This window comes from Ochotona princeps, chromosome 2 (assembly GCF_030435755.1).
Source record: "Ochotona princeps isolate mOchPri1 chromosome 2, mOchPri1.hap1, whole genome shotgun sequence".
NCBI lineage: Eukaryota > Metazoa > Chordata > Mammalia > Lagomorpha > Ochotonidae > Ochotona > Ochotona princeps.
In genome coordinates this window covers 158,102,501-158,228,907 of record NC_080833.1, presented here as the reverse complement: position 1 = coordinate 158,228,907, position 126,407 = coordinate 158,102,501, and the positions used below count along the sequence as shown (strand labels likewise).

The 126,407-nt window shown below is 49.1% G+C and overlaps 1 protein-coding gene across 7 annotated transcripts; it reads left to right on the top strand.

Annotated features, from left to right (window-relative positions):
* Positions 1 to 4,852: 4,852 nt before the first annotated feature.
* Positions 4,853 to 70,198, top strand: DNAJB6 (DnaJ heat shock protein family (Hsp40) member B6). Of its 7 annotated transcripts, XR_009244951.1 has the most exons (11): positions 5,392 to 5,563; positions 20,328 to 20,418; positions 23,948 to 24,057; positions 28,917 to 28,976; positions 29,900 to 30,010; positions 32,120 to 32,224; positions 33,191 to 33,306; positions 42,377 to 42,508; positions 44,241 to 44,382; positions 44,897 to 44,967; positions 65,767 to 65,833. XR_009244951.1 is itself a non-coding variant. In XM_058660655.1 (10 exons), the coding sequence occupies exons 2-10, from the start codon at positions 20,354 to 20,356 to the stop codon at positions 69,913 to 69,915; spliced, it is 969 nt and encodes a 322-aa protein (XP_058516638.1). In that variant the 5' UTR covers positions 4,853 to 4,874; positions 20,328 to 20,353; the 3' UTR covers positions 69,916 to 70,198. The 7 variants fall into 7 exon arrangements, 6 of the variants coding, with proteins under 6 accessions (XP_058516638.1, XP_058516641.1, XP_058516640.1 ...); XM_058660655.1 differs by lacking the exons at positions 5,392 to 5,563; positions 32,120 to 32,224; positions 33,191 to 33,306 and adding exons at positions 4,853 to 4,874; positions 69,833 to 70,198 and having other exon boundaries at positions 65,767 to 65,961; XM_058660657.1 differs by lacking the exon at positions 65,767 to 65,833 and having other exon boundaries at positions 44,897 to 45,684.
* Positions 70,199 to 126,407: the final 56,209 nt, after the last annotated feature.

The window sequence follows — 126,407 nt, the reverse complement described above, 5'->3', positions numbered from 1 at the left end:
ACACGTAGGCTGACAGGTGCTGCTGCCTTGTTCAGCCTGGCCTATCCCCAGCCCTGGGCCTTGTCGTGCTCACTAGCAGGAGCTGCAGCCTAGCAGAGTGCTCACAGTTTCCCTACTAGCTAGGCCCACCCCCAATCCTGGATCTTATGCCTGCCAGGGGGCACTGTGGTCCAGCCTAATATGCTTTTGCCTCCCATCCTGGCACTTGCCAGTGTATAAAAGAGAGATCTTTCATCTATTGGTTCAAATGGCTGCAATGGTTAGGACTGCTTCAGCCAGTCAGAGGAGGGAACTTGGAACTCAATCCAGACTTTCCATGTGGGTGGCCAGGCCCCACGTAAGCTGGCCCCGAAGCACAGCAGCTATGATTTGAAACGGCAGTCTGATATGGAATATAGGTTTTGCAAGCAACGGCTTAATCCACTGGAAACTTGCAATTAATAACCTTGTGTGTTTCTTCTCCCCCATTCATTTCTGCGTTTATTGTCTTGGGGCAAATTTCTTTCTTTTTTTTTTTTTTAAAGATTTATTTTATTTTTATTACAAAGTCAGATATACTGAGAGGAGGAGAGATAGAGAGGAAGTGGAGCTGCCGGGATTAGAACCAGAGGCCATATGGGATCAAGGCGAGGACCTTAGCCACTAGGCCACGCTGCCGAGCTGTCTTGGGGCAAATTTCTACAAATGTTGTTATTGGACAAAAATAAATTGTATGTTTTCCTAAAACTGCCGAGTGTCACTGAGGGCCTGCCTGGGATACCCCAGGCATCCTGGATGTACATGGTAGAATGTACATGTTTGGATTTGCTCGTATCTTTTCCATCTTCTTCCAGGCAGAGGCCTCGGCCTTTTCTCAGGTTTTCCAAGAGCCCCATGACACAGAAGAGCTAATAGATAATGGGTATCACTGCGTGCCCAGTACTGGGTTAAGCAGGCACAACTGAGTGTCGTTCACATCAAGCCCATTATCCTCACTTTATAGATGAGGTAAGGAAGCCAATTTCTGGTATCCTCACTCTTCCATCCTTTTTGCAAACCACAGGAGAGTCACTGTTTGGCTTCCCTGAATCAGAAAACTTCAATGGCTTCCCATTGCCTAAAAGACAAATTATTCACGGGCATGTACCACCTCTCATCTCTGTCACTGTTCAAAAGCCTTTCTCTTCTCAAACTGACAGGCACCCTTGCCTTGGGCTTATTTTGTGCTTTGCACCTCGTCTCTGTGCTCCCCTGCAAATGCTTTTGACTCCATTATAAACCCTTTCTGGTCCGCTCCGAGATGATTATTCCCTCGAGTTTCCAGTAGCAGCACATGTAGTTAACACTATGAAAACCCTTAATCGTCACTGAAGGATTGTTCCTGTTTCACCGTGAGTTAATTTTTGCCAGGTAATTTCATTTTGAAGGAATTTATGACTGTCCTACCCAACTAGTATGGGAATTTCTTTTTGTACTAGTTGGTTTATCTCATGATATAGCTCATTCTCTTGACAGATGTTTATATATACGTTTTTGAAAAGGGAAAGAAAAAGCTATTTGTGGCTAGCCTGCCACTTACTATTTAAAATTCATGTGTCTGCATTTCAAGATTAGCTCACAATTGCTCCAGGGACTTATTTGAATGTGAAATGTCACATGATAGTACTGTCAACACTTGAATGGAAATAAAACTCCATCAACATGCTGGCAGATATGGTTACATGTGACAGTGCCGAACTGCATATATACAAATGAAATCCCAGTCTTTGTTGAGATTATCTTAGAGTTTCTCATGCTATGTCCACATTAAAACTAAGTATTGTGTTGTTTCTTACTTTTGACCACCTATATAAATTACTATATTAAGAACACATATTAATAGTTTTTTTTCTTTGGCTGCCTGGCCACCTACTAAAAATTATATGTTATAAAGAAATATTACTAGGGCTTATTAACACAAAAAACGGACAACATAATATTTTGCTTTGAAATAGAAAAACCAGAACCATTAATCAAGCATTCCAGTTGCCTTCAATAAGAAAGCTATAGGGCCCGGCACGGTAGCCTAGAGGCTAAAGTCCTCGCCTTGAATTTGCCGGCATCCCACATGGATGCCTGCTCTAATCCCGGCTGCTCCACTTCCCACCCAGCTCCCTGCCTGTGGCCTGGGAAAGCAGTCAAGGACGGGCTAAAGCTTTGGGACCCTGCACCCATGTGGGAGATCTGGAGGAAGTTCTGGTTCCTGGCTTCGGATTGGCACAGCACCGGGCATTGCAGTCACTTGGGGAGTGAATCATCGCACGCAAGATCTTCCTCTCTGTCTCTCCTCTTCTTTATATCTGACTTTGCAATAAAAATTAATAAATCTTTAAAAATAAAAACACTATAGGGGAAAAGAAACCCATCACTATCCCTTAGGGTGTTTAGCATTCAATCTGTCATAAAAGTACAACAGTTTAGTTTAGTATCCCTTTTTTAAAAAATTTTACTTGGAATGGCAGTTTCTCACTCACTCCTTCCTTCCTAACCTCCTTCCTTCCTTTTTAAGATTTATTTGTTGGAAAGGCAGAATTACAGAGAGAAGGAGAGACAAAGATCTTCCACCTGCTGTTTCACTCCCCAAGTCGCCACAATGGCCAGAGCTGAACTGATCTTAAGTCAGGAGCCCCGAGGAGCCTCTTCTGCGTCTCCTACATTGGTGCAGGGTCCCAATGCTTTGGGTCATTCTCGACTGCTTTCCCAGGCCACAACCAGGGCATGGGATGGGAAGTGGAGCCACCGGGATGTGAACTGGCACCCATTTGGGATCTCTACGCATACACGGCAAGGACTTTGGCTGTTAGGCTATCACGCAGGGCCCAGCTGTTGTTTCTTCATGGTGATTTTTGGTGGTCACATAGCTTGATTTCCATTTGACTTTTGGTATCAGTGACTCTATTTTGATATATCACTTTGGCGTGTGGGTGTCAAGTCACAAAGCCTCACGTTTCATTCACAAGAGCATTACATTCCAAAGCTACTTACATAAGTGTTGAGAGTGCCTTCTGGGTAGATTGTGGCAGAACAGGTCAAGTCTCTACCTGGGATGCCTGCATCTCACACTGTTGGGTCTGAGATCCAGTCCCACTATCCCAGCTTCCTGTCAGTGCACCTGGGTGGCAGCAGAGGATGGCCCAAGAAGTTGGATTTCTGCTATCCATGTGGGAAAGCTAGACAGAGTTCCTTCTTAGCTTTGGGTTGGCCAACCCCAGCTATTCAGAGTGTTTGGTGAATGATCCAGTGATGAACAGATCTCCACTTCAAACAAATCTTAAACACAAAGAAGATGTCTTGTAGGAGTAGCCATGTGGCGGAGTGGTTGAGATGTTTCTCGGGGTATCTACAGTCTTTGGAGTAGCTGGGTTTGAGTCTTGCCTGAGCTTCTAACTTTCTTCTAAAGCCTATCTCTACAAGCAGCAAGTGGTGCCTTAAGTTCTTGACTTCTTCTTCCCACATGGCAAACTGGGGACTGAGCTTTACAATCCCAGCTATGGCCCAGCTTAATCTGCAGCTGGCACCTAGAGTGAACCAGTGGATGGAGGCTCTTCGTTTCTGAGGCAGATAAACAACCATTTATTCGAAAGGCAGAGTGAGAGAGGGAACGATCCACTTCTCAAATGGATCCACTGTACTTAGGATGGAGCAAGTGAAACTTGGAACCTGGAAATGCATTTGGTTCTGGGCCTCAACCCAGCATTGTTTTCTCTCAGCATCTTACATTTAAAAAGGCATGATGAAGAGCTTTTTTTTTTTCTTCTTGCAACATTAGGGTAGGTTAGATCAAAAGCCCTTAAGCAGAAGACAAACGCCTGTGGCAGCAGGTCATTCAGGCCGATTCATGGATGTATCATTTGTTTGCACCACTGAACATTGGATCTGCTAAGCTGTTTTCTTTCCTTCCCGATTTCCACAAGCAGGGACTCCAGTTTTCAATCTGATCACCATCTTTGCTTTGCCTATCTGAGACTCCAGGATCATGCAAGACAGTCTCAGACACACGAGAGGGGCTTAATCTTGAGCTACCAAAAATCGGTTAACTTTTCAGGAAACTTGTTAGATAACTCAACCTAAACGCGCTCATCTCCTGTGTTTCAGCCGTATCTTGCCTTCATTTCCTGCCACCGATTTAGCCATCTGAGCAACCTCACAGGTGCTCATCGTCTGTCAAGAAATGGTTTGAAGGGAGTTTGGGGGCAAGTGGATAGGACTCGCTGGCACCCTTCTGGTCTCGAATCTTTTCATCCTTAGACTCCTAGGGCACGACTGCGCACTCCAGAGGAGGGTAACAAAGAAAGGAAGCACGTTAACAGGTCGGAACGTTCTTTAGGCAGCAGGTCCAATTTTACACAGTTCTCAGGCCTCTGCGAAGAATAGAGTTCTATGGATCAGCACGGGCAGAGCTCCACGGTCAAGCGTATCCGGCGGGGAACTCGGGTGCGCGGCGCCGACACGGCCCCAAGCCTGGCCGGCCTCCTGCAATGCTTAGCTCCTGAAATGCCCGAACTCAAGAGCCACCGAATCCTCCTCTCAGACAGACCAGGAGTCCGGCAGGGGACGCAGAACCTTCGCGAAAAGTGAGCGCGAGGCCGGCGGGGGGGGGGGGGGGGGGCCGGGTTGCTCGGGCAGCAGCTGCCGCGCAGGCGCGGGGCCGTCAGGGTCGGGCGGAAGCCGACGTCGCCGCGTCGCCGCGTGACGCATTTCCTGTTTGTTGTTGGAGAAAGGAGAGAAAGGAAAGCGCGAGGACTTGCCGCCGTCACCACCGCTGCCGTGCCGGAGCCGAGAGAGGAGCCCGGGCCGCTGCCTCCCACCCTCGCCTCCGCCCCCCTTCCCGCCGCCGCCGGCCGCCCGCGTCCTCGGTGAGGGACCGCCCCTGGCCGACGAGGTCAGATCGAGGGCGCCGCGTAGACGGGGTCCTGCGGCGACGGCGCTGAGCCGGCCCCTGGGCATGGCGTGTGTGTGTGCGGGGCGGCGGGTTGGCGGGGCGGCGGGACGGGCCCTGGGCCGAAGGGGAGCGGGGCCCGAGGGAGGCGGAGGGCCGCCCGGGGTCGGGGTCCCCCCGCCGCGCCCTGGCCGGAGCCTGGCGGCCGTTGCGGGTGGAGCCCGCGCGGGAGCGACCGGCGGCGCCGCGCTCGGCCGGGGGGCTCGGGGGAGCGTCGGGCCCCAGGCACGTCCCTTTTTTTCTTTCTTTCCGTGTGTTTTAAATCCCTCGCCGCGTCGTCTGCGTCGGCGGGATAAGGGGGTCGTGGGTCGGAGGCCGGGCGGCGGAACGCGAGGGCCCCGTTTCTAGAACTCGCCAAGGGATTTTTCGGGAAGTTTATGAAACTTGCCCTTCGGCTTTCTTAAACAGCCACCTTGAAATCTCTCTCTCTTCTCCCCTCCCGCAAGATGTGGGATCTAGTTTATGTAACTCAAGTTGGTAGCCGCGTAGCCAGCTACGGGAAGGAGTCGTTTTGATGCGGGTAGTGTGAAAGGCAAAAGCCTCGCGTGTCGAAAGAAGCTCTTTGGGGGTTGCCACTTGCTCTTTCAAGATTAGTTTGCCACCCAGGTGTGTAAACTTGAGTTTTCACACCCAGTGGCGAGCAGAAGGCCGGGCCGCCAGCCGCAGGGGGTAGCCTCTGAACTTTGACTTTTAAGAGTGTTTGTAAGGAAGCTAATTTTAGTGATACAGTTTAAAATGACCCAAAGAGGGGACGGTAAAGAAACGAAACTTTCAAATTCTGTGGCTGCCTTTTGGGAAGATTTAGTCACTTCCCCCCGCCACCACCCCGCCAATGATTTTTTTTAACATGTCAAAGTGGTTCCGTGAAAGCCTTTAACTGACCCCTTCCGGCCAGCCCACCCTGCTCGCTTGTTCCCTGGGAAGTTTAATCGGGACTATTTGCTTCTCCGGAGTTGGGCCTTTGTTCTCTGGGGGGCGGGGGGTGTTGAGTACTTGCTGTTCCTTGTGGGGATTAATGCGGAGCACGAAATCTGACTTGGGAGTGGCGTTTCTGTGCAGAGGTTTGTGCGGGTTGCTGAAAGGTTTGAGAAATGCAGTTTTGGAAGTTGGTTCTGTGATGCTGTGAAAGATGCGGAGAGCTTTTGAGCATTGCGGAGGAGTTGTGCATCCGCTTGGAGCATTAGCGTTTTTGAAGTTTATTCTCTTGTTGTTGGAATGGTTTGGGAGGTAATTTCCGGCTGCAAGGTTTCTTTGGAGGTTGTGGCTGTGTAAGGGATTTCAAATCACAGATACCGATAGATTCCTGCGAGCAAATGGCACTTAGCTTCTTTAGGGCAAATTGGTTTGAAGTGGTAGCAAAAAGGGTAAAGCCACTTGCTCTTGCACATTGAGTTTATTTGGGGGCACATGAAGGTAAATACAGAGTTGTAGCCATCACCACTTTGGAGTTTTCATACCAGCAGATTCCCAAACGAGACTCTGGTTGGGATAGTCTGTGCCTCTTACAGTTGGTTTTCCGGAGCCTGTGCTCCCCGAGGGTCCTGTGGGCTGGAGGGCACCTGCAGGCCTGTGGCTGGGTTGTCTTAAAGGCGAGCCTCTGGGATGCTCGGTGCTGGCTGATGTCTGTTGAATATAATCAACCTTTATATCTGCGAGTGGGTATTTTAACTGGTTTTACAACTTTTTCACTTCTTACAAACGAGGAGTGTTAATTTAAAAAATGAAGTTCAAATTCAGTCGGGACACCACCTAATGGTGAAAAGCTAGCAACTGCAGGCTTGTGAATAAACATGAGGTTAGAATGGCACACTCGCAGCATGCTTGATTCTTAGGGATAGAATGTGAGACACAATATTGAATGAAGCGAATGAGAAGAAAAGTGAAGTTGGAGAAAAATACAAAAATGATAGCGTAGTGATGGAATAATAATGGTGCAGCCTAACTGCGAAGGGATGACTTAGTGAAGAATTCAGTTTCTGAAACATAGAAGCTTTGTATGCTTGCAAAGAACATGGAGAATCACAGTGTTTAGTTTTTTAAGGTTTATTTTTATTGGGAAGTCATATTAGCAAAGAGGAGAGACAGAGAAGATCTTCCCTCCATTGATTTTCCCCCCTCCAACCCCCCAAGGGGCCGCAACAGCTGGAGCTCAGCTGATCCCAAGCCAGGAGATTATTTCGGGTCTCCCACGCGATCTCAAGGCTTGAGCCGGTGGGAGACTGCTTTCCCAGGCCACAAGCAGGGAGCTGGACGGGAAGTGGGGCTGCAGGGATTAGAACTGGCGCCCACATGGGATTCCAGAGTGTGCGGTGTGAGGACTTTAGCCACTTGGCTATGGCGCCAGGCCCAGTGTTTTTTTGTTTTTTTTTTTAAGATTTATTTATTTTTATTGGAAAGGCAGATATACAAAGAGGAGATACAAAGAGAAAGCTCTTTCATTTGCTGGTTCACTCCCCAAGCGGCTGCAATGACCTAAGCTGAGTTGATCTGAACCCAGGAAGCCTGTTCCAGGTCTCCCACGTGGGTGCAGGGTCCCAAGGCCTTGGGGCATCCTTAACTGCTTTCCCAGGCCACCAGTGGAGCAGCCGGGATGCCAGCTGGTGCACCCATAAGAGATCCCTGTGCATTCCAGACGAGGATTTAGCCGCTGGGCCATCGTGCTGTGCCCAGGTTGCTGCAACTTGGTGTATAATATAGTAGATTCATGAACGGCAATTTGGGAAGAAGCGAGTTCTTCAGTTACGTAACCTTGGGGCCAGGGTTATGGCTTAGTGGGTTCCAGGCCCCTCCACTCATGTGGGAAAAGTGCAAGAAGCTCCTGGCTTTTCCCTGGCACAACTCCCAGGCATCGTGGCCAATTGTGTAGTAAAGCAGGGATGGAAGACTTCTGTGTCTCTGCATCTCTTGCCTTTCAAATCAAGAAAATAGAATTTGTACAACGTGATGTTGCATGCTGTGGTGTGGAGGAAGAGGCATTGGGGAGGCCATGGTTCAGGTCTGCCTTCCATGATGCCGGTCGCTGTGGGCTCTGCTCGTCTGCCTTGCTTCATGGGACCTGCTGTCCACACTGGCTGAGTTTAACAGTTAATTTAGGGGCTTGGCAGCGTGGCCTAGTGGCTAAGATCCTCGCCTTGATCCCATATGGCCGCTGGTTCTAATCCTGGCAGCTCCACTTCCTCTCTTTCTCTCCTCCTCTCAGTATATCTGACTTTGTAATAAAAATAAAATAAATCTTTAAAAAAAAAAAACAGTTAATTTAGTACATCTGTAATGGTGCGGCTGGAGATTTTATTATGTTTAAATTAGAATTTCCATTTTGTAGTGTGATAACTTTGAAGCTAGAATGTAAGTGATCACACTGATTTGCATGCAGTTGACGTTCAGTGTGTATCTGCATCCAGGATTGTACTTGTAGGGATATGGTAAGCAGTCCATGTTGTCAGAGAAACAACGTGAAGTGGTTCGTTTGGTCAGAGGATCTAAAATGAATGAAATGGGCTTTTGAATAAGGCCAGCTGGTTTGAAAGTCTGTTAGTACTTTCTCAGTGATGCAGGAATAGAAGTGAAGGCAGTTTTTTTAAAATGAAGATTTATCTTTTTATTTGAAAGTTAGAGTGACCCGGAGACACTGATAATTCCTTCATGCTAGTAACAGCCAGGAGCCAGGACCCTGATGTCGTCCTGTCCCGTCCCCCCCCCCCCCCCCCCGACCAAGGCAGGCACTGGGTCATTGCTGCCCTGGCAGGAGGCAGGTCTGCAAAGGGGCCGTGTATCAGGGAATGTCGTGGGGTTCTGCTGTGGCAGGTGGCGGCCCACGGGCCTCAGTGCTCGCCCTGCGAAGGCAGTCTGGTTGGAAGGTCTATGGAGGTTTTCTTCTGTAGCAAAAGAATGTCAGACTTGGTGGGCATTACTCTGGCCGACTTCATTTTTTTTGTTGTTGTTGTTAATTTGGAAGCAAAGGAGAGAAAGATCTTGCACTCGCACATTCATTGCTTAAATGCCCCTTATTAACTGGGGACTGGATTAAGCTGGGAGCCATTCAGTTCTGGTCTCACTCAGGTGGCAGGGACTCTGCTTCCCCGGGGTGTGTGTGAGCAGGAAACTGGGTTGGAAATGGAGGCGCTGGAACTTGAATCCAGGTGCTGTCTTAGAGGGTGACAGCGTTCCAAACAGTGTCTTAACCGCTGTACCAACTGCCTTCCTCCTACCTGAGGTTCTGAAGTTCTAGTCATTAAATTAGTAAATGCAGTTTATAAGGGTGTAGCTTACCTGTAGAGTAATTGTGGCAGATGTGCTAGGTAATCCAGCCCTGGAAATCAGAACTATTTTCAGGTGTTTGAGGAAATAAAATGAATAAAAGCACAAGAAACAGTAGAGAAATAGACATTTAAACCACCAACCTTTACACCTTGGAGGCTTTTACAAAAAATAAGATTTATTCGAATCATAGAACAGGGGGAAAGACAGACGTTCATCGGCTGAGTCTCTCCCCGTGGCTGCAGTGCCCGAGGCGGGTCCGCAGGGGCAGGAGCAGCTGCAGCTGGGGGCCTGGAACTCTGGTTTCTCAGCACTGAGGCCACCGGCTGCTGCTTTCCCAGTGCTTTGGCAGTGGAGTGGCTGGCACCCAGACTGACACTCATACAAGGTGGTGGCATGGTTGGTGGCAGTTGAAGCCATCGCGACACGTTGCTGGTCCCACAAGCATGTTTTGTCAGGTGTGTCTGCTTGTTCCAGAGCGGATTTGTGTTTTGGTATTTGGAAGATCTACCTAGAGGAAAGAAAATGTGTGAACAAGATTGGAGTCAGGGATTCAAGTGAGTAGGAAATGGAGAAATGTCTAGCTTTGGCGATTTGTATTGGGACAACAGAAGCTTCTGTCATCAGGAGCCATTTCTCCTTGAATGAATCACAGCTTTGCAGCACACAGTCTTCAAGGTTGGCAGGATTGTGTCCTTGTACCCTTCCTGTAGGGATTGGGTGCAACCATGGGGTTGTAGAGATGGCGTCCTGCATTGGGTACAGGTTGGAAATTTTTTTTTTAAGTTTCATTTATTTTTATTGTAAAGTGAGATTTATAGGGAGGAGGAGAGACAGAGAGGAAGATCTTCCATCTGATGGTTCACTCCCCAAGTTACCGCAACGGCCAGAGCTGAGCCGATCCAAAGCCAGGATCCAGGAACTTCCTCTGGGTCTCCCACGTGGATGCAGGGTCCCAAGGCTTTGGGCCATGCTTGACTGCTTTCTCAGGCCTCAAGCAGGGAGCTAGATGGGAAGCTGGGATTAGAACAGGCGACCATATGGAATCTCTGCGCCTGCGAGGTGGGGACTTTAACCAGTACGCTATCGCACCGGGCCCCTGGTTGGAACACTGGTTTCTCGATTACAGGTGACTATCCCAGTGTTGATTGTGATGCATTGACATTTTACTATTTTAATAGTTTGTGTTTGGCTAGTCTATGCATTTATTCTGGCACGTAGATAAGCTCATCAGAGGACTAGTATGGAATGTAGACTCATAGGCTAACACCTTGTTTTAGTAGCATCTTTTGGTCAGACATGTAACAGTTTACTTTTAGAGAACTCATTTTTTAAAAGATTCACTTTATTTGTATTGGAAAGGCAGTTTTACGAGGAGAGACAGAAGTTCTTCCCTTCCCATCCGGTGGTTCGCTCCCCAGATGGTGGCAGTGGCTGGAGCTGAGCTGAATCCAGGAGATGGGAGCTTTTCCCCAGTCTCCCACATGGGTGCAGAGTTCCAAGGCTTTCCCAGGCCCGACAGGGAGCTGGGTGGGGAGTGGGCAGCCGGCGCCCAAGGGCTCTTGCTGCTCGCACTGGAGGATTAGCTGATTAAGCCGTTGCACGGGGCCCACAGATTCGGCTTTTGTGGCTGCTTGCAGATGTTCTCCTTAGGACTTGGGCTGCGACTGCTCCATGCAGTTCTCTGTTGCCTACTTTGCACGGACTCAGCTCAGAGTTCCGGCTGTGCTCGGTGACATCTCGGTAGAAGCGCTGACAGTTTGCCAATTGTTTCCAGCCTTAGCAGTGTATGGAACCCGATAGGCATTCCTATGATGAAACGGTGAATGTTGCAAGCGTGTTGCGGTGCAGCGTGTCCTACTGCTTGGGACACCCAAATCCCACTTCAGGGTGCCCCAGATTGAGTCCTGCCTCTGCTTCCTGCTAATGTGTACCTTGGGAAGCAGCAGGTGGTAGCTCAAATACTGGGGTTCTGTCCTTGCCTCTTTCAAATAATAATAAATAAAACCACTTTAAAAACTGAACATTGGGGGCCCAGTGTGGTAGCCTAGTGGGAACTCATATGGGTGCTGTTTCTAATCCTGGCAGCCCCACTTCCCATCCAGCTCCCTGCTTGTGGCCTGGACACGGTGTCATGGAGGGCCTAAAGCCTTGGGATCCTGCAGCCGCATGGGAGACCTGGAAGAGGCTCCTGGCTCCGGATTGGCTTCAGAGTGGAGCAGCTCCAGCCATTGCAACCACTTGGGGAGTGAATCACTGGATGGAAGATCTTCCTCTCTGTCTCTCTTCTTCTCTGTATATCCAACTTTCCAATAAAAATAAATATTTGAAAAAAAAATCAGTTTAGTACTGGAAGTAAGAAGGAAGCCAAGCAGTGTTGGAGAGCGCGGCTCCCGAGTGCCCGCGTCCTGGCTGCTGATGGCAGGAGCCGCTGGGCATGTGCACCTCAGGCCTTAGGCAGTCGTGAGGAGGAAAGGATGAAGGCTCGTGCTTGTACATGGAAAGCTTAACTGTTGGCTGTTGTAACAGCTGTCGAGAAGGGCCTAACCACTGAGCCATCAGTTGCTGTCCAGAATACACGAGTAGAAAGCTGGCTGGGACGTGGAGTAGCAGGACTTGAGCCAGCACACTGATGTGGGATGCTAGGCTGACCAAGCTATGGCCCAACTTGCTGAACCGAAACACCTGTCCTTGTTCTTTTCAAGGGACATTTTGAGCTCATTTTTCTTTTAAAATTATTTTTTATTTGAAAGGCAGATTTTATGTAGAGAGGAGGATGTCTTCCATCTGTTGATTTACAGTTTTTCTAAAGATTTATTTTATTGGAAAGGCAGATGTGCAGAGAGGAGGAGAGACAGGGAGGAAGATCCTGCATCCGATGATTCACTCCCCAAGTGGCCGCAGTGGCCAGTGCTGGTGCTGATCTGAGGCCAGGAGCCAGGAACTTCTTTCCGGGGCTCCCACGTGGATGCAGGGCTTTCCCAGGCCACAAGCAGGGAGCTGGGTTAGAACCGGCGCTCATATGGGATCCCAGCGCGTTCAAGGCGAGGACTTTAACCATTACGCTGTTGTGCCGGGCCCCATCTATTGATCTGTTGCCCAGAAAGCCATAATAATGGTCAGAGCTGAGCTGGTCTCAGGCTGGGAGCCTGAAGCCTGTGCCTTCCTGTGGGTGCAGGGCTCAGAGGATTGGCCGCTCTGTGCTGCTTTCACAGGCCACAAGCAGAGGTGGATCAGAAGTGGAGCAGCTGGAACTTGAACCGGTGCTCACATGAACGGTGACACCACAGGGCAGAGGGTTAGCTTACTCTGCCACTGTGCCAGCCCCAAAATTAATTTTTTACGTTAAATTTTATTTTTCTTGAAAGAATTTAGAGAGGTGGAAGAGAGAGATGTCTTTACCTGCTGGTCCTCTTCCCAAATGGCCACTGTGGCAAGAACTGGGCTGGCCTGAAGGTGGGTGCCAGGAGCTTCTAGATTTCTCCTAAGAGTGCAGATCCCAAGGGCTTGGCCATCCTCCACTGTTTTCCCAGGTCACTGATAGGGAGCTGGATCAGAAGTGAGGTTGTCAGGACGGGGATTGGTACTGCAGATGGAATGCAGGCAGTGGATTAGCCTGTTGTGCCGCAACGTCTGGCCTCTTGAACTGAATTACGGGTTTTTTTTAATTGGAAAGTCAGATTTACAGAGAGGAAAGATCTGTCCACTGACTCACTCCCCAAAGGCCACAACGGCCAGAGCTGTGCCAATCTGAAGCCAGGAGCCTCTTCTGGGTCTCCCACACAGGTGCAGGGTCCCAAGGCTCTGGGCCGTCCTCGACTGCTTTCCCAGGCCACAAGCAGGGAGCTGGATGGGAAGCAGGGCTGATAGGATTAGAACCGACACCCATATGGGATCCCAGCACTTTCTAGTGAGGACTTTAGACAGTAGACTACCGCACCAGGCCTTGAGTATGCATTCAAAACTCACTGCAGTTTTGTCTTTTTTTTCTGAGATGTATTGAGAGGTAAAAATACAAAGGTAGGAAGACACAGAGAGGTCTTCCATCTGCTAGTTCACTACCAAAGCGGCACCATGGCCAGAGTTGCACTGACCTGAAACCAGGAGCCAGAAGCTTCTTCCACATTTCCCATGTGGGTGCAGGGGTCCAAGGTACTTTGGAGGCATGCTAGGGAGGACTTTGATTAATTTTGTGGAGGTATTTGAAAGAGGGAGAGACACACGGGTATGGTAAGTGTTGTGAAGTATGGAAGTTGTGTTAATTGAAGAACTCGAGGTAGAATTCACTAGAAAAAGGCCAGGGGTATGAAGTGGGGAGAACCAAGAGTTAAACTTGGGATGACCTGAGTTTTATTTGGGATGTGTGTTTGGCATCCAAGTGGCTATATCAGGTAGTCATCTGTCTATTTGTGTCTGAAGCACCAAGGAGAGACCTGGAATTAAAGCTTGTATTTGGGACTCTTTGCTTTGTAAGTGGTATTCACATACTGGGAAAGAATGGAAAGTGATGTAAAAACGAGGCCTTAAGCTGTCAGCTTTCCCATGGCTGTTGGAGAGGAGCGTGCTGGCAGTGGGAGACAGATGAAGGGATGTGAAGTGGCGAGGGCAGGGTATGGGCATTCGGACTTGGGGCTGTCTGGTCCTGCGGGGAAGCTCTCATGACCTTCAGTGAGAGGAAGCTGGCAGGGTCTGATTTGCAGGTTGAAGCAGGACCTGTCTGGTTGCTGACTGCCTGTGCCAGCCTCAGCCTTTGTGGCCGTTGGGGATCCACTGGAAGAACACTCTGTGTTTTTTTCCTCATCTGTAACAAAGTTTAAAGGTGTGTGCTAAAAAAAACTTTGATGAGATGATTGCAGCAGAAGTTAGTTGAAATGATATATTTACAATATGATTGATTTATTTATTTGAAAGAGTGAAGGGTGGGGGAGAGAGGATCTTCCATCGGTTGGTTCACTTTCCAGAGGGTGTCAGTGTCTGGGGCTGGGCTGGGCTGCAGCCAGGAGCTTCATGTCGTCCCTGTGCATGTGTCCCTGGGCCCAAGCACTTGGGTTTCCCAGGCGTATTATTAGCAGGGAGTTGGATGGAAGACAAAACTCTGGAACTTGAACCCAGGCCAGGATGGGATGTCAGCATTGTAGGGAATGGTTCCACAAAGTATGCCACAGTACTGGCCTGTGCATTTTCTTAATAGTTGTTTTAGTAATTGCCTTAAGCATCTTTTTTTTTTTAAGACTTATTTATTTTTATTACAAAATCGGATATACAGAGAGGAAGAAAGACAGACAGGAGATCTTCCATCTGCTGGTTCACTCCCCAAGTGAGCACAACTGCCAGTGCTGCGCCGATCCGAAGCCAGGAGTCAGGAGCTTCCTCCAGATCTCCCACATGTGGGTGCAGGATCCCAAGGCTTTGGGCCATCCTCTACTGCTTTCCCAGGCCACAGCAGGGAGCTGGATGGGAAGTGGAGCTGCTGGGATTAGAACCGGTGCCCATAAGTGATCCTGGCATGTTCAAGGCAAGGACTAGGCCATGGCGCGGGGCCCAGTGATTGCCTTAGACATCTTTCCTGTCCTTTGAATTTTTCTATCTTTGAGATAGTTTTTTTTTTAAAAATACTTTGAAAAGCAGAGCAAGCTACAGAAAGCAAGGGGCGAGATGCTGAGCCTCGCTGGTTCACTGTTCAGCTTCAGACGGCCCAAGCCGGAGGCCAGAACTCCATCTGAGTCTCCTTGACAGGGCCTCGCAACTGCTGCCTCCCTGGGCACTAACGGGAGGCTGGCTCGGAAGCTGGCAGCTGGGACTGCACATGCCACTCATGGAGATGATGACTTGTGTCCTGCTGCTCACTGTGCCATTTGGTTCCCCCACCCCAGCCTTTTTTCCCCCTCAGACAACAAATTCATTGACCAAAGTTTCAGATGCTGGAAAGTTCAGGAGCTTTGATTTCTGGGGAGGGAGCTCTCCCTGACTTTTGCAGACAGCTGCTATCTCATATGAAGAAGTGAGAATGAGAAACATCCTCCTGCCCCACTTTTTTTTTCAAGATGTATTTATCATAACTGGAAAGGCAAATTCATAGAGAGGAGAGACAGATCTTGCATCCTCTGATTCACCCCCCCCCAAGTGGCTGCAGTGGCAGCCGGCTGAGCCGATCTGATCCGAAGCCAGGAGCCAGGAGCTTCTTCAGGTCTCCTGCGCAGGGGCAGGGTCCCAAGGCTTTGGGCTGTTCTCCACTGCTTTCTCAGGCTATAAGCAGGGAGCTGGAAGGGAAGTGGGGCAGTTGGGACAAGAATCAGTGCTCAGATGGGATCCTGGTGCATGCAAGACAAGGACTCTAGTCACTAGGCTGTCACGCTGGGCCCAGCATCCTCTTATTGTACCATCGCAAAGCCTTGAGGGAGTAAGGAGCTACCCTTTACCCCATTTAACCTCAAAAAGTACTTTATGAGGATACTGTATCCAAATACAGTCACATTGGGAGTTAAGCTTTTAGTTCATGGAATTGTGAGAAGATACCAATCATCAACTAGAGATAATTGGAACTACAAACATTAAAAACATTTAGTAGTATAAACCTACTATATAAAATTATAACCAGAAAATGTAAGATCTAATGTCTGTTTTGGGCTTTGCTCAGAAGAGACAGATCTGTGTGTGGGCTGAGTCCCTGCATGGCTACACCATCTGAATTTGTGTCAGGATTAAGCCAGGAACACTGGGTGTCTGCTGTGCCACAAGGAGTGCAGGAGCCTAACCACTTGGCCCCCCCTGCTGCCCCTCAGGATGCATTGGCAGGAAGCTAGCTGCCAGTGGGCTCACCTGGACGGGAGCCAAGCACTGCAGTTTGCGCTGGAGGCCTCCTCAGTGCAGGCTTACCCTGCTGCTTAACGATGCCATTATTTGGGGGCTCATGTTTAACCTCCTTTCAGTTGTGGAAGTGGAAAGATCTCACTCATTTTTTTTAACATTTGAGCCATACATTTTAAAGATTTATGTATGTTTTTGGAAAGGAGGATATACAGAGAGGAGATATGAGCAGAAATCTTTCATCCACTGATTTACTCCCCAAGTGACCACAAAGGCCAGAGCTAAGTGGACCCGAACCTGGAAGCTTCTTCCAGGTCTCCTACACGGGTGCAGAGTCCTAAGACTATGGGCTATGCTCGACTCTTTCCCACGCCACAAACAGGAGGCTGTATGGGAAGCAGGACTGCTGGGATTAGAACCAACGTCCATATGGGATCCTAGCACAAACAAAGCAAGGACTTTAGCCGCTAAGCTATTGTGTCGGACTCTAAAATATTTTTTTTTTAAAGATCTGATTTTTTCTTATTGGAAAGGCAGAAATACAGAAAGGAGGAGAGACAGAGGAACATCTTCCATCTGCTGATTCACTCCCTAAGTGGCAGCAGCAGCCAGAGCTGCACTGATCTGAGGCCAGGAGCCAGGAGTCTCTTCTGGGTCTCCCATACTGGTGCAGGGTCTCAAGGCTTTGGGCCTCCTGGACTGCTTTCCCAGACCACAAGCAGAGAGGTGGACAGGAAGCTGGGCTGCTGGGATTAGAACTGGCGCCACAGCCCATTTGGGATCCAGTGCATTGAAGGTGAGGACTTCAGCTGCTAGGCTACTGCACCCAGCCCTTCTAAAATGATTTTTGAAGTACTTATTTACTGTGTAACGTAATGTTTTTAATTCTCACATTTTAGAATGTCTTATGTATCAATTAGAGATTGGTGTCATTTCATAGATAAAGAGATTTTCGTCACTCCACAGTGGCTGGGACTGGGTCAGGCTGAAGCAGCGGCCTTAGCTGGTATTCCTTGTTTGCAGGGCCTGAGTGGGCCCTCTTCTCCTTCCCCAGGCACACTAGGAGGGATCTGGGGTTCAGTCCGTGCCCATGCGGGATGGTAGTGTTGCTGGCGTGGCTTAATGTTTATAAAAACACTTATAATTTAAATATTGCATGTGTACATCAGATTTGAAGAAGATTTGGAAAATAATGCAGAGGTAGGCCTCTGCCCCTTTACTGGCTGCCTCCCTCGTTTTTGTTGTGGGCAAAGCCAAAGCGGGTCTCGAGTGTGGATTGCAGGAATCCAGTTACTGGAGCCGTCGGTGCTTTTCTTGGGGGTCTGTGTTAGTGGGAGGCTGAAATTGGTGAAAACTTACGTCCTCCAATAAGGGAGGTACTCCATGTGTAACATGTAACAGTACCAGCGATGGGAGATGAGGAGGTCTTTAGCCTTCTGGTACCGGTACCCTCCAGGCCAAATGCCTTTGTATAATGTCTTGGGTTTTTCTCAGCCCACCTCTTCCTGTATGTTGATATCTTCCCTTTTCTGGTTTACCTTATTGTTTTGCTAGTATTTGTCTTTTACCTGTGGGCTTTACCTGGCTGCCTTCAAAATTACCACCCTTTAACCCTGCCTGATAACAAGGACCTGAGGAGTAGACACTGCTCCAAGCCTCTTCACTTTTTCATGTTAAGCAGTGACAGCATCACCTGAAATTTGTCTTGGCTATTGGCCTTTTGTTCACATTTGTGCTGAACTCAGTATTTCCGCATCTGCATTTATCTGGGTGCTTTCCTCAGGCTGTGTGAGTAGTGTTACTGTTTTGGTCATTAACAAGCAGGTTCTCCCCCTCCCCTTTCCATTTCTTTTATCTGTCTAGATTCTTTCTAAAAGGCCATCTGCTTTTAAGACAAGTCCCATCTGCTAGTTCACTTCCCAAGTTCCTGGAATAGTTGGGGAGCCGAACTGAGACAGGAGCTAGAGCTTCAGTCAGGCTCTCCCGGTGCCTCCAGGGAGCTCCTAGCAGGACTCTGGACAGGAGAGAGCTAGCACAGTAGGCCAGTGGCCCTGCCGTGTCACAGGGAGTCCTCGTGGCATGCCAGCTGCTAGGCCAAGGGCTCACCCCATCTTGATTTTTTTGTGAGAACTTTATTACACATATTCTTTCAGGTTTCTGTTAGGCTCTTTTTTTTTTTTTTTAAGATTTATTTATTTTTATTAGAAAGGCAGATAATACAGCGAGGGAGGAGGAGAGACAGAAAGATCTTCCGTCCAACTTTAGCCTCTACACTATCATGCCGGGCCCTCCATTAGGTTCTTGGAAGTTGGATGTTGTGTCCTCTTGGATGCTTTTCTTTTTTTTTTTTTTTAAGATTTTATTATTATTGGAAAGCCAGATATACAGAGAGGAGGAGAGACAGAGAGGAAGATCCTCCGTCCGATGATTCACTCCCCAAGTGAGCCGCAGCGGCCGGTGCTGTGCCGATCCGAAGCCAGGAACCAGGAACCCCCTCCAGGTCTCCCACGTGGGTGCAGGGTCCCAAAGCCTTGGGCCGTCCTCTACTGCTTTCCCAGGCCACAAGCAGGGAGCTGGATGGGAAGTGGAGCTGCCGGGATTAGAACCAGCGCCCATATGGGATCCCGGGGCTTTCAAGGCGAGGACTTTAGCCACTAGGCCACCACGCCATGCTCTAAATTTTATTTTTAATGATGTTTACACAGTTGATTCGTGTGGGAACGGTCAAGGACTAGGGGAAAGCAGGTGAGACCTCTATTTCCACACCTTCCTTATTTCTTTCTTTATTTATCTGGGCGGAGGGAGGAGTCGGGGGAGGATCCACAGTGCAGCAGGCAATGTTAATAGGATTTTCATTCTCTGTCCTGCGATAGCTGGGCTGTGCCAGGCTGAAGCCAGGAGTCTGAAACTTCTGGGTCTCTCATGTACAGGGGTCCAAGTACATGGGCCATCTGCTGCTTTCCCAGGCACGTTAGGAAGGCACTGGATTGGGAGTAGAACAGCTGGGACCCCAGTTGGTGCCTGTGTGGGATGCCAGCATTGTAGGTGGATATTTAATCCAGCTTTGCCACCATGCTGGGACCAAAAAGACTTCCATCTGTTGGTTCATGCCCCAAATGACCATAATAGCCACGAAGTAGGAACTCCATCTTGGTGTCTCATGTGGGTGACGGGAGCTCAAGTTAGGTGAAGAAGCACATATTGTTTCCCAGGCGCATTAGCAGGAGCTACATCAAAAGTGAAGGAGCTAGAAGTGGAACTTGCATTCCCATGCGGCATGCTGGCTCTCCCGGCAGTGCCTAATAGGCTGCTTCGAGACCCCCACAACTAGCTGATCACATTGGAAGGAATTTAATGAGGAAATATCTTTGAAGCAGCAGCTTGCAGGGCCCAGCATTGCATGCCGTGAGAGTGTTGGTTTGAATCCCAACAAGAATTGTTTCTGATCTAGCTTCCTGTTTATGTGTCTGGGAAAGCAGTGGAAGATGGGCCCAAGCACTTTGGAGATTCTGCCACTTAAACAGGAGATTCACATGGACTTTTGGGCCTCTTGGTTTTGTTTTGGCTATCAGCAGATAGAAGTTTTTTGTCCCTCTCAGTAACTCGAAATTTTTTCCTTTTTAAAAAATGTGTAGTTTTGTTTTGTAGGGCCAGAAGTTCCTGTTGCAGTTTTAGAACGGGCAAAGCAGGTTTTCATTGTTGTACATGGTTAAGTAACACATGCCTATGGAGCTCACAGTGAGATCTGCGGAAGGGATGCTCTGATTCTTGGATGTAGGGCAGTGTGGTGCGTGTGTGGGAGGGGTGAAGCGTTAACCTGCTGAGACCCACGGTATGGAGGAATGGGTTTCTTTGTTGGGTTCCCATGCATGCGTGTTCTTCATGCTAGGGACAGCGGGTTCACATTGGGATCCTCGGTCTCGCCTCATGCCTGGAACAGAAGTGAATTAAAAGCAGAAACAAACTCCTTTGAGCACAGGCCAGGACTAGGAGAACAAGACCCAGTGAGCCTGTCAGTTGGAGGTCAAGCGACCACCCGTGTCTGCTGCAGAGCTGAGTCGGCGCTATTATTAGGTTATTTCGGAGTCTTTTTTTCGAAATCTAGAGAAGGATCTTGAAGGATGAGTCTTGGATCAGTTCCTAGACAAAGCCGTGGCAGCAGGGCAGGCTGCGGTTAGCTGACCGGTTCTCCCTGTGGGCCTCCAGAGGCTGAGCCGATGCCTCGTTTTCCTCCATTCCCTTCTCCTTCCCCCAGCTTTCTGCAGCGTTGATTGACTTGTTACTGACCAGAGATTTTCAATTGCAGGACTAGTTCCAGCAACGTGTTAAAACATGGTGGATTATTATGAAGTTCTAGGCGTGCAAAGACATGCCTCACCCGAGGATATTAAAAAGGCGTAAGTTATTTTATTTTTGAGATACGTTATCTGCATAATTGTATGTTGATGAATGGTGTTACAACTTTTACTTTGTTTACTAAAATGGCTGTTAGTGTGGGATGCTGCCTTTGAGTGTCACACAGTGCTCTGTGTTTTCTTGTATTTAGGCCTAGTATTTATTTACTTGCTGGTTCAACCCTTAGCTTACTCAGGTACTGTGCTTTGGGATAGTGAATCCCGTATCTGCTCAAAGCAGATTAAAAAAAAGTACTTGGTATATGAAATATCCCCAAAGAGCTACTTGTAGTACAGTTGATTGAGCATTCTTTTTTGTTTTGTTTTAAGATGTATTATTTTTATTGGAAGGTCAGATATAACAGAAGACAGAGGAAGATCCTTCTTCCGTTGAGACTAGGTGACTATTAATAGTGCAAGTTGTTTCCATTAGTCTTTTTGATGTGATAGTCGTTTTTGAGCACCTTCAACAGGATCTGTTTTATCACGTTTAGGTCCACAGTACTATAAAAGTAAACTGTTAGAATCCATGTTTAATTAGGTTATAATAATTAAGCCACAGCTTTTGTTCAATGTCTTAAGTTGGATACCATGTCCTTGCCTTGGTATGTTGCCAACTGCTGAAAAGATGTTATGATTCTTGGCCTAGCCTTAAGTCACTGCCTCCTCTGCCAGTTTATTTTCTGCTTGAAAGGGTGGTGGAAGGAGAGATGGATATCAAGAGATTTAAACAAAAATATTTTTGAAAGACTTTTTTATTGCATAGTCAGGTACATATATATAGAGAGAGAGCGGGAGCAGGAGAGACAGAGGAAGCTCTTCTGTCTGATGATTCACTCCCCAGGTGACCGCAATGGCTGGTGCTGCGCCGATCCGAAGCCAGGAGCCAGGAACTTCTTTCCAGGTCTGCCACGCGGGAGCAGGGTACCAAGGCTTTAGGCCATCCTCGACTGCTTTCCCAGGCCACAGGCAGGGAACTGGATGGGAAGTGGAACTGCCAGGATTAGAACCGGTGCCCATATGGAATCCTGGCGCATTCAAGGCAAGGCCTTTAACTACTAGGCCACTGTGCCAGGTCCAAGAGATTTTTAAAATTTTTTTAAAATTTTATTTGTTTTTATTGGAAAATTATAGGTGTAGGAGGAGAAAGACCCTTATTCTGCTGGTTCATGCACCAGATGGCCTCAGCAGATGCTGAAACTGAGGTGATCTGAGGCCAGGAGCTTCTTCCAGGTCTCCCATGTGGTTGTTGTGTCCCAAGCATCTGGGCCATCCACTCTCATCCATCAGCAGAAAACTGGATGGGAAGTGGAGCGGCCAGGAAATGAATGGGTGCCCATTTGGGCACCTGGCCTGAGAAGTCTTCTGTTCTCTGGCTCGTGCATCAGATGCCTGTAGCAGCTGGGCCTGGGTCAGGTTTCCCACATGGATGCAGCGTCCCTAGCATGTGCAGCCATATTGCTAAGAAAAGCTGGATTGGAACCAGGGTGGCCTGCATTCTGAGGAGTGCTGTGAGTGTCCCCGGAGGCTACATTTGCCATGGCACAGTGCCCGTCCCTCACATAAGATTCATTATTAAATTGAAAGGCAGTTTACCGAGAGACAGATCTTCCATCTGCTGGTTCACTCCCCAGATGTCCAAAATAAGTAGAGCTGGGCCAGGCCGAAGGCAGGTGCCAGGATCTTTGGATTTCCCCCAGGTGGGTACAAGGGTCCAGGTACATTGGCCCTCCTCTGCTGCTTCCTTTGTATTCACAGGGAGCTGCTTTAGAAGTGGAGAAGCTGGGAGTTGAACTGATGCTTAATGGGATGCAGGAAACATGTTGCAGAAAGTGGCTTAATTTGCTACACCAGAACAGTGGCATTTTCTTTCACCCTTTTTATTGCCACCTTTAGCATTTACCCTATTTGTATTGTGTTGATTTTGTTTTTGGTATTTGAAAAACCTTGTGGAAGGGACCTGCGTGGTTGCATGCTAATCCTCTGCCTGTGGCACTGGCCTTCCGCGTGAACACTGGTTCTAGTCCTGGCTGCTGACTTCTGAGCCCAATTCCTGCTAATGGTCAGAGACAGCAGCACAGGTTGGCTCAAGGCCTTGGGGCCCTGCACTCATGAGCGACCCAGAAGAAGCCCCTGGTTTCCAACTTTAGACTGGCCCAGCTTGGCTGTTTTGGACATTTACGGAACGAACCAGCAGATGGAAGATTTCTCCCTCTCTATAATACTTCCGAATAAAAAATAGATTTTTTTAAAACATTTTTATTGCATTTCATTTTTTAAAATTAATTACATGGCATTATGTGATACGTTTTTTATGCACTGGGATTCCCCCCGCCCCTCCCCACACCCTTCCCCCCACGGCGGATTGCTCCACCTTGTTGCATTTCCATAGTTCAAATTCAGTTGACATTCTTTCATTGGAGGTATTTACCAAGCATAAAGTCCAGCATCTTACTGTCCTGGTAAGTTTAATGGTTTCTTGGTGAGACCATCTCTGGTCTGAAGGTAGAGCCGGCAGAGTATTATCCCAATCAATTAAAAGCCCCAACATAATATTTCCAACCATTTACAACATTGTGGCATTAATTGACATGGTATTGATTAACCAATATGTTAATAGGAAAATGCAGGTTCTCAACCACAACCTGTGACTTCTTCATAGACATTTCAATTTTGGTTTATATTCAGCTGTGTTCTATACACCTTAAAATGGCTTAGATAGATTTTTAATTAGTTTTTCAAAAAGCGCATAGTTACTGGACCTTGGAAGATGGCCTAGTGACTAAATATTTTACTTGCACATACTTGGATCCCATATGGACACCATGTTGTACCTCCTAGCTGTTGTACCTCCCATCTAACTCCCTCCCTGCTTGTCCGAAAAAGCAGTAGAAGGTGGCCCAAAGCCTTTCAGGACCCTGCCACCCACATGGGAGACGTGGAAGAAGCTCATGGCTCCTGGCTTCAGATTGGCCCAGCTATGTTTGTTGTGGTCACTTGGAGAGTGAACCAGTGGATGGAAGATTTATATCTGCCTTTAAAAAGAAAAAGAAACAGATGGTTATTAGGCTAATTAAAACCTTGAAACAGACTGTGACTTTATTTGTAGAATCTTTGCAGAGGTTGTGTTTGAACCTTGAATCTGAAATGGAGCAGGTGTTGCTCTTCTGTAGTTGTTGGTTTGCCTTATCTGGCTGATGTGCTGTGGAGTGGCTTGGCTGAGGGAATCTGGAAATTTACTGCAACCAACATCCCTTTTCTCCATCAATTTATATACTTAATCACTATAAATACATGGACATTTTGATCATCAGATATTTTCACATTTTCCTTTTTCTGGAGATGTTGTTATTTCTCTGTGGATTTAGAAGTTGTATAATTTATTCTGGTAGCAAGGGAGACGTTACAATTGAAATTGGAATTTATCTCACTAGTTAGCAGCTTTGGAGCTATTTGCTTGATCATGGTTCGAAAATCCAGTTGATTTCTGAATTTCTGGTATGATTGATCATTTTGATTTTTTTTTTCCAAGATACCGGAAACTGGCACTGAAGTGGCACCCAGATAAAAATCCTGAGAATAAAGAAGAAGCAGAGAGAAAATTCAAACAAGTGGCCGAGGCCTATGAGGTGTTATCTGACGGTGAGTAATGCTGGCCTTCTGTGGCACTTTGGGGTTGTAGGTTAGAGTGGCCGCAGAGGGCGAGCAATTGGGGTGTTCTCAAGACTGATGTAATAGGATCACTCCCAGGTGAGTCTGGGAGCCACTGAGTTTTCGTTTTTCTTAAAATGATTTCAGCTCGTACAGTTAAGTATGAGTGCTGAAAGAGCATCTGAACTCCCAGCATTTTCTGCTAAGATGGCGCTCTGAAAATGGTTTGTGTACATACCTTTAGTCTGTAGAGATAGTGTTATAGTGTTACAGGTCTCAGATCACTGTTCATGATTGTTACTTTGGCCATCTGACGATCACCACTGCCCTACTTGAAAATAGTGCCTTGTTAATGGGGTAAGCTTACTGTTTGAAAGGACTTCTTCACTGGAGGAAGTAATTGAGCACACAGTTTGTATTTAGGCTTTAAGGCTTCTGTTTTTTTTTTTTTTTTTAAACTACTGTAGGTATCAAATGTTATTTGTTTTTAGATCTGTTGGCTTGGTTTCAGAAATAGGTGAAAAGTCAGAGATCAGCTAGATGCAGATTATTAAGGTGCATGGAACAGTGTCAGAGACTTCAGCTACCACCAAGGCCTCGGTGTGCTGTAGAGTGGAAACCCAGGGTGAGTAAAGGTGGAGACATTTAAAAAAATTAGGAAAGTGAATCAGTGACCATATAGGATCTAAGCGTGCCTACATCAGGTCAAGTAGCAAGTCACTTTACAAAGAGTTTCTTTTTTACAGATTTATTTTATTTTTATTGGAGAGGCAGATATACAAAGAGTGAGCAGGAGAGACAGAGAGGAAGATCTTCCGTCCGATGATTCACTCCCCAAGTGACCGCAAGGGCCGGTGCTGCGCCAATCCGAAGCCAGGAGCCAGGAACTTCCTCCAGATCTCCCACACGAGTGCCGGGTCCCAAAGCTTTGGACCGTGCTCGACTACTTTTCCAGGCCACAGGCAGGGAGCTGGGTGGGAAGTGGAGCAGCCGGGATTAGAACCAGTGCCCATATGGGATCCCGACGTGTTCAAGGCGAGGGCTTTAACTGTTAGGCAACTGCGCCGGGCCCTCAAAGAGTTTTGTGAAAGAACCCTCAATAACCATCCCTCAGCTTCAACAGTTAGCAGCATATGACCAGTTTTGCTTTATGTGGTAATAAGCAAAATTTTCTGTCTCTTTTTTTAAAGGACATTTTAAGACTTAATTTTGTGGAAAGGCATATTTACAGCAAAAAGGAAAGAGAGAAAGATTGTTTATCCATTGATTCATTCCTGAAATGGCTGCAACAGGTGGCTAGAGCCAAGTCCGCCAGAGGCCAGGAGCCAGGGCCACCAAGGCTCTCCAGCATGGGTGCAGGAACCCACACTGCTGAGCTGTCCTCCATTGCTTTCCCAGGTCATTCTCAGAGAGCGCACTGAATTGGAAATGGAATAGCTGGGACACAAACCAGTGTGGCACTTACAAGTGGAAAACTAGCCTATCTAGCTACCACATTGTCCCTGTTTACGTTTTATTTGAAAGGCAGACAGAGACAGAGAGTGAGCTTGCTGGTTCACTCGCCACATGTCTGCCTCAGTTGAGGCAAGGCCAGGCTGACGTGAGGAACCTCCCACTTGATGCAGGTGTCCCTGTGTGCGAGTCAGGAACCCAGGTACTTAAGCTGTAACCTGCCGCTCAGCATGGAACTCTGGTACAGGGCTTGGGGTGTCTCAGTGACGTCTTAGTGGTGCACCAAGCCGTTAAATCCTCCCATTTGTTTTTGAGAAACCCCAGATAACTTGTTTTTTGAATAACCTGTTACTATCACTTAAAAATGTTTTGAAATACACCTTGCAACGTCTTTAGCTGTTGGTCCTGATCTCGGCCCCGCTGTTGGCCTCCTTGTTTGGTCCTTGATGGTTCTTTGTTCACTCGTGTTGGAGTTACAAATGAGAGGCTAAAATGAAACTGTGTTTACAGGAAGACCTTTAAATTGCCAATTTTGTTCTGTTTAAGTTTGTTCTGCTTTTTTGTGGAGAGTGTAATTTTGATGAGCTCTTAAACATCCTCTGGCCAGTCAAGAGTTCTCCTTTTTAGGTTTAAGTTTTACCTTTTGAATGTTATTTATTTGTAAGGTAAGATTAGAAGATCTGCTGGTTAACTCTCCTTGTCCACGCAGCAAGGGCTGGGCTGATTTGAAGCCAGTAGCCTGGGGAACTCTTGATCTTTGATCTGCTGCTTTCCCAGGCTCATTATCAAGGAGCAGGATTAGAAGTGGAACAGTTAGGACTCAGACAACCGCAAAATGGAATGTTGGCTTTACACATCACTGCCATTCCGCTATGCCACCGTGATGGGTCTCTGCTGTTATCTTTAGAGTCCCCATTATATAAAGCTGGTTAGAGGTGGATTGCTTTTAGAAGCTTGTTTTCTGGGCCCCAGCGCAATGGCGTAGTGGTGAAAGTCTTTGCCTTAAACGTGCTGGGATCCCATATGGGCACCGGTTCTAATCCTGGCAGCTCCACTTCCCATCCAGCTCCCTGCCTTTGGCCTGGGAAAGCAGTTGAGGATGGCCCAAAGCCTTGGGACCCTGCACCCATGTGGGAGACCCGGAAAGAAGTTCCTGACTCCTGGCTTCGGATTGGCGCAGCACCGGCCATTGCAGTCACCTGGGGAGTGAACCATTGGACAGAAGATCTTCTCTGTCTCTCCTCCTCTCTGTACATCTGTCTTCCCAATAAAAATAAATAAATCTGTAAAAAAAAGCCTGTTTTCGCATTTTTTGAGTGCCATATACAGGTGAGATTCAGGTGGATTTAGTTTTATTATTTTTTTTCTTCTTTTTTTCCTGAGTTGCTAGTATGGTAAGACTTGACATTCTTTTGTTCCTCTGGAAGGGCTACTGAGGCTAAGGATTAGAATCGCCTCTGTCTGCAGTTTCTACCAAAGTTAGGCCTTGCCCTGCTCATAATGATTTTTAATTTTATTATATTTTAAAGATATATTTTTACTGGAAAGGCAGATATGCATAGAGAAGGAGATACAAAAAGATCTTCCATGTGCTGGTTCACTCCCCACGTGGCCACTACATTCAGAACTAAGCTAATCCGGAGCTAGGAACTTCTTCCAGGTCTCCCATGTGCGTGCAGGTTCCCTAGGTTTTGAGTCATCCTCTACTGCTTTCCCAGACCATAAGCAGAGAGCTGGAGGGAAGTGAAGCAGCTGGGCTGAGAACCTGTACCCATATGGGATCCTGGCAGTTGCAAGGCAAGGACTTTGGCTCTAGGCCGTTGTGCCACGCCCATAACATTTAAAAATTTTTTTTAACAATTACATGTTTTGAGAGGCTGACAGTATGCCACATTGGGCTAATCCTCTGCCCTGTGGCTCTGGCATCCAGTTGCTCTACTTCTGATCCAGATGTCTGCCTGTGGCATGGGAAAGCATTGGAGGATGGCCCAAAAGTGTGAGATTCTATAACAAGGTGGGGGACCCAGAAGAAGCTCCTGGCTCCTGGCTCCGGATTGGTTCTGCTGTGGCCATTGTAATCATTTGGAGAATGAACCAACAGATGAAGGACCCTCTCTTTCATCTCTCCTCTCTATATAATCTGCCTTTCAAATACAGCAAATGAATCTTACTTGGAAAGGCAGAGTGATGAAGATAGAAAGAATTGAGAAACAGATCTAGCACTGTTGCATTCCCCAAGAGGCTGCAACAGCCAGCCCGAGACCGGCCGAAAGAAGAGATGGAGGACTCCAGCCTGTTCTCACTCGTGGGTGATAGGCCGTGTCCTCCCATCGGTCCCTCCCTCCTTGGGCTTGTTGGTGGGGGGCTGAATTGGAAGCTGAGTAGCCGTGACAGCCACCACCACCTCTGTGATATAGGCACTGGCACTGCAAGCAGTGGTTTAATTCCCTTCCTTGTAAAATTAGCTATAGTTTTGGTCTATGGCACAAAAAGAAACTGTTCTGTGATGGTTCTTGAAATAAAAAGGAACAGGATTAGGTTGGGAATAATTTTTCACTTGGTAATGTGTTTCTGGTAGCAAAGAAAATGAACAGAATAAATATTTTAATTTGTGTGTAATAGTCCTAAAATTCATAACATCTGACTTTTTTAGTAGAGATTTCAGATTTCTCCCTTTTGCCTCCTTTTTAAAAAAAATATTGGTGGCTTAAGTTCTTAGAATTTTTTAAGATGTATTTTTATTACCATTTGAGGAAGAACCTTGGAGCAGGCCCTACATCTGGGACCTGGGGAGGGTGGGAAATTGAGTGGGCCTTCTCCCTGAATACCCCCTTTTAAACGTGAAGGAAACAATATGGAAATAGTAGTCTTACCCACTTTCCTATAGCTCTTGAACCTTTTTACCCTAATGAACTGTGTAAATATTGTCAAAAATATAATAAATTTAAAGAAGATTTATTTTTATTGCAAAGTCAGATTTACAGAAAGAAGGAAAGAGAGAAAGAGAGAGAGAGCGCTTCTGTCTATTGGTTCATTCCCCAAATAGCTTCAACGGCTGGTGCTGAGCTGATCTGAGGTAGCAGCCAGGAGCTTCTGGGTCTCCCACGTGGATGCAGGGTCCCAAGGCTTTGGGCCGTCCTCAACTTCTTTCCCAGGCCACAGAGAGCTGGATGGGAAGTGGAGCAGCCAGGATACAAACTGGTTCTGGTACCCATATGGGATACTGACTGATCCAAGGCGAGAGCTTTAGCCACTAGGCTACCATGCAGGCCCAAACCCTTACAATTCTTATAATGGAATATTAAAAGCTGACTTATAACTTGAAAAATTCCTTACCTATTGAAATTCAAGGGTCTGAAAAAATACTTGACTTTAATGTCTCTCTTTACAATTTATAGCTAAAAAACGGGACATCTATGACAAATACGGCAAAGAAGGATTAAATGGTGGCGGAGGAGGTATGTGTATGATAGATTCCCTTGGCTCTTTACAAAGAGTTGAATTTGTTTTGTTTTGCAATTGTGAATTACTTAGTGCCTTGGTTAGAGTCTGTGTGATAGTAGCTACACATACATCCTCAGAAGTGGGCTGAAGTGGAGAGCAAAAGATATTTTATCCTATAAAGTGCATGTGTATATGGCATGGATGTAATTTGTAATGTGTTTACACTATCAAGTCAGCACAAGAACAACTTGTGCTGCAAAAAAACTAAACTAGGTTTACTTCAAGGTGTCGCCTGGAGTTTGGTTTTGTTATGTAGGGAGCAGCTTGATTCGTCGCTTACAAATAAAGCCCTGAAGCTATTCTTAATTGTCATTAATGGTGATAAGTACAATGTGTACTATATGTTGTTGTAGCTTTAGAGAGTGAGAAATACTTGGTTTAAACAAAAAAATTTATTCATTTATTTGAAATTCAGAACTAGAGGGAGAGACAGATCTTCCATCTGCCGGTTCACTGCCCTAAGTGGCAGCAACAGCCATGTCTGGGCCAGGCTCTCGAGGAGCCAGGAAATACTTCTGGGTCTCCATGAGGGTGACAGGAACCCAAACACTTGGACCGTATTCCACTGCTTTTCTGGCTGCAGCAGAGAGCTGGATCAGAAGTGGAACAGAGGAACTGGTGCACCTGTGGTTTGTTGGAGGCACAGCTATGGGTAATGCTAGCCCGTGAAGGGATCATTTCTGTGACTTTGCAGGATTGGTTTCCACGTGCTCGGTTGTCAGTTCTAGGTAGGGTACGTGTATTTTTAAAACTTGTGCTTTAGGTTTGACAACCCCAGATTTAGGACAAGTTTCCATGATTTACATGATGCTCTGCAAATAATGCCTGCCTAAAATGCCAAAATTTGTGAAGTAAGAGAGCTGCTGTGTTTCTGCAGGTGGAAGTCATTTTGACAGTCCCTTTGAATTTGGCTTTACATTCCGTAACCCAGAGGATGTCTTCAGGGAGTTTTTTGGCGGAAGGGACCCATTTTCGTTCGACTTTTTTGGTAAGTTAAATCACTTGAATCATAACTGATGAGACCTGGTGTGTCTGTGTCCCAAATAATGATTGACAACTGCTGTTTCTGTTTAGTTAACATTGTTATTATGTTCTTTTGTTAATAAACTTTGTATTGAAGCAACGTATGCACTTGTAAAACCTCCTTTTTGAAAGCTTTGGAACTTACAAAGGAACAATAATGAAGTTTTAGTACATTTTCTTTCTCTTTGCAAGGCCCTATGCTTCTTGCTTTTGCCCAGCTGAGGGGTGCTGTCTTGGAAATGCTGTTTCATTCTTGCACATGAATGATTTTTGTATTAATTTGCCATAGAATGTTCCCATCCATCATAGCTCTGCTTTTGAGAATGCATTTGTTCTGTAAACCTGTGTTTTTGCATTTCTTTTCCTTCTGATGGTGTGTGGTGGCTGTATTTACAGTTAGTGAAGGAAGACCCCCTTAAGGCAAAGGCAGTAGAGGGTCAGGGGAGGAGCTTGTGTTGATGGAGGCAGAGCAGATTTCGTGCTGTTTAGCTGTTGAGAAAGTGGATTTTTCACTACCTGCATCTCTTCCTCCTGATGCCTGCCCCTCGGCTTTCCTGGGATCTCAGTGTCAGGTCCCTTGTTAGCTGCTCACCTGTGAGAGCAGGACTGTGTGTTTGCTTTGGCCAGTTTAGTCTGATTCATTCCGGGAGGAAAGATCCTGCATGTCTCTCCTTCATTGCCTGGTGCGTGGTGAAGGGACCACATGCCAGCAGCCACTGTGCAGAAGGAAGAACGAAGAAAAGTGTGCCTACAGTTAATACAGGGACACAAGTGGATCCTCTGCCTCGCACAGGCGTGAAGAGGAGTAATTTGCTGCGCTTACCTGGTACGTAATCCTCCAGTTTATCCCAAAGAGGAATTCCTCGAAATTTTCCCTATTTCATGGTGTGGCTTGACTTGAAGAGAGTACTACACTTTCATGCAATGAAAACATGTGGTGTTGAACTGCAGCCAAGCAGGGGAATGTTCATGTTAAGAAGGGTGTAGGACTGTCATCGTCTCATAGTTAAGAACAAGTTTCCTTTCGTTACTGCTGCCATAAATACAAGATAACTATTGGCAAGGTTTCATGTAAATACTGCAGGATGGTAATGTACAAGAAGTTCTGGATTCTGGACTATTTCAGATTTTCCCATATGCAATAGTACATTTAGTTTTCATAACTAACTTTTGTAGTTGAGATTACTGTTCTAAGAAAAAGTTGAACGAGTATTAGATGATCTTTTGTGCCTTATAAGTTGCCTTTTCATCTCATAATAACCTTTGGCAAGGCTTGAGTTGTTTTTGGGCTCTTTGCAGTGTTGGGGGTTGAAATGTGTTTGGATGCTCTTGAATGTCTCAGTTAGTGGACAAGTGAAAAACATCTGCCCGACTTGTGTGGGCTAAGGTGAACCGGAGGTGACAGAGAGGCTAGTTTAAAGCACCTTTTGTATAGGCGGTTGTATGTCTTTTTTTCTTCTTTTTTAAACTGCTCAAATCTGCTAGTTCACTCCCTAAATGCATGAAGCTATAAGGTTGGGCCTGGTTCAAGCCAGGAATGGAGGACTCGGTTTATTGCTCTTACTTAATTTGAATTTTCCATGTGGGGAAACTGGGGTACAAGTACAGGAGCCAGTTTTATCTGGTTCCCGGGATGTGCATGGACAGGAAGCTGTAATCAGAAGTGCCGCTGGAACAGGAATTTGGGCTCTTTGATGTGGGGTGTAGGTGTTTCCCATGTGGCTTAACCATGTGGAATGTCAATTTTTTTCTTAACATGTTTAAAAAATGTAAAGGGCTATGATCCCATAGTGAATGAATTGTAACTTTATATTTTTCTTGGGGTGCAGGGAGTGGGGGATGACGACAATTTGATATTACAGTGATTTTCCTTGAGTGATTCTTATAAGAGTAAAGCAGCTCTAGAGATTACAGTTAAATGTGAAGGAGCAAGTTTTTATTCTATAGCGCAAGGATGAATTAGTCTTACTGAAGTTAAATACTCCATTTTAGGCATAATTGCTCAGGTTTTACCAGTAGCATAGCCCATGTTTCTCATCATTAGTGTGGCAGTGATGCTTCTTCATTCTTGTAGGTGTTCTAGGTGACTTCCATTTTCAGGCTGTCAGGATTTGCACTCAGGAAAAGAAGTTGCTCCATGGCTACTACGTGTATGAAGTAACTGTGCAGCCGGCTGGTGGTATGTTCAGTGGTAGATGACAGTGAGTGCAGGGCCTGGGAGGAGGGTCTGCTCTATAGATTTCAGTGGATGCTTAGCAGCATCCAGTCATCTGTCCTCCGTAATCACAATGTCCTTTTATCAGCAAATTAGTTTTCTTAGTTTTTTGTTCTAATCCTGAGGTTGCCTTGCACAAACAGTTCATAATCAGCTCTGAAGTACTTCTGAGCTGCACTATGCAGTTGTCAGTGCAGAGCCTTACGTCTTGTAAACTTCACGCTCCCCACATGATGGGGAGGCGCAGGGTGCACAGGCTATGGGCAGAACGAACACTTCTGGGCCTGAGCACCAGGCTCTGCAGAATTAGTGCGTTGTGGCCCAAGGGTTGCTCACTGAGTCTGCTCTGGTGGACCAGCTCAGCCTCCTCTACCACAGCAGCTCTCAGAAAGGCAGTAATGTAGATTTAAGCCTGCACAGAATAATGACTGAAGAATGTTGGAATATATGCAGAACAGTGAGGCGAGCTGGCCGTATTTAACTTCTTTTCAAATGTGGAACAATGAAAATAAGCCTCCTGTCACAATGCTGTTTGGAAAAACTATGTGCCCAATCCGAACTGGGAAGTTTTATAACTTTTAATCTTTACTGAACACCATTACTGAGTAAAATGGTGTTGTAAGAGATGAAAATATGAATCACAGTGCCTTTTGAACCTGTTAGAGACAAATATTCATTTTTATTGTTACTGGGGAAGGGCAAAAGTAAGCTTTACAGTTACTGCCAGAGAGCCCTTAATTTTAGCACCTTAATACTTTTTTCCTTCATGAAAGCCCATTTAATGTAGTGGTGGAAAATCGTTTGGGTACATGGAACTATGTAAAGCAGACTCGGAGGGAAGTATAATTGTATTGAGGGTAAAAATAGCCCCGGGTTTTCTGAGCACTGATGTAATTTTAATGTAGTGAGTCAGTCATTTTACTCTCCCAGGGTTCGAGGAGATGGCCAGTGATGATCTGGAGCCTAGTGAAGAACTAGACCAGCCTGTTTATGAGGAGACAGTGGAAGACATCCCAAGTGAAGAGAACAGTGAGGTTTTGGATGTGGTAACCAGCGAGGAACTGGATGTCTTTAGTGAAGATGAGCCAAGCGAAGGCTATAGCCGGGACCAGGGAGAGCTGCTCAGTGAGGACTTGGAACTCATATCCAGTGAGGATGAAGCCAGTCCCGGGGATGTGGAAGAACTCAGCGAGGAGTGTGAGGAGCTGCTGAGTGAGGAGGAGCACAGCGGGCCGGAGCCGGAGGCACTGCTGGTTCAACAATAAATTGTGCATGGAACTACCTGAGTCTCTTTTATGACAGCTTATATAAAGTTTGTCTAGAATAAAAGTTTATACTAGTGCCTTGAGAGTGTACCTGCTCAGAAACCTTAGCTGCCTTGGTGGTAGAACCCAAGGAATTAAAAACCATGGGGAGCCTTGAAGCATCGGACTTCTTTGCATTGTTTGCAGACCTATAGGTAATGGCCTACGAATACCTGCTGTTTGGATTCTTCCAGCTTCCTAAAGATGCACCATAAGGGTTTTTGTTCTGTTTTTGAAAGATTTATTTCATTTGATTGAAAAGGTGTATCCACAGAGAAAAGGAAAGATCTTCTGCCTGCTGATTCTCCGCAAGTGGTCTGATAGCCAGTGCTGGAACTGTCAGGAGCCAGGATCTTCAGGTCTCCCGTGCAGGTGCATGGTCCCAAGGCTTTGAGCTGTCCTGCACTGCATTTGTGGGCCATAAGCGGGGAGCTGGGCGGAAAGTGGAGCATCTGGGACATGAACTGGCTCCTGTGGGAAATCGGTGCTTGCCAAGGGAGTGATTTAGCCAGCTAAGCCATCACACCAGCATAGCACAAGTTTTGTAACATGGCACTTTTTTTCCCCAAAGATTTATTTATTTTTTAATGGAAAGTCAGATATACAGAGAGAAAGGTCTTCTGTCCGCTGATTCACTTCCCAAGTAGCTGCAACTGCCAGAGTTGCACCAGTCCAAAGCCAGGAGCCAGGAGCTTCCTCCGGGTCTCCCACGTGGGCACAGGGTCCCAAGTCCTTGGGCCGTCCTTGACTGCCTTCCCAGATCACCAGCAGGGAGCTGGATGGGAAGCAGTGCTGCTGGGATTAGAACCAGTGTCCATATGGGATCCTAGCACTTGCATGGCGGGCACTTTAGCCAGTAGTCTACTGCTCCAGGCCCGTAACATTGTAGTTAGTAATGTGTTCAGTATCGCAAACTGAGTGACGCCAGAAATGTCTCACTGTAAACAGTTGGTAAGTCCAAGATAAAGGTGTCATTTTGAAGGGAGAAGAAGTCCTAAGCCTGTTCGTTGCTGATCTCGGATGGTTTTTGGCATATAAGTGGCATTCTTCTTGTGTTCCAGATTGTATATCCTCTGCACTTAGTAAGAGTCTAAATATCTCCTTCTAATTAGGATATTGGTGATTATTACTGGTTTAGGGCCCACTGTAATGAGTCCATTTTAAGCATAATCGATTCCAAAAAAATTTCCAAATTGATACGCATGGTCACTGGGAATTAAGACTCCAGTGTTGGAGCATGGCACAATTCATCATGTAACATTTCTTGGCTAACAGTTTGCCTTAGTTTTTGTTGTAGTTTGTGCAGTGTAGAAGCAGGTGGCAAATTTTGAGAGAAAAAGGAAGAGAAGGCTTTCAGAAGTCACGCTTGAAGAGGATTAGAAGTTAGAAAACTGAAACGCAAATGGGGCACGCGAATCCGCGTGGGTGAATCCCTCGTGGGAGCCTGTGTTCTGTGTCTGCGCTGTCATGGTGCCACGGTGATCTGTGTGTAGTTAGTGCTCTTTGATTACTCAGCCAGCTTTCCTGGGACATATAACTGTAAGCATGTCACTGCGGAAGGGAAGGGGTCTGGTCTGCGAAGTATCCATGACAGGAATGTACTAGACCGACTTCCATTTGCCTTGCGTAAGAGGACACTTTGGCATGTGCACTCTAATACTTAAGCTTGGTGTGCAAGTATTGTTTCTTCTGAGCTTCTGTAGTCTGTCATATGCAGGCTGAGCTTACCCAGCTGACATTTTCTTGGAGTACATTCCAAATCAGGCCATGGCATTCTGCAGTTTTGAAAGCTCTGGATGAGGTGTTTTGGTGTGGCATGAAAGTCTTTCATCTTCATTTACAATTCTGACAAGTGAGAATGAATGCCGGGTTAGTGTGTCTCAGGTGTGTGTGTGTGTGGGTTTTTTTTTTTTGGTATTGTAATTGGTTTTTTTCAAAGATTTATTTATTTTTATTGGAAAGGCAGACTTACAGCATGAAGGAGAGATAGAGAGGAAGGATCTTCCATTCACTGGTTCACTCCCCAGTTGGCCACAATGGCCAGAGCTGATGAGAAGCCAGAAGCCAGGAGCTTCTTCCAGGTCTCCCACGCGAGTGCAGGGTCCCAAGGCCTTGGGCTGTCTTCGACTGTTTTCCCAGGCCAAAAACAGGGAGCTGGATGGGAAGTTGAGCAGCCAGGAGAAGAACCGGCTCTCATATGGGATACCAGGTGGGTATGGCAAGGACTTAAGCCACTAGGCTACCGTGCTTGGCTCTGGAATTGATTTTAAGACATTTGTTTCCTCTTTCTGTTGTCCACTCTATCCCTCAAGGGAGAGGAAATGGTCCTTCTTTTTTTTTTTTTTATTTATTTTATTTTTATTACAAAGTCAGATATACTGAGAGGAGGAGAGATAGAGAGGAAGTGGAGCTGCCGGGATAAGAACCAGCAGCCATATGGGATCAAGGCGAGGACCTTAGCCACTAGGCCACGCCGCCGAGCCCGGTCCTTCTTTTTTAAATTGAAAACTGAGAATTTGTTTTTTTAAAAAGGATTTATTTGCTCTCAACTGAACTTGAGCTGTGGTTATGCAACAAAGTGGAGGAATCCACCATGGTGGGAGGGTTTGGGGAGGGGTGGGGAGAATCCAAGTATCTATGAAACTGTGTCACATAATACAATGTAATTAATGAAGTTAAATAATAAATAATTAAAAAAAAAAAGGATTTATTTGCAAGGTAGAGTGAGTTAAGGACAGGGATAAAAACAGACTACCAGAATGTCCACACAGTTGGGTCAGGTTGGGCCAGGCGGAAGCCAGGAGTCAGGAATTCCATGTGGTCTTCACATGATGGAGGTAGCGGAGGTCCAACCCCTTGACCCCTCCTCTGCTCTCCTGGTAACTGTAGCATGGCACTGAATGGGCAGTGGGGCAGCCGGGGTTGAGGCCGTGGTATCCCTCCCTGGAACTCTGAGGAGACTTTATCTTCCATCCCGAGGTTGCTTGAGCTGTGTCATCAGATATGCAAGCTTTGCTATTTCCTGTTTGCTGAGTCTCCTGAGGTCAGAACTGTGTGCCCTGTTTGCATGACTGAGACCTCTGTAGGGTTTTTCTGTCATCTCACAGCTCACTGCTGTGTTCACTGTGCTCACTGTACTCACTGTGCTCACTGCTGTGCTCACTGTGCTCACTGTACTCACTGTGCTCACTGCTGTGCTCACTGCTGTGCTCACTGCTCACTGTGCTCACTGTGCTCGCTACTGTGCTCACTGCTGTGCTCACTGCTCACTGTGCTCACTGCTGTGCTCACTGCTCACTGTGCTCGCTACTGTGCTCACTGCTGTGCTCACTGCTCACTGTGCTCACTGCTGTGCTCACTGTGCTCACTGCTGTGCTCACTGTGCTCACTGCTGTGCTCACTGCTCACTGTGCTCACTGCTGTGCTCACTGTGCTCACTGCTCACTGTGCTCACTGCTCACTGTGCTCACTGCTCACTGTGCTCACTGCTCACTGTGCTCACTGTGCTCTGTGCTCACTGCTGTGCTCACTGCTGTGCTCACTGCTCACTGCTCACTGTGCTCACTGCTCACTGTGCTCACTGCTCACTGTGCTTACTGTGCTCACTGCTGTGCTCACTGCTGTGCTCACTGCTTGCTGTGCTCACTGCTGTGCTCACTGCTCACTGTGCTCACTATTGTGCTTGCTGTGCTCACTGCTGTGCTCACTGCTGTGCTCACTGTGCTCACTGCTCACTGTGCTCACTGCTGTGCTCACTGCTGTGCTCACTGCTCACTGTGCTCACTGCTGTGCTCACTATTGTGCTTGCTGTGCTCACTGCTGTGCTCACTACTGTGAACAAGGAGCCTGGCAACTATCGTTCAGTCCTCAAGCTCCTTGAAGTAACAGGGATGATGAATTTTGTAGTCTAAAGCTGAAGTTAAGCATTGTGTAACCATTTCTGTGATTGCAAGGAGGGGTTTACAGAGGAGATAGTCTAGTTGTGTTTTGAGGCTATTAGAATTCTCTTACTGGGGTGGTTTGGATGAGCCTCTTGTTTTTTCTGAATTTGGATTTGTAGCAGTGTGCTTCATTAGTTCATATATTATTGACATATTGGTCTTATCCAGGAATACCTAGAATATTTGACCAAATAATTGGATACCCTCACAGCCCAATCAAATAGACACATGTCTATTCCTTGTTAATGCAGCACTCGTAAGAGAACAAGGTCATAATTAACAGCTAACATGAAAACCCACTGTGCTTTGGCTAGGGGAGATAAGATGCTTGAGCCACCTATAGTTCCTGATAATGCTGTAACTAAATAGCCAATATGTCCACCTGCAATAAAAATGGAAGCAAAGATACTTGCTGAATATACACTATCTGTACGAAGGTGTTCCTTTTTTTTTAAAAAAAAAAAGGGATTTATTTATTTTTATTACAAAGTCAGATATACAGAGAGAAGAGACAGAAAGGAAGATCTTCTGCCCGATGATTCACTCCCCAGGTGACCACAACGGCCGGTGCTGCGCCGATCCAAAGCCAGGAACCTGGAACCTCTTCCGGGTCTCCCATGCGGATGCAGGATCCCAAATCTTTGGGCCATCCTCTACTGTTTTCCCAGGCCACAAGCTGGGAGCTGGATGGGAAGTGGAGCTGCCGAGATTAGAACCGGCGCCCATATGGGATCCCGGGGCTTTCAGGGTGAGGACTTTAGCTGCTAGGCCACGCCACCAGGCCCTACAAAGGTGTTCCTAACCATGGCAGTTGCGTCCTGATTTCTGCAGCTTTTTGTGGGCCCAGGGAACCCTTTCCCCACCACTCATCCTGTGTGCTTTGGTCGGTCAGCACATGCCTCCATTGGCTCTTCACATGTTGCAGCAAATAGAAAATAAATTGATAGCACATTTGACTGAGATATTTTTGTCTTCTATAATTCATATTGTTAAAAATCATAATATCTAATACATACTGAAAGATACTGGAAATGAGCAAGGTTTTGCCCTGGTTCTGTTCCCGGTCAGGCCACTATGGTTGGCTTTTGGTGTGTGATACCTGTGGCCTTTTTAAATAACTTTGTAATATTTAACATTTGTACTTTAACCTGTGCTTAGAAACATGCCTGCTCCTTTGTCGGGCAGTTATTTTCACTGTCAGTAATGCTTTGAAGTTTGAGTACAGCATATATGATATAGGTTATCATGTTTTCACTAAGTATTTTTTAAGAAAAATGTTTATAGTTTTTGATGACTTTCACATAATTGATTAGGTTGTGAAGGGCCAAGGGCTAGAGGAAAGTGAGACCATTGTTTCCACATTGTTTTTTTTTTCCTGTATCTGGATGAAAAGGGGCTAGATAAGGGGAGAAGCCACATCTGGCTTCCCAACTATCCCAGGGTCCCCCTTGTGGGGCACACTCCGAGGGTCTGCTCAGTTGATTTTGATAGTTCAGCAATTCTGAATTGCTGTCAGTCTCAACACTCCAATCACTATGAGATCTCTCCAGAGTCGACTCCCTGGCGTATTTCACCTGAGAGTCTCCATTTGCCCAGATACTCACTGCCAGTGCTTGGCTAGGGTAGCTGATCAATTGCTCTGTCTAGTACTAGGTGTCCTTTGCAGGCTCTAGTATACTGCCGTATCCTCCATGTGCATCTGAATATGCTGTCCACGGCTCCGTCTAAGCCATTAATGAGGCCCAGCTCTGACACTTGTACTGCACGATCAGACCATGGAATCTGCAGTTCTCTCCATGGTTGGGGTTCTAAGTCCAGCAGTTCAGTTGGTAGAGAATCGCCAAAGAATCCTCATCTGAGGGCATCCCAGACCTGATTCTTGGGTGCGCTTGCCAATACAGGGTTTGACACAGTCCATTTTCCAAATCAGCCTACGCACACACTGGTGGTTGCAGTTGCTGGGTCAGTTCTGTCTCCAGCCTGTGTTATAGTCTGGCTCAATCCTGCCCACCAGATACTCGGCCTTCATGCAATTCAGTGGGGGTGCAGCCTGGTCGGAACGACCCCAAATAACCCCTGCTAGGCCCATCCCCTGCCCTGGTTCCTGTGCTTGCCGGTATGTACAGCAGACTGGTCTAGTCTGTCCCATATCCCATTCAGCTCTGTGTGTGGATGGGCATTGAAGCCTAGTTCATCCCGACCAGCCCCTCTATCCAGTCCACACTGGTGTCTGCGGGTACCACCATCTGTCTACCTATGCCTGCCCCCAGTCCTGGTTCTCATTCTCACTGGTGGGAGTGGCAACCCAAGAGGGGGTTCCCACTGTTTCCTTGATGGGCCCACTCCTGCTCCTGGATCTTGAGCTCTCCAGGTGGTTCTGCTGTTTAGTCTGACAGAATTAGCTCCCACTGCCAGCATCTACCAGCTGATGTTGGCAAAGCCCAACCACCCCTCACCCACTCTGGCTTATGCATGCACCAGAAGGTTTAGATTGGCTCAGCTTAGCTCTGCACTGATCCACCAACGTGTAGGCCACCTGGTATTGTGTCCCTGCCCGGTCTGGTCTGCCCCTATCCCAACTCAAGCTGTCCAGTGGGGGTAGTGGCCCAGCAGGGAGGGTCCCCCTTCCCCTCCCTGCACAGCCCCTATTGGTTTGCCTTCCCACTCCCTGGGTCTCACGTGTGCTGGTTTGCTGCTTTGACCCAGTCTGGCATGACCCGCCTCACCTTAGTATTTGCCAGTGGGTGCTGTAGCCTGGCCAGACCCGGCCCCACCCCCAGTTGCAGTGCACACTGGTTGGGGGGTATAGCCTAGCCCAACCCTGGCAGCCCCCAATACCAGCCCTAATGTGGACTGCCTGGTATTGTGGCCCTGGCATGGCCTACACCCTATTCTTTTATTTGCTAGCAAGTGATAATGAACTGGTCCAGCCTGTTTTTCCCCAGACCTGAGCCAAATATATGCCAGTGGGTAGCGTAAGCTGGCCTGGACTGTGTTGCTCCCTGACTGGGTCTTGCGCTCACCTTGTCCTGTCAGAGGAGTTGCCAAGCTCCTTCAGCAGAACCTCTCCAAATGCTAGATCTCACACACACTGGTGGGTACATGTGCCAGCCCTACTTAATCTACCTCCTATCCTAGCATGAACATTGACCTTTCCTGACCAGCCCTTACCCAAACCCTTACCCATTCCAGTTCTTCTTGTTGGGTGCTAATGCACAGCTCACACTTGGCTCCACGGGGCAGAACCTAGCCCAGTCTGTTTTATACCCACCCTGGTTCTCATGAGCACCAGTGGTGCTGCAGTCTAGCCCAGCCTGGCGCATCCCGGACCAAGCCCACATGCCTGCTGGTTAGTGTCTTGGCCGAGCCTAATGTGACCTTTCCCTGTTCCGTCACTCACTGTCAGGTGCTGGAGTCTGGCCCTGCCAAACAGGCTCCCACCCCTAGCTTTTGTGTGGACTAGCGTGTGTTGGTCAGCAGTGACCCATGGTAACAAGCTCAAGCCCAGCTCAGGTCTCCCAGGTGAGATGTTGCATCGGTCTGACCTGTAAAGGTCTTCTAGGGTCTCTTATGCAATACACCAGGTCTCTGTTCCCTTGCTTACCTGCAAGTACAGTGGCCTTGTCATTGGGAGTCCCTTAGGAGTCATTCTTTACCTGAAAGATACTCCCACAGCAGTCCTCCCTACCCAATAATCCCCTTGCTGCTTTCCCTAATCAATCCACAATCCCTATGCTCAGGAGTGTATGGGTTCTTAAGCCCAGCCTTCCGAAGTCCAGTGGATATGTGCTGGTCCAGAGGTCTGCCTGCCCAGCAGTCTCAGCCTCCTGGCACATGTGCTGGCTTGGTGCCTTACCCCTCCACAGACCCAAGATCCAGGCTCATTGACGTTTTCCAGGATTGACCCACCAGCACACCAGGGCAGTGTGCTGACCTGGGGCTCTTCCCCTCCCCTCTTCTTACCCTGGAACAAGCACTTGAGGAAATCCCCAGGTCCACTCCAATTACCTGGAGGTGAGCTCCTATGTCCCTACCTGCCCACCGGTGCAATGCCCCTAGCCCTCTCCCCCAACCCACATCCATAGGCTTCCCAGTGAGTCACCACCCCTGGGCCCTGACTTCACTAAGTATTTCTTAAGGGATAACCTAACCATAACAAAGACTAAACTGATGGGGCTAATCTTACTTTAATTTTCAAAGAGTGTTAAGTATTTCTAGTTGTAATACAATGCCTATCTGTTAGTATTTTCAATTATAATATCTTAAAATACAGTGTAGTATTTGCTAGTTAATGTTTGTTTAGATTTGATTTTAGTTCTTGAAAGATTTTTTTGTGAGACAATAAACCGTAGAAAAATGACAGAAATTCCTAATTATTCTTGGTTAAGTTCTGTAACTTTTTAGTTTGGCCGCTTGCTGTACTGTTCTTTCTTTTTATGCTTATTATTAATCACACTAAAACAATCGTGTTTATTTCTCATTTGCTTTGGAGAAGGCTCTAATGTCTTGGAATATAACTTCCTGATTGTGAAAACATCTTTGAAGCGGTGATAGCAAAAACTGTCTTAGCAAGAAGTTAATAAAAGGGCACTTGTCGTAGTGATAACAAGCTTTCTGTGTGTTTCTATGCTTAATGCCTTTTTTATTGTTACCTAGGCTTGACTCAAACGCCTGCGTAAAACTGTTGCATGAGCCAGTCTTTCAGTTAGTCCATATATGAGCTACTTAATTATAACATCGTGTAGATAACACTTTGTTTCCTAGTGGCGTCGTATGTTATAAAGCATTAACTCGTCTTTTCCTCTTATCACAGCTCTTCTGTGGAAAACAAACTTGAATAGAGGTTTTATAATGTATGTTTTTGTTTCCAGAAGACCCATTTGAGGACTTTTTTGGGAGCCGAAGGGGTCCCCGGGGAAACAGAAGCCGAGGCCCGGGTTCGTTTTTCTCTGCCTTCAGTGGATTTCCAGCCTTTGGAGGTGGATTTCCTGCTTTTGATACAGGTATTGAATTCCTAGATTTAATTTCTGTCATCTAAACAGAAGTCAGGGCTTACAGTGGTTGGTTAGATCAGTTAAAAGTGTATGTTTCATTTGTTAGAATAGTTGATGGACTTGTCAATCGGTTTGGCTTGTGCGTATCTGTTTAATAACTTAGTTTTCCTCCTGATTGGCCCAGGAATATTGGGAAGCCTTTTACTGTTGTTAATATTAATGGTCAACATTTATTGAAATTCTTAGTTAAAAGGGGTTTAAAGTGTCCTGGCTTAGTTACACAATAGCTCATTTCAGTAAACATTTTGTTTTTGAACTCTTGCAGATAAAGCAAATATACAGACAGGTAGCACCCTTTAGGAGGGTCCACCTGATGCATTCAGCCTGAGTTGGTGACCCTGTTCATGCTAGTGCAGTTGTGATATGCTTAGCCATATGCCTCTAGTGTTAATGGCTAACTTATGGGAAGGCAATTTATACACTAAAATAATGTGCAGAAATCATGAAACAGCTATGTGTTCTACCTGGAGAATTAGAAAAGTGCCAGCTCTTTGAAACTTGATCTAGACAAGCTGTTTTGTTTCTGCTTTTATTTATTTATTTTTTTTTTAAATTATTTATTGTTTAACTTCAGTAATTACATTGTATTATGTGACACAATTACATAGATACTTGGGTTCTCCCCCCCCTCCCCAAACCCTCCCACCATGGTGGATTCCTCCACCTTGTTGCATAACCACAGCTCAAGTTCATGTTTCTGCTTTTAAATCTGATTCTGTAATGGCAGCTGTTACTTAGGTTGCATGCTTCAGCTCTGAACAGTGTGCTGATACACCACAGGATTGAACTTCAAAAGTCATTCTCCTTTGATACCTTGCAATGTAATAGCTGTAGGTTAACAAATACAAAAGAATGCTGGTTAAAGAATGTGAAGAAATTTTTACTTCAAAAAAATGAATGGCTAGGGTGTCTCTGTCTATGGAGAAAGCTGTCCTTACTACCAAGGAGGCCAGTGGCTCCAGGTTTAATCTAACCCTGTAAACATTGAGATATGGTCAATCCAACTGGAAATGGGTTACAAGTGTAAAATGTACACCAGATGTAGAGATTATGTTCCAAATCTAGTGTTTCTGATATACTGAGTGATAACCTGAATGTTGATAAAATATTGCGAGGCATTGCAGTAGAACCTGTTTTGAGTCATATTCAGGTATATACATTATTTTCAGCATTTTAGAAATAGGCCAACTGTTAAACTTTTTGTGAAAGATAAGTTTGCTTTGGTATTCCTGGTTAAAATGGTTTTTAGAATGAAAAGATAGAATGAAAGTCATGTGGTTGAATATGTTCATGGGATGTAGAACTCTAGTTTCTTAGGTTATTAAGTACAGTATTGTTTCCATAATGAATTTAGATTTTTAATGCTTTGATTTTTATCCCCATGATCTCATTGTAAAGATAAGGGAAGCAAGTTCACTTGCCTTGCTGAGAGTTAGAAGATGTATTTCACCACATGCTGCCTCTGTGAAGCCTGGTGCCAAATAGGTCACCCATGGATAAGGAGGCGTCGTTGGCAAGTGGTGGAGCCTGAGATTGAAGATAAGGAGGACCGGACTCTGTCCTCCTTTGCCTTCTTGCTCAGTCATTGAGGAAGGCCACCTTCCCTTCCTGTGGGATTTACCTTTGCATTAATAGCTTTGATTGTATTAGTTTTCTATCATTCATTTCTGTTTTCCTGTAGGATTTACTTCGTTTGGTTCACTGGGTCACGGAGGCATCACTTCATTCTCTTCTTCATCATTTGGTGGTAGTGGAATGGGCAACTTTAAATCTATATCAACTTCTACTAAAATAGTTAATGGCAGAAAAATCACTACAAAGAGGTAAACTGATATATATTTGTTGTGTTTAATAAGTAGATGTAGTGTTTGATTGCAGCAGCTCACTTTGCACGTCCGTAGTGTGATTTGTAGATGTACAGTGCCAATGTGGCAATGAAAGAATCTTTATCTTAATGTGTACATTAGTTTACTGGAGCTTTTCCTTTTTTACATTTACTCAGTGTGTTAATTCATGGAAGTAATCTGTAATTGGGAAGTGCATTTAACATGTAGTATGTAATGTTTTCTCTGTTACTAAAACGATAAATGACAAACTATCTTCATGTCAAACCTGTACTAGTTTTGTTTGTGTAACTCGGCAGGTACTTAGCATTCAGTTTGAGACAAATTCTTTGGTTTTTTTTTTTAAAGCAAAGATTGTCAGTAGCTTGGCTTAACTTGCTGCTTTTAGACCAAAAAAATTACTTTTCACACGGCAGGTGAAGAAATTTTTAAAATACATGTTTACTGATAATACAAGCTTTAAAAATGCTTTAAAATGAATTCTATTCTACAGAATTGTCGAGAATGGACAAGAAAGAGTAGAAATCGAGGAAGATGGCCAGTTAAAGTCCTTGACGATAAATGGTAAGGAGCAGCCGCTACGCTTGGATAACAAGTAATTCAACGCACGCATTTAACAGAAATGTTAAACTATAACAAGCACCATTTGAGGATTAACAGGAACATTTTTTTGAAGATTTCAAACGAACTCAACTTTCAGTATAATTGTACCTAATCTAAAGTATTTATAAACAGCTCATCGGAGCATCTATTTGTCATAGACTTTTGAGTTTATTGTTGGGACCACATAATAGGACCATTTTTTTTGTCTTTAAAATTGTTGTAAATCTCTGTATGCACTTTGCTTTTTTATGAAACGTGATCCAAGGTGAGCCGTGACTCTTCAGTAGTGCTAGGACAAGATTGTACACTAACACCAGCATGGACCTGCTTCTCCATTGTGTTTGAAATGGGAGCCACGTAGTGTCAGCCTGCTGTGAAGTAACATTGCCAGGATGAATCTTCTACAAAAATAATTTCAGTTTTTTCAGTATTTAGTAATGAAAGAGATTAATGCATTAATGGTAATACATTTCTGGTTTAATATAAATTAAGGATGTTTTCTAGTTGTGCATGAAAAGCTGGTAATTTAGTAAGTTTTGACAATTGTTTAAATATGTAATGTTAAGCTTAGGTTTTAAAAAAAAAGTAAAGCTGGTAAAATGGGTCTTTTGTCATTTGCTTTTAAAAAAGAAAATAAATGCAAATGTGTTTGGTGCATTTTTTTGTGAGTGGGATCTGTAGCCTTCTTGTGTCTGTGTATGATTTTGTGCCTGGGCTTCCAGTGTCACTTTATTAGCGTTTCATCGTATTCGTGAAGGTGGATGCTGAATTTCAGTTACATTTTCCTCTGTGTATTTTGAGATTATATGAAGACTTACCTATTTATAAGTGATGATATAGCAATTGGACTTTTTTTTTTGTAACATTTGTGTGTGGGGGGGATGAGATACAGTTATGCAATTTGTTCGTTCTTAAAAGTATGTTCTAGTTTTCTAGGGTTTATTTAATGTAAGATTCCTGAAGAACAATATGCATGGTAAAGTCATGAAATGATTTAGGTGTGAGCCAAAATAAAGGTTTTTTTGTTTTTTGTTTTGTTTTGTTTCTCAGTCTCTAAGATTGTTATTGGCACTCTTGGTTTAATCTACCCCCTTCTGTTTTGCTGTTTTATGATTGCTGTAGGGCCATTTGCCAGCAAACAAATTTTAGTCAGTGTTAGCTCAGTAAAAAATTATATTGCACCATGGAGTTTTTAAGGAACCTCATATATTGTGACTGAAAATATGTCAACGGTATATTCAGAAATATTAATGGGAGTTTTAAAAAAGGACTAAGGCAGTAATCAAAGTATTTGAAGGCAGTTAAAGGAAAAATGACAGGCGTGAATGTGTTCTTAAAGATTTATTTCTTTGGAGATGGAGAACTGTCCTGTGTCCCTGTTCATACGTCTACCAGCTGCGGTGGATGTGGCGAAAGCAGAGATGCCAGAGTTCAGTGGCTGACAGGACCCGTGTCCTTGGGTTACTCTCTGCTGCCTCCCCGGGTACTTTAACTGAAAGATTGCCTTTATTCTGCTCCTTTAAATAGGAGTGGTGATTGTATTAAGTTGTTAATAAAATGGGAAACATTTTGTTACTGTCAGCTCTTGTTCTTTGGATTTCTGAGCTCAAGCCAAGTTTATTCCTGGAGAATTAAGTCCAGAGAATATGAAAACAACTTTGGAAAGTTAAGGAAATAGCTTTGTGCATTGATGTATCAAATTGGTAATGATTTGGAAAGGTGGTAATCGGTTTCAATCCATGGTTTTGATAAATTTGATATTCTCTCCCCTCCCTTGTTTTTTTTTTTAAACTTATTACTTAGTTGAAAGGCAAAGCTCTAGAGAAAAAGGAGCGACAGAGATCTATTCCGTGCTGATTTACTCCCCAAAAGGCTGCAGTGCTCAGAGAGCTGATTCCAGGGGCCAGGAGCTGCATGCTAGCGTTCCCCCTGAGAAGAGGGATTGGAGCACCTGCACTGCCTGCTGCTCTCCCAAGCACGTTAACAGGGAGGGAGCTGGGTCAGAAGTGGCCACACTGATGGGCCGGGACCCAAGTACTTCACGGTGCATCAGCAGGAAGCTGTCAGAAGCAGAGCAGTCAGGAGTCAGGTAGGTGCTGGATGTCATTGGTAGCAACTTAATCTGTTGTGTCGCTAGATTGGTCCCCGTTTACTTTGTTTTAAAGACCTATAGAATATATGCATTCAGTACTTGACAGTTGGACCCGAGGATTCCTCTGCGCCCGCCACTGTTCTGTCGTCTTGGCTTGGGTTTTGTTCTCCATCCTCAATTGGGGGATTTTCTGTCCTGATAGAACACCCATCTGCACTTACATATGCCCTGTTTCTAACTTGTGTGTTCCAGTCCCATCCTATGTGTCCTGGTTCTTTTCCCCACCTCACCCAGTTTATTTCAGTCAAGGATTATTCCTTCAAAATGTAAGCCATTTCGAAGGGTCAGTCTCTGATTTTTGGATGATTCATCTTTTTTTTGACTTTAAGTGGATATATATGAAAGGCAATTAGAGACCTTCCATTCAATGGTTCTCTTCCCAAATGGCCAAGAAGCCAGGAGCCTGGAAACTCCATTTCTGTCTTCCACGTGAGTGATGGAGGCTCAAGCACTTGGGGCTTACACTGCTTTCCCAGGTGGGTTGGCAGGGAGTGCAGCAGGTGGAACCTGAACTGGCACAGGATTCCAGCGTCACAGGTAGCAGCCTAGCCTGCTGTGCTACACCAACCCACTATACACAACAGGTTCTTCAAAGGACGAAATAGGCGTGTCATTCGCTCAAGTTCCTTTCATAACCTGTGTGAGTGTAGGGCACTCGTTTAGGGGGTGGTAGAGTTTGTGGGTCGATAATCTTCCCAGCTGGTTAAAATTTTTTTAGTGATCTAAAGTTTAAAAGTTCACGCTTAATTTTCTTAATTACCTTTTTGCTCCATTACCTCTTTAGGGCATATTATTTTTTTGTTTTCTTACACACAATTTTTTTTTTTTAGATTTATTTTTATTTGAAAGGCAGAGTTATACAAAAGGAGAGTTACGGGAAGGGATCTTCTGTCTGTTGGTTTTTCCCCAAATGGCCCCAATGGCTGGAGCTCAGCCAATCTGAAGCCAGAAGCAAGCAGCTTCTCCCAGGAATTTGTAGGTTATCATAGTTCTGCACTGGGTTGCTTAGTCGGGTGGCAGTCTTCTAAGGCTGCTTCCCTCAGCTTGGTTAAATCACTACATTCTCCATGACTACATTCATTCATAGAATGTAGTTTTGCCATTTCTGCTTTAGATACTTTTTCTTAGACATTTATGAGAACTTCTCCATGTTGGGGAGCATATCTAAAATTATGAATAGGTTAGGTGTGGTGATACAGATGGCTTTAAAAAAAAAGCTTATTATTTATTTTTTTTGTAAAGGCAGATATACAGAGAGAAGGGGAGATGGGAAGATCTTCCATCCACTGATTCAGTTCAGAAATGGCAGCCATTGCCAAATCTGAGCCCATCTGAAACCAGGAGCATCTTCTAGGTCTCCCAGATTGGTGCAGGGTCTCAAGGCTTTGGGCCATCCTCTGCTGCTTTCCTAGGCCATTAGCAGAGCAGGATGGGAAGTGCAGCAATTGGGGCAGGAAATGGTGCCGGAACTGGTGCCCATGCTGGATGCTGGCTGGCACTTACTGGCAGAGGATTAGCCAGTTGAGCCTTCCCACTGACCTCAGTACAGATGACTTCAGAGCTTTTGAGTGTGTGTTCCTATGCTTTCTAGGGATGTGCAGTAATTACATGTACATTCTGATACTCACATTTGACTCGGCAATTAAAAATGTTATGAATTGTGCATTTTGGGTCTTCTGAATGGGTGTTGAATCCCAAGCAGCCGGACCATCCTCTGCTGCTTTCCCAGCTCATTAGCAGGGAGCTGAGTTGGAAGTGGATCTTTCAGGACTCGAAGCACTGTGTTACAGAAGCTTCACTTGATGTTCATGACACCTGCTCCCAGGTGGAGTTCTGCCATTCATTATTTCCCTTTTCAATTATAATTATCAGGCCAAGGTAGGGCAGCGCTGAACCTCAGGGCCTGGAGACCCATCTTGGACTCCCATGAGGCTGGCAGGGTCCCATGTTTTTAGCCCATCCACTAGCTGCTGCTTCACAGGCATGCTAGCGGGAAGCTGGATTTAGAGACAGTCAGGGCTGGCACTGACGCAGTGGCTGTCATGTTGATCCTCTATTTGTAAGCACCGTGCATCCTGTATGGGCTTCAGTTCCCATCCAGCTCCCTGCTTGTGGCCTGGAAATGCAGTGGAGCGTGGCACAAAGCCTTGGTTCTGCTCCCATGTGCAAGACCTAGAAGAGGCTCCGTGCTCCTGGATTTGGAATGGCTTCCTATGACCATTGTGACCATGTAAGGAGTAAACCAGTGGATGGTTTACTTCTCTATCTGCTCCTCCAGTAAAAATAAGTCTTTTTTTTTTTTTAAGATTTATTTAGTTTTTATTACAAAGTCAGATATAAAGAGAGGAGGAGAGACAGAGAGGAAGATCTTCCATCCAGTGATTCACTCCCCAGGTGAGCGCAATGGGTGGCGCTGTGCTGATCTGAAGCCGGGAACCTGGAACCTCTTCCTGGTCTCCCACGCGGGTGCAGGGTCCCAAATCCTTGGGCCATCCTCGACTGCTTTCCCAGGCCACAAGCAGGGAGCTGGATGGGAAGTGGAGCTGCCGGAATTAGAACTGGCGCCCATATTGGATCCCGGAACATTCAAGGCGAGGATTTTAGCCGTTCGGCCACGCCGCTGGGCCCAAAAATAAGTCTTAAAGGGGGAAAAGGGGCAGGGCTTCCCTGGCACTGTGACACTGGATGAGTGCGTCTCATTTTGCTGCTGAAACCCTCTGTTGCACAACCTGCCCCCAAAGGTTTGAATCCCGTGCAGTGTGACAGTTGGTTTTCTCCAATCTCTGTTTATTCTGAGTTTCATGACCTACATGGGAGTTTTATGGTGGGAACCTTAACCCCATCTAGGGGTTCTGTGTTAATGTTAGACTGTAGAAAAACTGTTAGAATGTGCATGTTAAGGATTATGCATGCTTTGTTGCCACATAATTCTAGCATGTAAACTTGTTTGCTGTGTTGAGTAAATACAAAGTGGTAATTTCCTTTGCATGCCACTGAATCCTGAAATGCATCAGGTGCCAGCTTATTAACTTGCATTGTAGAGCAGTAAGCATGTGCCGTTCCCAGTGTGCCGTTCAAGTGTGGTTTGGTAGGGTTTTGGAATATGCCAGAAGGAGCTGTATCTTAGCATAGAATATTTCATTTCTCTTTGGAATGCTCAAGGATAAATGTGCCAGTTTTCTTACTAGGATTGAGTTATGCCTTAAAAAGCTGTCAGCTTCTATCATTCCATTCTCCCAAACATTTCCTTATGGGAAATCATGTATAGAACAAGATTGAAGAGGAGTGTTTTCTGGAAATGGCCCTGGTTCTGACGCATTGCTGCAGAGGTGGGATGGATTCCTTTTCCTGCCTCAGTGTGAATATTTGCGTTCCGAGAGCTCTACCTTCCAAGAGCTCTGCTTGTGGCTGTTTGAACATTTGCCGACAGGGCTGAGGACACGTGTCGGAGGGTTGCCTTGTGTGGGCTGGGGCATCTTGGTGAAATTACAGCCTGAGTAAAGATTGGTTTATGTATTTGAAAGCCAGTTACACACAGAGATCTCCTTTCTGCTCGTTCACAGCCCAGATTACTGCAATGGCTGGAGCTGGGCACACCAGGAAGCGGGAGCTGCTTCTGGGTTTTCCACGTGGGTGCACTTAGGCCGTTCTGCACTGCTTTGCCAGGCACATTGGCCAGGAGCTGCGTTGCAAGTGGACCAGTCAGAACTCTAACTACACCAGCACGGTACACAGGTACCATACTGTACCACAGCGCTGGCCCGAGACTTACATATAAAGTATATTATTTTTGTAGTTGAAAGAGTTACAGAGGAAAGGAGGGACAGGTCTTCTGTCCACTTGTTCATTCTCCAAATGGCTGCAGTGGCTGGCCATGAGCCTGTCTGAAGCCAGGAAGCAGCTTTTTCCAAGTCACCCGCTTGGGTACAGGGTCCCAGCATTTCTTGAGCTGTCTCTGCTGTCTCTGCTGCTCTCCCAGCATAACAAGCTGGATCAGGGCCTGGCGTGGTGGCCTAGCAGCTAGTCCTCGCCTTGAACGTGCTGGGATCCCAGGTGGGTGGCGGTTCTAGTCCCGGTAGCTCCACTTCCCATCCAGCTCCCTGCTTGTGGCCTGGGAAAGCAGTCGAGGACGGCCCAAAGCTTTGGGACCCTGCACCCGCGTGGGAGACCTGGAGGAGGTTCCAGGTTCCTGGCTTCAGATCGGCGCGCATCGGCCGTTGCACTCACTTGGGGAGTGAATCATCAGATGAAAGATCTTCCTCTCTGTCTCTCCTCCTCTCTTTATATCTGACTTTCCAATAAAAATAGATAAATCTTAAAACAAACGAACAAGCTAGATCAGTCAGAAGTGGGGTAGCCAGGACTGGTACCGGTACCTCAGATGGAGGCTCAGCTTAGTTTGTGACAGTGCATGCCTCTCTCCAAATCCTTTTAATGGTTTCTTTTACTGTTGTCAACAGTCAGTGCACAGGTGAGCTCTGATTTCCATGTTCAGGGTTAGTGGATGGTAATAAGTATTTGGTAGGACAGAGTCCAGTGCTGTAGAAAGGCGTCTACCTGGGGCAGAGGTCTGGGTCCTTGCTGCAGTTGCCCTTCAAGCACCAAGGCATGAGTTCCCTCTTTAGTTGTCTGTGCCCAGCGCGTGACAGCTAGACCTTGTAGGTAGGAGCTGGCCTAAGACTCTTGTGGAGCATGGCAGTATGTGGATGTCCTTTTTTTCCCTATAAAACTTTAGGCACTTGATAGTCTGAAGTCTTGGTGCCTGGAACATGGTTGGAGGAATGTATGCATTTAGGATTAGTTACTTCTCACCAAGGGCACACTACCTTCAGCCTTTGTGTGGCAGTGTCCTTGGACTTAATACCTTATAAACTGCTCAAAATGATTTCAAACACTGAAGTGAAGAGACTGGCAGGCTTCTCTCCCTCATCCCCATCCCCTACTCAGTAAGTGCCCAGATACCACAGAGAGCCAGGACTTGGGAGCTGGGAGCCAGAACAAAATTCCCATCTCCTTTGTTGGTGGTAGGAATCTCTAACTTTAGTCTCCAGGGATTGCCGGACTGACTTACCTCACCCAGGCTATTCTGTTGCTGGCACTGTTACCTTAACTGCAGTACCAAGTGACCGCTCCCAGCATACTCTTCAACATACAGAAATTTTCTGTATCAAGATTTTCTACTATTACATTTTTTTTTTAAAGATTTATTCATTTTATTACAGCCAGATATACACAGAGGAGAGACAGAGAGGAAAATCTTCCGTCCGATGATTCACTCCCCAAGTGAGCCACAATGGGCCGATGTGCGCCGATCCGATGACGGGAACCAGGAACCTCTTCCAGGTCTCCCACACTGGTGCAGAGTCCCAATGCGTTGGGCCGTCCTCAACTGCTTTCCCAGGCCACAAGCAGGGAGCTGGATGGGAAGTGGAGCTGCCGGGATTAGAACCGGCGCCCATATGGGATCCTGGGGCTTTCAAGGCGAGGACTTTAGCCGCTAGGCCACACCGCCGGGCCCTACTATTATACTTTTAGCATGAGTAATAATAGCAAGCATTTCCCAGTAGGATGATTTTGAAATTTTACAGTGATTGTGCTTTGTTTCTGAGGGAGATTAATGTGTTCAGAACTGTAAGTCTTTTGTTTATACTTTTTTTTTGAACTGGAGATCACTGCTGAAATTTATCCTTTGATTTCCTGCGACATTTTGCAATAATAGCTCAGTTGTTCATGTGTGCCTTCGTAGTTCGGGGGAGGGGGGCTATAAGTGGAATGCTGTTTTGTGTTGAACTAAGTTTAGATCCTCTAAGGATAGTCAAACTCGGGAACAACTTCGGTTTCCAGAGTGAATCAGGTTTGAATAGACATGTAATTTGAAGCTCTCTGATTTGTAGGCAGCTTGTCGGGGAAGGAGTCATCACCTGTTTTCCATGGCTTTTTTCTTTTTAAAAAAGATTTTATTTATTTGACACACAAAGTTAGGAAGGATGAAACTTAGATCTTCCACCTGTTGATCGACTCTTCACATGGAGACAATGGCCTAGGCCCTGCTGAGGCCAGAAGCTTCTTCTGGGTCTCTCATGTAGGTGGAGGGGCCCAGGGACTTAGACCATATTTTGGTGCTTTTCTAGATGGATTAGTAGGGTGCTGGATTGGAAGCCAAGCAGCTGATGCTCAAACTGGCACTCGTATGAGTTATTTATCACACAGTGCCAGCCCTCCTCCCCCCACCCCAAAGATAATCTCAGGGATTGGCTCAGAGGTCTTTGGTTCTGTGTTGAGCAATATATGAACTTCTTTGAGCTGCTGCGTCCAAGCCTTCTCCTGACTTAGTGGGCCATTAGCTCATCTCCATAAGCAAGGTCCTCACAGGAAGACTGAAGAACTTGACAGAGAGACTAGAATTACTTGTCATAAGTTGTGTCTTCAGATAAGTTAGGGTTTATGAATGCGTGTACCTACAACTACTCTCTTTTCATTTTACTTTTCTGTGCATCCCCCCCCCCCCCAACCCTCCACCAAGGCAGAATTACAGAGAGAGGATAGACAGAGATCTGTTGATTCCTTCCCCAGATGGCTAGCATTGGCCAGGAGCTTAAAATGGACCTCACTTGTGTATGCAGGGGCCCAAAGCACTGGTCACTCTTCTGCTTTCCCAGGCATGTTAGCAGGGAGCTGGATTGGAGTGATCCCAGATCCAGGCAGCCAGAATTTGAACTGTTACCAGTATGGAGTACCAGCACTGCGGGTGAAAGCCTAGCCTTACTGGGTTACAGTGCTGGCCCCTGTGTACCTCTTTCGTCTTTATTTGTTGTAGTATTAATTCTTTCAGTTCTGCTCATCTTGAGAAATGTGCTTTGGAGATGTCCTTAAGTTAGCCCAGCACCGAAGCCTAACCAGGAGAGCGGCCCTCAGCACAGCGTGTTTCCTAGGGACTTTGTAGAAACCATACATCTAGGTTAGTAGGCAGCTTCCAACTCTAATGAGGGAGCTAAGAACATTTCTTCTTTGTGTGCAAGAAAGCCCAGGCTAGTTCACCATCCTCTGCCATGGGGCTCCATATGCTGGCTGGTGGCTTGTGGCCATGAGCTATTGGCAAGGTAGCGAGAGGAGCCTGTGGCTTGAAGCAGCTCGTGCACCATCGAGATCTGTGTGGTTCAGAATAGGCAGCCAATTCCGTTGTGCCATGCTGGCATTTTCTCAGTGTCGTTCCACCCTCTGAGATCCTGGGGTCTGCAGCCATTTCTGCAGGTGGACTGCTGTGTTGGTGTAAGAGCAGGATTTAAGGCATCACATTCTGCTGTGCTTTGATACTTAATGTAGCAGTGCCTGTAAAACAAAGTAGGTCACAGGGGTTAAAGTTTGGGAGGGGAGGCCCAGGAACATCCTCCACAGCTGAATAACTTGGAGAAATCAAGTCTGAAGGGGCTTGTCAGACAAATAAGCGATTATGTCTTTCGTGCCATCTTCCCTTGCAATGTGGTGATAGTATTTTTTTGGTTCGGGTGTAGTCCAGGCACTGTTGAATTATTACCACAAGAGATGGGTATTTAGTCTTGCAGTTAAGATGTTAGGGATGCCTACATGCCATTATCAAAGTCCTGGCTCCTTTCAGCTCCAGTTCATGTCATTGTGCATGCTAATAGGCACCGGATGATGGATGGATCCTGCCCGCCACGTGGGAACCCAGAACCAGTTACCAGGTTCTGTCGTAGACCAGCCCTGGCTGTTGGGTGTTTAACGAGTGAACCAGTGGGTGGAAGATCTGTCTTTGTCCCGCTGCCTTGCAAAGAAATAGAACAGATCGTCTTAGTAAAGTAACCGCCAAGACCTAGCTGGAGAGGCTGGTATCCTGCAGCAGGCTAAACCCCCAGACCAGGTACCCACTTGCTCTCACAGTGCAGATGAGCGTCAGCTGCTTTGCTACTATTCCAGCTTCTGACAGTGCCCTGGCTCAGGAGATCAGGCAGGCTATGGAATGTATTTTTTAAAAGATGTATTTATTTTTATTGTAAGGTCAGATATACAGAGAGGAGGAGAGACGGGAAGATCCAGGGAGCTGGATGGCAAGTGGAGCTGCCAGGATTAGAGCTGGTGCCCATATGGGATTCTGGTACGTGCAAGGCGAGAACTTCAGCTGCTAGGCTGTGGTGCCGGGCCCTATGGAATATATTTTTTTCTCTCTGATTTTCTATTTTTAGCATTTGGGTTTGGTTTTGTTTTAAATTTATGGAGGGCTGAGTTATAGCGAGGAGAGATATCTATCTAGCTGCTGGTTCACTCCCTCAGCTGGCTCACTGGCCAAAGCTGGACCAGGCTGAAGCCAAGGGCCCAGACCTTCTGGGTCTTCCACTCGGGTGCAGAAGCCTATGAAATTGGACTGTCTCCTGCTGCTTTCCCAGGCACGTTATCAGGTTGGAAGTAGAGCAGCTGAGACCTGAGCTACTGCCCATATAGGAATGACACTGCAGGCTTAGTCTGCTACACTGCAACACATGCCCCACCCCGGATTTCAGATTTAGGTATTTATTTATTTATCAGGAAACTGGGTAAGACTATTATTTCCAAATTGTTTTTTTTTTTTGCTGTATCTGGGTTAAAGGGAGAGATAAAGGGAGAAGCCCCACCCAATCTCCCACCCATCCCAGGTCCCTGATGTGGGGCGTGCTCAGAGGGTCTTGCTCAAGTGGTTTTGATAGTTCGACAGTTATGAATTGCTGCCGGTCTTGCCATTCCAGGCACGATGAAATCGCTGCAGAATTCACTGATTGACATTGTCCACCTTAGAGTCTCCGTTTGCCCAGTTTTTCACTGCCAACATAAGGCTGGGATAGTTGATTGATTTGTTCTGTCCTCTGTTGTGGTGCCAGGTATTTAAAAAGGAATTCATTGTAATGTCTGACTTTTGTCCCGCTTTCTGTATTGAGCTTCATTTTCACGTGTCCATTTGTGGTAGATTTGGAGTCAGTAATCTTTACGATTACTGACTTGGTCCGTCCGTGCTCATCCTGTCTGCTGCCTCCAAGTCAGACACTTGAATTTCCTCAATAGACTGTTCTGTGCCTTCTTTACCCACAGTTTTCAGCGTTCTGGCAAGCTATATCCTTGTCCTTCCCCACCCCATATCTGGTCTCTCTCTTTTCTTAAGATTTGTTTATTTCAAAGATTAATTTATTTTTGTTTCAAAGTGAGGTATATATAAAGAGGAGGAAAGACAGAGAGGAAGATCTTCTGTCTGATGATTCACTCCCCAAGTGACTGCAACGGCCAGAGCTGCGCGGATCTGAAATCAGGAGCCAGGAACTCTTCCGGGTCTCCCACACATGGTTGCAGGGTCCCAAGGCTTTGGGCCGTCCTCGACTGCTTTCCCAGGCCACAAGCAGGGAGCTAGAAGGGGAAGTGGAGCTGCTGGGATTAGAACCAGCGCCCATATGGGATCCTGGCACTTTCAAGGCGAGGACTTTAGCTGCTAGGTCACCGCGCTGGGCCTCTGGTCTCATTGTGAATCGTTTCATCCTCTTACCTCTGTCCTGTGTTCACATAGTTGCTGATAAGAGACTTCCCTCACAGCAATGATTTCCGCCTCACCCACTGCGCCATGTCAGATTGTGTGACTGATACTCGTGGTACTAGCGTATGGGACTAGCACTCTGAGCAGGCATAGCAAAGTCTTCTAGAATTGTGTGCATTTGGGAAAAGTGATTCATTTGCATGTTATCAGCCACACTCTTCACAATATTTAGTTGATCTCCATTTGGGGGAAAAAAGAACCAAAAGCATTTGACATGAGGTCATTGACATGTAACAGCTGCTGGAACATTCTTTTAATAACTTCTAGATGATTTCAGTGTGTTTTGGCTCATGGGAATATACTGGCAAATCTTGTGTTTCTCAACTTGATTTAACTTGATGTTAAGGATATTTTCTGGTATATTTAGTTCCCAAAGTAAAAAACAGACTTGCATTGTAACCGGCTTATGTTTTAATAGTTTCTATTTAATAGCTGACACACAAGAGGCTGGCAGAAATTATACCAGATTATCTCTGGGTTGTAGAATGAGGACTTATTTTTCTCCAACTAATACATGTATATTACCTTTGTAGTAGAAATCGATAGACTCAAATTACTTAAATCATTAGTAGTGAGTTTTCAGAGAAGAGGATGTCATAGCAGTGGTATCGTGCAAAGTTTGGAAAAGGTTATTTACAGACATGAGAGATGGTTTACCTTCAGAAAGAGTAAGCCCAGATCTAGGGAGGAACTAACATTTGACTTTAAATGTGGGCGATTTTATATTCTTTTGATAACTTGTGACTTTATGGAATGTTCTTGATTTCTTAAGTATGTCTGGTTGAGTTCCACCTTTGAGTTTGAGCATCTTCACATTAGAGCTTGCATAGGTCAAGGTCCTGCCACACCTGTCTAGAGTGGATTCTGCTCCCCACCCCTCCTGTGTGGTGGCAGGCATGATACCGAGAGGAGTCTTTGTAATCAACAGGTGACAAATGATGCTGCCTCTGAAACAGGTCTCACTCAGGAGCACATGGGCATTTGTTGAATTTATAATGCAATTTCCAAGATATTTTCCGGTCACTGACAGTGTTAAGTATTTTTTATCTTCTGGGACAGCTCACATAATGGTGAATATTAAAAAAAAAATTTTTTTTTAATATTACTTACAAGACAGGAAGATCTTCCATCACTCTTACACTCCTCCAGTGTCACAACAGCTGGGACTGGGCCAGGATGCAGCTAGGAGCTCGGGTCTCAATCGGGGTTTCACAAGTGGGTGGTGGGAAGCGATTGACACATCACCTGTTTCCTTCTGAATGCTCTTCAGCAGGCAACTGGCTCAGAAGCAGAGAGAGGAGCAAGCTGAGCCAGGCACTGTGATCATCAGTCCGTGATGTCCTGGGTGCCCTTTCAGCTGCCACATGTCCATCCTAGTATATTGATTCTGAGTTGTGTCTTTTTTTTTTTATTATTATTATTAATTATTTTGCATTATGTGACAGTTTCATAGGCTCTGGGAATCCCCCCACCCCTCCCCACACGCCTCCACCCTGGTGGATTCCTCCACCTTGATGCAGTATTACAGTGCAAATTCAATCAAGACTGAGTTGTGTCTTTTCAGTTTTTACGAAAGCTTGACCATGGCTCCAGTGGTTTGCACTTTATGGATGCCTTCCCTAGATGTTCCTTGTTCACAGCTTGCTGTGGTGTGCACTCTGAACTTGACTTTCAACTTCAACTGTCTTGGATGATATTGATTCAGTCCTGGTGTTGTCACTGTACATATGTCCTTGTGAAGGCCTTGTGTCCTTGTCAAGGCCTGGCCTGTCTGTAGATCACTTTCTACTGGGATGTCAAGAGCGAAAGAAGTGCTGTGACCCCATGGGTTGGGGATGCCAAGTGTTTAAATTCCTCCTGGAACCAGTTGAAATGGAATCGACCTGGTACTTTTTTTTTTTTTTTCTGAAAGACAGGCCTGTCTCCAGCTGATATGGGCATCTGTGGCCTCACCAGGCTGTTTGCCTCAACAGGTGTAGAGTCTGTCTTGTGTGTGACAGTTGCGGTGTCTGCCAGCAAGCCTGGGTAGACATCAGGGGTGTTCATGAGGTAGAAGCAGTAATGGGATCTCCTGCCCAACTAAGTAATGCACAACTGGCTGTGAACACAGGTCAGATGGGGCATCATTGGGGCACGCGGGGGTCTTCAGCAGACGTGAGAGATTAACTCTGAACCAGTAGGGCTACCTGGGCACTGACTTCAGGCCACACAGGTATGGGTTTCTACCTTGCGACCAGATCTGTCACATGCATTGTGGTCCCAGGACTCTGGCTCTAACAGGCTGAAAGGTTTGGCAATTTCCTGCCTTTAAAAAAAAACGTATTTATCTTTATTGGAAAGGCACATTTACCTAGAGGAGAGACAGAACTTGGATATGCTAGTTCATTCCTCAGAAGTCTGCAGCAGTTGGGGCTGAGCTGCTGCCAAGTCTCATGTGTGGGTTTAAGATCCCAAGGCTGGGGCCCGGCGGCGTGGCCTAGCGGCAGGAGTCCTCGTCTTGGGCGCGCCCGGATCCCATATGGGCGCCGGTTCTAATCCCGGTAGCTCCACTTCCCATCTAACTCCCTGCTTGTGGTCTGGGAAGGCAGTCGAGGACAGCCCAGTGCATTGGGACACTGCACCCGTGTGGGAGACCTGGAGGAGGTTCCTGGTTCCCGGCATCGGATCGGTGCAGCACCGGCCCGTTGCGGCTCACTTGGGGAGTGAATCGTCGGACGGAGGATCTTCCTCTCTGTCTCTCCTCCTCTCTGTGTATCTGACTTTGTAATAAAAATAAATCTTAAAAAAAAAAAAGATCCCAAGGCTTTGGGCAGTTCTCCTGCTTTCCCTGGCTGGATGGGAGGTGAAGCAGCCAGGACAAGAACTGGGGCCCCTTGGAATGCTGGCTCTTGGCAGGCTGAGAATCAGCTCATGGAGCCATTGTGCCAGCCCCGGCATCCTGCTTGTGTTAACTTGAGGTGAATTAAAAGCATTTTAGCTTGTGTAAAGCTGAGCTCCTAATGGCGTCCCCTTGAGTTCCTTCCAATGGTTTAAATCCTCTTACAGTTTTTTGTTTTTTTTTAAGATTTATGTATTTTTATTGGAAAGTCAGATTTAGAGAGAAGGAGAGACAGATCTCCCATCTGCTGGTTCCCGCCTGAAGTTGCCGCAGTGGTTGGTGCTGAGCCGATCTGAAGCCAGGGGTTTCTTCCAGGCCTCCCATATGAGTGCAAGTCCCCAAGGCTTTGGGCCTTGACTGCTTTCTCAGGCCCCAAACGGGGAGCTGGATGCGAAGTGGAGCACATAAAGGATATGAAGCAGTGCCCATATGGGATTCCAGCGGTTGCAAGGTGAGGAATTTAGCCACTAGACTACGGTGCTGGGCCCCTAAATCATTCTACAGTGTAACAGGTGCATAGAAGGAGTTGGCTTTATTGATAATGACTCATGTCCTTCCTCTCCCCTCCGCAGCGTAGATTTTACTTATTTGAATTCCTTCTTAGTGTGCAAGTAGATCATGTCATTTTGTTGTCATGTATTTTCAATTGTGTAACTTGTGTTTTCGTGCAGTTTATATTCATTAAGGAACCAAAGCAACTCATCTTTTCAGACAACTCCATTAGCAGTTTAAAATTTTTATTTATATTTATGAAAGACAGATTGTTCATCTGCTGGTTTATCCCCCAAATGCCTGCAGCAGCTCTGCTGATTGAGAAAGAAGCCAAGAGCCTGTAATTCCACCTGCAGCCATTGTGCGGACTGCAATTGGAAGCACAGCAGGAACCCGAACCTGGGCAGCCGAGTCTGGGTGGGTGTTTCCAATGGCATCTTCACGGCTGCACCAAAGGCTGCCCCCTCTAGCAGTTGTGAAAGTGAATACATCATGTGCCGATGCGTCTGTTCTTATAGGCCTGCACGTGCTCTAATCAGATACCATTTTTCAGTTACCCAGCAGCACACTCACCTGGGACAGATGGATATTGTATTGTGCAGCAGGAGCAGATTCTGTGGGTTCTTGGCAAACACGCATGCTCAACCGTGCACAACATGTCCTCCCCGGAGCTTGTGGCTCCTGGAAGCCATGCAAGTGGAGGTTGTAAGATGGTGCCATGGGCAGTCGCAGAGACACCGAGGAACCATGTAGAGCCACAGATTGGCACGACGCTGTCATCTACATGGCTTCTCCCGAGTTGTGCCTGTCCCACCCCCATCATTGGCAAGCACAGTACATTTCCGGGGCCTGTCGGCACACCGGCCTCATTCCGGATCATTTACAGGGCTGTACATTCAGGTTAGACCAGCATGCATGAGCCTGCTCCCGTTGCTTTCTCTCTCTTTTTTATTGGAAAGTCAGATATACAGAGAGGAAGATCTTCTGTCCACTGATTGATTCCCCAAGCAGCCGCTATGGCTGGGACTGTGCCAGTCAGGAGCCAGGGAGCCTCTTCCAGGTCTCCCATGCGGGTGCAGTGTCCCAAGGCTTTGGACTGCTTTTCCAGGCCACAAGCAGGGAGCTGGATGGGAAGTGGAGCTGCCGGGAGTAGAACTGGAGCCCGTATGGGGTCCCAGTGTGTGCAAGGTGAGGTCTTTAGCCACTAGGCTACTGTACCAGGCCCTAGTGGCTTCTCATACCCTCAGACACTGCCAGTTGGTCGGCGAGCTGCTTCACTTTGCAGATGCTCAGTGTTGGGGAAACCAAAGCCTGCGCTGGGAACTTTAGGCCATCTCCTAATGGGAGGCAGGATCCGAGGTCCTTGACCCACTACTGCCTCCTGTCGGTGTCAGCGGGAAGCCGGGAGGTTGGGCCCAGGTGCTTCACTGTGGGATGCAGTGCCCAGCCCTCATGCGTGTTTTCTAGCCTCACCAGCCTGCGTTAACTCTTTGCTCCACCCATGGCTTTCCAACTTCCTCCATGTTTTCAGTGAGGAGATTGTGTTCATTCTGTCACTCCCTCTTGGTTTTTGGTGACCCTGTCTGCCCTAAAAAGTTGCCTAGGAAGCATGTTTGCAGATCAGGGTGTGACTTGGGGTGTGCTCTTAGTTGCCCAGAACCTTGCAGTCTGTAGGAGGCTGAGTCGGGGCAGGGGGAGGGCATTAAATCAAAACCCAGATTTCATTGGGCATTGTGACCCACTTCCTAGGAAGCCTTGCCCCATGGTGTCGAGCCAGAGGCCGCTGCTACGGTGGCAGGGGCGCTGTGTGTTCTGGTCTCAAAGTGATAGTGGTTCCCTAACAACAGTTGTGTGAAGAGCTCCTGCCCCGTACGTCTGCCGCTAGCACCTGTGTTGAGGGGTTGCTGCCTCTCCCTGCCTGATCCCCACTCTGCCCTACTGCACTACATACGGAGTAGGAGCAAAATGAGTGACAATATCTTGTTAATGAATAAGGAGAAAAGTGATTCAATCTGAGGGTCTCCCTTTCCACCTTCGTTTTCTTTCCCATCATCTTCAGAAACAGGTTTTCTGCAGACCATGTGGAGGCTTTGTTTATGGCCATCCTTGGCTGGTCACCTGTGCTCACGCTGGCGCGTAGAGCCATGACCCAGGGGGCCTGGGGTCATGACAGAAAGGCCCTTGTCCTCCAGGCTTAGCCCCAGTGGGTCAGGCCAAAGCTTCTGGACCGTGTGTCCCAGAGACTGCAGCAGGGCAGCCATCTTCCATGCTGGCTGTATGTGTGGGTCACCCTGATGTAGGGTTCGGGGGGCTTCGCCCAGGGGGTGCTGGGAGTTGGGAAGGTGCTGAGATTTCCTGGGAGCAGTGGGGTGGGAAGGCTGTTTTCCCTGAGGGAAGAGCAAAGGGAAGGGCCCTGGAGGAAATGGACCTAGCACTGCTCAGTGAGCAGGGGACAGAGTGTTGGAGGAGGATTTGTAGGGAGGAGCCACCCATCCCTCTGAGGGCAGTAGAACATAGTTCTTTCTCTAGGGTTGCTTGGATTGTTTTTTAACGGTCCGGTCAGTTGTTGGATCCCCCGTTCGTATAATTGTCACAGGATCCAAAAGGGATGTGACTCCCAGGCCACAGGATAAAAAGCTACTGTGCAACACTGAGTGTGTCTTTGTTCTCAGATTGTAGGCTGAACATGGGGACTGTTGTTTGCTAACTAGGCCATTGGCACAGAACCCTCACAGGGTAACTCGGAAAGGTGCTGACCGCCCCCAAGCCCAGGAGCCACATGGAGAGCCTGGTAGCCCTGGTGTCCGGCATGAGAAGCAGGAATTTTCTGACAGTGACATTCAGGTGTAAGCTAGCTCCTTGGAGGCCAGGGCCAGAGAAGGGCAGGAGAACTTGCTGTAGTGCCACAGAGATCGGCTCAGGCTCTGCCTCTCCGGGGGTAAGTGGGCACAGAGATTGCTGTAGATGGGCCCTGCTGGAAGCAGAAAGCAGGAATCCCCTGGCCTTGTGGGATGCCTGAGAGATTGGAGCCGGAGTGAGGTAAGTGAGGTGGAGGTGCCCGGGCTGCTCCCTCAGACTTGGTCGCTTTGCAAAGACAAACTGGGCTGTTAGTGCTTGGTTCCGAAAGTGTTGCAGTCCCAAAAGCTGCAGTTCTCCTCTCAGATCTAAACCCAAGTCTCGTTTCTTATGGAACACATCGGGATAAACTAGAGTGGTTCTGTCTGGAGATGGGCCGAGGGCTTGACCTTGGAAAGTTGGCCTCTGTTTCACACTTGCAGCCAAGGTAAAGCCACAGGCACATGCGTTGGGTCAAACGCCCTCAGGCTCTGGGGGCACTGCTTGCCATGGGGGTGTGATTTCTCTCGATTGTCATTGCCACATGCAGTAATTTCTCACCTCTGTCTCCTGAGTACCCCCTTCTCTTGATAGGCTGCAGGTAGTCAGGGCCAGTGTGGTTTTTATCATGTGCTGAAATGCTTGGTGCTGTTTTTTGGCACCCTGCTGGTTGCTTCCAGAGTGTGACTTGGGACCTCATGCCAGACACTTGCTGTCCTTCTGTCCCCCATGACCGCCGCGTTACAGTCTGTGTATACCAGATGCTGCTTGTTTTCTGACCCTGATAGCTGTAGACCCTCAGGCTGTGGGGCTCAGGTAGCAACCAGGTGGACTTGGTGTTGCAGGTGAGTACCTGGAGTCAGGTGAGGAACGTGCTGCAGGCCAGGATGACACGCTCTCTGCTCAAGCTGCACTGGATGCTTGGGAAGAAGCTGGGTCCCTGTTCTCTGGGGGCGGTGTGTCTCCTGGGGCTCCCAGGAGGCCTCTGGCTGGACCTGCAGAGTAACTGTTGATGTTGTGGCTGTGCTATTTGAGGCATCTGATGTCGCAGCACCATGGGACAGTTTGGCATTGCCTCCCAGCTTGCTTTGCAGTGCTTGAACACAGCTGCAAAAATAACATGTTTCTCTGGTGCTCGGAGGGTGGATGGGGAAGCAGGTCGAAAATAGACGAAAACCCCAGGGCGTGCTGCGGGGTGGGGCCTGCTGGGTTCTAGTACACAGCCAGAGATGTGGAGCGCACCGTGCTCCCCGGCCGTCCTAGAGGGGGCGCTTCACCCCAGCTTGTGGGTTGCCCAGGCTTGGTGTGCTTGCCAGTGAATCTCCTATGCGATCAAGAGGGCGTCTCTCCTTTGTTGGCCATCACTGTCATGACTGAAGGCGTGGGCCCGAACACTGAGAGCAAGACTTCTTGACAGAGTTGGGGGGTTGGTTCTCAATTGCAGACAGGGAATAGGTTGGGAAGCCCAGCTCTGTTTTTTTTTTTTAAGCCAGACTTCCAAGGGCAGGCTCCAGGGCTGTGCCTGCCACTGGAAAATCGGTGAGTGATGTAGAGATTGGGCTAGTTGTAAAAACCCCGTAACTTGAGTGTCTCTCCCGCCCTCCTTCCAACAGGCTCCCCACCTCCCAGCTTTCTCTCGGGGGGTGCTTTCCCCTTCCCTATTTGCTGCTCATCTGGTCACTTCAAAAAACCAAAATCCCGTTAAACTTAAATTTGTTGCTGCTGAATGCATTTCACTTCAAGGTATTGCAGTGTGTGTCCGTGCTCCATAACAGTTGTAGGGAGCAGGAACAAAAGGAAAATGAGTGTTGTTGGGAATCACGCCTCCGTCTACTCCTTGAAGGGAAAGCGGGCCTCTGGGGTTACTTGCTTGCGGCTCGAGCTGAAGCAGTGGGTGCCATGCTGTGGTGTCTGGGTGGCATTTGGTGACACCTGCTCAGGAGGGGATGAGCACACTATTTCTTTGCTCTGTCCCAGCAGCAGGATGTGCGGTGGGGATAAGGAACGCCACTGCCTTGGGTTTCACACTTCCAGCTGGGCTTTGTCTCTGTGCTTCCAGAGACCGGAAGCAAACGCTCCTTGTCTTATTCCTGGTGTCCGCCTAGTGTACAAGCTTTTCCCTAGTAAGAACTTCCAGAGCAGCGAGGGATATCGAGCGGGCACATGATGCCATGCTCTGCAGGCCAGGGTACTGCTTGGGAGTGCTGCTACTGGTGCTGCTGCTGGGTTGCCTCTACTAAAACAGAGAGCAGTGCTGGGAGGAGATGTGCTGCCTTCCAGAGGGATGCCAGCGCCTGATGCCGGCAGTCATGGTCAGAGACGTCAAGCTCTGGGATTTCATCAGGACACTGAAGAAGCATGGTGGGGTGGGGATGGGAGCTGCTTACTTCAGTAGCAAAGCATTGCTTTCTCTCTCTCTAATAAAGTTATTTTTATTTGAAAGGCACGATGACAGGGAGGGAGACAAAGATCTGTCTGCTGGTTCTCTCTTCATGTGGCTGGCCAGAGCCCAGGTGCTTGGACCATCGTCTGTGTTGCAGCCATAGTAACAGGAAGCTGAACTGGAAGCAGAGCAGCCTGGACTGGTATTCCAGTCCACACTAACCTGACAATTGACTTTTTCTTTCTTGCCTTTCTCTTGGAAGATTCATTTCAGGCGCCCGTGGTGCTGTTGATGAATTGGGATTTACATCTTTCTCCTCCTCCTCCTCTTCCAGAAACCCTGTGGTCCGGAGATGCCCATTCCGCTGGAGAGCGTGAATCCTCCGTGTTGCAGGAGGCGAGGCGGTCCCAGTCTCCCGCTCACTGCTCTCCCCCCGTGCTGTCTTTCAGGTGTGGCTGATGAGCATGCCCTGGCGGAGGAGTGCCTGCGGAGAGGCCAGCAAGCCCTGCCCGCCAGCACCCGCCCGCACAAGCCAGCACTCCCCCGGCACACCCCTGCGGCCAGACACACGCCGCACTCCGTCTGGGAAGAGGACGAGGAGCGGGTCCCTGGTGGCGGCTGGGAGCCCCCCACATGCTCAGCAGGTGTGCAGAGGGGAGCTGGTGTGAAGCGTACCCCAAATGACCCTTCCCTAAATGCAGAAGGGCAGAAAGGACAGAAGAGACAGAGATCACGCCTGTGCTGCTGTGTTCTGACCTGAGTGGGTTGGGGGAGCAGGGGGGGCAGGCACCAGGAGGGTCTGTGTGGAGGCAGGGCAGGTGCCAGTGCCCCTTGCTCACCTGTGGGGGCTGCCCCACGTGAGGCTCACAGCTCTCCCACGATTAAAACAGGGTCCTAGCCTTCTGAGTGTGAAGTGTGTTTTGAGCAAAAAGGTGAGAACGAGCCACCCCTCACCTGCCAAGTGCTGCTTTTCCAGTGCTGCCTGTTGTAGCTCTCCACTTAGTGCCTGAGATACATGGCTCGAGATGCCATGCCCCAGGGCTACTCCTGACAGGTCTGAAGGGGACCTGGGCCTCCACCTGGGCACCCTTGTCCCTGGCAACACACACACACACACACCACCACCACCCCTTTCAAATCAGCTCTACCTCCCTGTGCATTCTTGCATTGGATTTGAAGCCAAACGGGAAAGCCAGGCCCTCTTGCCAAGCACCTCGAGAGCTGCTCACCCAGGTGTAGAGTGAGCCCCTTCCTGCTCTGCGGTGCTACTGGAGCGCCTCTTTCCGGAGAGTGGCTCTGCCCTCTGCTCACCCACCCTGAAGGGGAGCCCCATGGGCCTGTGGTGTGCGTGCCTCCTGTGAGCGTCTGCACTGAGGGAATGTTGTGCATACAGCTTTGACCTGGACTGAATCTTCAGGCCTAGGTCAGTTTAGTTTCAAGCGTTCATTGCTTCCGTGTTCAGCCCTCACTGTGTGAGGAGCCAAGTTGACTGGCAGGCTGTGTTGTAGAAGGAGGTAGGGTACCAGGAGCTCTCTGTTAGGGTGAATGGGCACATGTCAGGAGGTAGATCCTATGCATCTGGGCAAGGCAGGACACTGTAAGGGCAAGGGTCTGTTTGCTCCCCAGACCTGTGTACTGAAGAAGCCATCACTTGTAGTCCTTATTAGTCCTTTTCAGATACAGCAGAGCTGTTTGATGTGGTTTTGAGGGGGGCAGGGGAGGGTGTATCCTCCACAGGAAGAGCCTGGTGGCACGCATTACCCACCTGTGGGTGAGGTCTCCTGGGGCTTGGGCTCCAAGGGCACAGGGCCTGCAGCTGCCCTGCACTACAGGAAGATGTGTGAGAGGAGCATTTGGGGTCAGTTCATCCTTTCCTGTTTAATTGACAAACAGAGGCAGTCACCTACCTGTGTTGGCTGGGCTTGTGGAAGCTTCCCCAGTGTCTCTTGTCAGCTCTTCGTGCTGAAGGGTCGGGCCGCAGGTGGTTTGTGGATGGGGTGGTGTTATATCAAGGGCAGAGTGGGGTTGCAGACTCAGTTTCCAGGAACAGATACCACCGGAACAGCTTCAGATGGGAAGACGCCATTAACGTGGCCTACTTGGTACTTCGAGAGTTTTCCAGATGCCAAGAATAAGGCGTGAGACAGCATGGGTCTGCCGGGTGGAGGCGTGTTGAAAAGTAAAGCAGGCCTCCCAGAACAGGAAGTGTAACATCTTTCCAAAGACAGATCACATATCTTTATTTTGAAACTAGGCTCATTTTCTTGGTTGTTGGCAGCTATGGCTGTGGATTCCCGAAGATCCCTTGGCCCTGAGTGAGAAGTAAAACTTGCCTCTCCTGAAGAATTGGGGAGAAAGTAGCATGTGACGGTGCGGACAGAAAACTCAGTCCTGCTCCTCAGATCGCATTGTTTCCTCATTTCTGGTCTTTGGGTTCCCTCTCAGATGCCTTTTTGACTTTAACAAACCCCAAATGAATCTTTACATCAAGGAGGAAAATGATAGGCTTTTTTGTTTGTTTGTTTTTTTCTTCGCCCGCGCCTTTTCCTCTCCCCTTGGCTTTGCTGAGGCGGGGGTCTGTCATGGGATTGCCAGCGCTTCCATCCTCCATGGCTACGCCAGGCTGGAGCTGGCACCTGCCAGAGCGGGCTGTGGCTGCCACGGAGCTGGCCACTCTGTCATGTTGGGGATGGAGGGCAGGGCTCAAAAACGGCATCAACACAAAAGTCATCCAAGAATGATGATGAGCCTGTCTGGAAGGTTTAGAGAGGACACAGCCGCTGCAGGGAAAGCTTCATCATGCTTACCCCTGCTGCGTGCTGCTGGCCGCGCGTGGAACAGGGCTATGGTACAACCCACGAGGGTGACCTGTGCTCACCGGGTGATGGCACGGTGTGCGGACACAATCCTGATGAATGATGAGTTTGCTAGACTAACAGGGAGCTAGACTTTCACACACAGCTTCCCAAGCTGCCTACCCTCCTGGCTGTGCGAAGATTTCCCGTACCTACGGCATGTCTAACACAATTTGCCATCAGGATGCACCTCTAGTCACCAAGGAATGTCAAGTAGCAGGGAGTTACAGGGAAGGGTAATTTTATTTTCAGCTAGTGTGGTTCAGGGTTGAGGTGGCCCTTGTCAGTGCGAGGCAGGTGACAGGGTGAAAATGTAACACAGTTTGACTTGCTGGCATTTGCCATTTTGTTGGATGTGCTGTTACTCTAAATTGCTAACCGCCTTTCAAACTTGCTCCGCTTTGTTTTAGAGATCAGGAACACATGCGTGTCTCCTAGTAGATGTCACTTGGAGCCTATTAATCAGAAAGTCCTGGTAGAGCTTTGGGAAATGATTGTTTTTTTTTCCCACTCACAGATTTCGCACATACATAAGCCTATCGAGAATGGGATAACTGTTAAAAAGGAGAATTAAAATGATCTGCCATGAAAAATAAAAAGACTCACGAATGCCAGAATCAAATGGATCCCTTAAACTTTGTGTGTGTGTGTGTGTGAAAAATGCTGCTCACCCAGGAAGCTACACAGTACCCCTCTTCCTTGCAAGGCACAGCATGAAGCTCATAACACAAAGGCTGACATTTAACCCCACCGTAGCTTTGGCAGCATGAACTTTGTCTTTTTTTTTTTTTATGATTTATGTACTTACACTTGCTTCTGTGCTAAAATTTTTCACCAATTCCTTTAAAAGTTTTTCTGTGAGGATCTTTTTAAAGCCGTTATTGGCATTAGAACCTTGTGGCTTCTCTAGGCACTTCTGGAAGAGGCTGATGGTTCCAGCATTCTGTTAATTTCTTTGGTGGCCCAAGTTCAATATCAGGCCCGTGTCCTTCGCCCACGTGGTGTGGGCTGAATGAATCCAAGGCAATTCCTGCAGTACTCAAGTCGGGGGCCTTTTATCTGGCTTTTTGGACAGGATGTGCAGGAGGGCAAACATGGCCTTTCTGCTTTGGCTTCTGCAGCAGGTGGGTCGCACAGTTGCTGACTGCAAGTCGCTGATGCAGGGAAGTTGAAAGAGTGGCGTTCTCAGACAGACTTGCTCCTGCTGTGTGCGGCAGAGCCTGGATTCACCTGCAGAGGGTGTGCTCTCGGGCTGGTGCTGGGGAAAGGCTTCCTGTGGTCAGGGGCTGAGGGGCTGTAAAAGCCACACGGAGAGTCCGAGGACTGAAGCCAAGTCTTGAACAGAAATGGTTTCGGATGCTGCTGTGGGGCGAGGCTAGGAGGAGTGCAGCCGCCATGCGTGTTCTGAGGAGTCGGCTTCCTGCTCCTGGCAGGGCTGTGACATTCTTTTGAATAACATGAGAGGTTTATCCAAGGGCAGTTTTCAAAAGACAGTTCATCATGGTTTTCCTTGAGGTTGAGATGTGGACCAGATAGATGGCTTGGCTTCGTGCTGCTCATTCAATTTTTGTAACGTGGGGAACGTTGTGAATTGGATGTGTGCCTCCCCTTGGGGAAACAGGTGCTGTGGTGCAGTGTTTGACAAGCCGTGTTTCCTTAGGAATCAAAGAAGGTGGCAAGAGGAAGAAGCAGAAGCAGAAAGAGGAGTCGAAGAAGAAGAAGTCGACCAAAGGGAATCACTAGGCTGGACTTGCCAGGCACGCGTGCTCACCCCCGGCAGACGCGCAGCCTCGCCCGGTGGGTGGTTGTGCACACACTCTAGGTAGTGGCATCTTGCTCAGCACAGTCCCAAGGCCACACTCTTAGCAGGGTTACGGACACACGGGCACGGATCACCAGGGTCAGGCATGGTAGAAGAGATGCAAACGGACAATCGTGGGTGGCCTTGGTAGAGACTTGGGACGCGGCCTTGACTTTCTTACTCTGCTTTTCCCCAGCATTAAATCCATTAGTGTTTTCCTCTAGAGCCGGCGAGGCCCGGCCTCGCTCCTTTCCGCCATTCGACCGCTCCACAAGCTGCAGACATGCTTCCTGTGTTGGAAACGGGATGAATCTTCCCCAGTGGCGGTGCAGTGTTTGTGTAGTTAAAGACCTCTACTTCAGTATCACCTAGGTCGCGCACTGTATCGCGGTTGTCACACACCTGGGAGGCCAGCAGGAGTCCATTCAGATGTAAAATCATTCCTTCTGTGTGTTGTTTGAACTGTCCTCCACTCCAGGTAGTCCCAAGTTCAACTTGAGATATTGGTTAGCATTTGCTAAATTTCGCCTTTGTCCTCCCTCCTTGGATTCATAGTTACTCCTGTCAGCAAAGACATTTTTGCTCAGCAATCCCACCATTAGTCATGGTTTGGGGTCCCAGCAGGGAGAATCTGCTGGCCATTTGTCACCCAGGCAGAGTGATCAGACCCCAAGCAGGCAGGGAGAACTCAACACTTGAGTTGACACATGTCGGGCCCTGGAAGACATGGTTTTGTTCTAGCTAGTTCCTGCCCCACTGCTTCTTAACCTCTTCTCACTGAGCACTGAGTACACTCTGGTGTGGCCTTAACTTCTTCCCTGCATGCCCCCTCTCAGGGACCTCTTCCCTTCCTTTTTAACACGGTCTGCGGTTCCCAGTGCTTTTTCCTTTGTCCTGTTGGAGCCAAGGGCATTGTAAAAGGCTTCGAGATTCAAAAATGTCAGCAGTCTTAACCTAGCAGTGTTGAAACGGGGATTTTTTTTTTTTCTCTTTGTGGTGCAATCCAAGTAGCGATGCCACTGGCTTAGAGGTCAGAGACAGATGTAACCTGCAGATTCTCCAATGAAAGCTACAGAAGAGTTTGCTGTTTGGTTGGGTTGGGGAGGTCACGTGGGGCAGAGAGTGGAGTGAGTGCTTGTAATGGAAACTGTTACTCTGAATGCGTAATGAACTTGAATGCTACCTACATCAATAAAATGTAAGCCTTATCGAGGATAGCTCACCTGCCGTCATGTGTATCAGTAGGTCGCACTGTTACTAATGAAAAATAAAAGCGTTTGTTTGACACTTTGAATTATGTCAGATATAGTGAAATTTGAGGGGGACAAAAAGCCTAGGTTCCAAGATGCCTTGCTGTCAGGTGGAAAACGTTCCTTTGAGAGCATTCCCAGTGGACGGATGTGTTGTAAACCAGCAGTCTGAGGCGCCACAGGAGGATTCTGCCCTGATTGTCTCCTGCCTCTGGTCAGCAGCTGAGGCGTGGCATGCTGGATACACATGTTCCAGCATTGCATCGAAGTCATTGCTGGGAAGCCAGGGTCGTCAGGTGAGTAACAAAGCCACCAGTGGTGCCCATGCAGCCCGTTTGATCTTTAAAAATGGATTAACCTTAGCTGCTCAAATCCCAGCATTGGCTGGTGAGATTCTGGCTGCAGGAGGTGGGTCAGGCAAGTCCTGCAGGCCAACTAGCGCTTGGCCCATGAGGCTCCTGTCTTGCCGGTGTTTCCAGAGCCCCTGGCCACCCATGGACCAAGCTAGCACCAAAACTTCACGTGACCTGGCCAGGCAGATCCGTTTGTGTCCTAAGGTAGCTGCTCTGGGCTCAGCACCCGTGAAAGACCAACTGTTGACTGCCAGGTCAGCCAGGTAGGTTACCTGCTTGCCCACAAACCCTGGGCCTTGTGCCCTGTCCCTGTTAGAGGTGGCACCAGGACATCCTCTGGGAGATTACTGTGTGTCAGTGAGCTGTGTTCCAGCTGGCATAAGGCCCTTGCCTCCTTAGGTGAGACACCTCCCCCGGGTGGGGGCTTGTCATGGTTTTGGTGACCTGTTGAGCAGGAGAAGTGGGGAAGAGGCTGAGAGGAAGCAGGCCAGACCTCTGCCGCTGCTTCCACAGGCACTGGGGAGACCAGAATCTGTAGGCCTTGGGTGGGGATTGGGGTCTCGGGTGGGGATTGGGGTCTCGAGTGGGGACTGCTGCGGAAGGGCCACCTGGCCCTGCCATGTGTCCTGTCCCCTTTAGAGGTGTTGGGAGTCAGCAAACCCAGTTTCTATAAACATTTTCGAAATCCCCGGTTTCAGCTAGAAGACACCCATGTGTCTCAAGGGTTCCTGGTAACCCCCCTCCCTCCTTTCCACTCCGCTGTGCAGTATCGTGACCCCGTGGGGCAGTCAGAACCCAGAAGAGGCTGGTGCTGAGGCAGGTTAAGCTGTTCAGATGCTTGGCTGTTCTCCTGCCCGTCCCGCTCCCTGCTAATGGCCTGGGAAAGCAGAGGAGGATGGCCCAAGTCCTTGGACTCACCATACTCACGTGGGAGTGCCAGAAGAAGCTCCTGGCTCCTGGCTCGGGATTGGCCCAGCTCCAGCTGGTCATCGTGTGGGGAGTGAACCAGTGGATAGAAGTTCTTTTTCTCTGTCTCTTCTCTGTACCTCTCTTTCACATATAAGTAAATCTTGAAGTTGTAGGATGATGAGAATCCCAGCATTCAGGGTCTCGCCTGGGTTGTTGGTTAGTGCCTTTGCCTTTGCCAAAATAAGGTTTATCTTGCAGGTCCCTGGGAAAGAGACCTAAGCTTCCCAGCTCATGTTCCGTTCACGCTCCCTGAGCTCTCTGTGGACCTGGATCTGGGTCCGCTTCCACCAGGACTAAATCGCCGTCTGCTCTTCATCCAGTTCCCCCACATGGATATTCTCAAATGGAAGTCCTCTTCTGTCCAAGGTTGCCACTGGGCTGTTGTACCAGGTGCCATTCCTGTGACTGCTGCTGGCTTGTTGTGTTCCATGTCAGCATGGAGCTGCCAGGTGTTCTAGGGCTCAGATGAGACAGATGGGAGCCCAGAGTGCACAGGGAACTGTCCCATGGTTCTGCTGAATACGCCGATGGCGCAGGGCTCCATGTGGACAGAGGTCCGTCCCAAGGCCCAGAGGGACCTGGGGCTGTGGCACCTCCAGGGCAGACAACATGGTGGCGGCCTCTTTGTTCTTGAAGGCTCTGTACTTTTTGCCCACCCTTGCTCGGGCCAGCACTGTCTTATAAGCCCATGTCATGGGTGGCCAGTCAGTGCAGAATAAACATCGGGCTGGTCCTTGCTGGCCAGGATGACCACAAGAAGGTGATGTTCCCTTGTCCCATTACTCTGATGACCCTGTGAGTCCCTTGCCGGTCTTCACGGGCAGAGAGTGAATGCGACACTGGTACACACCAGGTCAACCACCACCAGCGGGCATGCCCAGAGCAGTCAGTGGGAAAGGGCAGGAGTGGGATGGGGGAACCACACCAGTGTGTAACGGTGTGGCCAGCTGGACAACGCAGAGAACACTGGCCACTGGGTGGGGCGGAAACAATCTGCGATGACCTTTATGTAACCACGTTGGGGCTGGAGCCCTCACCCCACCCATGTGTCGGGGATGTGGGTTCTGTGTGTGTGCTCAGCTCCAGTGCAGACAAGGGCTTCCTGCAGAACTGGAATTTGCATTACTCAAACTGAGGCCAGCCCCTGGCAGGGGTCTGGGCATCCTCCCTGTCCTCGCTTTGTAGAACAGTTGCCAGCCAGCCTCATGGGATGCCTTGGTGGGCTCTAGAATGTGTGACCTGACGCACTGCTCAGTCCCTCGCCTTTAGCCTCCAGAGCCCAAGACTTTGCTTTTCTGTATCTGATGTTCGGTTTGACCCTGGCCTGCTTTCCTGGACCCTGTGGGGGCTCTTGTGTCATGTGGGCTTAGTGCTTCCCTGGCCCAGGCACCTGTGGGTGCAGGTTGTGCCAAGAGAGGCAACACATGTTTGTCCTTCATTCCACTTGATTGGCCCTTCAGGTGCTTGAATTTTTTTTTTTAAAGATTGATTTATTTGTATTGGAAAGGCATGTTTAAAGAGAGAAGCAATGACAGAGAAAGATCTTTCTTCCACTGACTAATTCTCCAGATGGCTGCAATGGCTGGAGCTGAGCCGATCAGGAGCCAGGAGCTTCTTCCAGGTCTCCCTTGCAGGTGCAGGGCACAGGGTCGCTAGGCTTTGGACTGTCCTCTGCTGCTTTTCCAGGCCACAAGCAAGGAGCTGGATAGTAAGTGGAGCAGCTGGGATAAAAACGGGTACTCATAAGGGATGCCAGCGCATGGAGGTGTAAGATTAATCTGATGAGCCACTACACCACCCCCCAGGTGCCTGAGTTCTCTCCCACAGGGAATCAGATTGGGGTCACTGTCATTTGGAGGTTTTGCAGGCTACCTGCTGCTGCTCTGTAGGGTGAGATGAGGGGCTCTCGGGAGTCCATCCCCTACCACCTTACTACATCCCTGAAGACAAATCATCGAAGCCAGAGAGAGCCGCCCCGGCTGCTTTGTCCTCCCTCAGTGGGGTCCATCCTAACCCCACTGCACCCAGGCCAATAGTGATGGAGCTGGAGCCCTGTGACCCCATGCTACAACCCAAGACCTCTCCTGCAGCCATGTGCCTTCACCGAGGAGCCAGGCGATCCGCACAGGGACCTCAGACAAGTGCGGTTTGATGGCACTGTGCATGTCCATACAGTCCTTGACATGGAGGCTGTGAAGAAATGCATAGCAAGGAATGAATGAGTGGCCCTGCCTGGAAGAAGAGGCTTCAGCTGGGAAAGCTGGGGTGGCCCAGAGTGCCTCACCTTTTCCAAACCTTGTCATGAACTGCCTAAAAAATCCTTAACAAATGATCCTTGATAAACTGTACATAATGGTTAGCATTTTAAGCTAGTTAGATGTGCAGAGTCAGTGGCATTAAGTACGTTCACATTCTGGTGCTTGCATTTCCAGAGTCATCTCACCTTTACAGGAACTTCTGCCACAGGGTTGTACCCCAGGTGGCCCCAGTGGCTGGGGCATGGCCAGGCTAATGGGAGGAGCCAGGAACTCTGACCAAGTTGCTCATGTGGGTGTCAGGGACACAAGCACCCTGGCCATGCTCCACCACTTTTCCAGCCGCATTAGCAGGGAGCTGGATCAGAAGTGGAACAGTCTGGACTTGAACTGGCGCTCTAAAAGGGGATGCTACCCCTTGAGGGTTTTCTTGAGTATTTCCAGGAGGAGTTTGAGTCTGGCCCCACTAGGAGTTCCTGAAGCAGGAGTGGGGTCGTCTTGTCTTGGCTGGTGTGCTGGAGTGAGGTAGGGTTTATCGCTCAGTCCCTCTGCTTACAGTCTGCTTGCTTTACCTTGAAGCACACAGCTGGGTACAGCTACCAGGGGCAGGCCCTGGGGTCCTGAATGAGGTGTGGTGAGTGTGGGGAGGGCAGCAAGGCTCCTAACCCACTACACAGGGGGCCCTGGCAAGAGCTATAACTGCTCTAGTACGGCACACAGTGGATTCCATCTTATGGCTATTGCATGGATATACTCAGAGGTGACCAGGAGCAGCCACTTGGCAGAGGGGGCCTGGTCTTCTTGCCCATGTCAGGAGCCCTCAGAGCAGTCCCAGCTCTCCAGAAGACCTAGAAGTTGGAAGAAGGCAGCCCTAACCCTTTGCACACGTGTGTGGCCAGTGGGCCCGCTGCATGGCACAGTCCCCCAAGGTGGCTCACGGCCTGAGCTGTAGAGTTCCTTGGTCACCTTGGCTGCTCTCCCTTGGGACACAAGGCTTCAAGTTCTGTGGCTGCTAGGGCTGTGTTCTTGTACAGCAGGGCTGGACACAGCTACCATGACCTGGGCGGTGAGCTCAGGGCTTTGTTGGAGGAGTGGATGGTCGTGTGGCTGCTTTTGGCAAACTCTCAGCCTGGGTTGCTCGGCCAGCAGGACTTTCTTTCTCACACAGATCTTGGGGCTGGGATCCAGAGATGCAGGTGGCATCAGGCACGTTTCTTTGTAGGCCTCACCCCTTGCCTTGTGGATGGTGGTTCCCCCTGGGTCCTCACGTGGCCATACCACTTTGTGTTCCTGTCTTCTCCTATCTTTGTTTGTCTTTTGGGAGCCAGACTTAGACTCTCTCTCTCTTTCTCTCTCTCTCTCTCTCTCTCTTTCTCCCTCCCCCTTCTTGGTTCACCTCCCCTCTCTCCCCCAAGCTGAAATGTCCAGTGTTGGGCTAGGCCTGTGAGGGTGGCAGGAGCTAACTGCTTGTGTTGCCTCACCCCAAGGTCTGTGTTGGTAGTAACCTGGGTTCAGGAGGCACAATGAGAACTCAACCCAGGCTGTCCAATATAGGATGCAGATTTCTTGACCTCTTGGCTACGTATTTGCTCCCCTACTCTGTTTATGTGAATGTTAGCGGTACAAACAGATTTTCCATCCACTGGTTCACTCCCCCTAAATGGCCACAGTGGCTGGGGCTATGCCAAGCTGAAACTCAAACCCAGGAATTCCATAAGGGTCTCTCATGTGGATGCAGGAGCCCAAGTACTCGGGGCGTCTTCGGTTGCCATCTATGGAGCTGGATCAGAAACAGAGCAGCTGACACTTGAACCATCGCTCATGCGGAACCGTAGAGTTGCAGGTGGTGGCTTAACTCACTGCACCACAATGCCTGTCCTTCTGTTTTTCTAACAAAATATACCAACTTTTGTTTGAAAGACAGAGTGACAGAGGGAGGCATCATCCATTCACTGGTTCACTCCTCTAAATGCCTACGACAGCTGGGGCCAGGCCAGGTAGAAGCCAGAAGCTTCATCTGGGTCTCCCACATGGGTTGCAAGAGCCAGTTGGGCCATCATCTGCTGATCTGATGAATGCCACGCCCCTCCCTCACAGCAGAGCTGGAGCCGAGTCCTGAGCAGGTTCCGTGGGGACTCTGCTAACGCTCTGCCCTCTCCATTCCCTTGGCTGGGTGACTTCCTGTGACAGTCCCCTTCTGTCTCAGAGGCCAGCCTGGGCATCCACTGATGCATAGGGTCCTGTACCCACCTCTTCCTGCCAGGTGCCAGCATCCCTGTGTCACACTGCCCCATCAGGGATAAAAGGTTTCACTGGTTTTCATGTCTCCTGAACTCTTGTTCATCGACAGGTGTCCACTGAAGTAGCAGAGGTGACAGAGACTTGAGGAGCTGAGCCGGGGCTCCCACTGCCACGTGTGGCCAGGTTAGGCACAGGCCCATGGGTGCTGTCTTCTGTGGCTCAGCCCTGGCTGCTGTGGGCTTCCTAGTTCCTGAGCACCCTCAGCTTGGCTAACAGAGCGTGCTGCCCGCCCCTCCAGCAAACAGTCACGGCTTACCTCTCATGGCTTTCAAGTAACTCATCATCACCATCACACCACCACCACCACCATCATCGTCATCGTCGTCGTCACTGTCATTGTGGTGGCTTTCAAGGGTTTTTTAAAGACTTATTTATTTTTATTGGAAAGCTGGATATACAGAGAGGAGGAGAGACAGAGACGAAGATCTTCCGTCTGATGGTTCACTCCCCAAGTGGCCGCAACAGCCGGAGCTGAGCCAGTCCGAAGCCAGGAGCCAGGAACTTCCTCCAGGTCTCCCATGCGGGTGCATGGTCCCAAAGCCTTGGGCCGTCCTCGACTGCTTTCCCAGACCACAGGCAGGGAGCTGGATGGGAAGTAGAGTAGCCGGGATTAGAACCGGCACCCATATGGGATCCCTGGTGTGTTCAAAGTGAGGACTTTAACCGCTACACTATTGTGCTGGGGCCTCAAGGGAGTTTTACCCAGATTCGAGCCTGGCCTGGAAGAGAGCCAATGCAGGTGAAATACGTGAGCAGGTCCTTCCCCTTAAGGCTGGCACGTTCACATTGCCCATGCCCTGGGGCGCCATCCTGCCCTTTCCCTGCGGGTCGCTCCTGAGAAGGAGAGACAGAACTGGAGAAGCACTGTGGCTGTGCCAGGGCCCAGCAGGTCCCAGACAGTGGAGAGGGGGCCAGGGCAGGAGGCTCAGAGAAGCCCACCGGAAGTCACTGAGGTCAGCTGTGGCTCCAGACAGAGAGGATGAAGGGAGGATAGGCCACTTGGAGCTCACCAGGGAAGGGCTGGCCTGCAGGCCAGACATGGGGCACAGGCTGGTGAGAAAAAGACAGCCCTGAGGCTGATGGCTGGGCTCTGCTCGGTGACCAGCCCACGGGTGCTCAGAGGGGACAAGTGAGAGAGGGTCTTGTGGAGGAGAAGGACCCAGGGGCAAGTGGGCAGCTCCTGTCTGCCTGACCCATGGGGCAGCAGTTTCTGAATAGCTCAGGGTGAAGTGGGGTTGGACTGATGAAGGGCTAGGCACCTCTGCAGTGCCATGACCTGGGGACGGGACTGGCCACTATAGGGGATGCGGGAAGAATGTGACACCTGCCCATCTCCCATGGACAGGAGCAAGACTGGGACCCAGGTCTGCAGAGGGGCGGACTGCTGTGTACCGCTGGGAGGAGCTGGGGGCAGGTGGCAGAGGCTCCGCATGCCTTTGTGCGGTCCTACCAGAAGGGAGCGCTGTTCGTGAGTGGTGCTCTGCTCCCTGTCTTCCTGCTGGAGGTGGGGGTTGGGTAGGGCACAGGCCTGCTCTTGGGGACTCTCACTGGGATCACACAGCCAGGGGCCTCCCCAGAGGGAAGTCCTGGCAGCAACACTAATGGGAAAGATCCCACTAGCCAAGCAGAACCAGGTCTCTCGCTGGGGATGGGGGGGTTTCCTGTTTATATGTCATCTTGTTCCTAGCGATGGGGTAGGCCTGGGGGGTATGTCTCAGCCCCTAGCCACCAGGAGATGCTGACCGGTTGGGGCCAGGTCACCTGGTGCACTCTGCAGCAGCTACAGGCGACATCCCAGCATGTCCCTGAGGATTGGTCTCATCTGCCCATAGGGGTGACATTATGATGAGGAGGACAAGCATGGAACACAATCATTGCAGGTGTCTTGGAGTGTCTTGTGTGTGTAAGCATGAGTGACGGTGGGCCAGCATTGTGGTGGTGTGTGTAAAGCTGCTGCCTGCAGTGTCAACGAACCATGTGGGCACCAGTTTGAATCCTGGCTGTTCCACTTTCAGTCCAGCCTCCTGCTAATGTGCCTGGGACAGCAGTGGAAGATGGTCTGAAAGCTTGGGCCCCAGAAGCACCCCTTGGAGACCCAGAAGAGGCTTAAGGCTTCAGGCTTTGACTCAACCCAGCCCCTGTCACTGCAGTCATATGGGGAGTGAATCAGCGGATGGAACATCTCTGTCTCACTCTGTCTCTGTAACTTCGCCTTTCAAAATAAAGAAATATTTGGGGGTGGGTGCGGAGTGGGGGAGGAGAAAGACACGCCAAGCAGGCAGAGGTTTGGCAGAGCACAGGAACCCAGCAGCGACAGGCCAGGGCTGCAAAAGTGTCATGAGAGGGCAGAAAGGAGGCTGCTATACTGTCAGAGAGCAACCCCTCTGGGGAGGGTTCAGCTTCTGGGGCCCTGCTATCTAGAAGATGGGCAAAGCCCGCCCGCTCTCCTGCACCTGATTCTGTGACATTGACCTCACAGGAGAGGGGTCATTGGTTCATCTGGGGCCACCACGTGGATCTTGCTGCCCAGGCCAGCCTGGCACACAAGCAGCAGCTTGAGCTGTGGGCAGCTGAGCTCTGCTCTGGGATTAAGTGAAACTTCTTGCAGCAGCCGGCACAAGAGGCTGATCCCAGGACATCACGGTGGATTGGATGCGGTAACATGGGGACCACACAGCGGCAGCCTCGTGGCCATCCGCCACAGGGGCCTGCTGGGGCACAGATAGGGCAAGGGTGCCATGGGGGCACCAACCTGGCAGGGTGCGTTGGGGCCAGTGGGACCACACCCTGTCCCAGGCAATGATAAAATGATGTGGCCCAAGGAACTGGCATGTCGGGCTGCGGAGCCGAACTAGGCAGAGAAAGAGGAGAGGAAGCTGCATCCTGAGGAGCCTGGTGCCTGGACGTCCACCACTTACAGCCCGGGAGACCCATTTCTCGTGTATAGACAAAAACCTCCTAAAATTAACTGGCTGTTCCATTCTGTAAACACACTACGAACTGCAATTGGTCATCCTTCGTTCTGTGGACTCTTAGCTCTTGTGCTGTCATAAGGACATGTAAGCTGTCTGGTTTGTTCCCTGGTTTGTCTTTCTGTCCGTCCACCCACCATTATCGGCCTCCGCACATCTGTCCTCCTTTCCTTCCATCTGCCATCCATCCACGTGTCCACGGCACAGGCGTCATGTGTCCAGGGCCTGCTAGGCACTCTTGGGGGGACACAGAGTCTAGAGCGTCAACCATTTGAGTCTACCCTGCTCAGACCTGTGGGGGCCACATCGCAGGGTGGTCCCCGCAACCTCAGGTCATGGGAAGGGTCTGGAGCACCTGCTGGTGTAGAGCCAGGCTTCCTGTGTGGGTTTTCTGGTCCCCGGGAGGGGAGACCAGACGCTGTCCAGGTGAGAATGGCCTGAGCCCAGGTGGGCTTGTGGGGTTGTAGGAGGGAGAGGGTTTTGGACAGCAGCATGGCAAGGACGAGCGTTGGTCTTGGCACAGGGCAACACAGGCCTGGAGCACGGCAGACCAGGACCTGGCCACAGAGGATTCAAGGGAACATGACTAGCTCCTCCTGCCCTCTCTGGCCATCCCAGGCCCACATTGAGTGATCAGTGATTTGTTAGTCCTGTGCACTTGCAGGTGAAATGAGCGGGACCTTCAGCCTGCAGGCAGCCCCAGCCGGCAAGAACAGGGAGTGTCCGAGACCCAGCTCCTTTCTGTTCTGCGCACTTCTACTGCCAAGGCCACTGGCATTCCCAGCTCCTGAAGTCCCAACGGGCAAACCACAGCCCAAGACCCTGACCCCTGGGGCATGAATACCCCCAGCCATGTCCCACCCTTAAGCATTCTCCCACTCTTACCCTCCCCATTGTATCTCTTATCGAAAAAATTCCACTTCACTTGTCTATGTGCCTTAGTGGGATTTTTTTGGAGGGGGTTTCCAAGAGAGGTTCACTTTACCTGGGACAAACAGCCACGAAAATCTAACTGGACACTGGGCGCACAAGGCTTTTATGTTGCCATATTTTCAGTGACCACAAGAGGACGCCTTCATAAAAGAAAACAGGACTGGGCGCGGGCGTCCCGGCTCCCTCCCACTCGGGCCCGGCACGCGGGCGCGCAGGCGCTCGGAGGAAATCCGTCGGTCTTTGATTACGTTCAAGTTCGACGATGCTAACGTTGAGTCGAAGGCGGAGGGGGCTGGAGTTGCCCACATTGTCCCCGTGGTGGAACAAAATAGTTTGCAGAATGGGCAGCCCTTGCCTGACAGTTGGCATCTAGCGCCTTCTCCCAACGCGCGCGCGCGCGCGCACACACACACACACACACACACACGACACCGGCCAGGAGGCACAAGAACCCCACGTAAAGGACGAACTCAGCTTGCCTTCCGCACCCCCACACCCTACGTTGTTTCCACGTCTTTGACTCAAGGCACACCTCACTGACGCCAACGGGGGCGGGACGGAATTCTGTTGCCAATACCCGCACCTTCCATCACCCGCTGGGGAAATGTCAGGCGCCCGGGGCCAGGCAGCTGCTGGGCGCTTCGGGCAGTACTGCAGAGGTGCCAGGTGTGTGTCCTTCAGTTGCCATAGGAGCTCTGGGAGGGGCGGTGTGGCTGCCCGCTTCCTCCAGCCCCTCACCAACACCCTCACGAGTGATGTTGACACGGAGAGATGGCAAGTCCTCATCTCCTCCCTCCTTTGTTATTTTTTCTCACACACAGGTTCTTTCCCTCCCTCTCCTTCCCTCTCTTCCGTTCCCTCCTCCCCTCTCGTTGTTCTGTCATTCTCTCGCTCTCTTCTAGCCTCCTGCTCTCTTCCTTCTCTCGTCCCCCACCCTCTCTCTAGTCACCAGCAAAGTGTGCAGTGGCTGCCACCCCTTACTTTTCCTTCCTTGCTCTGGGGACCAGGGAGAGGCCCGTGCTGGCAGAGGCATCCAGACGGAACGCGAAGCAGGAGTGTGGCAAGTCTGGGAGGACGGAAGCGCAAGCTGAGTGGATTTGTGAGACCTAAAGCTTGTGGGGTCTGCACCTGGGCTTTCCCTGCATGCCCTCCCTGTGGGGGCTGTGTCCTGTTGCTCTTCTCTCACAAGCAAAGGCCACAGCCAAACGGCAGTGACCCACCACCCTCACAGGCTGCCCCGGGAGGATGGGGTCTTTCTCTACAGCTCACTTGTAGATGCGACTCTTGTTAACCTGGTCTTGCACGTGCGGGGCTTCCTGTCTGAATGAAACGGAGGACAGTCAGGGTGGGGGTTTGGTCAGCTTCCTGGGGAGCCATGAGAGCTGTGCTTCATCCGGGATAGGCTGGCCACCCGCACAGCGGCTGTTGCAGACATTTGGGGGGTGAACCAATGATGGAGACACTCTCCCTGGGATCTGACTTTCAGAATAAATGGATACATCTTTAGTAAGCGAAGAGGCAGGCCCAGTGGCCCGGTGTGGTGCTCTGCCGGCTAATATTGTCACCTTGAATGTATTGGGATCCCGTATGGGCGCTGACTCTAATCTTGGCAGCTCTGCTTCCCATCCAGCTCCCTGCATGTGCCCTGGGAAAGCAGTCGAGGATGGCCTACAGCCTTGGGACCCTGCATTCGCATGGGAGATCCGGAAGAGACTCTTGGTTCCTGGCTTTGGACCGGCTCAGCACCAGCCATTGCAGGCACTTGGGGAGTGAATCATCAGATGGAAGATCTTCTCTGTCTCTCCTCCTCTCTGTATATCCAGCTTTCCAATAAAAATAAATAAAACCTTGAAAAAAAGAAAAGAGGCCACAGCAGCCTGCTGGCCTCGCTCTCCCGAGTGCTCTCAAATCTCCTCATTTTCAGCTGCACTGACAGATGCTTAGTGATCGGTCCAGACAACCTGGCAAGCTGCAAGCGCATCTACGAGCTGGCTTCGTTTCACGTAGAGCCAGGCGAGCATTTTCACTTCCGACCAAGGGGCCGGCCGCTTGTGGGTTATCCGTGTTTCTGTTTCTGTGGGATTGGATCACACCTGGGCCCCGTCCGATGTCAGCCGCCCCGTGTGTATCCAGGCAGCTCCCTCGGTCTGTGAGAAGTGACGCTATGATCTCCTTGGTACAGGTTATATTTATCACAGCCAGTTTAGACAGCATTGGAATTAATTAGGAGACGTTTCAAATGTCAGATCGTTAAATGAAACTGTAACCAAAAAAAAAAAAAAAGTAAATTGTAGTCTTTGGGATGCAAGTATTTCATAAAATACGATCCGTGGCTTGAAATGGTAATTGCTCTGAAATTTATATTTTATCACCATTTTTAGGGACACAGATGAACAATCTCAAAGTTTAAAATTTGATATGAATAGCCCCATATTACAGCTGCCAGAGGAGATCATGGAATTTGATGTCTAAAGTATTATCGCAGGCTGGCTGAAAAGTCAATTAAAATACAGTGTTGCTAAAGGGGGGTGTGTGCGTGTGTGTGTGTGTGTGTGTGTGTGTTTGCTGAACCTGAGTCAGTTATTCTTTGGATTTTAAAAGCCGTTTCTAGGGAGTTCAGGGAGAGAGACGTTGGGAACATTCAAAACTGGAGTTGAAAACATAGGGCTTTTCTTTGAAATAAATGATCAAGCTAGTGTGAGGTGACCCGGGGCCATCTTTTCCGACGACATCCCCTGTCCCCACCATCTGTGGTGGCTGACGAGGAGAACAGCCACAAGGAACAGCAGAGATTCCCCCCAAAACGAGCATCAGGCTGCTTTCCACTCGTGACACTGTTCACACAGCTACAGCTGCGGTTTCAAGCGTGCCTCAAGTCAAGCAAGCTGACAGGTGAGCCAGGCTGGGCCATGCCTGGAGGGGAGCACTTACCACTTAACCCACTTTCCTGGCGTCTTTCGTAGGAAGCGCTTATCTTTCGGTGCAGATGCAATTTATTTTTAAAGACTTATTTATTTGAAAGGCAGGGTGGCAGAGAGAATTGGCGGTGGGGTGGTAGGAGAGGGAGAGGGAAAAACAGAGACAGAGAGAAAGAGATCTTCCATCTGCTGGTTCACTTCTGTAGTAGCTGCAGCAGCCAGGGCTGGGCCCGGAAGCTGGCACCCCATCCTGGTGACCCCCACGCACAGCTCACCTCTGGGTCCTCCCAGCACATCAGCAGGGAGCTGGGTCAGAAGTGGAGCAGCTGGGATTCAAGGGGGCACTCCGATGTCGGGGTGCTGCTGTCACAAGCTGTAGCTTGACCTGCTGTTTTACAACACAAGCCCCAGGAAGAGGGGTTTCCATTAAAGGCTTAAGAAAAGCACTCTCACTTTGAGCACGGAGCAGATAACATAAGCGTGTTTGCTCAACATCAGCCTTTGGCGGAGTCAGACATCATAGTCGTGTTTATGTCACCCTCTGCAATTCGGAGATGACCTTGGGCACATCTACCCCTCTACAGGTGACCTGGGGCCATGCACACGCACGTGGCCCACACCGACATCAAGACCCCCCTCCTTGTACACAGAGAGGAGAGCTTTGACCCCTGGTGGAATTGCACACGGGCTCTCACACACACACTGTCCCCCCCCCCCCCCCAGCGGGCGATCACACTGATGTGACCAAGTCCACTTTGGTGGAAGCAGATGGCAGCCAGCCACCAAGGACCCTGTGCTATGTACAATGGTCTCACACCGCTCACGTGTCGATTGGGACCTGTAAGTTTATTGGTACCAAGGGAGGCACAAGGGGGCAGCACTGCAAGCCGCCGGGCAGCACCATGCAAGCTGGCTTAGCATCAAGACCAAGCTGGTCCAAAACCCCTTTTTTTTTTTTTTTTTAAATTTTTTTTAAAAAGGAGTTACAGAGAAAGAGAGAAAGAACTTCCTTCTGCTGGCTCACTCCCCAAATGATCATAAAGGCCAGAATTGGGCTAATTTGAAGCTAACAGCCAAGAGTTTCCTCCTGGGTCTCCCATGCAGGTGCAGGGGCCCAAGGCTTGGGGTCCTCCTCTGCTGCTCTCCCAAGCCACAGGAGGGAGCTGGATGGGAAGTGGAACAGCCGGGACTCCAACCAGTGCTGCTGTGGAATGCTGTTGTTGCAGGAGGATTAACTACTATGCCATAGCATGGGCCCCCTTTGGTCTCGTTTTGTTTTTAGGGATATCTTCATGCTGTGATACTACCCTGACATGAGAGAGAGAGAGAGAGAGAGAGATTTTTCATCCACTGGTTCACTTCTCAAATGCCCACAATATCCAGTGCTGGGTCAGGCCCAAGCCTGGAGTTAAAGCTTAATCCTGTCACCCACAAGGATGGCAGGAACCCAAGTCTTGAGCCATCAGCTGTGACCTCTTGTATGTGCATTAGTGGGCAGCTGGACTGGAACCAGGCACTATGAAATGTGACGCAGTTGAGTCAGCTGCTGTGCCGAACACAAGCCCTACAGACTCCAGGAGGATGGTAATCAGGAGTCTGCACTGTTGGGTTAGAGTGTATTTGATCTTTGTGGACCAGGAACTACCTGGAGGCAAAGCTGGTGAGTAAACGGGAGAGGGGTCCATACAGCTCGGTGCCTAGGCAATGGTGGGCATGCAGTTGCGTCTGCAAACTGGGGAGGCATCCCGCCCAACAGGATATGTGGCTGCACGTTTTTGGTCAAGCGTGGTGTGGGGAGAGGCAGTTATTTAACCAAGGTGGTTTCACTAATCAGTGGTGAGACAGGATTTTCTAAAGGCAGTGAGTTCTAAAGACATTCTTGATGAAACAGGACAGAAGCCTCTGCCAGGCGGGACCATGCCCGCTCGTGTGGGGGAGCATGTTCAGCAGGGTGCTGACAAGCCCGCTTCATGCTCACTGTCACGGCTTGCGTAAGTTGAGGCAGCCCGACTGTGTCCAGGAGTCGGGCAGCGGATGGAGTGCAGTAGGTAAGTCACCTGCATTCCATGTTGGAGACTGGGTTCCAATCCTGGCTCTGCTTCTCGTTCCAGCTTCGTGTTTGTGTGCAGCCTGGGTGGCAGCAAGTATTCAGGTCCCTGCCAGCCATGTGGGAGACCCAGGCAGAGTTCCTGGTCCCTGATTTCAGGCTGACCCGGCCCCTGCTATTGTGGGGCCTTGGGAGCCTTGTACATATCTTGGGGTTGTGACACAGGGCGTCCCCTGAAGGTTTTGTGCCTGCGCCCAGGGAAGAACATCTTCCGGCTGCCGCAGGTACTCTGCTGCATCTTGGTGTAGCACCACATGGCTCCCTGGGTGGCTGATAAGCTTGGGGAGTAGGCATCCTCTGTGAGGGAGTTGGAGTTGGGGACCAGGGTTAGAACAGCCCTCCCTGGCCTGCCAGTGTGGAGCCAGCCCCAGGATGCTGCCACGCTAAAGACCACAACTCAGGAACCTCCCACCTCCACCTCCTGTCAGGGCAGGGCAGACCCACTAAACATGCGGTCCCGGCTGTCAGTGATTCCAGAGCGGGGGAACCTGGAGGCATCTGGGGGCCTTGCTGTCTGTGCATTTGGGGCTGGCAGAAAGTGGCACTAGTGCCAGCAGTTTAGAGGGAAGGGGTTATTTTGCTTCCCTAGGGTGATGTGTCACCTGCTTCCTCCAGCCTCTTTGCCAGGTGTGTGTGCCTGCCCCGTTCCGGTGCACCAAAGGCAAGCTAAGGCCCAGGAGCCCCTCCTTCTCTACCATGCCATGTTGGCTGTGCCAGTGAATGTTGTGTGCACTGTAGGGCAGAGGTGCCTGCCCACCCAGCGTTGTTCTGGTGCTGCGATCCACCCACTAGCAATGGGCGGGCTGCTCCTTTTTCTTTCCCAGCAGCCAGGGGCCCTGCCACATGGAAAGTGCATCTGGAAGGAGAGGGCCCTCCCCAGAATGCACTGCTCCCTCTGCAGGGGGCCGCCCCTCCCCATCTTCCAAGGGTCACAGCTGACTCCCCAGGCCAGGGGTCTCTCTCTCTCTGCCTGCCTGGTATTTGGGGCTCCAAGCCCAGGAGAACAGGGCTGCACTAAGCACAGACAGCCACAGGGAGGACTTTCTGTTAGCCGTTCCATCTTTCTCAACCCCCCGGCACTTCCTGGAACAGGTAGGGCTTCCGGTGGCACTCGGAGCCCCCTCACTGCGGCTGCCACATGCGCCCCAACTGCTTCAAGAAGGATGAAGGCAGCAGAAGGGACAATGCTCAGCTCTTTGCCCACCTCAAACTGATTGCTACAGACACTGCTTGTTAAACAAACAGGAGCCAGGTAACTTGCAGCTCGTGTGTGAGCACGATTCATTTCCCAGTGACCTCTAACAGAAGCTACGGCTATTTTTTAAATTTTATTTTATTAGTATTATTTTTTTATTGGAAAGGCAAATATTCAGAGTGAAGGAGACACACAGAGAAAGATCTTCCAACCACTGGTTCATTTCTCAAGTGGTCACAAAAGCTGGAACTGAACTGATCCGAAGCCAGGAACCAGGAGTTTCTTCTGGGTCTCCCATGCGGGTGCAGGGTCCCAAGGCTTTGGGCCGTCCTGTACTGCTTTCCCAGGTCACAAGCAGGGAGCTGGATGGGAAGTGCGGCCGCCAGGATGTGAACTGGCACCCACATGGGATCCCTGCATGTATAAGGGGAGGACTTTAGCCACTAGGCCACCGCGCTGAGCCCAGCTACATCTTTTAAAATTCTATTTCATTATTATTATCATTATTATTGTTGTTATTTTATCATAAAGGCAGATATACAAAGAGAAGGAGAGACAGAGAGAAAGATCTTCCGTCTGCTGGTTCACTCCCCAAGTAGCCACAACGGCCTGAGCTGAGCAGGGTAAAGCCAGTAGCCAGGAGTTTCTTCTGGGTTTCCCACATGAATGCAGGGTCCCAAAGCTTTGGGCTGTTTTTTACTGCTTCCCCAGGCCACAAGTAGGGGGTTGGATGGGAAGTGGAGCATCTAGGACACAAACTGGTGCTTATATGGAATCCTGCAAGGTGAGGATTTAGCCATTGAGCCATCATGCCAAGCCTGAAAAGGTAGATATACAGAGAGGAGAGACAGGAAGATCTTCCATCTGCTGGTTCACTCCTCAAATAGCCTCAACAGCCTGAACTGAGCTGATCCAAAGCCAGGAAGCAGGAGCCTCTTCCAGGTTTACCGTGTGGGTGCAGGGTCCCAAGACTTTGGGCCATCTTCCCCTCCACAGCTTTCCCAGGTCACAAGCAGGGAACCGGATGGGAAGTGGAGAAGCCTGGATATTAGCCGGCATTCATATGGGATGCTGGTGGATGCAAGGTGAGGATTTAACCACTGGGCTATTGCATATGGCCCTACCATGGCTATTTTAAGATATATTATACTTGGGCCTGGAGGCGTGGCTTAGCGGCTAAAGTCCTCGCCTTGAAAGCCCCGGGATCCCATATGGGCGCCGGTTCTAATCCCGGCAGATCCAGTTCCCATCCAGCTCCCTGCTTGTGGCCTGGGAAAGCAGTCGAGGACGGCCCAAGACTTTGGGACCCTGCACCCGCGTGGGAGACCCGGAAGAGGTTCCTGGTCCCGGCATCTGATTGGCGTGTACCGGCCCGTTGCGGCTCACTTGGGGAGTGAAACATCGGATGGAAGATCTTCCTCTCTGTCTCTCCTCCTCTCTGTATATCCGGCTTTCCAATAATAATAAAATCTTTAAGAAAAAAAAGATATATTACACTAGATAGTAGCTTATCATTCCTAATTAAAAATCATGAATCCATGTATGCTTACGAGGTCCCTAGGAAGTTGCATCAGACGTAAATAGCATGAGACAGGGGAAAGCTGAAGTTTCGGAAAAATGGGGAACACTCTACCCAGAAGCCCTTGTTGTTCTTAGCCCTGGAGTGCTGACCAGCAGGGTGGGGCTGGGAAGGGGCATCCCAGGCCACCATGTGGGGGGTTGCCCCCTAGACCCTGCGACCCAAGTTATCCCAGGACAGGCGCCCAGCAAGAGGAGCCTCATCTGTAGACCGTGTGCTGGCTGCATCTTTGGGGCAGACTAACCCCAGCTATGCAGTGTGGTAGTGGCTAAGGCCACCCTAAGAGTTCACTGGGCCCAAGCCCTCAGCATCCACGTGATCTGCTTCCAGGCCCTGTCCTGGCCCAGGGCAGTTTCTTCTTTTTTAAAGATCTATTTTATTGGACCCAGCGTGATAGCCTAGTGGCTAAATCCTTACCTTGTATCCATTGGGATCCCATATGGGCACTGGTTCTTGTCTCCGCTGCTCTTCTTCCCATCCAGTTCCCTGCTTGTGACCTGGGAAAGCAGTGGACGGGAAGATGGCTCAAAGCCTTGGGACCCTGCACCCACATGGGAGACCTGGAAGAAGCTCTTGGCTCTTGGCTTTGGATCAGCGCAGCTCTAGCCATTGCAGCCACTCGGGCAGTGAACCAGCAGACAGAGGATCTGTCTCTCTGTATCTCCTGGTTTCTGTATATGCACCTTTCCAATAAAAAATCTAAATCTTAAAAACAAAGATTTTGTTGTTGTTGTTGTATGAAAGGCAGTGTTACAAAGCGAGCGAGAGAGAGATCATTTATCTGCTGGTTCATTGCTCAAATGGTCACTGTGATTACAGCCAAAGCCAAGAGCTTCTTTCAGGTCTCCCAGGTGGGTTCAGGGGCTCAAATATTTGGGCCATCTTTTGCTGTTTTCCCTGGCACACTGGCAGGAAGCTGGATTGGAAGTGGAGCGGCTGGGACTGGAAACGGTGCCTATATGGGATGCTGGCTATCAGGCTACAGCTCAACCTGTTATACTGCATGTGGGTCCACTCCCCCCATGATATTTTCTGGAAGTTGTTTTATTGAAATGCAAAACATGCTCCCATAGTGCACATGAGCCAGCGTAGAGCTTCAGGGAGTGCCCCGCTGTGAGGGCAGCACCAGGACACAGAGACAGAGGCGGGGTGGTGTCTGCAGCCCAGACACCCGCCCTGGGCCTGCACTGGGCAAGCCAGCCTTGTGACGAGAGTAGCAGTGTTGTTCTGCCCGGCCTGCATCTGTCCTTTACTTCAATTGAATCATACAACATGCAACCTTGGCCGTCTGACTTGCACTTCACATTGTGAAATTGGCCTGCCTCGTTATGTGTCCTTGTCTGTCACTGGATCTACTGGCAGAGGTGCCAAAGTCCCCCGGCAATCTGCATGACACGTCGATGGCTGCTTTGGGCGGGTTAGTTTCCCTGCTGCTGCCACGGTCAGTAACTACTCTGAGCACCCCATGGCTAAGGGAGCCTGCAGTGCGCAAGTTCTGAACATGGTTAGCATCAGCCTGCACAGGAAGGCTGCGAGTATACTGGAAGCCAGTGGTGACCGTTCAGGGCCACAGTCTGCAGTTTTAGCCAAGCCCTGCAGGTTTGGAAATCAGGAGTGGAACACACACACACACACACACACACACGGGAAGAGAGAGAGAGAGGGAGAGAGGAGAGTGGGGCAAGAGTCTGGCTGGTATGGGAGACAGCGTGTCTGATTTGGTTTGAATGTCCGCTCCAAAGCTGACATTGAAACTCGATAAGCCCTGTAGCAGCGTTAAGGGACCTGCTTACAGGTCACCAGGACTCTGGTCTCAGGGGAGTGGGTCCCAACCGAAGGAGGAGTCAGTTTGTTTCCAGTTCCCCACCCACATCCTCACGCTTCCTCCAGGGCCGTGGGCCACCTAAACAGCCTCCCCCGCTGTGACAGCGACAGGAAGCAGGCCCAGTGGCTGTAGTAAGCCCGAGCTTTGCACGTCCCTGCGTGCCTCCTTCCGGGCTCGTCTGCCCGTCTGCTTACTTCATGATGTGTGTGCAGGTTTGCTGAGGGGCAGCTTCACCTGTTTATTTCTTTGTTGTCTTAATCGTTATTTATTTCTTCGTTACACCAGACAGCTCCTGAGAGAGACCTGGACATGCGACTTGGAGGAATCCCCCAGGACACTGCTTGGTGCATATCCTGAGCTTACCCTGTGCTCCTGGGAGGGCGTCATGAACAGGTCAGTCACAGGAAGAGACAAGAGTGAGCCTGGCACAGTTGGGCTTCGGGCATTCCCGTGCATGCCACGTCTCTGGGGAAATGCAGTTACACAGTCAGAGACGACTGCATGTCCACGGCCACAGCTGGAGAAAGTGTGCAGGTCTGGGGGTGACTAACTGCCCAGGACTTTGGGTCCCATGGCTGGCCGTGGCTGGAGCCTGTGGCTGCAGAGCCTCAGGCTGCTGGGGTGCTATCAGCTGGTTCTGTTTCGTTTTCTTTTGGGAGGCAGAGATGGGAGATGACTACGGGGATGTGTCTCATGTAAAGTGAGGGTGGCGCCAGAGCCCAGCCCACTCTCCCGGGATCTCCTGGGGATGGGAGCTGATAATGGTGGGGGCAGGTGGTACCTCGGGACTGGCTACGGTTTGCACAGGAGACATACGCTTGGACTTCTGCCCAGCAGTGGTCTCTTCTTGCTGGCTCCACACATCAGTGAATGGGCACGGTGCCAACTTTCCAGAATTTTCCAGGTATTAAGGTTGCTGGCACAACGCTGTTCACACACGAGAGCTCACTTTCTCCCTTCACACACCGATAGTCACGGCATGGGGCCAGCAAGGGGCTGGGCAGGAAGACCTGCTGTCCAACTGTTTGAGAAGCACCAGGGTGAGGTCAGCAGGCTCTGGCTGAATGGAGGGGCTGGCAAAAATGGTGGGACTAGAGTTACGAGCACTGGACTGTCGTGGCTTCTCTGTGGTTTGGTGCTGAGGAGGCACTGTGGGGAAGTGGTGCCTCAGGCAACAAAAGTGGGGTGTGCATGTGGGTGGGGAGGTTGGCTCTGTGTCTTGCTTCCAGTGGCCGTGGCAGGAAGCTTAGGAGCGGGCACACCTTGCCAGCAACCTCGGACCTCCGCCTGAGACCAGGTGCTGCTGTTCACACAAACTCAAATGCTTTCTTATGGCTTCTTTTCTGCTGAGTCATGGACGTCTCCTGTGTGGCAATGCTCAGTGGGGACACTGCGCCCCCTCCAAGAGTAAGAGAGCCAGCAAGTGGAGCCAAACCACAGCTGGGATACTGACACACAGTTCTTCTTACCAAAGTGGATTTAAAAGACAGATCATCAGAGACAGAGAGAGAGGATGAGATGGGGGCGGGGAAGACACAGAGAGATTCTACTGGCTCACTCCCCAAGTGGCTACAACAGCCATGGCTGGGCCAAGTCGAAGCCAGGAGCCAGGAGCTCCATCAAGGAAGTCCCTGTGGGTGTCTGGACCCAAGCACTTGAACCATCTTTGACTGCCTTCCCAGGTGAATTAGCAAGGAGCTGGATCAGAAGTGGAGCAGCCAGGACTTTAACCTGCAACACCCGCATCCCATGTGGGCGCTGGTTGGTGGCAGCCGATGTGCTTCCTGCTAACAGCCCGGAGAACGGCAGAAGGTGGTCTGTATTGCTTGGGCCCCTGCTCTCATGTGGGAGAGCCTGATGAGTGTGCTGGCTTCACTCTGGCTTAGCTCTGGCCCTTGTAGCAACTTGGGGAGTAAGACAGCCAATGGAAGATGTGTCTCTCTCTCTATTCAGTCTGTGTGTTTATGAAAGCCGCTGGTGCTGACCAGTGTGAGGGGCCATGTGCAGGCCTGGGATGGAGGGGTTTCCGGGTGGTCGGTTTCGGGCTAGGTGAGGCAGTAGCGCTTGGCCGGGGGAACTAGTCCAGGGTGGTTTTTTGTTTGTTTTTCTGTCTGGGCTTTTTCTTGCTTCCCCACTCCCCACTTCCCTGCCCCAACCACAGTCCTGAGACCCTCGGGGTGGGTAGAAGGAGAGATATGAGTATTTTTAATTATTTAAAATTTTTTTTAAAAAAAGCTGATTGCTGTTCAATAATTAACTTTCTCCAGATCCAGCTGTTTCTTAAATGGAAAATTAAAGGCAAATGGAAGCGTCGAGAAGAAAGCAAAATTGGCAACAAAATCCCCGTCTCCGAAGGCTCGCCAAGCTTCTTTGTCACCCAGTGGTGACCCTCCTGAGACTGCGGCCCACCCATCTCGGGTGTGTGCATGTGGGGCCTAGGAGACTTCTTTTTTAAAGCCTTGTTTATTATTATTATTTTTTTAATTTGAAAGGCGGAGAAGGGAATGCTTAGTCCATTCCCCAAATGGCTGCAATGGCTTCCTCCAGGTCTCCCATGTGGGTGCAGGGTCCCAAGGACTTGGGCTGTCCTCTAGTGCTTTCCCAGGCCACAAGCAGGGAGCTGGATGGGACGTGCAGCAGCTGAGACACAAAGCAGTCCCCACATGGGATGCCCATGTTGCAGGTGGAGGCTTAGCCTACCATGCTACAACACAGCCACCTTCCCTCCCTCCACCGTTGCCCAGGAGACTTTTGGCAGGCAGGGACTTGATGCTGGTCAGGCCCCAGCCCATTGAATCCTCTACCTTTAGCTCTGAAGGTTGTGACCCGGAGGAGGCTGACCCGGTGATGGAGAGAGGAACTGCCACCTTAAGGAGAAGGCATAGAAGTGGAGCCAAGGACACCTAGGTGAGGTCTTCTCCGCTGTGCTGCCAGGGAAGGTCCAGGGTGAGTGTTTGGGGGTTCCTGGGTGCTGCAGAAGTTCTGGAGGGGAGACGCATGGGCCACCCAGCACTCACTGGTCTTCTGTCTCAGGCTGTAGGCTTCACTGTGGGTTGCGGCTTCAGGAATGTCTCTCCCTGTTCTCCAAGCCTGTTGTCGAGGTCTGGTGCAAACACCTGCCGGCATGGTGAGCGTCACTGCTGGGTGCGCACACTACACGTGTGGCCAATGGAGTGTGTCTGTGTGCGGGGTGAGCTCTCCTAGGCCACTCTGGGGGTTGAGCTGTGCATGGCTGTGGAACAGACACGAAGCTCAGGCTGGGGCTCACTGCTTCCAAGAGAAGAAGGTGGGGACCCTCCTCTGTTGCTTCCCACCCTGCAGGGCCTCTCCCTCCCCCCGCCACTCTACGACATCAGACACGTGTACAATAAATATGCAGTATCTTTCATTTTTTTTTCTAGACAGATTTTGAAAATTCTGAAGTTTGATTTACACATCATCAACTTTTTAAAACTAAAAATCAACAGATATAAACATTATACATACTTATGTTTCATTGCATGTATATATGTGTCATTTCATGTAACGTCCAATTAGGGGACATAGATTTCCCCTCTCATGTACCTTTTCTTTATAATGAAACTCTTGGTCTGGCAGGGTGGCCCAGTGGCTAAATCCTCACCTTGCACATGCTGGGATCCCATATAGGTGCTGGTTCAAGTCCTGGCTGCCCAACTTCCCATCCTGGGAAGGCAGTCAAGGACGGCCCAAAGCCTTGGGACCATGCACCCATGTGGGAGACCTGAAAGAAGCTTCTGGCTCCTGGTTTCGGATCGGCTCAGCTCCGGCGTGTGGCCACTTGGGGAGTGAACCAGAAGACAGATGATCTCTCTCCTTATAACCCCTGCTCTTTGTAAATCTGCCTTTCCAACAAAAATAAACAAATCTTTATTATGAAACATTCAAAATTCTTATCTTCTAGTGTTTTTTTGGTATGGAAACATACAGTAAGTTCATATTGTCTGTCTTTACCCTGGAAACTGCTGGTTTAATCTGATCCTTTCTCTGTAATGGTGATCCAACTGCAAGCATTACAGCAAATCACTAAATGACTTTTTTTTTGTAAGATCTATTTTTTTTTTATATGGAAAGTCAGATTTACAGAGGGAAGAAGGGACACGAAGAGAGAGAGATCTTCCATCTGCTTGTTCACTGCCCAAGTGGCCATAATGTCTGGAGCTGAGCACCCTGGAGGATACAAGGCGACAATTTCAGCCACTAGACTACTGCACTGGGCCCTAAATGAATTTGAAATTTAGGGGCTGGTGCTGTGGTGTGCTGTTGTTTTGCAGCACCAGCATACCCCAGGAGTGCCTGTTTGAATCCAAGCTGCTCCACTTCTGATCCAGCTCTCTGCTCATGTGCCCTGGAAAGCAGCAGAAGGTGGCCCGAGTTCTTGAACATTAGCACTCACATGGGAGACTTGGATGAAGCTTCTGCATCCTGGCTTCAACCTGGCCCCACCTTGGCATTTTCAGCCACTTGGGGAGTAAACCAGCAGGTAGAAGATCTGCTCTCTCTCTCTCTTTCAAATGAATACATAAATCTTTAAAAAGATTGATATTTAAAGGATGGATTTTGTCTGCTCAACGGGAGTCCGCTGAGCGGGCCATCTCCGTCCTGTTGACCTGGGCTGGTTCTAACCTCCTGGACAGGGTGTGGGGTGTCATCCAGCCGGGGCTGTCTGGCTGGTGAGTGAGAAGACAAATGGCAAGCAGAAGATGGGACCTGGTGGGGGATTATGTTCCAGGTGTAGGTTGCCCCGTGTTGACAAGCTTCCTGCTTTTTTTTTTTAAACCAACTTTATGGAGCTATAACTCATTTATAGCACAATTCATCCATATAAGAGCATGTGCAGTTCTGTCACTTGCTGTGGGCTCAGAGACATAGACAAGTGTCTCCGTAGTCATTTGAGAAGATTGTCGTCACCTCAGAGAGAAGCCTGACCTCTTTGGCAGCCCCCGCTTAGCGTCCCACTCCCTGTGGAGCCTGGGCAGTGGTTCTTTCCATAGTTTTCCCAGTTCCGGACTCATGTGTGATTGGACCCACGTGGATTTATGTCTTCTGAGCCTGACTTCTGTCACTTAGCATGATAGTCTCATTTTTAAAATTTTAGAATTGAACAGATCTAAAGTGCTGTATAGATACACCAATAAGAACATAATAAAAATAATCCTGTCTTCCCTCCCGTTACCTTTCCATCCTCCTTTATTTTTAGTTTTGAGATAACGTGTTTTAAATTTACGTTACAGTGAAAAGCACAATATTTCCAAGTTTCATTGCATCACATGTCAGTACATGTGATTGTAAGTATAGCGTACACTTTGCCAAGGCAACCATTGTTGAGGGACAGCTCAGCGCCATGTAGCGTGTTCATGTGGCTGAGCAGTCCTCACCACCCCTCTCTCCAGAGCCTGCTCATCGCTGGAGCTGCAGCTCTGTCCCTGTGAAAACATGAGCTCTACAGCCTTTCCCCAGTCTCCCGCAGCCGCCACTCTACTTCCTGTCTCCACAGGTTTGCCTTTCCAGGTACCTCTTCTAAGTGGAACATCACAGACTTTGTTCCTTCGTGACTGGCTTGTTCCATTTAGCATCATGTAGTAGTGTGTGTCCCAATTTGTTTCCTTTTAAAGGTTGAGTGATATTTCATTTTATATATATATGAAATATATAAAAATATATAATGGAATATATATGCATATAATATATATACATATTTGTATACCAATAATCAGTACCAATCATTACTCCACGAACGGTGTTAAAGAAAGGGGACTTAGGCTTGGCGCCGTGGCCTAGTGGCGAAAGTCCTCGCCTTGAATGTGCCGGGATCCCATATGGGTGCTGGTTCGAGTCCTGGCTGCCCAACTTCCCATCCAGTTCCCTGCTTGTGGCCTGGGAAGGCAGTCGAGCACGGCCCAAAGTCTTGGGACCCTGCACCTGTGTGGGAGACCTGGAGGAAATTCTAGGCTCCTGGCCAACAAACAATCTATTAGCATCCTGATCTTCCTGTTACCTGTCATGTATAGCACAATCGTCCACTCTATTGCGTAGCCATCTGCCTACCTCTATCACTCGATTGGCCTAACAGTCTACCTATATGTCTGTTATCTACCTTGTCTACTGGACCAGTCACCTGCTTGCATACCTACATCTGTCTATCCACACCTACCTACCCATCTGTCTAATCCACCATCTATATCTGGTTGGTTACTCATTCATGCATCCACGGACTGGTGAATTCCTTTTGGCAACTGTGAATAAGGCTACCATGAACAAGGCGTGGGAATATCTGTTGGTGACCCTGCTTCTTTCTTTTCTTTTGTCTTTTAAAGATTTATGTTATTTTTGTTGGAAAGGCAGATTTACAGAGAAAAGGAGAAGCAGAACGAAAGATTTTCTATTTGCTGATTCACTCCCTACCTGGCTACAATGGCCAGAGCTGAGCCAATCCAAAGCCAGGAGCCAGGAGCTTCTTTTGGGTCTCCACACAGGTGCAGGGTCCCAAGGCTTTGCGCCTCCTCCACTGTTTTCCCAGGCCACAAACAGGGAGCTGGATGGGAAATGGAGCAGCTGGGACCTGAACCAGTGCTTATATGGGATCCTGGCAGATGGAAGGTGAGAATTTAGCCTCTGAGCCATCATGCCAGGCCCCTTGCTTTCAGTTCTTTTGGCTGTATACCCAGAAGTGGCATTTTACTGGACCAGAAGTACTTCTATGTTTGCTTTTTTGAAGAATTGCCACATTGGTTTCCATAACACGTGTACCATTTTCAGTCTCATCAATAATATACAAGATTCTGATTTTTTCCCCACATCCTATTCTACTTCATCATTTTCTGTTTTATTTTTATTAACCAACCTAATAATTTGTATTTCCTTAGTACCTAGGGGGGACAAGCATCTTTTCATATGTTTATTGGTCATTTGTATACCTTCCTTGGGGAAATATTAACCCTAATCCTTTGCCCATTTTAAACTTTGGTTACTACTTTTTTGCTATTGATTTGTAAGAATTCTTTATTCTAAATACAAGTTCCTGATCAGACACATGACTTACATTTTTCTACCATTTTGTACAGAAGCTTTAACTTTTCACAAAAAGCAATTTATTTTTCTTCTGTTATTTATGCTTTTGGTGTCATATTAAAAACATGAAGAGATCCTTCTATGGTGTCTTTTAAGAATTTCATACCTTGTGGCCCTCAGGGTTAAGTCTTTCAGCGATTCTAGTGTGGGGTATGGCTCACCGTCATTCTTTTGCAGATGAGTACCCAGCTGTCCAGCCCCACGTGTTGAAAGGACTGCCTCCCAGTGACAGTCCTGGCACTTTGTCACAAACAGTGGATCACTACTTGTGTTTCAGTGTGGAGCCAGCCACATGCTCCCTTCATTCATGTTTCTCTGTTGTATGTTGTGAAATCAGAGAGTTTATCTTTTTGCTTTCTCTTTTCCAGGATTCCTTTGATATTCTGGGTTCCTTGATATTCCGTATGACTTTCAGAATTAGTGTCTACATTTTAGTTTCTTAAAGACATCAGGTCAGAATTGGGAATAGATTGTATTGGATCTGTAGGTCAGTTTTGGGTTCCTTGTGATTATAATTATGTCAAGCTTTTTGATCTGTGAATATGGAATGTTTTTCTACTTGTTTAAATATTCCCTAACTTCATTTCAACTGTATTAGTAGCATCCAGGGTGTAACTTTACCATTTCTCTTGTCAAGTTTATGTATAAGTGTTTTTTTAATGCTATCATAAATTAAATTATTTTATTTTTTAAAAAAATATTTGTTTGGGGCCCATGCTCCACAATGAGCAGCTGCCTTGCAGGCTGGCTGCTCTGGGGTGCAAGGGCCTGGACCCGTGCTCCTGGGAACCTGAGGGAGTGGGCTTGTGGTAGCACAGGGGGATGGTGCTGGCAGGGGCCTGGGGAGACCTGAGGCTTTGCATCCAGGCAGGCAGAGCAAACCTGGGGATCTTCTCATGCACGTGGTCCATGGATTGATCAGGGGAGGGGGTAAAGAGATGTGTGGGAGGGAAGACTGTTGAGGGAATATGTTGCAGGTGAAGACTGACTTCTGAGGGACTCCCATTGACAAAGCTGCTGTATTTGCAGATAAAAGAGAAGGCTGAGACCCAACGATTCATAGGGTGGACGCTGCAGGGCTTCTATGGGTCAGACAGGTACACCAGCCCATGTGGGAGTCTTGAACTAGGCTAGTTAACATGGCTCACAGCTGACCACCACCCACCAGTGCATACTAAAGCTAGGGCTGGGGGCCTACCTGGCAGAGCTAGATCACAGTGCCTGCTAGACAGAGTCAGAATAGGGCACAGGTAATATTAAGCTGGGCCCTGACACTAACCAGAATGCAAGAGAACCAGGTCCAGGGACAGATTTTACGGGAGATATGTGGGCCCACCCCTGTGGAACTGCAATTTCTGCTAGTTAGCTTAAGAGTTGGGGTGATGAGGGACTGAGCTAGGTATGAGCACAGAACCCTCTGGCACTCATGGGTGCTGAGATTGGGAACAGGCTGAGCGGGTGCAGGCTGCAGCACCCGCAGGTGCACCCAAGAATAGGTTGTGGAGTGGGTCAGGCTGCAACATCCACTAGCTCCTACAACGGAGCAGACTATGCCAGGTAAGGACCTCGCACCTGTTGGCACATGTGAGATCTGAATCTGAGCATGGGCCTGGTGGGGGAAATTGGAAAACTCCTCTGGTGGGTTGTAGCCCCTGGTGGTAAATATGTGGTTCAGGGCAAGGTAGTTCCACCAGTTGGCAAGTGAGTGGGTTGGTTCTGGAGGGGGTAGAACAGGCAAGGTAGGCCAAACCTTAGCAAACTGGCATGTATGGAAGCCAGGCTGGAGTGCAGGCCCTGCCTGGCTAGGTTATCACAACTACTGGTATGCATGAGTTAGTGAGAGGAACAGACTTAGCAGGAGCAGATTGAAGCACCCACCAATGAGAGTTGGGAATGGGGGCAGGCCAAGACAGGTCAGGCTGCAGCAATGATGACAAAGACCAAGACGGGTGATGGGCTAAGTCAAACTGGGTCAGAGCTACCACTGGCACATACAAGACCTGTTGCTGGGAACAAGCCTCGTTGGGAGCTAAGGGGACATCCCTGTTGGGTTGTAGTTCCTACTGGTGAGCACAAGAGCCAGAGTAGGGTTGGTGATCCAGGCTGGACATGACTACAGCATCCATCGGCACTGGTGTGGACAGGGTCTAGGGTGCGCAAGACTGGGCTAAACTCCAGCACCCAGTGGTGCTCAAAAGAGCCAGGGTGGGTATAGAACTGGCTGGGCTAGGTCTCTGCCCCCACTGAACCACACGAGAGCTGTGTCTGTGTGTGGACCAGGTATGGCTGGGCTGTAGCACCCCACAGTGAGAACCAGAATGAGTGTGGGTCATTTGGGCAAGGCCACTATTCCTGGCAGGACAGGAGGTGGTCTAGGTCAGCCTGAGCCAAGCACCCACTGGTGTGTATGAGATCTGCCATTGGGATGTGACCTGATAGATGAGCTTGGGGAACTCTGTCAGGATGTAGTCAATGCAGGTGAGTACAAAAGCCAAGGCTGAGAGCAGCCCAGACTAGACTAGGTTACAGTACCCACTGAATATGTGTGGGTCAGGTCTTGGGGTGGGGACAGGCCTGGCTGGGCCAGTCCATAACACCTCCTGGCAGAACTGAGAAAGAAGATGGGGTGCAGGATGGGCGGGGTCGGGCTGCAACACCAGCCAATTCAGATTAGGGCTGGGACTCGGGGTTGGCTGGGCTGAACTAGGCTGTAGTATCCACCAGCATGAACTGGAATTAAGGGTAGGCTGGGTTGGACCAGGCTACAGCACCTGCTGGTAAATGCTGAAATGAGATGGGTCATGCCTGACTGGGTTGCAGCTCCCACCACCACACATAAGACTTTTCCAAGGGGTCAAGGAACATGGGCTCCTCTGCTGGACCACTGCTTCCGCTGGTGAGCAGGAGAACTGGTATGGTGGCAGACCAGTCTGGGCAGGGTTATAATGCCTATTGGCCTGCATGTGAGCTGGGTTAGGAGAAGAGCCAGGCTGTGCTAACCAACTACCCACTGGTGCAAGCATAAGTCAGAATAAGTGCAGGCTGGTTGGGCTCTGCTGCAGCATCAGCTGGCAAGTGCTGGGACTGGCGGCAAAGTCTGTTAAGTTAGACTATGGTACCACCTGAAGAGTGCAAGATCTAAGACTGGGAATAAGCACAGTAAGGAAGCGCTGGGCACCTCTCCGATAGGTTTCAAGTCTCACTGGAGAACATAAGAACCATGGGGTGGTCCTAGCTAGACAGGAAGTAGACTTCCTTGGCACGAGTGTGGGCTGGACAGTGGGGTTGAGCTAGGCTTCAATGCCCATTGATGCGTACAAGAACTGAATGAGATGTGGGACAGACTGGACCAGTCTGCTGCACATACTGGCAAGCACAGGAACCAGGGGGGATTACTGGGGGTCACTCTGACTAGGCTGCAACTCCCACCAGTGTATGTAAGGGCTGAGTGTGTTGTGGGCAGGGCTGGGCTAAACTGAGGCTTCGGTTTACATAGGAGACGGGGCTGGAGACAGAACTGACTCAGCAATTTTAATGACTAGTGTGGTATGGGCTGATGTGGGGATGGACTGAACCGGACCCCGTACTGGCATGCACACACAAGAGTCAGGTCTAGCATCGCTTCAGATAAGGATTCTTCAGTGATTCCTCCACCTGAAGTGATGGATGCAGAACTCCAACCATGGGGAGAATTGCAGGATCTGTGGTCTGATCATGGAGTGTATGTGTCAGAACTGGGCCTCCTTGGTGGCTAAGACGGAGCCGTGGGTAGCATACACAGAGGCACATGGAGGATATGGCAGTCCATCGGAGCCTGCAGAGGACATCTGGTACCACAACAGAGGAAGGAGGGCAGAACTGCTCCAGCCAAGCTTTGGCTACAAACATCTGCTGAATGGAGACTCTAAGGTGGACTATGTCAGCCAATGGACCTTGGAAGAATTTCCTCATCCTTGGAGTGGCAAGATCAACAGCATTTCAGAATTATCAAAACCACCTAAGTAGAGTCCCCAGAGCATACTTCACATTGGAGACCCTGGGATGATATTGGGTGGCTGTTTCCCATCCCACCCAGGGTACTGAGGTGGTTGGAATCCTGGGTACAGCTTCTCCCCTCTTCTTCCCTCTTCCCACAGATACAGGAAGAAGCAAAAAGCAAATAAAGAAAAAAACCTTTGGAAACAATGGTCTCACCCATTTCCCCCTGATCCTTGATCTTTTTCACTGTAATCAACTATGTGAACATCAGCAAAAATAAAATTTTAGAAATTTTAAATTATTTACTTGAAAGGCAGTGATAGAAAGTGAAAAGCAGAAACATGCACACACACACACACACACACACACACACACACAGCTCCTCCATCTTTGAACTCATTCCCCAAATGGCCAGAATGGGTCAGCTGAAGCCAGAAGCCCAGAACTCCATCCAGGTCTCCCATGTTAGTGGTAGGGCCCAGTTACTTGGGCCATTATTCTCTGTTTTCCCACCTTCATTAACAGGATTGGAAGTGAACCACCTAGGACTTGAGTTGACATTCTGATATGAGGTCCCAGTGGCACAAGTTGACTCCTAACCCACTGTTCCCCAGTGTTGGCCCCATGTCTCATCTCCGATCTTCAGGGGAAGCGTTCAGTTTTTTACCACCAAGAGTCAAATTAGGGCCCTGTGGGTCTGGCTGCTAAAGTCCTCGCCTTGAATGTGCTGGGATCCCATATGGGCACTGGTCCTAATCCTGGCAGCTCCACTTCCCATCCAGCTCCCTGCTTGTGGCCTGGGAATGCAGTCGAAGATGGCCCAAAGCCTTGAGACCCTGCATCCACATGGGAGACCTGGAGGAAGTTCCTGGCTCCTGGCTTCTGATTGGCTCAGCACCGGCCGTTGTGGTCACTTGGGGAGTGAACCATCGGATGGAAGATCTTCCTCTCTGTCTCTCCTCCTCTGTATATCTGACTTTGTAATAAAAATAAATAAATCTTTTATATATATATATATATATATATATATATATATATATATATATAAGGAAATGGATGTCTGTAATATTTTTGTAATATTTTTGTATGATTTTTAATTTCAGCATGATACTGGCCTTGCAAAATCTTGCACACGCTTAAGAAAACAAAACAACGCAATGCTCTAATCCATCCTTTAGTGATGTACTCAGAAATTTACCTAAGGGGCAGTGTGCAGGCTTCTAGTTCTGAAGTCACTAGAATCTACAGTCCTATTTATTTATTTTTTAAAAAGATTTATTTATTTTTATTGGAAAGGCAGATAGTTATATAAAGAGGAGGAGAGACAGAGAGGAAGATCTGTACGATGATTCACTCCCCAAGCGGCCACAATGGCTGGAGCTGAGCCAATCCAAAGCCGGGAGCCAGGAGTTCTTCTGGGTCTCCCACACGGGTGCAGAGTTCCAAGGCTTTGGGCCGTCCTTGACTCTTTTCCCAAGCCATTAGCAGGGAGCTGGAATGGGAAGCGGGGCCTCCAGGATTAGAACCGTCGTCCATATGGGATCCGGGCACGTGCAAGGCAAGGACTTTAACCACTACGCTATTGCGCTGGGCCCAGTCCTATTTATTTTAAAAAGATTTATTTGAAAGGCACAGTTGCACAGAGAAAGGGAGAGGGAAAAGGGGTGGGGAGAGCAAGAAAGAGAAGAGAGGGAATCTTCCATCTGTTGACTCCATCTCTAAATTTTGGCAGTGGCTGAGGCTGGGCCAGAAAGACAGGAGCCAGGAACTTCATCCAGGTATCCCATGTGGGTGCAAGGATGCAAGCCCCTGAGCCGTTGCCCATTGCTGTCCCAGGAGCATCAGCAGGGAGCTGGAACAGAAGTGGAGCAGCTGGGACTTGAACAAGTGCTGAATCAGGGGCGTAACCTGCTGCTGCAGAGCATGGCTCGGTTTCACATCTAGTCCTATCTCACTGATACTTTGGCTTTCTGTTTGCGCATTCATCCTGCCTTCTCAAAAGGCTTCCAAAGTGCATTCAGACAAACATCTTGAAATTCTGCCCTCTACAGTAGGTGGCTGTGTCACAGGCTCACATGCAATGATGCAATCAATAGGTCTGCTGACTCAAGGGAGATGACCTCTCCCTCAGACCCCTCCCAGCTCCAGCTCTGAGGACCCCCCTTAGCTTTCTGGGACTGAAATGACCCTGCAGTTCTTGTTAGGGTTCACCCCGCTCCTTTTAACACTGCTGTCGTTGCTAAGTGAACCCTCACCTTTGCCAAACATCATCTGATGGGGATGTGAAGTTGTCAGAGATTCACAAAAGCCCATGTAGTGGTGCTTTTGCCTCCTGATCATGTAGGCAAGGAAAGTATGGCTTAGAAAGGCCAAATTAATTGCCTGAAGTCCCTTAACCCCAGGGGTTATCGCAGAGGAAACTCTGCTCTAGTCGGTGTCGCTGGGGCTTTGGAGTCTGTTCCATTCTGACCCGTGGTCACTCAGGCAGCTGGATGCACCTGCTAGGGGTCTGAGGGCTTGTGGGTAAGAGGCTCCTAGCAAGGCAGGCACTCCATAGAGGGCGGAGGGGGGTGCAGGCAGTGCCCTCCACCTCGCGCTCCCTCTTGTCCTCTGCTTCAATCTGCCCTTTTTCATGTCAGGAGCTGCAAGGAAGAAAATCGCGTCACTTAGGCACGAGAGGCTCAAGGAGCTGGGGAGATTTACTTTGGCAATTTGTTCTTTAATCAAAACCATTACAATCTGTGGCTCGAGGTCTTGATTACGCCTCTCCAGCAGGCGCCCCTGATCCATGCCTTGTCCCTGATTTTTCTGATTTAATTTTTTCCCACTCTGCTTTCTGATTTCTAGGTCAGAGAATTTGGAGGCTCATTCGGGCTTCAATTGGGCTCGGCGGTTTTGTGTCTGGTGTGAGATTCTTTTTTTCCCCTGGAGGGTGAGTCCTGTCTTCCAAAAAGGATCAAGTCTCACTTGGTGGTAGCCGCCCACCTCCCCCTGCATTCCCAGCCCCCAGGGCCACAAGGGGGGTCCAGGGCCATTCTTCTTGACCTCTCTTGAACCTTAACCCCCTACAGAGCCCAGGGTTAAGGGTCACTTTCTCAGCTTCCCTCTGCTGGAGAGAACTAAAGATTCCCTTTCCCCTTTGTGTGCCATGAAAGCTTGCGCAGAAGGCGCTGGAAGGTCATTTGAGCTGCTGTGGGCAGGGCGGGCGGCCCGTTGCTGTGAAACAGTTTCTGGAACCATGGCCGTCCATCTGTCTTTCAAGGAGAGATGGCAAAGTCATCCGTCTCGGAGTGAGAAGGCTTTCTCCTGCTCTCCCAGGGTCAGCTTTGCAGAGGGACACGCAAAGAGATGAGAGAGCGAGAAGAAGGAATTGTTTTGGGACGCCAGTGCCCCCTTTGTGCCTCTGAAGGTGTCTGGATGGGCAGCCACGTTATCATCCTGGCCAAGGGGAGGCCTGTGAAGGCTCCTTGCTTTTGCCCCATGCCCCCTGGGTAGGAGAGGTGGCCACGGCATCTCTGCCAGGCCAGCAAGTGGCATGTTCTCTGCCATCCTTCCTTGCTCCTCTGTGAGGTGAAGGGCTGTGCCAGTGATGCCTTCCACACTCCTCTGCCTCCTCTCCACTGACACGAACGCCCATGGTGTGTCCTCAGAGGGCCACCTGAGAGGACCAGAAAGAAGTCCGGGGAAGGGCCCCTCTGCCCTGCTCAGCCACTTGCTGGCCTGGTGCCCAGATTCCTGGTCCCTCCCCTTAGTATTTTCTGGAATCTTCCATGTTGGATCTTGCCGATAGATGGAGAGCTCTAGAACTTTCTGAGGAGGCACGTTTCTTGGCTTTCAGCTCTCTCTAGCTGTACATTCCCCCAACCCATCTTGCCCTGCTGCACCGTATGGCACGCTGATGTTAGAAAAAAAAAAGTGGAAGCCCCAAGGAAGGTGAAGGGGGACATCACCTACATGCTGTGGGGGTGTCCCTCCCATCTTTGAATTGCCAGTGCGTTTTGTTTAGACTAGGTCGCTGAGGAAAGCGTGGACTCCTGAGTCCTGCCTGCCCACTCACTGGACGTTAGGTGCCATTGGCATTGCCAGCCTAGACACCCTTCTTTAGAGCAGTGCTGAAATGGCTCTTGAGCTCTCCACTGTGAGAACTACAGTCCTTCCCTCTTCCTCACGGTTACAGCCCCACGTGGAAAACTGTTCTGAACTTGGCTAAATCTCCCACAAGCCCAGGTTGAAGGCAGGAAGTAATTTCATGACCGCCTGACGCAGTTGCCGGGCATATACACTATGACCCTGTGGATCCATCTTTGGCTCACAGGGCTAGGGAAACAGACATCTTTTGGTACTAAACATTCAGCTGATAGAGAAATGAACCCGGCTGTATGTGTGTGTGTGCATCTGTGTACCTGCGTGTGCGTGCCTGCAAGTGTGTACCTGTGTGTATATCTGCATGTGTACCTATGTGTATTTGCATGTGTGTGTACTTGTAATGTGTGTATCTTCATGTGTGTGTGTGTGTGTGTGGAATCAGAGCCAGATACAGCCCTGGCTCTGTAGACACACCAGCCTGGCTTCTCTTCAGAAAGACTCCTGGGCACAGGTGCGTGGCTTAGAGAACTCCGGTGGACTGCAAGCTTGCAGAGGTCTCAGCAAGGGCTGACATTGCCATGAATCTCTGTCATGGCCCTGAAAGCTCATGGAAGAGAACCCAATGGGTCCTGCGGAGTTCCTCTAGGCACGAATAACAGCCTGGGGTCAGCCGCCAGGGAGGCCCTGCGGGGGGCACACTGGGCCTGTCTTCTCTAGCTACAGATTTGGGTCAGGAAATGCACAGGAGGCCAGCAGTTGCATTTCCATAGACTCTCCTGTAATTTTCCATCCTGTCTCACCTGGCTGACCTTGGCTAGAGCAGCTTGACCCATCAGTTATCTTTTTCCGGAGAGTGTGGCCGTGGCCTCGGACTGCTCCCATTTTCCTGAATTTTGCTATGCCCTTAGCAATGCTGGAATTCCCTCCAGACCATGATGAATCTGCCATCGACAAGACATTGGTCAGGAATACCATTTCTGTTTGCTTTTTAAGATTCCTTTTAGGGAAAACGCCTCATGATGACTGGAATCCATAGACTTGTGTCCATGAGAGAGAAGAATACAGTCACTTGCGTTTTGTGATGCTATTCATCCCGAAACCAGCCCTTGGCAAGGCTGGGTGCTGGATCTGGTGACAACAGGTGCAGGCCTCTTCATGCCTGCATGGGCTGTGTCGTGGTAGCTATGCTGGGCAGAGGAGCCTTTTGGTTACTTGAATGCAAGGTCACAGAGCTCCCTCCCTTTGACAATAATCTCAAAGCTGCATTCTCCACTGACCATGGGTCCCTGGCATGGCTGTCCCCAGGACTGCTGTTTGATTGTCTTTATGCCGGGATTAGGAGTGTTTTTATTTCTCCAGAAGCAGGGTGAGCTCTGAGGCGTCCCCTTGAGCTCTGCCAAGACCTGAGAATGGGTTTTAAATCTCAGTAATCGTGAAAGGTGATATTTTTGTTTGACATTAGGGGAAGCCGTGTGTTTTGAACATAGGACAAACGCAGTGGCTGTTTTCAGAGACGACAGGACGTTTGTCCCAGGAGCATCAGGATGAGTGTGAGAAATGAAATCATCTCTCCCGTGAGGACTCCAAGGGAGACTTGGAAGACCCTCCATGAGAAGGGTTTGGGGTGGGAAGTGGAACTCCTCAGGGTACTGTGCTTTCTCCTTCATCCCTGGCACATTGCCCAGGGTGCTTGTTAATTTTTTCAGTTCAGTAGAGTTCAAAAGAGGGCAACATGCAGTAATCTAGTGGCTAAAGTCCTTGCCTTGCACGCCCATTCGTATCCAGGTTCGTATCCTTGACATAAACTCATATCCCGGCAGCTCCACTTCCCATCCAGCTCCCTGCTTGTGGCCTGGGAAAGCAGTCAAGGACGGCACAAAGCCTTGGGACCCTGCACCCATGCAGGAGACCCAAAGGAAGCTCCTGGCTCCTGGCTCCTGGCTTCAGATCGGCTCAGCACAGACTGTTGCAGCTACTTGGGGAATGAACTAGCAGATGGAAGATCTTCCTGTCTCTCCTTCTCTCTTAAAATCTGATCTTCCAATAAAGATACAATAAATTCTTAAAAAAAAAAAAAAAAAGAGGGCACACAACCCCAGGTAGAGTTTGAGGCATCCATAAGAATCGTTCTTAGCTTTCTTCTTATTACATGAGTCACACATGAGCAAAGAGGAGGCTGTGGGGAGAAGGGGACACTGCTAGTAGCAGACCACGAGGGTCCGGGCGACTTCCGCAACCAGCACAGGCCAATGAGCGCCTCACTTTTTCCATGCGTTTGATCAATCCAGTTGCTGAGAGCACAATCCCGGCCTCCCCGCGTGGAGACTAGGTGCCAATGGCGTAACGTGGACACTGATGGCCGGCTTTAGAAAGCTTCCAAATGGCTGGTGAGTGGATGGGAGATGGTTTTAAAAAATTTCCAGATGAAGGAAGAGAGGTAAGAGGGTGCGACATGTGAGGAGATCTGAGCCAACTAGACTAACCCAAAGGCACCTGCAGGAGGAGGTGGGGCCTGAAGGCTGTCACAGTTGGGACTAGAGTGGGGGAGTGGACTTGTCATGCGTGCGTTATAGGTGGCCGTGGTGTCTTCTACAAAGCCTCGCTTGCTCGCTAGAGTAGCAGTGTAGATTGTGTAGCCTACTTAGCTGGGACTCCACCAAGAGCATGCTAACAATTGGACAGCCCCTGGAGCAGTGAAGGATCTTGGAGGACCGTCCTCCTCGACCAAGTGTGCCCGGCTCTCCGTGGGGGCTTCAAGGACTCCTGGTGGTGAGTTTTCTGTAGTTGCTGAAAGGAGCATAAAGCGCCTTCTTCTCACGCAGCTGTGAACTCGGTCAAGATAAAGCGATGGTCAGAATTAAGTGGATTCTCAATTTGGTTGGTGAGGTTATCAGACAGTTAAGACATGTCAAGAACACTTCTCAGCAGAGTTCCAAAGCCAGATTGCCGTGCTGAAGATGGAAAGTGAGGTTTGTTAAAGTAGGCTGTTTGCACACAACAGTCCCTCGAGTGCCCATACAGACTGCCCTCCCATGGTGCAGCGGTCCACGTGTGCCAGTGAGAGATGAGATTGTAAACTTAGGAACCTGCTACTTTGCGCTCTGGCCCACTAAAGCAGCGTGCTAGCTGTGGCTGCCCTGTAAAAACGCCAGCTTGCTTCCTCTCACTTCAGCTCGTATTCTGTGTCTCAAAACCCAGCTCCTCTTTCTTTCCACCTCCTGGCCCACTCCACACTCTCTGTCTTCCCCTCACCCCACCCCTGACCTACCTCCCCTCCACTCGTTTGACGGTGCCCATGTGTGGGGCAGGGAGTCACAACACCTCCAGCCCCGCCTTTCCTCCCCCTGGCTGGGCGGAGCTCAGCCAGCCCTGATTGGTTCCCTCGTTGCCATGACTCTGTTGCTAGGATCAGGGCTGTCTCCAGCCCCTGCAGGAAACGTGTAATGAATTATGGATGGTTGATTTGCTCTGAGAGGCCTGATCTGTAATGCAGATGAGTTCCAAGTCCCCCCTTTTCTTCTGGCTTCTTAAAGGGGGAAAAAAAAATCAGTTTTGAACCCTAAGCTGCGTTTGCAGTCCTCCAAGTGGCCACCAGCAGAGACTCAGACCACACGGTTCATTCTTATGCAAAAAGAGGGCCAGGGGTCAGTGTCTGTTATTTGTTCTGGAAAAGCTTGTAGGATTTTCACTGCACCCTATGACCCTTTGGGGGCATTCTCTCTCTCTCTCTCTCTCTCTCTCTCTCTCTCTCTCTCTCTCTCTCTCTCTCTCTCTCTCTCGATAGGAGACAAACATGGGATATGGACATTGGAAGTAGCATTTTGCAAATCGGAGGTGCTTTTCCTCTGGCCCGTTAGTGCTGGGAGCTGGAGGTTCCGGGACTTGGTCAGGCCCAGTAGTTACGCACGCCTCTCCCACCTTGGCTCCAAGCTTCCCCTCCAGAGGAGGGGTGTGTGTGCTTGAATGGGACCCAGGCTTTGGGTTTGCAGAGTGCCCGCACAGAAGTCTCTTCCGGAGGTTAGGGCTGGAGAGGGGCATCCCCTTTGCCAGGCGACTGTGCTGCCCGGACGCCGTGCCAGGCCATGGCCTCGGGGACACCACAGCACGCTGTGACCTGAGAGAGGGGCCCAGTGTGAGGGAGCCTGGCGCAGGAGGAACACCAGCCTCCCCCGCACACTCTGAAAACCTCAGCGCACACACGCCCCAGGTCTGAGATGCAGGCGAGCCTCAGAGCCACCAGCGGCTTTCGCCTTCTGCAGGAATCTAGCAGAACGCGCCGGCTTGGAGACAGGCGAGCGCTGAAAACAATAAACCAATTTTCTGGAAAGGCGTCAAGTCGGCCTTGGCGAGCACCGCAGATACCTGTTAGTACCTGCCTCGGCCAGCAGGCCATCTCACCGCCACAGGGAGACCCGCAATTATTCAGCGAGAGAAAGGGAACTTTATTTTAAAGAGGCGGCGTCTTTATACTAGAACGGACCAACAAGCAGTTTAGGTGAAAATTACATTTGTCACCCCCGTATTAGGTGTTTATTGAATGGCGGCTGGGTCAGTGCAAGGAATTTCAAAGACGCAGAATACTGGAGGGATGGCTTCGCTGAGTTCTACGCAAGAGAGAGAGAGAGAGAGAGAGAGAGAGAGAGAGAGAGAGAGAGAGAGTTCTTTTTATTGAGGGAAAGAGATGGAAACTTTGTTTTTCTGTGTCTTGGGATTATTTTAATGACGAACCATGGATCGCGGCTTTCATACAGGGTCATGAGGAGACAAACCAGAACGGGTAAAAGTAATTGTGTCTGAGTTTCAAAATAGCAAAATCCTCAGAAAGAGGGGGAAAAGCCCCGAGGACTTGGGTTTCTCACCAAGTATCAACCTATACCGAGTGGTATGAAACTGGAGGCAATTAATTGGACAAAGCAGGAAGCAAGCCAGGCAACTGAGGCACTGCGCTACGTGGAGATGTTCCCTCTCCGGCTTGAGTGACCGGCTCAGACTCCTCCATTCTCCCTGCTTGTGTAGACACAGCCTTGACCTTGTTCTCTCCGTGGTGGAGACACCGCCGTGACGGCCTCGCAGGGGAATTCTGCTGCTTGCGCGGCGACGACGGCGCGACGAGCTGCCAGCACAAAGTGTTAGATGAACGCCAAAGTGTTCTGTTTCGGAACACAGCATACAGACGCTGTGCAGGAAAATGATGTTTTTGAGGAAAGATGCTGTGTGAGCTGGAGTTTCCGTTCGTGCCAAACCACGGGTGCCCCAAACAAGCAAGCCAAAGCAACGGGAAGTGCGACAAGGACAGCGACTCAACCCATCTGTGAGGGGGAAGGATAGCACTCCCAGGTACAAGGAAAATCAAGCCACCCACGACCCTGGGTCTGTGCGCGGTAAACAAGCATCAGCCGAGGAACTATCGATTCTGTTATTAAAACACAGCCTGCTTGGTTTCGCAGATCAGAGTAGTTATTAATGCATTATTAATTCCGTCTAAGCTCCTGCTTGTCAGATCCATTAGGCAGCGCAATAATTGCTGAACGAGGAGCGGCAGAAAGTGCAGCCATGATGTATGGGAGGATCCGTTGCAGGGAAGCCCGCTAAGAACCCACCAGGCACAAATGGAGGTGGGCAGGAGTAGCAGGGCTCGTGGGCAGCCGTGGGCAGCGCGGCCACTCTGTGCTTAGCTGAGCCGATGTGCTAGAGGTTGGGAAAAGGGGATTTCTAATGCGGATGGGGACTGGCTGCTGGGAGGCAGCCTGCATTGAAGGCCATGTTTCTGTTGAATGTGTGAGCTGAATGGCTAAGGTAGATGCTTGTGTCACCCTCCCAGATGCTGTCGACAGGTCTTGGGGGCACTGGATACCTGACAGTGTCACAGCAGAGTGACTTGTGTTTCTGTCAGGGAGAACTGATCTGAGGCTAGGAGCCAAGAGAAGGCTACCCGAGGGACATAAGGGCCCTGGGGTGGGGTGGGGTGGGGTGGGGGCAGCCCGTCTCTTCGGAATGCCCAGCCTGCCTCAAGGAACCTGAAGAGCTGCTTGAGGTTCTCACGGTCTTTTTGTAGCCCACATTGGCTCCCAGTAGCAGAGGCACTTGGACTGACTGGAGGAGATGCTGCTGCGTCCTCAGACAGCTGTTTTACCCTAATTCCAGGATGTGTTAGGGAGACCAAAGCAGTCCCCAGTACCAGCACACTGCACACGCAAGAGGCTGATCATTTATTTTTCATTTTTATTTATTTAAAAAATTTTTATTGGAAAGTCAAATACACAGAGAGGAAGCTCTTTCATTTGTTGATTCACTCCCCAAGTGGCTGCAAAGGCTGGAGCTACGCCGATCTGAAGCCAGGAGCCTGGAGCCTCTTCCAGGTCTCCCACGTGGGTGCAGGGTCCCAAGGCTCTGGCCGTCCTTGACTGCTTTGCCAGGCCACAAGCAGGGAGCTGGAAGGGAAGTGGAGCTGCCGGGATTAGAACCAGAGCCCATATGGGATCCTGGCTCATGCAAGGTGGGGACTTTAGATGTTAGACCACTGTTCCAGGGCAAGGGCTGATAATTGAAAAATGGTTTCCTTGGGCTGTGTTTTACAGCACCATTGGTCTCTGTTTGATTGAAAATAAAATAATAGAAAGGAGCAAATTACTTATAAAGCAATCAGAAAATGGTTAACAAAATGGCAGGCCCGGTGTTGTATGGCACAGTGGATTAAACCAGAGCCTGCAAGACTGACGGCCCATATTGGAGCTACCTGGCAGTAGCAGGAATTTAGTGACTGGAATGGTGGATGGAAGATTATGCTCTCTCTCTCTCTCTCTCTTTCTCTCTCTGACTCTGTCCTTCAAGTATATACAATTGTAGGAGTAAGTCCTTGCCTGTCAGTTACAACATTGGACATAAATGGATTAAATTCCTCAGTAAGAAGCCTGAGAGTGATAAAGAGGCAAGTATTTGAAGTGGCCATTGGGATGGGATGGCTGCCCGGCTCTGGTTCTTGCTTCTTGCTCATGTAGACCATGGGAATCAGCAAGTGATGGCTCAGCTAACTGATTTCCTGCCGGTTCCTGATTGAGTTTCTGGCTCTCGGCTCCAGTCCAGCCCAGTCCTTGCTCATTGTGGGCATTTGGGGGAGTGAACCAGTGAACTCAAGTTCTTACTTCATCTGTCTCTCTGTCACTCTGCCTTCAAACACAATAAAACAAAACAAGCGAACAAAAAAACAATGAAACAAGATCTATTGTGCATACACTGTTTGCTCATTTCTTTTTTAAGTGTTGTGGGCACTGGCTGCCCGGGGTGGGCTAATTCCAGGTTATTCCCTCCACGCATGAAAGAACTAAAAGTGGACGCATGAAGGCATGCAGGACAATAGGGTTTAATCAAAGGAAAAGTGCAGGAGGCAAGGGTAAGAGAAAAAGAACACCAGACAGAACGTGAAAATCCCAAACGAGAAATCAAGGTTAGAGATCTTCCTTTAGATGAGCCAGAGCTGTAGAGGTGATGTCTGGGATGGTACTTCATTGAATATTCAAAAGGGGGCATGGTTTGGGTGGGGCTTGAGCGTTACCCATTTCTCTGTCCCTTTTCAGAAATGTCAGGAATGTCATGGTATCAGGTACGCAAAAGGAGAGGGAGTGTCCCTCATGCTAATCTTAATATAAGGACCTAAGGGTCATCATGGGAATACGTTTTGCGGCCATTTGAGTATTGCCAGTTGATGCTGGATCTACATTGGCAATATTGTAAAACTTGTGGTTTCTGCTACACAGAAAAGTGGGTGGTTTGGTGCTGCATGGAAACCAGGCCTAGACGGTGCACAGGAAGGGGGCTGTCAAGGGGTGGCATTGTTGTCCAGTGGGTTAAACCTTTACCATCAAAGTTAACATTCTCCAAATGAGAGTCAGTTTGAGAGCTGACTCTTTGGCTGCTGTAGCTCCCATCCAGCTCTCTACTAACAGCCTGGGTTAACAGTGGAAGATGGCTCAAGTGCTTGGAGCCTCGTCACCTACATGGGAGACCTGGATGGGGTTCCTGGTCTGGCTTTAGTCTGGCACAGTCCTAATGGTTGTGGCCATCTGGGGAGTGAACCAGTGGATGGAAGATCTCTCTCTCTCTCAGCCTCTCCCTCTTTCTCTGTAACTCTGACTTTCAGATAAATAAATGAATCTGAAAAGCGAAAAGTTATCACATGGGCCAGACTAGGCCCTTACATAACATCCAGTCACAGCTGATCTGTGACAGGTTGTACTGGGAAACAGTGGCCTGTGATGCTGGACAGGTCAACCATGGCCTGCATTGCCATGTGGGTAGTTCATCAGTGGATCAGCTGTGCCTGTCCCTCCGCAGGTCAGCTGAGGCTGCCAGACCTCGGCTCTCTTTCCTACCACCGCCTACCTGCCCACATGACAACGACGTGGACAGCAGAAGCTATTCCGTGCAAATGGAAACCAAAAGGGGGAGGAGCAGCTGTACTTGCATCTGAAGACACTGACTTCAAGGGAATTAAAGAATAAGCAGCTTGAAAAGCATAGTTCACATTCCTGTATCAGAGGCTGAAGTCAGAGCATGGAAAACCACAGTGGGGTCTCAGCCCTGGGGGGAACTTGCCAAGCAAATACTGAACAGGGCCTGGCAGCACTTCCTCGGAAGGTCGTCGCTGCCAGGGTTACCTGCAATGCTCTCTCCAAGGTTCAGCAGTCTCTGGGAAGCTTTGGGAGATGTCTGACCCATGAGGAGTCCCTGTCTCTTCTCCCTGGTATCTTCCACTGGATTCTCACCTGGTCAATAGGCAGCACACGCCCCAGTTAATTTCAACAAAGGGGTTGAATTTTCTTGTGGAAAGTGAGCTGTGGACCTGTTGATGGGCAAGGTCCTGGATGGGTGTCCTATGTTCCCGGCCATGCTGGGATTCTGGGTGTAGGGGTTGCTTTGAGGACTTACCTAGGAGGTCAAACAATGTTCTGGAGGGATCTCTGGGCTTCCTGCATTTTCTTCTGGTAACTTTACTCGCTTGGACAATCACATACTCACATACTCATTTTGAGGGGTGCAATGTTTGTTTGTAGGGCCTGGGGCACTGCCGTGAGGAGCAGACACCCTCCCTTTTCCCACAACACTATCAACTCACCTGCCCAGAACATGTGCAGCTACGTTAGGAGGGCTGGATTGGAAGTGGAGCTTCCAGGTCGTAAATTGGTACCCTAATTTTGGATGTTGGCACTGTAAGCATAGTGATAGCCCCATATCTTTTCAAAAAAGTTTTATTTATTTGAAAGAAAGAGAGAGAGAGACAGCCCTCAAGTGCTTGTTCATTTCCCAGATGCTGGCAAGAGCTGGGGTTGGGAATGGGCTTGAGCCAGGCTGAAGCCTGGAGCCAGGGGTGCAGTTGGAGTCTCCCATGTGAGTGGTTGGGATCCAAGTACTTGAGCCACCACCACCTGCCCACCGGGATGCGTGGTAGCGGGATGCTGGTGTTCCAAGCTGGGCTGGGACTCAACCCAGGCACTCCAGCAACATGGCAGCAGTGTCCCAAGCAGCATCTTAGCTGCTGTGTCAAATGCCTTGGATTTTTCTAAAAGGAGTGTTCCTTTCTTGTTATATTTATGAAACTTCAGTCAAGTTCAAGGAGCTTTCTAAAGATTTCTTTTTTTTTTTTCCCGAAGAGTTTCTGGTATTCCAAAGATGCCATTTCAGACTCTTCAATATGAACTATTCCAAGCTAGCACTTGACTACCTTCTAGCATTTCTGACAGAAGAAGAAGGAGTTCATCTGCATCCAAGGATTTTTATGTGCATTTCAAGGAATGGACAGGTGGTAAGACAAAGTTGTGAAGTTTGTGTCTTCTTGTCTGGAGAGATTCACGCTTTTCCAGAGTCAAGACCAGGGGCTGTCTGCAAGGCCATGCTGTTTGTGCCCAAGCTGTGAGCACCTCTCCAAGGTGGAGAGGCTCCTGATGGGAGAGGACTCAAACTTGAATTTTGTTGTGACAAAGGGAAGCCTGAAGTCAAAACATTTACTTGTAGAGAGCTCAGGCAGTTTGCCTAATTACACCTTCTGTGCTGATGGGAGTTAATAATCCAACAATTGTCAATGGTTCACGTGAATTCCAAATAAGCATCCATGTATCGACTTCAAGGTAAGTCTGAGCCTTCCCAGCAGGCACATGGATTTCGCACCTGCCTGTTGGAGTAACCTGTGCTCCAGTCCCATCAGAGGCTGTCCGACTGCAAGCTCACCTGCAAATCCTTATTCCCATGGGACTCCCCCTCTTCAAGGCCGCTTTCCCAACAAGACCCTTGCTGAGCTCGTCCCTTTGGTGTTCTCATGGAAGTAGCCATGCAACTTGGCTGGTGACGCCTCATGGCACTTGGTCCGTCTCTTTGATCAGCTGCTGACTCAGGCTGGTAGAAGCACTTGTCTGTCACTCACTGCTCCGTGCAGCCAGGTCTAGTGACAGGATGGCATTGCTGAGATTTGGGGGAGGGGGGAGGACATTACTTCCCGGCATGCCACAAGCTCAGCACGTTTTGTACACTTCCAAGTGAGTCTTTCCCCTGCTCGCTCCTTATTTCGCCAGGGAGGACACAGAAACACAGACAGCTGAGGGAACTTGGAAGGTCAACTGCTAGGACTCAGGGAAGCACAGGTTCCTGCAGCCCTTCCTACCTGCCTTTCCCTATGTCCCTGATCAGAGGAAGAGCAAGGGCTCAGAAACATATCAGAAAGTGTGAATTAGGTGGGCTGGAAGGAGATGAAGAAATTTCTGACACAAAAGAAGAAAAAGAGGTATTTAAAATCATGAAGTTTTAACCTGGGTGTCTCTTTTTCTAGATGATGATGGTCAGCCTCCTTAACCTTAAAATAGGGCTCATTCACTGTCTATCATTTACCTTTCTCATTAGCATTATTTTAGTTTAGTTTTTAACTTTTGCTTTTTTAAAAAAATATATTCATTTATTTTTGCTTGAAAGGCAGGTCCACAGAGAGCAGAGACAGAGAGAAAGATCTTCCATCCGCTGGTACACTCCTGAAATGGCCATTATGGCTGGATCTGTGCTGATATGAAGCCAGGAGCTTCTACTGGGTCTCTCACGCAGGTGTGTTGGACCATCCTGCTCTGATTTCCTAGGTCATAAGCAGGGAGTTGGGTAGGAAGTGGAGCAGCCAGGACTTGAATTGCGGCTGATATGGGATCCTGGTGCTTGAGGTGGAGGATTAGTTAGCTAAGCTACTCCGCGCCCCTAATTTTTTATTTTGCTTTTCCATATTGTTTGTGTTGTTGGTGGAGACGCATGCCCATGTGGGTCTCTGATTAGGTGGCAAAGGTTGAGGTATGGAGGAAGGTGAGTGGGATAAATGCTTCAATATTTTTTTCTTTTTCTCCTGTATCTGCAGCTTTGGGGCAGGGGAAGGGATCTCTCCTTACTGACAAACTACATCAGTCTCCCAGGGATGGAGGATGGTTATTGGAAGATGCCTTTGATAGTTCCACTCCAAAAACATGGGTCCCACCACGGCTTTTGGAAACTTTGTAGAGAGGACTCCTCCCCAGTCTTTTTTGGCCTTCTTGGCGGGGTGGCTGTGGTGCGGACAGCGTGGAGACACGCACGAATATGCTTGCACAGTCCTGGCACGTCTTTGGGCTCAGCAAGGGCATCAGATAGGCCTGTGTTCACTAGCGCAAATATTTGGAGATTGATTTTTCTGACCATTAACTAATTCATGCTCATTGGAAAAGTTTGGAAGTCACAAAACAAGCAGAGTAATCCCTCATCCTACAATTTCATCTGCAGTCGAGGGCAAGCAGTTGCTTAGGATGCAGCCTGGTCTTCCAGCCCCTCCATGTACAGAACGCTGACTGTCCTAATTACCCTGTGCTTCATACCGCCGACAGCTCTTCAAGTCGTTAGAATACTTTGTAAACATGGTTTTAACAGGCTGCGGTGTGGGTGTACTGCACTTTGTAACAAACCGTCGCCTTATTTGTTATAGGCATAGGTGGTTGCCAAGGTTGAGTTTTGCATAAAATTACTGGTTTAAAGGGCAGGAATGTTTAAAGGCCCTTGATACCCATTACAAAATGTTGTTTTCCTGAAATGTGGTATCAATTTATACATCCACTAGCAAATCTGAAGGGCATCTCATGTCATATATTTTTGACAACAAGGAGTATTATCATTATAAAAATAAATACATCCCCAAACATAACCCTTCCAACTTTTGCTAATTTGACAGCTGAAAGGTGCCGTCTTACTGATATTTTCATTTGCATTGCCTTGATTATTATCAGAGCTGGAAAATTTTGTTCATTGGACATTCGTTCAGTGCATGTAACTAAATGATTTATTAATGTCATTTGCTTTCACTAGTTTTGATCTAGATAACATTTTACTTGTTGTTTAAATATTAATTTATTTTTATTTGAAATCCAGAGTTACAGAGAGAGAGGGAGAGAAAAATCTTCCATCAACTCCCCAGATGACTGCAATGGCCAGAGCTGGACCAGTTGAGAGCCAGGAGCTTCTTCCTGTCCTCCCACATGATTGCAGGGCCCAAACACTTGGGCCATCCTCTACTGCTTTCCCAGGCCATCAGCAAGGTGCTGGATCGGAAGTGGAGTAGCAAGAATTTGAACTGGTGCCCAACGGTATCCCGGTGCTGCAGTTGGAATATTAATTTGCTATGCTACTACAACACTAGCTCCATTTTTTTTTGAGTAACATGTTATTTTTTCTTGTTTTAAAAAAGATTTATTCATTTGAAGGCAGAGCACGAGAAAAAGACAGAGAGAGAGGGCGAGATCTTCCATTGGAACATTTCTTGCCCTTGTCTGCTTCTGGCTACCTCTGCTGTGTCGCCCCTATCTGTGCGTATCCCCAGTGCTAAGCTCAACACTTGCTTAAGAAGCGAAGGTTTGCTCATGAACGCGTGACCCAGAAGACGTCAAGCGAGGAAGCTTGTCCAGGTATGAGCATTTGTGTGAGTATGATCACAAGCTTGTGCACATCGCTATGTGTGTGTGTGTGTATGCATGTGTGCGCATGTAAGTCCTTGTGTGCCTGTATGTGATGCAGCAATGTTTGTGTAACTGTATGTAGATACTTCTACACCATCCACCCAGTCGTGTGAAGCCCTGGGCTCACCAGAGGCTCTGACTTGTCTATCTGGGTCATTCTTCCGGAGCCTGTGGCAGAAGCCATACTAATCCCCTTGGATGTGCTCCAGTTTGGGCAGTGGGGCTGTGAGAGGGGCCTTTTGGGTGTCTCTAGAAGCCTGAATCCATTTCTGATGTTGTTGTTAGTGTTGCTTCCACCGCCAAATCTCTACGGGATTCAAAAGGGGAAGAAGAGTCTATTGTAGTTCCCTAGGCGCTTACCACCTGTTGCTCACTTGTCATTCCTAATGTCCATATTTTCTGCCCAGGGTCTTTTCATTTTTGTTTAAAGAGTTTTTCTCTGGCAACAGTTTCAGAACTCACCTGCTGACAACGAGGACCCTTATGTATCCTTCAGTTGAGAATGTCTTCATTTTCCCCCCGACTCCTATGTGATGTTTTCCCTGGATGTAGAATTCCAACTTGACAGTTCCTTTTATTTCAACACATTTAGAGTGTTTTTCCAAGTGTGGGAGTTGGTAGTACAACAGCTAAGATGCTGTTTGGATGCCTGCCTCCCATATGGGAGTGCCGATGTGAGTCCTGGCTTCTCTGCATCCCTCCCGGCTTCCTGATAACACACACTCCATGAGGCTGGCTGCTGGTGACAGCCCAAATCCGCCATCCATCCCACCCAAGTGGGAGATCCAGACGGGGTTCCAGACTCCCAGCTCTGACCTGGCCAACCCTGGCTGCTGTAGGCATTTGGGAAGCGAACCAGCTGGTAGAAGATCTGGGGAAAAATCTGCTTTTTCTGAAGTTTATTTTGGGTGCAAAAGCATTTTAAAGAAACATAGAGGGACAAGGAGAATGAGACAGAAACAGATTTCCCACCTGGTGATTCTCTGCTCAAATGCCTGCGATAACCTGGAACTCAGTCCAGGTCTCCTCTGTGGGTCAGGGGAGCCAAGTCCCACATGGCCTGCATGCAAGTGGGAGCCAAGTCGGGTTCAAACCTAGGCAGTCTAATTTAGCTACTGGTATCCTTAGCAACGTTTAAGCCAAATATCCACCCCTACATTGCATATGCATCTCTACTCCCAATGAAACTTAAATATACCTAGTCTGCTATTGTCTCTACCTACACTGGAGAGCATAGAAACCAGGACTGGGGCAGATGTGGCTGGACAGAACGGGAACCACCACCATGTGTGTGGGCTAGATAGTGGGGCTGGTTGGGTTGAACAAGGCTTCAATTCCCATTGACACGTATGAGAGCTAAATGGGATGTGGGACAGACTGGACTAGTATGTTGTACACAATGGCAATTATGGGAACCAGGGCAGGGGCCAGGTCTGGTAGGGGTTCTTGCGGGTCACTCCAACTAGGCTGCAGCTCCCACTGGTTTGCGTGAAGGCTGAGTGTGAGGTTCGCAAAACCAGGCTGGACTGCAACACCTATTGGTTCATGTCGAAGCCAGGGCTGGAGACAGAACTGACCCAGCAATTGCAAACACCAGCATATGCATAAACTGATTGGGGCAATAGACCGTGTCGGACCCTGTACTGGCAAGCACACACAAGAATCAGGTCTGGGATCACCTCAGACAAAGTTTCTTTGGGGAACCCTCCAACTGAACTGCTGATCTCAGAACTCCAACCATGAGGAGAAGTACAGGTTCCATGGTCTGACCATGGAGTGCATGTGACAGAGCTGAGCATCCTCAGAGGCTCAGATGGAGCAGTGGACAGCATATCCAGGTGCACATGAAGAATATGGCAGTCGATTAGAACCTGCAGGATAGAGGACAGAACAAATTGACCATCTACCCCAGCCATGTGTTGGCAGTGAAAATCTGGGCAAACAGAGAGTCTAAGTGAACTGTGCCAGCCAGTGAATTCTGGAGAGATTTCATTGTGCTTGGAGTAGTGAGATTGGCAGCAATTCAGAACTGTTGAACTAACAAAACCACTTGAGCAGTGCCCTCAGAGCATGCCCCATGTCGGGGACCCTGGGATGGGTGGGAGGTTGGGTGGGGCTTCTCCCTTTATCTCCCCCCTTACCCAAGATACAGAAAAAAACGTGGAAACAATGGTCTTACCCACTTTCCTGTAGACATTGACCCTTTGTGCCCTAATCAACTATTTAAAGTTGTCAAAATGAAATAATAACTAAAATAAAGATCCTTCACCATTAAGTGTGAAGTTCATTGCTCTGAAAAGACATCGTTCTCACATGCATATGTTTCGATGCCCTTTGGCAGCACACTGGGCTGTGAGGCTGATCTGTTCCTTCTGCTTTTGTCCTGTAGTTCATGCGTGTGTGCACACACACAGGCTGCATGCACACACTGATATACGGAGACTCCCACCAGACGCAGAAGTACACACACAGGACACACACTTTCTTAAAAGATTATTTGTTTATTTGAAAGTTGGAATTACAGAGAGCCGGGGAGAACTTCCATCTGTTGATTTACTCCCCAAATAGCCAAGATAGCTGGAGCTGGGCCAGGCAGAAGCCAGGAGCCTGAAATTCCATCGCTATCTCCTATGCAGGTGGCTAGGGTACAAGCGCTTGAGCCAACTTGCACTTTCCCATGTCCAGTAGAAGGCAGCTGAATTGGATATGGAGCAACTGGGGCCCTAATAAGTGCGGTATTGCAGGCAGTGGCTTAATATGCTGCATCATAAACTTGGGCTCCTTTGTTTTTCTTATAATGTCTTTTTTTTTTTAAAGATTTATTCATTTTATTACAGCCAGATATACACAGAGGAGGAGAGACAGAGAGGAAGATCTTCCGTCCGATGATTCACTCCCCAAGTGAGCCGCAACGGGCCGGTATGCGCCGATCCGAAGCCGGGAACCTGGAACCTCTCCGGGTCTCCCACACGGGTGCAGTGTCCCAATGCATTGGGCCGGCCTCAACTGCTTTCCCAGGCCACAAGCAGGGAGCTGGATGTGAAGTGGAGCTGCCAGGATTAGAACTGGCGCTCATATGGGATCCCGGGGCATTCAAGGCGAGGACTTTAGCCGCTAGGCCATGCCGCCGGGCCCTATAATGCCTTTAAATGAAGTTGTGTAGCAGTTAACCTCTCCCTGGGAACCAGAGACTTGGGGAAATAACGGAACCTCCACACTCTTCTTGGGGCAGTGGCTAATGTGCATCATTGGCTTGGCTATGGCGGCCACTCTTCTGGATGTTTCTGTGAGGGTGTTTAGCATGTGTGTTGGTGGTCTTTAAGGAGAGAAGGTTGTCCTGTAACCCCTTTTGCTGAGTAATGGGAGTTCTGAGTAGGCACCTTTACACTTGATCTGCTTGGTCGGCCCCTGTGATGTCTGGTCTGCTGTGCGTCCTGTGGAGCCTGAGAAGTGCCAGGCCCCGCAGTCATGTGAGTTGACTGTTTTTTTTTTTTTTTAAGATTTATTTATTTGTTATTGGCAAGACAGATATTCAGAGATGAGGAAAGATAGAGACAAAGATCTTCCGTCTGATGATTCACTTTCCACGTGGCCGCAATGGCCGGAGTTGAGCCGATCTGAAGCCAGGAGCCAGGAGCTTCTTCTGTGTCTCCCATGTGGGTGCAGGGTTTCAATGCCTTGGGCCATCCTCAACTGCTTTTCCAGGCCATAAGCAAGAAGCCGGAAGGGAAGCAGGGCCTCTGGAATTAGAACCAGTGCACATATGGGATTCCGGGGTGTGTAAGTTGAGGTCTTTAGCTGCTAGGCTACCTTGCTGGACCTGTGAGGTGACTTCTTCAGATGAATATCTCTCTGTGCGTGCACACACACACACACACACACACACACACCCCATAGCCTACCACTGTGTTTCTCGTGTGAATGCTGACTGATCCACTTGGAAGCCACTCAAAGGAGTTCATTCACAGGGGGCTTCAGAGAGGGTAATGGAGCTGAGAACCTACAGGGGAGCAGGACTGAGCATGGGAGCTGGGAGTCGGGGAAGAGCTATACAGGGTGGCTGATGTTTATCTACTGACTTTCTGCCCCCGCCATTTGCGCCCAGGATGTCATTATCCGTCTATGTTCTAGGGACACCGTGGTAGATTCAGAAATTGGATTTAGTTGAGACAACTCCATTCTTTTGGAGTTTTGCCGTGGGATATTTTTCTTCCACTCCCAAGCAAATCCTTCAGAAGTACATTGAATGATGATTGGTGGGTGTCAGTTTCTTGGCGAATCTTGTCTGAAAATGTCTTCATTTTCCCTCAATCTTGCAATGAAGCTGAGGACACCAAGCTCAGATAACAGGTGCCCTCTCCCCCACGGGGTAATTGTACCGTGCTCTATTCTGGCTTATGTTTTTGTGGGTGAGACGTCCAATATATGTCTAATTGTTCTCAGGTGGTAGTTCCTTTTCTCCCCTTCTGGATGATTTTTGAAGGCTTCTTTTTGTCTTTGGTGTTTTCTCAAGTTTTACTGTGGTGGAAGTCAATATCTATAATCTGCAAATTTTCCTCTGAATCTTGAATCTGGAAATTATGTCTAATAACAAGTCTAGCAAATTGCTAGTATTTTCCAAGCAGTTACTTCTCCCCATCCTTCCTGTTCTTCCTTTTTGCAATTCCAAGTAGGTGGGTACAGAGTGTGTGTGTCTGTGTGCGTGTAGTTGTGCAGGCATAGGAACCACACTTTTTTAAAAAAAATAGAGCAGAGTTAAAAGAGTTGTTAGCCGAGTACTAACCATCTTTTCATTGCCAGAAAGCAAAAAGGAATCCCAAGTGTTGTATGGTGGCCACTACCAGAAGCACCTGGAGACCCAGGGCTGGAGGAGCTAAGATGAGTGGAAAGTCTGAGAGGCTAGACGCCTGCAGGAGGGTCTCTGGGCAAGCCTGCCTTCCTCAGTGATGCAGAAAGTGGATTGACTGCGAAGAGACCAATGATCAAGTGCCCAAGCGATGCTGCTGGCGAGGGACTGTCAGGCAAAGACAGGCAGGCAGAAAGAGTGCATCTTGGTATCCGCACTGGCTTGCTGCCTCACTCCAGGGTCCTCTGTTTACAAGGTCTAACAGGGATCAGCTGTTGGTTTGCCAGCCCCGATCCTGGCATCACAATGCTGAGACGTCTGTGTTTCAAACCTGGAAGCCACATCACCCTTTCTTCTGATTTCTTCTTTTTCTTGTTTAAGTAAATAAATATATGTATATATGTTTTTATTTGAAAGGCAGATTTTACAGAGAAAAAAGAAGAGACAGAGAAAGATTTTCCATTCTCTGGCTCACACTCCAAATGGCTGCAATGGCCAGAGCTGAACTGATCTGATCTGAAGCCGGGGTTCTGGAGCTTCTTCCAGGTCTCCCACATGGGTGCAGGGATCCAAGGGTTTGGGCCATCCTTCGCTGCTTTCCCAGAAAGAAAGCAGAGAGTTGGATGGGAAGTGGAACACCCAGGATGCCAACCAGTTCCTATATGGGATGGTAGCATCACAGGATGGAAGATTAGTCTGACCCATGTCCTCGGTGTGACAGATGCTGGAGCAGCAATGGGTGAGGCTGGGGTTGTGGGACTGTGGTGCAGGGGCGTTCCTCTGTGCACAGCATTAGACACGTGCCAATGGATGCTGTAGTCATGTCCAGCCTGAATCACCAATCCTGTTCTGGCTCTCGTGCTCACCGGTAGGAACTACAATCCAACAGGGATGACCCTTACCTCCCCAACCAGGCTTGTTCCCAGCCATAGAATTTGCGTGTGCCAGTGGTTGCCCTGACCCAGTTTGGCTTAGCTTATCACCCGTCTTGGCCTTTGCCACTGATGCTGCGGTCTGGTCTGACCTGACCTGCTCCCAGTCCCAACTCTCACTGATAGGTGCTGCAGCTTAGCTCTGCCCAGTCTGCTCCCATCCCTGACACATGCAAACCAGTAGGTGTGATAGCCTAGCCAGGCATGACCTGCACTCCAGCCTGGCTTCCATACATGCCAGTGTGCTAAGGTTTGGCCTGACCTTGCCTGACCCACCCCCCTCCACTTGCTGATGGGTGGAATGGCCTTGCCCAGCCTGACCAATAGCCAGGTCTGAATCAGGCTCACTAGCAGGAGCTCTGGCCCACCAGGGAAGTTTTCCAATTTCCACCACCAGGCCCATTCTCAGACCCAGATCTCACATGTGCCAGTGAATAATGGGCCCTTGCCAGGCATAGTCCGTGCCCTGTCCCAGCCTATGTCTGAGCTGGTGGACAGTGCAGCCTGGCCCACCCCACACACTATTCTTGGGTGCACCTGCAGGTTCTGCAGCCTGGATCAGTCCGGCCTCTACCCAACCCCAGTACCCGTGAGTGTTTGAGGGTTTCATTATCTTGGCTAGCTTAACCCACCTCCAACCCCAGCAGTTACATAGGAGTGAGCCCAAATTTCCCCCTCCCTCAACTCTGCCCCCAGACCTGATTCTCTACTGTGTTGGTTAGTGTCATGACCCAGCCCAACATTACTTGTCCGCTGTTCCAACTCTCATTGATGGGTACTGTGATCTAGCCCTGCCAGGTAGGCCCCCAGCCACAGTTTTAGTGTTCACCAGTAAGTGGTATTCGGTGGTAGTCAATGCTAACTAGCCCAGATCAGGACCCTTAAAGGTCCTTTTGTGATCCCCTTCAGACTGCTCGATTTTAGCCCCTGTTCTTATCTCCCAGTACAGTGGCCTTGTCCATGGGAGTCCCTCAGTAGCCATTCTTCACCTGCAACACACTCCTTCACTAGTCCTCCCTCTCAAACATCTTCTCACCCCCTTCCCTTGGCAATCTGCCCTGTCTGCTCCGCTATGGTAGTAGATGTCCTCTACAGGCCTCAGTGGACTGCTATATTGTCTATGTGTAACTGGGTATGCCATCCGCTGCTCCGTCTGAGCCATGGAGGGGGCTCCATGCAAGTCCTTCACAGGTTTTTGCGCACCTGGACGTGAGCCCTCAGGTCCAAGTATGCTTGCATCTATGTCATCCTCCAGAACCTTGAAAGCCCACACTCCAAGACCCCAGAGTGTGCCACTGGCTGGCCCAAGAGGTTCACTGGGTGCCATTGACACCTGGGCTGTCCAACCTGAATCCCACCAGGCCACCCCGCCCGAGGGATAGCCGGCTTGGCTGCCTGTTTGCAGGTCAAAAGACTCAAACTGTGCTTTCTTGTTCTTTATTTTCTTCTGTTAAGTTAATCAAGTTTTCTTTATTCTTATGTTTTAGAAGTTATGTAGTCTATTTCCATTATTTTAGGGCCCGGTGCAGTAACCTAGCAGCTAAAGTCCTCACCTTGCATGTGCCAGTATCCCATATGGCCATCGGTTCTAATCCCTGTGACGCTGTTTCCCATCCAGCTCCATTTATGGCCTGGGAAAGAAGTCAAGGATGGCCCAAAACTTTGGTACCCTGCACCCACGTGGGAGACCTGGAAGAGGCTCCTGGCTCCTGGTTTTGGATTGGCTTAGCTCTAGCCATTGCAGCCATTTGGGGCATGAATCAACAGATGAAAGAGCTTTCTCTTTGTCTCTCCTGCTCTCTATATATCTGACTTTACAATAAAAATTCTACTATTTTAGTAGTT

Coding starts and splice junctions, on each gene's coding strand:
- DNAJB6 (XM_058660655.1), top strand. CDS start 20,354: ATGGTGGATTATTATGAAGTTCTAGGCGTGCAAAGACATGCCTCACCC. Junction 20,419..23,947: donor CCCGAGGATATTAAAAAGGC/GTAAGTTATTTT, acceptor TTTTTTTCCAAG/ATACCGGAAACTGGCACTGA. Junction 42,509..44,240: donor ATTTCCTGCTTTTGATACAG/GTATTGAATTCC, acceptor GTTTTCCTGTAG/GATTTACTTCGTTTGGTTCA.